The 144,179-nt window shown below is 46.1% G+C and overlaps 1 long non-coding RNA gene across 1 annotated transcript; it reads left to right on the top strand.

The window, feature by feature from the left end:
- The first annotated feature begins 86,174 nt into the window (after positions 1-86,174).
- On the top strand, positions 86,175-124,635 carry LOC119966833. Its single transcript, XR_005460849.1, has 3 exons — positions 86,175-86,235; positions 101,957-102,117; positions 124,496-124,635. It is a non-coding gene; the product is annotated as an uncharacterized LOC119966833 (long non-coding RNA).
- Positions 124,636-144,179: the final 19,544 nt, after the last annotated feature.

Genomic DNA, 144,179 nt, shown 5'->3' with positions numbered 1-144,179 from the left:
CCCAGAATACTGAGGGAGGCAAGGGACAGAATTGCTGCGACCTTGACAGAAATCTTTGTATCCTCATTGGCTACAGGTGGGGTCCCAGAAGACTGAAAAAGAGCTAGTGTTGTTCTTTTGTTGAAGAAGAGTAGCAAGGATAATCCAGGAAATTATAGGCCAGTAAACCTTATGTCAGTGGCAGGGAAATTATTGGAAACAATTCTTAGCGACAGGATCTACTCATATTTGAAGACAAATTGACTTATTAGCGATAGGCAACGTGGTTTTGCGAAGGGGAGGTTGTGTCTCACTAACTTGATCGGGTTTTCTGAGGAAGTGATGAAGGTGATTGATGAAGGAAGGACAGTGAATGTTGTCAACATGGACTTTAGTAAAGCCTTTGACAAGGTCCCTCTTAGCAGACTGCTACAGAAAGTCAAGTCACTCGGGATTAGAGGTGAGCTGGCAAGATGGATACAGAACTGGCTCAGTCATAGCAGACAAGAGGGTAGCAGTGGAAGGGTGCTGTTCTGACTAGAGGGCTGTGACTAGTGGTGTTCCACAGGGATGAGTGCTGGGACCTTTGTTGTTCAAAGTGTATATAAATGATTTGGAGGAAAATGTAACTGGTCTGATTAGTAAGTTTGTGGATGACACAAAGATTGGTGGAGTTGCAGATGGTGAACAGGATTGTCAGAGGATACAGCAGGATATAGATCAGTTGGAGACTTGGACAGAGAAATGGAATATGGAGTTTAATCCAGACAAATGTGAGGTATGCATTTTGGAAGGTCTAATACAGGTGGTAATAATACAGTAAATGACAGAACCCTTCTGAGTATTGACAGGCAGAGAAATCTGGGCTTGCAGGTCCACAGATCACAGAAAGTGACAACGCAGGTGGAGAAGGTAGTGAAGAAGAAATACAGCATGCTTGCCTTCATCGGTTATGGCATTAACTATAAAAATTGGCAAGTCATGCTGCAGCTGTACAGAACCATAGTCACGCCACATTTGGAATATTGTGTATAATTCTGGCCGCCACACCACCAGAAGGATGCTTTGGAGAGGGTACAGAAGAGGTTTACCATGATGTTGCCTGGTCTACAGGGTATTAGCTATAAGGGGAGATTGGTTAAACTCTGATTGTTTTCACTGGAACGATGGATGTTGAGGGGCGACCAGATAGAGGTTTACAAAATTATGAGTGGCATGGACAGAGTGGGTAATCAGATGCTTTTTCCCAGGGTGGAAAAATCAATTACCAGGGGACATAGGTTTAAGGTGCGATTAGGAAAGTTTAGAAGAGATGTGTGAGGCAACTTTTTTACACAGAATGTCGTGAGTGCCTGGAACATGCTGTCGGAGGAGGAGGCGGTGGAAGCAAATACAAAAGCGGCAGTTAAGAGGCACCTTGACAAATAGGATGGGAATAGAGGGTTACGGACCCCGGAAGAGCAGAAGGTTTTAGTTTAGACAGGCATCAAGATTGGCGAAGGGCCGAAGGGCCTGTTCCTGTGCTGTACTTTGCTTTTGTTCTTTGTTGTCTCAGAAAAATGAAAAATCCAAGCAATGTCTTACCTTTTGTCTCCTTGTTGTTTGAGTGTGTCCAAGCTGTAAATGTTGTATCATCTTCTTTGCATCCTCTCATGACGAAAGAAACCAATACAGGATCAACATGCATATCCACAGAACTGGCAGTTGCTGGCGTCATTCTTGGTGCTGGAGGGAACTTCTACAGCTGTACCATCTTAGCCTTCCTCTGGGCAAGGATGTTGCAAATCTGGAGTGGATACACCTCGTGACAAGCTGAAACATATTTTAGACTCTTTTTTTACAAAGACTGTATATCCTTTGCACTGAACGCCTTGAAGTAGTTTGCCCTGAGACTGGTCCTCTTCAAAGAGTTGTTTGGGAATTCTGTAGTCATCCATGAGAGGTATGTTCTGTTCATCTGAGTCCTGTCCATCCAGGGGGCATCACCTACGAGGCTGTGAAGAATACAGGCCGGAAGCTTCCAGTCCGTCCAAAATTAATGGACAGAAAATTAGCTCACCACATCCACGGCTGGGAGAATCTGCCACAGTGGGACCAAAATAATCTCACCACGGTTTTATACCACCATTCTGCTTCTAGTTTCTGCTGAATATTTTTTTTTCTTTATTTGTTCATGGGATATAGGCGTCGCTGGCTGGGCTAGCATTTATTGCCCATCCCTGCAGGCATTGCTGTGGGTCTGGAGTCACAAGTACTCCAGGCGATAGGGTGGAAATGTGAGCTTACGTGGGGTGCTCGGTTCAGACTCAATAGGCCGAATGACCTCCTTCTGTACTGTAAATTCTATGATTCTATGACATGAGTGAATCAGATGGGTTTTTACAACAATCGATTGATGGTCACCTTTAGACTTTTAATTCTAGATTTTTATTGAATTCAAATTCTACCATCTGTCATGGCGGGATTCAAACCTGGGTCCCCAGAGTATGACTCTGGTTCTCTGGATTGCTAGTCCATTGACAATACCACTACTCCACTGCTTCCCCCTATGTCGGCTGTACTGTGTCCTGGAATTTGTCTTCAGTGGCGAAGGAACTTTACTTGCCATTTGTCTCGCTGACAGAGACCCACAAAGATTTTGCAGGCTTGTCAGCAAAACTTTCCCCAAATCTGAAACCCATTTCAGCACGGTGCCCTCTGCAGGGTATCTGTGATGTCTGTGAGCAGGTTGAGCAACAGTGAGACTACTCTGCCACCCAGTCTGATGAAATCTCACTAAAATATGCCGAGTTTAAACCAGGAGGTAGAAAGAGGAAATATAAAGTGGATTTAAATGATGTACAACATGAAAGAAACATGAGATTCAGGGAGACGGATAAAAGAGACTGGACAGGAAGAGTAAGAAAATATTTTTTATGTTTTGTAAAATTTACATCACCAGTTTTCTGAATGAGACTCCAAACTTATAAAATTATCTTTTCAGGGCATGAGGAATTGTTCATTAGTTATTATGCCCTGAAAAGCACACATTCCTGAATGCACCAGATCTAATTCATTCAGCCATTCCTTATATACTGGTGGGCAAGGTCACATTGTCTTAAACGTTTCAATGTCAAGTCCATTGGCAAGGACAGTATCCACGCACTTGGAAAAGTAAGGTGTATCTGACAGCAGCATTAGGACTTCCACATTTTGTTGCATGTGTACATTCTTGAGAAGTTGCTGTCTCAATTTCTCTATTGTAACAGTGCATGCAGATAGCTCACAGTTATTCTCATCACAAATTGATGGCCAATGGAATTAAATACTTGCACAGAATCTTCTTGCTGTCCAGTTTCTTGCATTAGTTGTAATCCAGTGTTCGACTCATGCATGCACAATTAGGTTATGTAAAGGGATAAAGTAATATTGTGGTTCTGTTATCAGACAAGGGATCCTAACCATTTGATATCATGGGCGCGATCTACCGGCCTCATCGCGCCAGGCGCGAAAATGAGCCAATCGGTTAGCTAGTGGGAGAGGCTGAAGTCGGGAACCACGCCGGGCAGCGAGCGGTTCACGATCTCTCCAACCCACTCCCATTGGCGAGATACCAATAATCACCAATGCGGACCAATCTCCACACCAACAGCAGGATGTGCCCCCTATCGAACGGCCTTCCATGATCAAACCACCTCCCCACCGAGCAATCAAGCAGGTGCCATTTAGTACACCAATTTAAAACTTGAAGCCAGAGGAATAGCTGCTGTGAGGACCTGAGGCGGTCAGTAGCCATGTTCAAAATAAGTCAGTCAGCCAGGGGCACCACGACCAGAGGGTTTGTGTGTGGATTAGAGAGGGGACCAGCACCTTGTACAAGTAAGGATGTGTCTGGGGTCCAAGGTCTGGGGCCCAGTGCTCATAGACCCGTGCTGCAGCCGGGGGTGCGTGTGCAGGGCATGTTGAATGGCACCCTGAGGGATGGCAGGAGATGTGAGGGTGGGGTCACTTGGGGGATCCAAGTGTACCGGGATAAAAGCCATAGCTGATTGCCTGACTCACAACCTCTCCAATTCCTTACAGATATTATTCAATTGATGATATTCTGAACCCTGTGGAAGCTACCCTCATGGTGGCATTGGCAGGCTAGGCAGCCAGATACCTGAGAAGGTGGCATCAGCAGCATCGATAGAGATTTGGAATGGTGGCCCATCAGTGCTCTGGCCCGCACCCTGAGGAGCCGGCCGCCCATCAGTGGACCCAGAGGGTGAGGCTGGCAACAACCCAAGATGTACAACCCAAAGCTGGTCCTTTGAACTGATGGCGGACAGCATGTGCCATAGGAGGCTCCGCCTCAACAAGGGGACAGTGTGGCACTTGTACCATGTCCTGGCAGACTTGGCACCACATGGAGGAGGAGGATACCCGCTCCCGGTGGCCGTCAATATCACCGCAGCCCTGAATGTCTACGCCTCAGGATCATTCCAGGGCTCGAGCGGGGACTTTCTTAACCAAGAGCCCACAAGTGCATCCGTGAAGTCAGATACCCTGTTTGCCCGGGCAGCTACCTATTTAACCTTTGACCTGGACCAAGACGAGCAAGATGCCTAAGCATCAGGATTCTCTGCCATCACCTGGATGCCCCAAGTCCAGGTGGTAATAGATGGCACGCATGCCGCCTTGTGCAGACCGGGCGGTCCGGGAGCGCCCTTCATTAACAGGAAGAGGTTCCACTCCCTGAACGTTCAACTTGTATGCAACCACCACCTCAAGATCATGCACATGTGTGCACGAGCTACATCCTGGGGCTGTTGGAGTTCCCCGTATATTATCAAGTGACTCTCCAAGGTGAGCAGATGGCTCTTGGAGGAGAAGGGTTATATGCTGAGGTCTGGCTAATGATGGCAATACAGAGGCTGATGACCAATGTGGAGACCCACATTACGAAGCCCATGTGGCCAACTGGGCCACCATTGAGCCGTACGATGGTTCCACTCTGGTGGTGCATAGCAGTACAGCCTTCAGAGGGTCGCCCACTTTGTGGTGGTCTTCTATGCCCTCCATCACCTGGCACAGTAGCAGGGCGACATGCTGCAGGTGGAGGAGCAGGAACATACAGCCAACGTAGAGGAGTAGGATCAGGAGGAGCCGGACTAGGAAGGGCTGGAAGATGAGCCAGGGGAGGACCCGCGGGACCAGTCAGAGGATGGAGGACAGGTGGCGGCAGCAAAGGTCCGAACGCCCGAAGGACAAGGGAGGCCCTCATCCTTGCCCATTTCACATAGGACGTGCCAGGATCTGTGTTACATCACTCCAGGGTGAAAGGCCTGTGTTGGCACTGTCAACGGATCAATATGCAAGACAGGATAACCCGCTAAGCTCTGGTCCTCCTCAATCTTTGCCATAATCTGACTCCTGTCTGTCTGCTCAGTGTGTGCTCGCACCTGCATGTGGAATGCCTTGGGATGTGGGGGTGTGAGGGGGTGAGGGGGGGGATTGGGGGGCAGGTCTAGTAGGAGGTAGCCCAGTGGCTGGGGCTGGAGGAGGGCGGAGGGCAACCAGGGGAGGAGTTTGCAGAGCAGAATAACAGGACAGAGGCTCCACATGTCTCGGGTGTACAGTATGTTTAATGATGTACATTCATCACCCCAACCGTCTATAGCCACTGATGGTGCCGGCCCCTCCGTCCCTGTACCCTCTATCTACTTAGTCCTCATGCTCTCACGCTACATCTTGGTATTTCCTCAGGATGCCATGAGGGTGAGGACAGCCTGTTGCCTATCACATCCTGTGGCCTTTGCTACCCATTCCTGGCGCCTCCTGGAGGGCCTGGGGCTGGAAGGCTCCTTTCGTTTTGGCAGTGGCACATGCCACGTTGTGCCACCCTATTCCACACGATGACCTTGAGACATGCCAATGTCAGGTGCTGGACTCAGTGGAGTTGCTGACTGCTATTGCAACCCTGTAGGGAGGCTTCGGGTCAGACTCCAGCATTCCCTCCTTCTAATTGGTGCCCATAGAGCCCTGGAGGTCACCTCAGGACAGAAGGGCAGCTTGATTAAAATCCAGATTATGGTGACTCACCAATGTCTGCACCACTGTGTTGATGCCCTCAGTGATGTCCCTCTGTGACCTGGCCATGCTCTGCGGTGCCTCGCCAATGTCCACCTGCATCTGGGACATGGTCCTCAGCAACCGGGTCATGCCCAGGATAACCTCAGCAATGGCCACCTGAGACTGGGACATGCTCTGCAGGGACATATTCCCCAAAGACTCGGACATGCTGTTGAGGCGCTCAACCATGGCCATTACTGACTGAGCAATGCCTTGGACACCGCTGCTCATGGTGCTGACATCATGCTCCGTGCTCTCCACCCAGGTCATGTTCCAGCAATTTTGTGACACGCATTGCAAGCGCAATCCCCTGCACAATAGCCATTGGGACTCCTCCAAATAGCTATGGACCCACTGGAGTGTCGCTGACATCCACTCCTGAAACACACGGCCGCACCTGGGGCAGCATGGTAGCACAGTGGGTTGCTTCACAGCTGCAAGGTCCCAGTTCGATTCCTGGCTTGGGTCACTGTCTGTGCTAAGTCTGCACGTTCTCCCCATATCTGCGCAGGTTTCCTCCGGGTGCTCCGGTTTCCTTCTCCAAGTCCTGAAAGACATGCTGTAAGGTGAATTGGATATTTTTAATTCTCCCTCTGTGTACCCGAACAGGCGCTGGAATGTGGCGACTAGGGCCTTTTCACAGTACCTTCATAGCAGTGTTAATGTAAGCCTACTTGTGACAATAAAAATTATTATTAATAGTTCAAGTGCATCAGCTCCGGGCTAGTCTGGTCCAGAGCTCCAGCATCTGAGGGAACTCAGCTAGCGCCTGAACTCCAAAAGCCCTCCGACTGCTGTCCCCTCGATGTTCCTGCCTCCACCTGAAGAGCATCTACCTTCGCCCACCGAGGTGTGTGTCTCTGCGCTGCTGAAGGGTGAGGATGACAGCCGTGACGTGATGATGGTGGCATCCTCGGAGCCATCCTCCGAGGTGGTCTCTTGGGAGGCGGGGGCACTCCAGATTGACTTGCGCTGCAGGGTTGCGTTCCTGCAGGAAAATAGACATGTGGTCAGTCGGAGCGAAGGATCATCATCCTGGCATGAACAACTCACGTGTGACAGGTCATCTGGGTGTGGGCTGGTGGATACTCACCTCTTTAGCAGACACCGATCTTGATGTCAGTGACCGGTCGGTCCTCAGCCAGCCCGTGACCTCCAGGACTCTTTTCTCGTAGGGGACGAGGACCCCGAAGTCTGGTACCTTGCTGCCCTTCTGGGTCCTAAGTAAGCCATTTAGTTGTATTAAACTACTACAATCAGGGCAACTAGGGCAACTGGGTCATGTGAGGAGCAGTTGAGGACTCTGGGTCTGTACTCATTGGAGTGGAGAGGATGTTTCTACTCGTGAGAAAAACTAGAATCTGAGGGCACAGCGTCAGACTGAAGGGACCATCCTTGAATACAGAGATGAGGAGGAATTTCTTCAACCAGAGGGTGGTGTATCTGTGGAACTCCTTGCCGCAGAAGGCTGTGGAGGCTAAATTGCTGAGTGTCTTTAAAACAGAGATAAATAGGTTCTGGATTACTAAGGGGATCAGGGGTTATGGGGAGAAGGCAGGCAGGAGAATTTTTTCCATCCCTGAGAGGAATTAAGAGCCAACCACATTGCTGTGGATCTGGTCACATGTAGGCCAGACCAGGTAAAGATGACAGATTTCCTTCTTTAATGGGCATTAATGAACCAGATGGGTTTTTACTTACAATCTTAGAATTTACAGTGCAGAAGGAGGCCAATTGAGTCTGCACCGGCCCTTGGAAAGAGCACCCTACCTAAGCCCACACCTCTACCCGATCCCCATAACCCCACCTCACCTTTTTGGGCACTAAGGGCAATTTTGCATAGCCAATCCGCCTAACCTGCACATCGTTGGACTGTGAGAGGAAACCAGGGCACCCAGAGGGAACCCATGCAGACACGGGGAGAATGTGTAGACTCCGCACAGACAGTGACCCTAGCCAGGAATCGAACCTGGGACCCTGGAGTGATGAAGCAACTGTGATAACCACTGTGCTGCCCATTGTGTTGCCCTGCCGCCCATATAACAATTAATTCATGGTCACGGAAAACCATAAGGCATAGGAGTAGAATTAGGCCACTCGGCCCATCGAGTCTGCTCTGCCATTCAATCATGCTGATATTTTCTTATCCCCATTCTCCTGCCTTCTCCCCATAACCCATGTTTCGACTTTTAATTCCAGATTTTTATTGAAATCAATTTTCACCATCTGCCAGGGTGGGATTCGAACACGGGTCCCCATACTATTACTCTGAATTACTCGTCCAGTGACAATACCACTATGCCAATGTCTCACCCTAATGGGAGTGAGAATCATATCAGCCATGATTGAATGGCGGAGCAGACTCGATGGGCCGAATGGCCTAATTCTGTTCCTGTGTCTTATGGTCTTAACTGGGGCTGGCCAATAAATGTAAGCTTTGCTAATAAAAAGGTGCCTTATGAATGAGTTTTTAATAAATCAGCAAAGGCAGGATATTTTGGGGTATCTGCTTCCAGAGCATAGCGGCAAAATGTAACATTAAAGGTGAAATAGCATTGTTAATCAGAACAAGGAAATGGAGGGCCATAAGCAAAGAATTTTCTCAGAACTGATCCTGTTTCATTGCCTTAACTTTGCCAGCAATGCAGTGGAAACTCAGTTTATGTGCATAAACAGACCTTGCCCTGCATGTCCAGCATAGTTACATCAGCAGAGCAAGAGCAGTTCCAAGGAAATTCTCCACTACAGTTACTGCTTCAATAATTAGCCCTAAAAGTGAATTTTATAATTTCTCCTTGGTTTAACATGTTCCCTCTGACCTCTATTCTAAATCTCTTCCATTTAATCCTTTATCTTTCGCCCATCGTTCCAGATGCTTAAGAATTGGAGACAATCTGCTTCGATCTACCCTGTTCCATTGCAACTGCAGTTCACCAGGTATGTCTTTAGGGGTGGGCTTAGTGCTCTCTTTTGCCACTGATTACCTCTGGGCCTCTTTTTCCTTTTGTTCTATGGTAATATCATCTCAGATGACAATCTGCAACAGGCTACTATAGCCTTTAGACTTGGCAGATTGCCTCCCAACAATAATGTGCTCAACCAGCTAAAATTCCAATGTTTTAACACTGGGGTAGTAAGTTCCACCTTGTCTCTGGTGGCTCTCTGGGCTTCATTGTACAATGTTCCTGCTCTTGTTTATAGATATCTCAATGGTTGCTGACAGTGAGTAAAGTATATTGGACATATGAATGTATAAAAAAAGCAATATTGAGTTGAAACAGTGAGACAACTCTGCCACTTTATAAATCATTGGTGACACTGCACTAAGAGTACAGTGGGCTCTTCTGGTTGCTGCAGTACAAAAATATTGCAGCTATTGAAAATTGCCAAAGGGAGCAAGCAGGTCTGAAGGAATGGAAAGATTACATTGGAACATGCATAGCAATGGGGGAAAACATTCAGCCCATCGAGCTTGTTTCACCATCAGGATTGATCGATATTTTATTTCCATTTGCCTGTCTGGGTTCTGTAACCCGACAAATTCTAATCTGACAAAAATATTTTGCTATTTTATCAAGATTTGTTGTACATGTTGAACATGCTCTTACTGTAACAACAGAAGTTCGAGTTTTTCAGTTCTAAAATGACCAAACAATATAGACCGCAGCAACTTGTTTCACCTGTCCAGAAAAAAAACCAGAGGACGTGGCCTACACTTGAAGGGGCTAAATTCAAAATAAATCTGGGTGCGATTTAACGACCTCAATATGCCCGACTCGGTGTCAGGATGAGGCTGTTCAATCTCGTGAGAGGCCCCTCATGATATTTGGGATGCTCGAAAAACCTCGCAAGATTCAGCGGAGTCTCGCGAAACGGTGCAATCTGGATCTCGCGCTCACTGGGCGGTTGCTGCTTCTCCCTGTATTGGGTCTGCTCATGTTTAATGTGCCCCTCCTGTGAGGTTATGTAACTCCTCCTTGCCCACGCTGCCATATAGTGATACACGATCCCAAAAGCAAACCGACCGCTCTTCTCTTGCTGCAGAACTTCAATGCTTCTGTGAGTCCAATCAATTTGGCAACCTGGGCGGAGTATTCCCCGTCTAAAGCGCTGTGTTTTTAACTGCATCCACATTCCTTTTCACTACTGCCCACCCATCTGAGGCTCACTATTACTGTAACAGCAGGGGCAGCACGGTTGCATAGTCGTTATCACCGTGGCTTCACAGCGACAGGGTCCCAGGTTCCATTCCCTGCTGGGTCACTGTCTTTGGCGAGTCTGCACGTTCTCCCCTTGTCTGCGTGGGTTTCCTCCGGGTGCTCCGATTTTCTCCCACAGTCCAAAGACACGCATGTTAGGTGGATTGGCCATGCTACATTGCCGTTAGTGTCCTCAACGGTTAGGAGGGGTTAATGGCTTTGGGGGATAAGGTGGAAGTGAGGCCTTAAATGGGTCAGTGTAGACTCGATGGGCTGAATGGCGTCCTTCTGCACTGTATGTTCTATGTTATGTCTGTGTTATGTTATCTCCTCGACCCATCGACAACAAACTCCTCCACTTCTCCCCCCCAGGGGTAAATCTTTAACACCACACCCTCTTCTTCCTCAATCAGTATCTCACAATTGTACGCCGATGCTTCCGACAGCATTCCTTCAGCGAGGTTTATTTCAACATCCCATATTCTCTGTACACTTATCTTTGGGAATCAGAACTGCCTCCCAAGCGGCTCTTAGGCTATCTGGAACTGAGCGTAATCTACAACATTTAGTAGTTCTACGAGTGTGTGGCCGGTATGTAGGAACACCTATTCCATCATGACTACAGCTTCACTAACAGGTGCTGCCTAGAATGTGGATTCTAGTGCCACTGCACAATGGGGAAGACCCTTGCCAACAGCAGTAAAGTAATTTGCCAGCAGGCATTTTCAGTCACCATACCACTGTACCAGAACTGCATTCTAAAAGCTTCCCTTGTTACTGCAGGATAGATGGAACAGCCTATCCATGCCTGGTAGTCTGAAAGCTGGTGGGCTAACTATCACCTGTCTAATCTTGGTGTCTGCTCTTTCCTAATCCTCCTCACATTCTATCAGCTCCAAGGGAGAAAAAAAGCCCTTTACCAGGTACTGCAGAGGTTCCACTAATGCAGTGAAGATAGGGACAAAATTCCAACAACAGTCTTTGCGAACCCTTTCACGTTTACTGGCCTTTTTTGTTTCATTTTTAAAAATAAATTTAGAGTATCCAATTATTTTTTTTTCCAATTAAGGGCAATTTAGCATGGCCAATTCATCTACCCTGCACATCTTTAGGGTTGTTTCTGTGTGGCCCATGCCTCAGGCATGTGAGTGCGAATCATTCCATAAAAAACATCCTTTGACCAATCCTGAATTAAAGGTTTTTCACCCACGGTCAGGACTGAGTTGTGTTTACAAGCACACAACTGTGCTAAGTACGCACTCCCCCCTCCCCCAATTTCACTTAAGATGTCAAACCTTAAATTGTCACTTCATTCTTTGGGCATGTCTAGAAGTATACCGGGAACATCATGCTCCCTATTTCTAACAACTGGCTTGCACTTCATTTAGCTCGAATCAATTTTCTTCCATCCCCTGTTGTGTTCAAGAACTCCCTTGTGGTGGGTGAGGGTAAGTTAGTGATTGAGACGGAGGCACCCGTATCTAAGAACATCTCACACCACCAACCCCCTAATGATGCTGTTGTAATTATTCGTGGGTCCCCAACTCCATCACTTCTGGGGGCCAGTGCCACCTATTTATTCTTCCTGATGATGGCCTTAAGAACTTCCATAATTTGCTTGCTGGCCAATTCAACAGTGTCTCTCCCATTCTCCTGTTCAGGGCCATCCCTGGTCCTTCCTCTTCGCTTTACCCCAGCTATCCTTTTGCACATAGCCCAGTTTCTTGTTGTCCTTACCCTTTTTCCTCTGCTTGCACTCTCTTGCATGGTGTCTCTTTTCTTCACAATTGAAACATAAATCTGACCCAACCACTTCCCTGGATATCACAGCCTCTGTCCCTATTGACGTCACAGACCCGTTGCAGAATAGCTCCACAATCATTACCCAGACCCAGAATTTTCTGATGTTTACGACTGAATCCCTCCTTTTGCACTTTTGAAAATACAGGGTGGTTTAAAGTGAGATTCTGTACTCCCGAAGATTCTTCGCAGGCTATAGATTTCCATTCCACATAATCTTAGGCTGTCTCACCAGGGTTCTGTATCAGTTATAGCTCTCCGATTACTTTGTCCATTCCCCAGTGCTCCCTAATTAGTGTTTTTGGACCTTTGTATCTAGCTTGATCTGTTCCCACTGCCATATCCCAAATGCCCTCTCTGATATTGTCAGGGCATTGTTTCCATATCTGTCAGGGGCATTTAGCTCGCACAAGTATGTATACATCCTTTAAGTACATTTTATTGACCCCATACAGTTCCTTCAACCTTCTCCAAAATCTGGTGTTGCCACAATTAGATCAGAGATCATGTCAGTCCTTTAATATCATCTCTTTATCCCCCAGGGTGAACAGGCTGTGTCTGGTTGTGATTAGTGATCTGAGTAAGTGTGGGACCGGGCAAAATTGGGCTTGATACTTCCCTTTGTCTTACCTCTATGGGTGCAGCTCTGACACTAGACTGACTCTCCCCTTCATCAGGGAGGTTTGGTAAAATGGCCATTCTGGGGCTGACAGCTGAGTGGCTTCGTACAATGGTGGTGCGTCGAAGCAGAGCCCTAAATCGTAATGGTCTAGGTATCCATCTGGATTTGCTTCATCCTCTATACTTCCCAAAGCCCCTGTTCTTAGTCCTTTGTCATCCTGAGGAAACAATTGCCATACAGAGGCTCCAGGCATCCATTGATGGAGGTGAGCGAGTCTGGTTCGAAGAACCTCTTGTTCTTTTCACAATTCTTCCTTTTCCTGACTCAGCATTCCTACATCTGATTTTTTTGACTGTTACATATCGAGGTGTCATTTATACTGAAGCACGATTCCTTTCTCTTCTTTCCCTTTCGTCTGTATATTCCACTATTCCTTATGATTCTCTGGGGTCCAGAATGGGTTCCAGCCTCCTTTCATCTTTCTACTCTTATTTTCATTTGCCAAATATCTGGTGAGTGACCCTTCAGGTTCCCAATTTCTTTCCATCATGACTAATGTTTGTTGTGTTTGGTCCTTTGTACTTTCCGAACAAATCCACCAAACACATTGACTTGTCCAAACCAGAATCTTTTGTTGAGTCTCATGTGGTAAGTTAACAATCTGATACAGAGCACGTTATCATGGAGTCTGCTAACTACTCCTCTGGAACTTGCACCTAGTGCTGACCATTCACATGTATGTCTTATTAGCCCCTCAATCTCTTCTGGAAATGGTTGGATGTGTCTCCCCTTATATCGGATTCACAGGTCACATAATCTTGGTCGAGAGACCGCATGGTGTGTCTGTACTGCCACCTGCTGGTTGGAGGTCGCACACCATCCATCTATTTTCTTTTAATAAATTTAGAGTACCCAATTCATTTTTTTCTAATTAAGTGGCAATTTAGCATGGCCAATCCACCTACCCTGCACATTCTTGGGTTGTGGGGGTGAAACTCACGCAAACACTGGGAGAATGCACATGAACAGTGATCCAGGGCCGGGATCGAACCTGGGACCTCGGCTCCGTGAGGCAGCAGTGTTAACCACTGTGCCACCGTGCTGCCCATTCATCTATGATATAGCCCATAGGCATATCACAAAACATTAAGATAATTTTTTGCAGGCAACATTGAACATTAATCTTTATACATTCATTATATCTAGCTCGTAAAGTGGAATGAGATTTACTAAAGTGTCCATAAGCATGCTGTGCCTGACAAGTGTCCATTTCCTTTGTACAGATCTCATCCTTTCAAGTTGCTGCCCACCTCATCAGAGACTGGTTTACTTGCTGGCGTCTTGCTTCTCTTGCGCTTTGCCCTGTGTCTTTGAAAGGCTTGTGTTCAAGCCATACTTATATTATCAGCCACTTTCTCTTCCGCTTTCTTGCTACTTGTTACTGTTTTTATTGCTGGTTGGTTGGCGGGATGAGATAGTTCTCCCAGTCTTCTCTTTTTTCTCCTAATTTTTAGGATATACTAACTTACACTGGTAACAAGTATTATACCCTTCTCCCTATTTCTTTAGCTAATTAATTAACATTTGGTTTGTGATGCCACGCTATCTTTAGTAACTATTCTCAGACTCGTATATTGATTTGGATCTTCAAACTGACCCATTTCAATTGCTGACCATCCTATCTAATGGGTGGTCCTTTGTTCTCAGCATTCGATCCAGTTGCAGTGCCCAATAGTATGAGGACCCTGCTCGCAGTGACAAATTGTAGTGGTTAAAGTTGTGACCACTTGAGCATGACAGTTCCAGTTGTGCTGTTCTCTGCTTTGCTTTACCTGGATGGCTTGGATGCGTAGTGTATCAAACAAAACTATAAATTTATTTACATTACTTAATATGATTCATTCACATTCCTAAAGTAGAAGGTTACTGTATTAAAATATGCTATTTCTAACTGCAGAACTCTCACAACTGCTCTCTCTCTCATCCCTCATCTCTCCTTCTGTATTGTCTTCTGTCCCACAAGGCTCCCTTATATATTCAAAGGACTAGCTCCCTCTCATGGCTGTCTGTAAACACTTCATTAACCCCTGCATTACCTTCATCTATGATAAGACCACACCAGTGACTAAAGGTCTTTGTTAAATATATATTGGGAGATATGTCCTCTGCTGCCCCACTGAGGACTCCTCGCCCCATTCAAGAGTTTGTAGCACAATTTATCTATCAATTAAAGCTTAAAAAATAATGGGCTGGATTCTCCAGACCCCAGCCACGTGTTTCCTGGTGACATTCCATTCCCTGGCAGAAGGATTCTCTACTCCCGTCGCTTGTCAATGGGACTTCCAGTTAAAGCCACCCCCATGCCACTCGGAAACATGCAGGAGGAGGTGCGCCTTTGGCGGAAAACAAGAATCCCAATGGCTGTAGAATCCCCCCGGGGAGCGGTCACAACCACTCTGCACTACCATCAGATCCAACACACCAACGCGCTGGTGTCTCCACTGGTGCTTGGTAAGGAGAGAGGCTGTGATATGGTAAGGAGAGGATGTGAAAGCGAATGGAGTTTTGTCCTTCATTGCTAGAGGGATGGAATTTAAGACGAGGGAGGTTATGCTGCAACTGTATAAGGTGTTAGGCCACACCTGGAGTATTGTGTTCGCTTTTGGTCTCCTTATCTGAGAAAGGACGTACTGGCGCTGGAGGGTATGCAGAGGAGATTCACTAGGTTAATCCCAGATCTGAAGGGGTTGGATTACGAGGAGAGGTTGAGTAGACTAGGACTGTACTCGTTGGAATTTAGAAGGATGAGGGGGGATCTTATAGAAACATATAAAATAATGAAGGGAATAGATAGGATAGATGCGAGGGCAGCACGGTGGCCTAGTGGTTAGCACAACCGCCTCACGGCGCTGAGGACCCGGGTTTGAATCCGGCTCTGGTCACTGTCCGTGTGGAGTTTGCATATTGTCCCCGTGTCTGCGTGGGTTTCGCCCCCACAACCCAAAAAATGTGCAGAGTAGGTGGATTGGCCACACTAAATTGCCCCTTAATTGGAAAAAATAATTGGGTAATCTAAATTTTTTTTAAAAAAGGATAGATGCGGGCAGGTTGTTTCCACTGGCGGGTGAAAGCAGAACTAGGGGGCATAGCCTCAAAATAAGGGGGTAGATTTAGGACTGAGTTTAGGAGGAACTTCCTCACCCAAAGGGTTGTGAATCTATGGAATTCCTTGCCCAGTGAAGCAGTAGAGGCTCCTTCATTAAATGTTTTCAAGATAAAGATAGATAGTTTTTTGAAGATTAAAGGGATTAAGGGTTATGGTGTTCAGGCCGGAAAGTGGAGCTGAGTCCACAAAAGATCAGCCATGATCTCATTGGAGCAGGCTCGAGGGGCCATATGGCCTACTTCTGCTCCTAGTTCTGATGTTCTTATGATGTGGGAGCATCTGACCATGGCTCCACCTTGCGATCAAGGGAGGGTCCTCGGAGTCCCACCCTTGCCGGCAGCACTGAGCCAGTCTCAGCATCTGCTTCATGCTGGCCAGCCGCTTATTGGCGAGCAAGCATGAAGTTGGGGTCAGGATCTGAATGCAGGCAACAGCAGATCTCACCCTTGCAGAGGTCAGCTTTGGCAAATAGTCATCCAGATTCAAAACGTTAGTTCCCTTCATTAGCGACTGTGAAAAGGGGCTTCATTTGAAACCTCCTTGTGACAATAATTGATTTTCATTTCATTTCATTTAATTTCTCTCTCCACAGATGCTGAGTTAGTCAAGTACTTTCTGTTTTTGTTGTCACGGATCTCACACCTGCTTCTAGCCCTGCCAATCAGGCATGCGTGCCAAGGGTAAAATTCAGGCCTCTGTTTTTCTTGCATCATGTGGCTACCACGATGGTAGAAGATGAGCAAAATGGCCATGGTCTTTTTTTAACTAAACAATTCAAGAGAAACATGAGATGCAGCTGAAGAGGGTGGGCAGGATTCTCCATTCCAGAAACAAAGGGTGGGATTCTCCGATTGTCGATGTCGAAATTGCGTTCGGCGATCAGCCAGAGAATCCATTTTTACCCGGAATCGGGGATGGTGCTGTTTTTCCGATGCTCCACCCCCTCAAAAATGTACTCGAGGATTACGGCGCACGCGTTTGGTACGGCCTCAGGCCGTCGCCTGTCCAGCACTGCCACAGTCGGGAGGAGGAGCTGTTCTGCTGGCAGAGGGGCTTCAGCGGGGGCTGGGGGGACTGGTGGGGAGTGGCATGGCTGCTAGCCCCCCCCACCAGATGGAGAATCGGAGCGGGGGCGGCGCTGACGTTTTGGTTGTAAGATTAGACGCATCCTCTGGACATACCTGCAGAATCGAAGAATTCAGCCCTAAGTGTTGACGCTGGGACTGAATGAATGGACTTCCATGATAACTAAATTGACACGGCCCCGGAGCAATAAATGATCTGTTAATGGGCTATCACTGGCACCACGTGGAACATGATCGATTCCAATGTAAGCCAGGCATGGGTCCAGTGCCGTGGGCCCCATCGTTAGGACTGGACAGCAGTGCAGGAAGAAGCTGCACCGCTTTCTCAGGACAGCCAGGGTGAGTAGGCAGCACTGTTCCTCTGGCACCGACTCTCGTCTCAAACACCCTTAAACCCCCCCCCCCCCCCCCCCACAAGGCCCCCCCCCCCCCCCCCCCCCCCACCACCCAGAGGGTGACCAAACTTCACCTGCTGGTAGATTGCGCACTCCCTACCTTGCACCACTTGCCAGCACCCATAGCATAGTTTCCTCTGGGTGCTCCGGTTTCCTCCCACGGTCCAAAGCTGTGCAAATTAGGTGGATTGGCCATGCTAAATTGCCCCTTAGTGTCCAAAGGTTTGGTGGGGTTAAGGGGATGGGGTGGGGTTGTGGCCTAGGTAAGGGATGCTCTTTCAGAGGGTCGGTGCACACTCGAAGTGTTGAAAGGCCTTATTCTGCACTGTAGGGATTCTATGATTCTAAGGCGCTGAATAACCGCAGGGAGAGTGAGAGAAGACCGGAGGGGGGCCCCCAGACCTGCTGTCCCTCACTGCAGCGTGATGGCGGGCACTGAATCTGGTCAATGGGCCTGGAGAGAGCTCAGTAGCCAAGGTGTTGATCAGCGTCGGGCAAACAAGTGAGGCCAAGATGTATGGCGGTTTCCCATGGCATGCGTGGCATGAACGCCATCCATCGCACTTCATACCCCGCACACCACCCCCTCATCACTCCATCGCTACCACCCCATCACCATCCCCACAGCCACCCTACACCACCTCCTTTAATCATCCCTTCACCACCACCCAACCCGCAATCCAATCATGTGTTCTGTCTTGTGTCTTGCAGGATAACCAGGCGATAAGGCGAGCCCTTCTGGTGTCCCGCGAAATCAATCCCAAGCGGATTCCAGCAACGAGGAGGCAATGGGTAGCAAAGAGAGCCCTCAAATGCCATCCTGAGACAGCCTGGAAAATCAGTCCGAGGACAACACTGAGTTCCTGTCACACCATCCCAGAGACACTCACCTCGGTTGGACATGTTAATTAAGAGACTCCTGGGACACTGAATGATGCGCACCACACACATGCTGCGATACATCAGGTGGAGATAGGAACACCCGACGGGCTGGACGGCTAGAGGACGGCACAACCGCAGGGACCAGCTGCCGCCCAGATGCGTCTCGGACTTCTGGAAAGGGTGGTCCCATTGATAATGGAGATGCCGGCGCAGAGCCAGGGGGTGTCAGCAGCCATCCAGCACCTGCAGGTGCAGTTGGAGAAGTCCAACTGCCTGCAGGAGCTGGAAGCGGTGCTGACAATGCATGCACCCAGGCCTTGGGGGCGAAGATCTCAGCCATGGTCAGGCTGTTCAAGGCCTGGGGCACTCTGTGTAGGTGGTGGCCGAGACAGAGGGTAGGGCTCCCTGTCACAGGCTGCTATATACCAGGGCCAATGGACATTGCTGTGGAGCTCCAGAGCTTGACCCAGTCACAGCGGGTTATAGCAGAGGGCGTTGTCGACAATGCCGGATGCTGGCTGACCCGCGCCAGTACCGGAGGGTACAGTCACTAATTTGTGGCACAGTCGCTGAGCTCCATGGCTGGGTGTATGAAGACCAGGTCGAGATGAGAATGAACCTCCAGGACTGATGGTGCCAGATGGCAGGGGAGTCCCAGCTGTTCGCTCCGGTTGCACCCCTTTCCCTTGGAGTAGCCCAGAGGCCATCGGACACGCCGAGGGAGGAGGAGCTGATGGGGCCAATGCCAGTGACTCCCGCAGGTGAGGTACTGGAACACCACAGCACCTTGGACTCCCAACAGTCCCCATCCTAGGCGCATCCGATGGGCAGTGGGCAGAACCTGGTGGCACACCCAACTGCCTGCCGGGCCCATCGAGGCATGGTCATTCCAGAGGACGGGCACCAAAAGGGACCCAGTTCACAGGACGGGATTTACAGCAGGTCACCTCCACTACCTCGGGATTCACCTAGATATAGCATTACGGCCAGTAGGCCAGAAAGGTAGACAGCAGTTAAGATGGCATGGGTGTAGCACATAGAATAGCATGAGGGACGAAGGCACAAGCCATTACAGAGATATTCACATGTTATTTTTAAAATAAACACCTGTGCACAAATGTTCCAACCCAACACCGTGCTCTTTCGGAAGGGTTTGAAGGATGGGCTGAGCTGGGATGGGATAGGCTGGCTGCAGAGGTGGCGCTGAGACAACAGACCGCTACAATGACGCCCATAGAACGACCAGGAGCATGACCGAGTGGTGCTTTGGCTCTTCAGTATGATATTGAGAGGATCGCCCTCATCGTGGTGGCCTGCTGCGTCCTCGACAACATCGAGCAGCAGAGGGCCGATATGCTAGAGGAGGAGGAGGAACGCCAGGCCTAGTCCAACAAGGAGGATGTGGAGGAGGGCGAGGATGGGCAGGGTATGGGGTCCAGGCAGGCAGGGGAGGCCGCAGACCGTGTGCCAGGCCAATGCATACGGAACGCTCTGAACACCTCCAGGTTCTCCGAATGGGGTAGGTGGGGTTCATGGACACCACATCCCAGCCCAAAACCCTGTTCCCCCCCCAACCCCGGCCACCCCCTGCCTGCAACCCCCCTCCATGATACATACCTACCACACTATGGGGTGGGGGTCCTGGGTTGGCAGTAACAGAGGGTCTACTCCATGCGATGGAGGATGATGACAATCCACTCTGCGATGAGCTTTGGTTCTCCATATCGTTTGGCAATGTCTGACTCCTGGCCACGGTCCACCTGAGTGATCCCTGCAAGCGAGCTGGCCATTCCATCGTATGGTCCATCGGATGCCTGGAGTGGCGGTCGTGGGGATGGTTGGTGGGGGGGGTTGTAGCCCAGGCCACCCACAGGGTCTGCCCATTCCACCCAACGTCCACCCAGTTCCCCCCTCAGTCCAAACCATCCCTCGCGTCCATTTGACAGAGCATAAGATGCTCTGATCACCTCCAGTTTCACCAACTGGGAGGTTGTAACAGTGGAAACAGGGGCGGCATTCTCCCCTACCCGGCGTGACGGAGGGTCCCGGAGTAGGGGAGTGGCGCCAACCACTCAGGGGTCGCGCCTCCCCAAAGGTGGGGAATTCTCCTTTGGGGGCCAGCCCCGCGCCGGAGCGGTTGCCACCTGAAGACCGGTGCAAAAAAACCGGCGCCCCCGGCAGCGGGGCTGGCCGAAAGGCGTTCACCGGTCTGCGCATGCGCCGGCAGTGACGTCAGCGGCAGCTGGCCGCTGACGTCACTGCCGGAGCATGCGCGATGTGGGGTTCTCTTCCGCGTCCGCCATGGTGGAGGCCATGGCGGACGCGGAAGAAACTAGTGCAGCCAGGGCACTGGCCCGGGCTCTGAGGGGGGGGCCCCGAACGCGGGCCAGGACTCCGTGGGGGCACCCCCCGGGGGTTCGATCGTCCCCCGCCCCCCCAGGACCCCGGGGGCCTGCTCGCGCCGCTGAGCCCGCCGTTCCAGAGGTGGTTTAAACCTCGGCGGCGGGAGAGGCCTCCCAGCGGCGGGACTTCGTCCCATCCGGGCCGGAGAATCGCCGCACGGGCCTCTTCGATCGGAGTGGCAAGATTCCTGCCCCCGCCACTTCCCGGGTGGCGGAGAATCTCTGCCATGGCGGGGGCGGGATTTTAGGCGCCCCCAGGCGATTCTCCGACCCTGCTGGGGGTCAGAGAATTTCGCCCCTGGTGTTTAATGTGAATGCATATATACAGGTACGTGTCCTAGCCCCTATAACTAAACTGTGCCCTGCACCCATGCCAACTTAACTAGTGTCTAACTTTCTGGCCTTACGGGCCTTAATGCTAGGCCTAGGTGGATCACCAGACGGTCCAGCAGCAGTGGAGGTGACCTGCTGTGATTCCCGCCCTGCGACCTGAGCTCTCGTTGGCACGTGTCTTCTGGGGTGACCGGGCCTGGCTGATGCTTGGGTATCTCAGGTGGCGTAGTGCCACCCTGTTCTGCCCACTGCCACCAGATGCACCAGAGACAGGAAGGGGGGGGGGGGGAGAGTTTGAGGTGCTGCGTCATTCTGGAACCTCCCCCTGCAGGAGTCACCAACATGGGCCCCATCACCCCCTCCTCCCTCGAGGCCCCTTGGCTACTCCATGGGAACTGGGTGCGAATGGAACCTATCCACTAAGGCTCCCCTGCCAATTGGCGCTGCCAGTCCTGGAGGTCCGCTTTGGTTTCCACCTAGGTCTGCACGCTCACGGCCATGAAGCACAGGGAATGGACCATCTCCGTCTGGGATTGTGCCACATCACGCTACGCCTGTGCCACCACCTTCTGAGTCTGTGCCACATCAGCCAGTGACTGGGCCATCTACCTCTGGGACTGGGCCACCTTCCTCTGTGCCTGTGCCACGTTAGCCAGTGCCTGGGCAATGCCACCGATGATTCCAGTCGTGGCCTGCTGTGACTGGTCCATCATGAGGAGCGCGGCTGCAATGTCCAGGTGGCTCTGGAACATAGCTACCTGTGAGAGAGCAGCCTGTCTTATACCTCGGCTAAGGCCACTGCCTGCACAGAATGCCCCAAGCTTTGGACCCACTGATCCATTGCCGAAAACCTCGCCCCCAAGGCCTGCACCAAGGATGCCACCCACGTTGTGTTGGCCTGGGTGGCATGCATGGCCGTACCATCCAGGCCAGGTGGAGGATTCCGCTGCCTATGTAAATACTGTTTATACATTAACTGTTATAATTAGTTGTACAAAGTGACTGGTGGTCTCTAATCTGATATTAGTCCATCAAGAAAGAAAATATCTGAGATACAAATTTACACACCCTGTTGCACGTTTCTTTTCTCTTGTACTCCGGTGGTTAACATTGTTGTGAGTGGCTAAGAACTTAGATAAATGAGCATTAAGCAGCATGATCCATCTGCAACTGTTTGCCAATGGCTATGTTTTTGTAAGCTCAATTTTTTCCTAAGTACCAGTGATTTTGGAGCAATAGACAAGTATCCTACAGCTGGCATTGTTTAAAGAGTTTAATATGCTCCCTAGTTTTTAGATCTTGGAAGAAATCTTTGCATTTGCAAATCAAACTCATATGGTGATTTCTCTATTTAGCTTCAATTTCAATAACCCTTTCCCTCTCACAACACAGAATAAAACTGGGGAATGGGATTACTCACAAGACTTTGCATAAAATCACCCCATGGTGAGGCATTATGTAGTTTTACAACTGTCATGCGTCTGGAAACGCTTTTGGCATAACAATTGTAATCCAGTACAACAATACTGGTTCTGATCACAAGGCTGCAACTGTGTGCACAGCCCACAATCCACAAAATAAAGGTAATGGCAATTTGCTGGAAAATTTGCAGCAAGGGAAACTGTTTTATATTTCATTTACTTCACCATCGACATTTATCCTTCAGTTTCTGACAGTGCTGGTGCCAACAGAGGAATATATACCACCGAAGGACTTGGTATCAAGCCATGACATTAGCAATAGGCATCTTCTGACAACAGTGTAAGCAGTTGTCACCATAGGTAGCCATAGATACTTGTAGTTGTAATATCCCGCACTGGACCTATGGGGTGGGAATGCTCATCTTCCCAATGCTCCTTGTGGAGTACGAGATCCCCTGCTAGGGGCAGGGTATCTCAATTACCCAGTGTATATAAGGTTGGCCAGCAAGGATCCGACAAGCGAGGAAGCTGATAGGCATCTACTGGTCAGTAGATCGTTTGTGTAAATGAAACTTTGTTCATATTTTACTCGTCATGGACTCCCCGTGACCTTATGAAACTGGCGACGAGGAGTAAACTGATTTACTGATTTACTTAGCTGAGCCACCGCCCTGATTTTCTGGACCCAGGTTTGGATTTCTTTGATTCTCCATTCCTCCGTTTGGGTGGTTAGATGCATTAGACACTGGTGTTAAAGACTGGAACCGATATCCTGAACAAATGCATCATTTCTTCCTGGCCAACAATATCATAGAGAATGAGCGCCAGACGGTCATAATGTTGATGTCCTGTGGACCGCATACATTTGGGATGATCCCGAGTCTCACGTGCCCAGCGATGCTGGATACATGAACATTCGACCAGCTTGTGGTGCAACACTTTAAGCTAACCCCATCGATAATCGTTCAAAGATATCAATTTATTGAGGTGGAGAGGTCCACTGGTGGGTTTTTCACTGAGTTTGTATCTCGGCTACGAAAGATAGCCGAGTTTTGTGAGTATGGAACTGTTTTTTTTATATGCTCCACAAACTGGGGCTGGTTGAGCACAGGGCTAAATCGCTGTCTTTTAAAGCAGGCCAAGGCAGGCCAGCAGCACAGTTCAATTCCCGTACCAGCCTCCCCAAACAGGCACCGGAATGTGGCGACTACGGGCTTTTCAAAGTAACTTCATTTGAAGCCGACTTGTGACAATAAGCGATTTTCATTTCATTTCATTTCTTTTCCAATCGCTTGGTTTGCGGTATTAATAATATGGAAACTCAGAAAAGGTTTTTGGGTGAAGTCTCTCTAACTTTTCAGCAGGCTTTGCAGATTTCCTTGCCCACGAAAACGCACTCAAGAGATAACATGGCACTCAAGAGAGATAAAAGGGATGGAGGTGAACATCTTGGGGTGTCGCCTCTTGCGTTGTACCCCCGCGGTCCGGACTGAACGCCGCTGCTACTCTGGCCTCTGGGTGGAGCGCTGGCCGCTGGTACGTGCAATGTCACCGGACTCGGCTAAAGGTGATTCTGGCTCATGTGCAGTGTGTGGATGCCACTTCAGGCATAACCACAGGCAGCAGGATGGCCAGCGCTCCAGGCGCCCCGAGTGAGGTAGGCGTCGGCCTGGGGATGAACCTTGCATCTGAATGATCCAGAAGTGGCAGAGGATGAGGCTGAGATGCAGCTGAACTGTTTGGCAGCGCCCTGTGTGGTCCCAGTTCAGGTTCCGATACAAGTGAACGGCCATTTGCTCCAAGTGGGGCTGGATATGGGAGCAGTCATTTCTGTGGTGGCGCAGATCACTTTTGATCCTCTCAAACAAGAGGGGCACACTTTCCTGACACACCTCGTTTGGCCACTTATGCATGAAAACTAGAAAGTATCATGGGGTCCACCGTCATTCTGGTGGTTTATGGGCGCCAATCAGTGCTCCTTCCCCTTATTGATGCGCAAGGAAATGGTCCTAGCCTGTTGGGCCACGATTGGTTACACCAACTCAGATGGATTGGCAGCATATCCTCCAAGCGGTGTCTGGTGGTCTGTGTACGGTACTGAGCAAATGTCCGGAGGTTTTCCAGCTTGGTTTGGGTACCATTAAAGGGACCATGGCCAAAATTCAGATGGACCCAGAAGCCCAGACCCGATACTTTTGTGTTTGCCCAGTTTCCCATGCTTTATGGAGAAGGAGAAGGATGAGGGGCGACTTGATAGAGGTTTATAAGATGATCAGGGGAATAGATAGAGTAGACAGTCAGAGACTTTTTCCCCGGGTGGAACACACCATTACAAGAGGACATAAATTTAAGATAAAGGGTGGAAGATATAGAGGGGATGTCAGAGGTAGGTTCTTTACCCAGAGAGTAGTGGGGGCATGGAATGCACTGCCTGTGGAAGTAGTTGAGTCGGAAATGTTAGGGACCTTCAAGCGGCTACTGGATAGGTACATGGATTAGGGTAGAATAATGGAGTGTAGGTTAACTTCTTAAGGGCAGCACGGTAGCATTGTGGATAGCACAATTGCTTCACAGCTCCAGGGTCCCAAGTTCGATTTCGACTTGGGTCACTGTCTGTGTGGAGTCTGCACATCCTCCCCGTGACTGCGTGGGTTTCCTCCGGATACTCCGGTTTCCTCCCACAGTCCAAAGATGTGCAGGTTGGGTGGATTGGCCATGGAAAATTGTCCAAAATTCTTTGATTAACCTAGGACAAAAGTTCGGCACAACATCGTGGGCCGAAGGGCCTGTTCTGTGCTGTATTTCTCTATCTCTAGTGGAGAAGATTGAGGCTGAACTTGGGCGTTTAGAGAGTTTGGGCATCATTCGGTCTGCACACTTTGCATAATAGGCGGTGCCGGTGGTCCCAGTAATGAAGCTGGTAAGACAGTCCGCCACTGCGGCGTCTATAAATTGACAGGGAACACGGCTTTGCAGTTGGACTATTACCCTTTACCGTGCATCAAGGATTTGTATGCAACACTGGCCGGTGGCTATACATTCACAAAATTGGACATGAGCAACACTTATATAAAGCTGGAGCTCGATAAATCCTCCCGCAAGCAATTCATTATTAATACACACGAGGACTCTAAGTGTAAACTGAGCTCCACTTTGGCATCCGGCTTGTGCAGTATTCCAAAGCGTCACAGAGAACATCCTGCGTGGCTTGCTTGGGTTGTGATTTACTTAGACGAGGTATTAGTCACAAGGGCCACAGACCAAGAACATTGGCAGAACCTTAGGATGGTGTCAAAGCGGTTTACCAATTATGGGGTCCACCTGCGACGTGCGAACTGCATGCTTCACATAAAGGGATGGTATATTTGGGATATCGGGTGTACCAAGATGGCCTACACCCGGTCATCGAGAAGATATGGGCGATTAAAATGGCCCTGCTCCACGAGACGTCACAGAACTCGGTTCTTTTCTTGAACTAGTTAGTTATTCTTGGCAATTTATTCCAAATTTGGCGAGCACCATAGCCCCCGCCCACTTGCTCTTGAAGAAGCACCAGCCTTCTGGGTTTTGGCTCAAGGCCCAGGATGCAGTATTTTAAAAGGTGAAGCAGTGGTTGCCCTCTTCTGGGGTGTTGATACATTTTGACTCTTCAAAAGCATTGTACATCACGTGTGATACTTCACTGTACTGCATTAGAGCAGTTCTGTCCCATTGGATGAGCGACGGCCTTGGCCGTCCAATCGCTTTTGCCTCCCAGATACTGGCTGCGGATAAGAGAAAATTTGCCCAGATGGAAAAAGAAGGTCTGGCGGTCGTATTGCGTATAAAGTATCTATACATCTATGATCGCTACTTTTTTATCGTCACCCAAAACAAGCCATTGCCTCTTCCGTGAGGACAAGGCAATCCAGCCAATAGTGTCTGCGAGGGTCCAGTGCTGGGCTTTGTTATTGGCTGCTTATGAATACTGTTTCGAGCACAGCCCAGGGATCTAGGTTGTGCATGCTGATGTATTGAGCCATCTCCTCCTGCAGATTGAATCCGCGAATCCCCCAAAAGTGGGCAAAGTAAGTGCATTGCTCAATTTCATGGACTCCTTGCCCGTCACTGCCTCGCGTATTTGTGATTGGAAACAAGCCAACTCTGTACTTGCCAAGGTGCGACATCTGGTGCTATACCGTGGACAGCATCGATAGCTACCAGGGGAGTAGTTGAAGGCCTTCTTTCAAAATTGTCAAAGCTGACCGTAGAAGACGATATCCTCCTATGGGGCGGAAGGGCAATTGTCCCAACGAAGGGCCAATCAATCGTGTTGAAGGACCTTCAAAACAGACGTCCCAGAGTGTCCAAAATGAAGATACTGGTGAGAGGCTATGTCTGGTGGCCGGGTTTGGACACGGATATCGAGACTTTGGCCCAACAGTGCTCCATCTGTCCATAAGAGCACCAGAAGCTCCCCGCGGCAGCACGCCTACACCTTTGGGAGTGGCCAGGGTGCCCTTGCGCTCGTGTACACACAGATTCGCTGGTCCCTTCTTGGATGCGAGGTTTCTCATCCTGATGGATGCCCACCCGAAGTAGTTGGAAGTCCACAAAATTGATCACTTCCAGGGTGACCATCGAGCGATTTATTTTTCTACCCACGGAATCCCATAGGTGCTCATGACCAATATCGAGTGAAGAATCTGCCGCTTTTGTGAAAAACAGTGGGAATCACCATTTCCACACCACATCTGGCATTGAATGGTTCAGCAGAAAGTGCCATGCAGATGGTTAAACGGGAGCTCAAGAAACAAGCATCCAGTTCAATGGGCACAAGACTGGCAAGATTTTTATTCTAGTACCAGAGCATGCCGCACGCAGTAACTGGGGTAGGCCCTGCTGAGATGGGTCGTCGGCTTCGTACCTGACTGAGTTTGATTCTACCGGACATCACCGCAAAGGTGGGCCATAACCACGATTTTCAAGGATGTTGCCCAATTTGACAATGACCTCTCTGGCACTTTGCACCTGACAACGCGATGGTCATTCATAACTTCAACAATGAAGCTCGCACACTGGTTCTCTGGGATTGTCATAGAATTTACAGTGCAGAAGGAGGCCATTCGACCCATCAAGTCTGCTCCATCCCTTGGAAAGAGTCCCACACCTCCACCCTATCCCCTTTATCCCTGTAACCCAGTAACCCTACCTAACCTTTTTGAACACTAAGGGCCATTTAGAGTGGCCAATCCACCTAATCTGCTCATCTTTGGACTGTGGAAGGAAACCGGAGTACCCAGAGGAAACCAATGCACACACGGGTAGAATGTGCAGTCTCCACACAGATAGTGACCCAAGCGGGAACCGAACCTGTGACCCTGGAGAGGTGAAGTAAATGTGCTAACCACTGTGCTACCGTGCTGCCAATCCGTCAAAAGGGACCTACCTCTCACCAAGTTTGGGTCCAGCAGCAACTAATGAAATAGCACCTGGATCACATTCGCTCATGGAGGTTGCTCTCTCGTGAAGTGCGTCGAAAGAATCCTGTCTTGGATCCTGCGGTTCTATTGCCAAACCAGCCTGCTGTGATGCCTCAATTCTCTATCAACGTCAACATGGCCTATGTTCTGTCTCCCAAGCCAAAATGGAGACGCCGCAGTTCAGCTGCCTTCTGACGATCATTCGCCACATTTTTCCTGCCACCGATGGCGTTTACCAGCGAGGTACACGCCGACTCATCCAGCACATCAGCATCATGAGGACTTACCGAAAGAGACTCCGACGTCCCCCGCCTGCTCCTCCTTCTCTGCCTCATTGCTTGTTGAGGGAGTCTTCCGACTTTGTAGGGCAGGAATGTAATATCCTGCATGAGACCTACAGAGTGGGAATACTTGTCTTCCCCGTACTCCTTGTGGAGTACGAGCTCCCCTGATAGGGGTGGGGGTATCTCACTTACCCAGCGTATATAAGGTCGGCCAGTAAGGCACCAAACAGAGAGGAACCCGGTAGGGATCGACTGGGTAGTGTACATGTCATTCATGCAAGTAAATCTTTATCTTGGCAACACAGTGGCTCAGTGGTTAGCATTGTTACCTCACGGCGCCAAGGTTCCAGGTTCACTCCCAGCTCTGGGTCACTGTCCATGTGGAATTTGCACATTCTCCCTGTGTTTGCGTGGGTTTCACCCCACAACACAAAGATGTGCAGGTTAGATGGATTGAACACGCTAAATTGCCCCTTAATTGGAAAAACTGAATTGGGTACTCTAAATGTATATTTAAATTTTTTTTAAAAATAAAACGTTGTCCAAATTTGACTCGTGTGGACTCCCCATGTCTTTATTCAAGTAGTCATGAAGTATAAAAGCAAATATTCAAAAAATTCTGCAGGTGCTGGAAATCTGAAATAACACCAGAAAATGCTGGGAATACTCAGCAGGCCAGGTAGCATCTGTAGAGAAAGAAACAGAGTTAATGGGCTGGATTTAATGAAGGTGGCAAACTCTCACCCACCAGTTGGAGAGCTGGTGTGAGGCCCCCATTGTCTGTTTCTGGAATGCCCATTACATCATGTATCATTCAGGCACTTAAGAGAGCCAGTGATGGGCTTTCTCCAGGGCCAAGGATCCCAAGGGTGGATATCCCACCTGTCATGAGCTGCTGGCCAATCAGCGGCTGGCAGACCTGCTGATTAGTGGCTACAACCTGTACCAGAGTCCCACAATTGCCACAGGATCAGGTGACTGATGATGGGATGGGGTTTGCGTGATGGACGTCATCGGTGGGGAGGGAGTCAGCTGCAAGGCCAGAGTGCATGGCTGTCAGAGCCCACCCCCCCGCCCTCTTCCTGATGCTTGATCAAACACTTCAAATGAGGGCCCCCCACCTGCCTTTGATCCCAAGAGCCCAGTTGCTTATTGTTCTCCTTGCATGGAGACTGTCTTTCCTGTTGCTGAGTGAAACCCAATATGCTGCAGAGTGGGAAGGCCGCCAATGGCCTCTGTCACTACAGGGTTTCCACTCGTCACCCTTTCACTCAATTAAATGCCCCCAACCTCAAAACCCCCAAGGGGGAGGGGGGGGGGGGCTGGTCACAAGATTCTGTTCAATGTTTCAGGTCAATGAACTTTCATCAGAGCCTGATCTTATATAAACAGAAAGAGGGTATGTAAACAGTTGCAGCAGAACAGCAAACAGAAAGGGAAAAGCTAACTAACAAACGGAGGCTTCCATAGTTGAGGAAACAAGGCATTTAGTCTCCAGGGGAGGGACTACCCTCATGGTTGCAGTGTACCAATAGGGATTACCATCCCAAGCACCATCCTGAAAATTCTCCACTCTGGTGGCTCTGATGTAGCCATCCACTGTTACCAGCTTTTGATTTCCAAGATTATAGGAGGAGTACTTGAAGTCTAAAGTTATTAAGCTCAGTGTTAAGGGTGTAAGACTGTTAAATGCCTCAAGGTAAGATGAGAAACTGTTCCTCAAGCTTACAGGGAGCCACAGTGGAAGTGTGCAGGAGGACGAAGTCAGACTGCAGTGAGGGGTAAAATTAAATTGGCAAGCGACCAGAAACTCCGGGTCATGCACATGGGCTGATTTGGGGCTTTCAGCAAAGCAATCGCCCAAGGCAGGGGAGGTGCCATGAACAGCCAATACAGTATACATTGGTTGGACAATGGATAGGAGATCACTGTTTCACTTGGAAGAATTTTTTGAGGTCAAGATGGTGGGAACTAAGGGTGAAAGGACAGGTGGTGGATGTCCTGTGTTCACATGGAAAACAGACACGACGTACTGTTCACAAATCTGTGCACTGGGCCATGGGAATTGAAAATGGAGGACAGAGGCATGAAGGCCTAAATATTCTTTGTGAAGACTGGAGGAGCACAACGGCTTGAAACGTAACCTCAGCTTTACAAAATGCAACTCATGTTGGCCAGGAGTAAAATTGATTCAGAATTCAGATAACCATCAGATCCGGATTTTGAATTGTTATGAAGCCGTGGTGTGTCTGGCAAGGCATTCACTTGCCACCTGAATTCTGCAGAAGAACACTGTGAACACATAGGTAAGGCTGTTACCTCAGATATATCCCTTCAGCAGCCACATCCCTGCAACACCAGAGCAACCCTCTCCTCATGCTGCAACAATGTCCCCTCTGACTCTGTGGGTGAAATACCAGAAGAAGTCTCCAAGTCTTATTCGACTAATGAGTAAATCAAAGTTGGAAAACTTCATGAATTAGATTTTAGTAGTTTACTGTTTACCATTTTATTTTGCAGAGAACAATTCTAACCACTGCACCACGTGGAGTAGTAAAATAACATCAGTGACAACAGTTATAATCAGAGACGCTCTCTGGAATTTTCCTGCCATTGGGAGTCTCTGTACCCGCCAGCAGCGCACCCCGGCATATGGGTTTGCCGGTGTCTTCAATGGGAAATCCTATTGCCAAACGGTGGGAGTAGAGAATCCCGCCTCCAGCGAATGGTGCACCACCGAGAAACACGGGGCTGGGGGACCGGAGAACCCCTTCCCCTAAGTTTTACTAACTAGAGAAATGAAAACAAAACCTGGGCGGCATGGTGGTGCAATGGATGCCACTGCTGCCTCACGGCGCTGAGGATCCGGGTTTGATCCCGGCCCTGGGTCACTGTCCGTGTGGAGTTTGCAAATTCTCCCCGTGTCTCCGTGGGTCTCACCACCACAACCCAAAGGTGTGCAGGGTAGGTGGATTGGACACGCCCCTCAATTGGAAAAAAATAATTGGGTATTCTAAATTTATTTAAAAAATTCAAACAAAAGCCTAAACCATATACGATTCAGATCAAGATTTTATGCTTCTCAGTCAGGTGCTATGATTTTGCGAGGATAAATACCTCCATGCCTTTCAGTAGCTATACAGTATACAAAACTGTTAATATTAGCAAGGGTATAATTACGTAATAAGAACTTGAAATGAATGGTCATTTGACAAAGACAAGTATCCCAGCTTGTTTTTGGCATTCTTGTTAGTATTTGTTTTAAGTTCTGACTTGGTGTTCTTTCAAAACTTTATAAAATCCTGAATAATGAGTCAGAACAGAGAATTGTTTGAAACTTTACATATTTGTGGTCAATAAATGCATTTTTCTCTCCTTGTATTTTTTTACAATAAGAATTGTTATAGAGCTAAGACCTTTTTGTAACAAATCAGGAGTGTGGTGGGTCTATGTAGTCATGGAGGGAAAGTAATTTCCTCTTTTCAATGCATTAGAGTTATATAAGAAGCACAGGAAATGATTCAGTAAGGAAATTCAGTGGAAACACGCGGACCTTTTGAAACACTTGCCCAACTTTCCTCACCCTTCAAGCCTTCTCATTAATTATGAGCTGTGCATCCACCAAGAACCATTGACCCTATTTTCATGTGTCACAGCAAGAGCTGGTGACACATTAGCTTCAATTTGCCTGACTTCACATTGTGACTGCAGCCTGGGTAGGTTATGAGATGCACAGCTGTCGCAGCCCCACCCCATCCCCACCCACAACAGTATAAATCTGACCCTATTTCCAGTTATTTCTGCTATATTACCTTTGGTGGTAATATGTCGTTGTTCTTTGCCTTTTGATCCATAATGGTCCATTGAGTTGATGACAAAGAAACCACCGATCTATAGATTGAATCAAAACTAATTTATTGGAGAACGATTAATTAAATGAAGTTCTCAAACGCTACTGAGCTATAACTAGTAATAAAGTAATGTTGAATCTGTCTGGCATAATTTATAATCTAGTAGTCACAAATGATATCCTCGTGTTAACTCTCTCTAATCTATTACTCTCCTAGTGCTGTGATCAGTCTCTCTCCTTTGCTAACTACCCAGCATTCCCTGAGGTATGATATTTATACTGAGAATTGGTGTTGCCCTCTAGTGTTTGAATTACACTGAGATGTATTAATGAACCCTTCACTCGCATACCTGTATATATATATATATACACCATTGCATCCCCTTTTATTTAACATTTCTTTTCTATGTACAAAGGAAAAATGTATAATATTATTACAATACATGATATGCATATCAATAATGATACTAGAGTTTAACAGGAACAATTCACAAATTGAGTCTGTCCGGCTTCCTTCTTTTCCTGGTTGACCTTCTTAAACCACGAAGAGGAGACGCAGAAGTTATGACAGTCCCATGAGCTTGAGAATTTGTCATTGTATCATTGAAAATATTTTCATGGAGTTGTAGATCTGGAAAGATGTTATTGTGTTGTTTGAGTTTTTGTAGTGCTCGGCAATTGCATCGAACAATTGTTGCCTCAGCTGACTGAACGCTATAGGAACGTGGTGCTGCTTGTCTAACAACCTTTGCAGAAGCAGAACAACCTCCATCAGGAATTTCGATCCTGACAGTGTCACCTGGAAGCAGTGAGTCCAGTGTATTTTCATGTTGTTCTAGTTTTTCCTTGCATTGTGCAGGTTGAAATTTCTGACATGTTTTGCATCCAAGTATCATATCAGTGATGTCTCGATTGATACCTGGCCAATACACAGCTTGTCTTGCTCTTCTCTTGCATTTTTCAATGCCAAGGTGACCTTCATGTATCTGGTTAAGAGTCATGGGTCGGAGAGACACTGGTATAACTATATGATCAAGTCGAAGTAACAGTCCATCCACAACTGTTAAATCAGCTTGAATATTCCTGAACTTGGAACAACGCCCTTTTGGCCAATCATTGTTGAGATGGTCTATGACTCTTTGAAGCATTGAATCACTCTTGGTTTCTCCACGGATGAGGTTCAGTTTTACTTGAGCTTCTGTGTGATGTATGAATTCATGAGGTTCTTCTTCTGAATCGATTGAACATGATAAAACATTTGCTATTATCAAGTCCTTGCCTGGAGTATAGATGAGGTTGAAGTCGTATCTCCTAAGCTTCATCAAGATCCTCTATAATCACGGATTCATATAATTTAGATTATTTTGTATGATATGTACAAGTGGTCTGCGGTCAGTTTCAACAGTGAAGGTAGGAAGACCATAAACATAATCATGAAACTTTAAAACACCTGTCAGTAAACCAAGGCATTTTTTCTCTATTTATGCATACCATTGTTCAGTCGATGTCATTGCTCTGGAAGCATAGGCAACAGGTAACCATGGTCCTTGTGGTCCTTTTGCAACATAACTGCTCCTATTCCGTTCTGACTCGCATCAGTTGAAAATTTTGTTTCTCTATTCAGGTCAAGGAACGAAAGAAGAGGTGCAGTCGTCGGTTGAGACTTTAAATCGAGCCATTCCTTTTGATGATTGTTGGTCCAATCAAACATGGTATACTTCTTGATGAGATTTTTGAGAGCATTAGTTCTGGATCACAGGGTAGGAATGAATTTTCCTGGAAAATTTACAACACCTAAAAATTGTAAAATGGCCTTTTTGTCCTCTGGGACTTACATTCATTGAATAACAGCAATCTTATCGTTGTCAGGTCGCACACGATGTTCTGAAATCTGGCGCGGGATTCTCCGAGCCTCCGCGCCAAAATCGCGATAGGAATAGGGACGGAGAATGGGCGTCAACGCCGAAATCCAGCGCGATGCCGCTCCCACGATTCTGCGGTCCCACCCGTCGGGAACTCGGCATGGCGGCTGCGGACCCAGATGCCCTGGTGGGGGGGCAGGGAATCCTTCACTGGGGTGGGGGCCTCACAGATGACCAGGCTATCGATTGGGGGCCACCGATCCGCGGGCGCGCATGATCTCGGGGTGTCCTATCTTCTTGGTGCTGGTCCGCAGTATGGGTGCGTCATGTCGCGTGGGCCAACCAACGCAAGCCACCATCATGCGCATGTGCGGGCTCCTGACCGGCAGTGCAGGGCCCCCTATCAGCAGCCGGAGCTGTGAAGACTACTCCGGGGCCTGATAGCCCCTCCAGGTAGGAGAGTGAGAACCGTGCCCCATTATTGGGGAATCCTGCCCCCGTCTCCTAGGAACTTCAGAGTCGAAATACCAAAACTACATTTAGTTCTATTCAGTTTCAAACCAAACTTACGTACTCTTTGAAATACCTGTAATAATAATAATCTTGAATTGTGTTCTTGTAAATGACCAAATGATTCTATCATCCGCATATACACGAACACCTTCTATACCTTCAGTCATCTGTTCCATCACATAATGAAAAATATCAGATGCTGAGATAATCCCAAATGGCATCCTGTTAAAACAGTATCTACCAAAAGGCATGTTGAAATTACATAACTTTCTACTGGATTCATCAAGTTGCATTTGACAAAATCCTCTGGAGGCATCCAATTTGGAAAAGATTCTAGCATTAGCCATGCTATAGTGATTTCCTCTCTCTTGGGAACGGGATAGTACTCTCTGTTAATGTTCTTATTAAGATCTTTAGGGTCTATGCATATCCTCAGATCACCGGAAGGTTTCTTCACACAAACCATGGAGCTGACCCAGTCAGCCAGTATTGTGATTCTTGATATAATGCCTTGATTTTGTAATCTTGCCAGTTCAAGTTTCAATCTCTCTCTCGAAGTAGTGCAAGAACTCTTCTCGGTGGGTGTACCACAGGTTTGGCATCCGGTCGTAATTGCATTTTGTAACGGGAGGGAAGACTACCCATTCCTTCGAAGCCATCTGGAAAACGGTCCAGAATCCCTTGAACATCATCTTGAATCATTGGTTGAGATGAACTCACACTATAAATCCTCTGAATTAGATGTAAATCCTTGCAGGCTTCCGCACCTAAGAGTGAAGACTTGTTTGAATCAACAATCTCAAATCTTAGAGAAAGCGCTATGTCATTATTGGTAACTAACAAGTAGCAAGATCCCATTGAAATGATGACATTTTCATTATAGTCATGTGGTTGACAAGTTGATTGATCGATTTTTGTAGTTTGCTTCAGCTTTGAGAAGTCAAGTCTATTGAGCAAATTGGTAGAAGTGCCACTTTCAAGCTTAAATTTGATTGGAGACTTATTGACTTGCAATACTGTCTTCCAAAGATTAAGCATCTAGATCATTGGAAAAATTTTCTTCAAAACCTTCTTCCTCTGTATCCACACTTCTAAAATTAATCTGTCTTCACAGATTTAAATATATAAGTGGATCTGCACTGAGCAGCAAAGTGGTTGTGTTTGCCACATTTTGAGCAAATCTTTCCTCGAGCAAGGTTTTTTTTTGAGGGTGGGCTGTTCCACACCTTCCACACATCATTACGTATACGTCATCATGCATTGAACGTCTTCGTGCATGCGCAGATAGGTCTTCGTCGGTCTCGCATCCTTTAACGAAGTGCACATGTGTAGGTTTAGAATGCGCGTGCAAGATGGCTGCTGACCAAAACGTGCATTTTCTTCATCTGCGACACTGCCTTAACACATTCTACCTCGAGGTTCATTTTCATTCCCTTTTCACGGAGAAAAAATTCATTGTACTGACTTTATGATAATTTATGTAAACGGCAATTTTCAATTGCATTTTCAAGCATGAGATCTTTCTGGCTCAGCAAGCGTTCTCTGAGCTTTTCATCAATTATACCGAAGACTATTTGATCCCTGATCATTAATCATTCAAAACAGAGAAGTTACAAAATTGAGCTGGCAGTCTGAGATCAGTTACAAATCAATCAATTGATTCACCTTTGTTTTGCATTCTTCTATTGAAAATAAAACGTTCAAAAGTTTCATCTGTCCTAATTTTGCAATGATGATCAAACTTTGCAATGATTAGTTCAAATTCGGTTTTATCTTGATCTGTCACAAATTGAAAAGTGTTATGGGTTTCAATGGCTTGAGGACCAGCCATAGTTAGAAAAAGAGCTATTTTACATGCATTACTCGCATTAGTTAAATCTGAAGCATCTAAATACCATTGAAACTGTTGCTTGAACACTCTCCAGTTAACATCAAGTTTACCGGTGATCCTGAGTTGTCATGGAAATTGAGCTTTGTCCATCAGTCCTGGTTTCATCAATGTTCTGCAGTAACAGGTTGGTGCTTCGAAATTCGAATTACATCTTGGTTTCTCTTACTAGATCCTCACTAAATCATCCAGCTACAGAAGACATCCTGGTACCATGTTATATTTCCTTTGGTGGTAATATGTCGTTGCTCTTTGCCCTTTGATCCAGAATGGTCTGTTGAGTTGATGACAAAGAAACCACCAATCTTTAGATAATAATAATATAACAATAATCGCTTATTGTCACAAGTAGGCTTCAATTAAGTTACTGTGAAAAGCCCCTAGTCACCACATTCCAGCACTGGTTTGGGGAGGCCGGAACAATAATTTAACCCGCGCTGATGCCTTGTTCTGCATTACAAGCCAGCTGTTTAGCCCACTGTGCTTGAATGAGAACTAATTTATTGGATAACAATTAATTAAATGAAGTTTGCACACGCTACTGAGCTATAACTAATAATAAAGTAATGTTGAATCTGTCCAGCAAAAATCTATAATCTAGTAACCAGTAATTATAAACTCGTGTTAACTCTCTCTGATCTAAACTACTCCTCGTGCTGTGATCAGTCTCTCTCCTTTGCTACCTACCCAGCATTCCCTGAGGTATGATATCGATACTGAGAACTGGTGTTGCCCTCTAGTGTTTGAATTACACTGAGATGTAATAATTAACCTTTCACTGGCATACATATATATATATATATATATATACATACAATCTCCAGCTTTGACAAAGAGTCATCCAGACTCAAAACGTTAGCTCCCTTCTCACTCCACAGATGCTGTCAGACTTGCTGAGATTATCCAGTATTTTCTGTTTTTGTTTCAGTTGGTGGATGTGGTTCCAATCAAGTGGGCTGCTTTTTCCTGGATGGTGTTGACCTTCTTGGTGTTACTGGAGCTGCACTTACACAATTAAGTGGACACTCCTGAATTGTGCATGGTAGATGGTGGACAGGCTTTGACGAGTCAGACTATGAGTTACTCACCCCAGAAAACCACAGCCTCTGACCTGTTCTTGTAGCCGCAAGATTTATATGGCTGGTCCAACTTGATTTCTGGTCAGTGGTAACTCCCAGGATGTTGATATTGGAGGGAATTCAGTGATGCTGGGTGCGATCTAACATAAGAACATAAGAACTAGGAGCAGGAGTAGGCCATCTGGCCCCTCGAGCCTGCTCCGCCATTCAATTAGATCATGGCTGATCTTTTGTGGACTCAGCTCCACTTTCCGGCCCGAACACCATAACCCTTAATCCCTTTATTCTTCAAAAAACTATCTATCTTTACCTTAAAAACATGTAATGAAGGAGCCTCAACTGCTTCACTGGGCAAGGAATTCCATAGATTCACAACCCTTTGGGTGAAGAAGTTCCTCCTAAACTCAGTCCTAAATCTACTTCCCCTTATTTTGAGGCTATGTCCCCTAGTTCTGCTGTCACCCGCCAGTGGAAACAACCTGCCCGCATCTATCCTATCTATTCCCTTCATAATTTTAAATGTTTCTATAAGATCCCCCCTCATCCTTCTAAATTCCAACGAGTACAGTCCCAGTCTACTCAACCTCTCCTCATAATCCAATCCCTTCAGCTCTGGGATTAACCTAGTGAATCTCCTCTGCACACCCTCCAGCGCCAGTACGTCCTTTCTCAAGTAAGGAGACCAAAACTGAACACAATACTCCAGGTGTGGCCGCACTAACACCTTATACAATTGCAACATAACCTCCCTAGTCTTAAACTCCATCCCTCTAGCAATGAAGGACAAAATTCCATTTGCCTTCTTAATCACCTGTTGCACTTGTAAACCAACCTTCTGTGACTCATGCACTAGCACACACAAGTCTCTCTGAACAGCGGCATGCTTTAATATTTTATTGTTTAAATAATAATCCCGTTTGCTGTTATTCCTACCAAAATGGATAACCTCACATTTGTCAACATTGTATTCCATCTGCCAGACCCGAGCCCATTCACTTAACCTATCCAAATCCCTCTGCAGACTTCCAGTATCCTCTGCACTTTTCGCTTTACCACAGAAGAATTTCTAAGCAACATTTGTGGTGGGTTTTGCTGGAAGTTTCTTCCTGGCTGTTGGCGTACTCCCCACCACTATCTAACCAGACTTAATCACTTTTTTGGGATCATGGGGAGATTCTCACTGGGTGAGCCCACATTTAGAATTATTTTCATCACTGGGGAGCTGACCTCGCTGGTCAGATCAATGCCTTAGAAATTGGGCCACCATTCTGAAAGGCTGCCCTGATCTCTAAGTGAGCTTGAGGGTCACCCACACCCCCTACTCACAGGCAACGATGTCCCCCACACACATGTGCACTACCCCACACTCTCCCAAGTGATGACATCTTGCTATGGGGTTGCTGAGGGCCCCACCTTCTCAGGCCTTCTCACGCCCCCTTTAGAGCCTTGCAGGACGCCCCCTTCCCCCCCCCCCCAATACCTCTGGAGGCCCCTTCATACCCATCCTGCACCCTCCTTTCATGGGCATAGCCCCTCAGGCCCTGACTTTTGGCAGTGCCACCCTGTCACCTGGGCACATTGGCACTGCCACCCTGGCAAAATGTCACCCCCACACATAGATATGCTCAGCCCCGCACTCTCCCAAGTGATGACATCCCACTATGGGGTCAGTGAGGGCCCCACCTTTTCAGGCCTTCCCACACCACCTTTAGGGCCCCCTTTCCAGGACCCACGCTTCACTTGGCCAAAACCTTCCAGAGGCCCCTTCATATCCACCCTGCCAGTGTGGCAGTGCCAAGGTACCACTCTGGCAGTGCCAAGGTGCCCATTTTAAGAAAAAGGGTCAGGGGGCCTCCCTGCATGGCCCTGACTACCCAGGGGCTTTCTATGGCCCAGTAAAGCTCTGGGTGCCATTCCGTCAGGTACTCATTTGTGTCAACCAGTACTGAATGGTGCCCAGCTGGGGACTCCCTGGGGAGGCTGGTAGATACTGTGAGCATGGTAGATCCCAGATGAACAACTTAGGCGTGATCACGCCCATTGTTTGTGGGATCCTGATTGCGATGCCATGCGAGAACTGGGTAGATCTCATGAGGCAAACTGCCTGTCGGGAAGCCAACAAGATGCCTCTCCTAGCTTCTATCAAGCATCTCGCGCTCCTGTTTGGCCGGTAGATCACGCCCTGTAATGTCACTGAAAGTCAATGAAACATGGTTAGATTCTGTCTTTCTGGAAATGGCATTGCCAGGCAGTTATGTGGTGTGAATGTTACTTGCCACTTGTCAGCCCAAGACTGTCTGCATTTGGCACAGATTATTTCAGTACCTGAGGAGTTGTGAATAATAGTAAAGCAGCAGAGAGAGGGCTTTCTGGAAGTGCATGTCCTCCTGTTACTCTTATTCATCTTCCTCTTGTCTTTCTAGTTAGAATGGATTCACTGAAAGGATCCTCACTTTGAGAAAAAGAGCCAATGTACTTTTATGTTTTCGACATTACAGGTAAATAAGTAGATATTCTTGCTTTATTTAGGAGTACAAGAGTTTACTCACTTGGTAAACATATGTCATGTGAGAGGACCTTTAAGAACTGGGTGTTTATCAAATAGCTGTCGTGGATGTACCTTTAAGAAATGAGTGTGTATGATATAGCTGCAGTGATGTCAGAGTGTGGGTGGAGCTGGGCTGTCTGTCTTTCACTTTCGTTTTTGAGCAGGCAGCTACGGTGTGTTTTAGTTTCATTTTCAGCGCTGGATAGCTGCAGGCATAGGAAGCAACTGCATAATGATCTCTTTCTACAAGCTACAGACTGCCTTTAGCTCATTTGAGGATTTCAAAGTAATACCTATTTTGGTAGAGAATTTAAACCTGCGGTCTTTCTTTGAAAAGGGTTTAACATATGGATGTTGTTAGGAAAGTTATGAAGGGTTACTTATAGAATATTGTATCTGTGGGGATGATTGGTGTTGATAGTTGTTAAGATGTTTACTGAGGGTTTATAAAGTGTTAACTGGATTCATAAATAAACATTGTTTTGTTTTAAAAGTGCTTTAGTTCTCTGGTGCATCACACCTGTTAGGTAAGCCCGTGTGCTCCCCATAACCACAATCTATTAAAAGCTGTGGGTCAGGTGAACTCCGTGATACACTTTGGGGTTCTCTAAACCCTGGCCCGTAACACATAAGACAACCCAATAGATAGGTTTTCAACTATAATTAACAACATCAGAGCTTAAGCTTAGTTTATTAATTTAAGCTTATTGAGTTTAAGTAAGAACAGGCAGAATCCAGGTTCATAAATTAAAATTAGTTAGATTGTGCCCAGTAAGCAGTAAACAAATTCAAACAAATTTCAATAATAAGTGACGAATACCGGGTGGGATTCTCCGTTGGTCAATGCCAAAGTCAGGAACGGATGGAGAATCGGTCTTGATACCGAAATCGTAAGGCTGGAAGATTCTATTAAAATGTCGCGTGTGAGTAAAGTACTTAAAAATACATGTTCCCAAAAGTTGGATCGGGAACGTGACATGAAAATGCTCAACTGCGTGGAAGCTGTGGCCCAGCTTGAAATTCAGCACGCTCAAAAAGATGGCTAATTTGCCCAAGCACACCTCAAGAAAAAACACAATTCCTATATTGAACGTTCTGCGCATGTGCAGGCCGAGTTCACACATGCGCACTTTGAAAACCGACGCGATCCGGAAGATGACCGTTCTGCGCATGCGCAGAAGATTGCACATGAGCACTTGAAAAATGAGCATACTCTGGATGAAAATCGATTTGCACATGCGCAATGAAGGTTTGCGCATGATGTCACAAACATGATGACCTGCATACATTGTGGCCACTCCCACTTCAAGAAACAAATGCCCGGCAATTGAAAGAAAAAGTTTAAAAGGCATCAAACAGAAGCATGTTACCTCGAATGGCAGCACATTGCCTGAATTTGAACAAACAGCTGAAAAAGACTTTTGCAGAACCATTGAACAAGACGTTTGCAGCATACAACAAGAAGAAACATTGAGCAAATCTAAACATGAAGAGGATAAACTCAACATCGCAGAAGATTAATTAGATTTGGAAGATATATTCTATATGAATATAATTGAAAGTGTAGACAAAGTTACACAGGAAATTTCAGAAGCAGAAAAAAACAATCCAATCACAATTGTTCCAAATCTAGACGAATGCCAATTCCAGTGATGCTGAATGCCACATTAATCAAATGCAAACTTGTCACCGGAACAAGTGACAATTTCCTTAGTCTCTCCGACTTAAATAGCCTGAGAGTTCCACCAATAGTTTTTGATCAACAGAAACGGCTGATCGGCTATAGTGGGAATGCGGTTGAAATGTTAGGGGTATGTAACATAGAAACATGGGTGTGCAATCAAAGTCACACCGTGCAATTTGCCATTGTGGACACAGAGCGAGAGTCCATATTGGGAGCGAACACATGTGAAACCTGAACGTGGTTAAACGACTGTAGGTTCCAGACAGAGTGAAGACAGAGGATCACTGTAACTGCCCACGTGATGTGATACTGCAATCATCCGATGAGGACAGTAAAGACCCAGAAGAAACAAACGATGAGCAAGAAAAAGAAGACTATGAAAAGTCGATCCACTGTATTTGCCAGTCAGGACAACACTGAAGAAATAGATAATGAGCAACAAAAAGACGACTACGAACGTCTAGCCACTTTATTTTCCAATGGAGACAAAGTGATCACAAGTAGCATACAAGCTGTGCAGGACAAAAGCGAGACTGACAGATCTCAGCTGGACTGTGCAAATGCCGACAGAGTGCAACAATGAACAGATCAAGTGAGAGCACATTAATCATGAACAGCCTACAAGAAAATGGCATTGTGGACAAGTTGACTCCAGATGAGAAGCACCAAGAGTTCATTCAGATCATCCAACAGGAACAGATATCACAAAGCCTGACGAGAGATCAGATAATCCTAATGACACAGATGGTAAACAAGTTAAAATTGAATCAACAAGCGAAAAGGAATTTATCCTGAGCGCACTAAAAATAGTTATGGTACTACAGTATATACTCAGAGGAATGACTGTGATAGCATAAGGACAATTCAATGACACAAGTCACTTGAATGATGAAAAAGTGTTGAAATTTGCAGTCATGCTTCACACACCATACAAGATGGGAAGCAATCCAGATGACAACCAGACAAGGGACTACAGCACAGTTTGTGCAACACACTACCATTCAAGGTAAAACAAACCAATGCGTGTGTTGGCAATGCTAAGTTCAGCATAATGGCACCAATGTAAGGAAGAACAGGATATTATTTGGAAAGAAACAATGTTCCAATGGTCTGGAAGTGATGGTTTGTGCTGAAAAACCAGATACCAAACAGGTTTTGAAGGCAAAGGAAACATGAAAGCAACATCACAAGCACAGAAAGAAACCATGTCAAACAACAAACATGGTTCAACCATTCAAACATTTGATGGCTTGGACTGATGACATTTGGCACTGTAATACACTACCACAGTGAAGACGGAGTACAGACTCAATTTTTGGACTGTAAATTTTTTTTTAAAATTGTTAAATAGTACTCAATTGATGAACAGACAATGATGTTGATATATCTTTGTGGAAATCTCCAAACATCTTGGGAAAAAGGGGGATGTAATGATATGTATATTGACTGGGATGTAAGAAGTTAATGATAATGCTTCTTACCACTAGAGGGAACCACAGAACCATCAAATCTATATATCATGTGACTTGGGGATTCTGGAAGTTAGAAGTGAGAAGGACTTGGAAGAGTGTCAGGCATAGGAGCAGTTGTGTACTTGAGAAGTTCTGCAGATAGAGATAGCATAGTTAAATATAGAAACCTTCTACTTTAGGAATGTGAACGTGAAGAAATCTTAGTTAGTAGTGTAAATAAATTTATAGTTTTGTTTGTTAACAAAGCTTTGTGTTCTTTATTCAACACTACGCATCCAAGCTATTCAGGTGAAGCAAATAGAGAACATAACACCCCCCCCCTCCCCCCACAGGACAGGGAAGGTGGCCAGACATGGGCCGCCATTGCTGCGGCCTGCAAGGCAGCCATCTTGCTGCGCTCCCCACTGACCACGCACCCTGGCCTGTGGTCCTGCAGAATGACACTGGTTGTATGCGTTCCCCCACCAGTGCAACCGTGCCGTCACGGAGGCCGTTTATACCCAGGTGGCACAATACATCCATTTTAATGTGAACCAAGCCAACAAGAATGCACGGGCAGAGGGGTTTGCCGTCATCGGCGAGATGCCCCGGGTCCCTATGGTGATCAATGAGATCACCCTAATAGCACCTGCAGATGCCAGGCCACTTTTCACAAACCAAAAGGGGTGCCTCGATGAATGTGCAGCTGGTGTGGAAACGAGGCGTGGGAGGAAATGCGATGTAGGAGGAAATGCGTTGCGTAAGGAAACACGTTGTGGTAGGAAATATCATGGTAGGAAACACATCATGGTAGGAAATGTGATGCTGTGGGAAATATGTCTTGGTAGGAAGTGTGTCGTGGTAGGAAATGAGTCGTGGTAGGAAATGTGTCGTGGTAGGAAATGAGTCGTGGGAAGAAACGTGACATGGAAGGAAACACGTTGTGGAAGGAAACATGAAGGAAATGTGTTGTGATAGGAAACGCGTCGTGGTGGGAAACGTGCTGTGGTAGGAAACGTGTCATAGTAGAAAGTGTATTGTGGGAAGAAGCACGTCATGGAAGGAAGTATGTCGTGGGAGGAAACACATTGAGGTCGGAAACGTGTCGAGGTAGGAAATGTGTCATGGTAGGAAGCGTGCCATTGTTGGAAATGTGCCATGGCAAATAACGTGTTGTGGTAGGAAATGAGTTGTGGTTCAAAACGCGTCATCTTATGAAATCCATCATGCAGGGAGCCTGTGGTGATAGGAAATGTGTCGTGGTTTGAATCATGTCGTGGTAGGAAAGTAGTCATGTTAGGAAATGTGTCGTGGTAGGAAACACATAGTGGGAGGAAATGTGTGGTCGGAAATGTGTCATGTTAGGAAATGTGTCATGGTAGAAAATGTGTTGTGGTAGGAAATGTGACGTGGTAGGAAATCTGTTGTGGTAGGAAATGTGTCACGTTAGGAAATGTGTCATGGTAGAAAACGTGTTGTGGTAGGAAATGTGTCATGTTAGGAAATGTGTCGTTGTAGGCAATGTGTCGTGTGCCATGGTTGGAAACGCGTCCTGGTAGAAAATTGGTCGTGGCAGAAAATGTGTTGTGGTAGGAAATGTGACGTGGTAGGAAATCTGTTGTGGTAGGAAATGTGTCACGTTAGGAAATGTGTCATGGTAGAAAACGTGTTGTGGTAGGAAATGTGTCATGTTAGGAAATGTGTCGTTGTAGGCAATGTGTCGTGTGCCATGGTTGGAAACGCGTCCTGGTAGAAAATTGGTCGTGGCAGAAAATGTGTTGTGGTAGGAAATGTGTCATTGTAGGAAACGTGTCATGGTAGGAAACATGTTGCGGTAGGAAATGAGTCATGGTAGAAATTATGTTGTGGTGGGAATGGTGTTGTGGTAGGAAATGTGTCATCGTAGAAAGTGTGTTGTGGTAGAAAATGTGCCATGGTAGGAAACGCGTCATGGTCGGAAATGTGTCATGGTAGGAAATTGTCATGTTAGGAAATGTGTCGTGGTAGACAATGTAACATGATAGGAAACGTGTCGTGGTAGGCAATGTGTCATGGGAGGAAACACGTTGTGGTGGCAAATGTGTCGAGGTAGACAATGTTTCATTTTAGTAAATGTGTTGTGGTTGGAAGCGTGTCGTGGTAGGAAATGTGTTCATGGAATAGAATAGAATTTACAGTGCAGAAGGAGGCCATTCAGCCCATCGAGTCTGCACTGGCTCTTGGAAAGAGCACCCTACCCAAGCCCACACCCCCACCCTATCCCCATAACCCAGTAACCCCACCCAACACTAAGGGCAATTTTGGACACTAAGGGCAATTTAGCATGGCCAATCCACCTAACCTGCATATCTTTGTACTGTGGGACTGTGTTGTGGTAGGAAATGTTTCGTGGTAGGAAACGTGTCCTGGTAGGAAATGTGTTGTGGTTGGAAACTTGTCGTAGTTGGATACGTGTCGTGTAGGAAACATGTCGTTGTAGGAAATGAGTGCAGATTCTTCGGGCTGGAGGACAAGTGTGCTAGATGCACCGGAGGGCCGGCTAACCATGTACACATGTTCTGGTCGTGCCCTAAACTCAGGGGGATATTGGTAGGGATTCATAATAAGCCCTGCGGTGGCAATCTTTGGGGTTTTGGAGGACCGGGAGTCCAGGAAGGGAGAGAGGCCAACGTTCTGGCCTTTGGCAAGCTTTCTTGGCCTGGAGAAAGTCAGGTTCGCTTTGAAAGGTTCGCTATTATGGTTCGCCCAAAGGTGGCAGCCATTTATTGACTTCTTCGCAGAGGAGTAAGCAACAGTAGGGTAAGCTAGGGTAAAGTAGAGTAGAGTAGGGGGATATTGAGGCAGTTCCGTGCAAGAACAGAGCCGTGGTTTGCACTATGTTTAATTTGTGTCTTGACTTCTTTTTTTTTGTACTGTACAATGTCACTTTTTCTATATGCCGAAAAAACCTCAATAAAATTGTTTGTTTAAAAAAAAGAAAGAAAATATGACATGGTAGGAAACGTGTCATGGTAGGAAATGTGTTGGGGTAGGAAATGTGTCAGGTTAGGAATGTGTTATGGTTGGAAATGCGTCGTGGTCGGAAATGTGTCATGGTAGGAAATTGTCATGTTAGGAAATGTGTCGTGGTAAACAATGTGTCATGTTAGGAAATGTGTCGTGGTAGACAATGTGTCATGTTAGGAAATGTGTCGTGGTAGACAATGTGTCATGTTAGGAAATGTGTCGTGGTAGACAATGTGTCATGTTAGGAAATGTGTCGTGGTAGACAATGTGTCATGTTAGGAAATGTGTCATGGCAGGAAACAGGTGGTGGTAGGGAATGAGTCGTGGTCGAAAAAGTGCCATGGTTGGAAACGCGTCCTGGTAGAAAACTGGTCGTGGGAGAAAATGTTTCATGGTAGGAAATGCGTCATGGTGGGAAACATGTCAGGGATGGAAATGAGTCATGGTAGAAAACGTGGCGTGGTTGGAAAAGCGTCGTGGAAGGAAATGAGTCATGGTAGAAAATGTCACATGGTTGGAAAAGTGTTGTGGCAGGAAATATGTCAGGGTAGACAATGTGTTGTGCTGGAAAATGTGCCGTGGTAGGAAATGTGCCATGAAAGGAAATGTGCCATGGTAAGAAATTTGTGTCTTGACTTCTTTTTTTTTGTACTGTACAATGTCACTTTTTCTATATGCCGAAAACACCTCAATAAAATTGTTTGTTTAAAAAAAAGAAAGAAAATATGACATGGTAGGAAACATGTCATGGTAGGAAATGTGTTGGGGTAGGAAATGTGTCAGGTTAGGAATGTGTCATGGTTGGAAACGTGTTGTGGTAGGCAATGTGTCGGCCGTGGTAGGAAATGTGTCAAGGTAGGAAACATGTCGTGGTAGGTAATGTGTCATGTTAGAAAATGTATTGTGGTAGGAACGTGTCGTGGTAGGCAATGGGTCGTGGTAGGAAATGTGTCATGGTAGGAAATGCGTCATGGTAGAAAATGTGTCATGGTAGGAAAAGCGTTGTGGTAGCAAATGTGTCGCGGTAGACAATGTGTCATGTCAGGAAAAGTTTCATGGTAGGAAACGCGTTGTGGTAGGAAACATGTCAGGGATGGAAATGAGTCATGGTAGAAAATGTGTTGTGGTGGAAATGTGTCGTTTTAGGAAACGCGTTGTGGTAGGAAATCTGCAGGAAAGGCAGCACGGTAGCATTGTGGATAGCACAATCGCTTCGCAGCTCCAGGGTCCCATGTTCGATTCCGGCTTGGGTCACTGTCTGTGTGGAGTCTGCACATCCTCCCAGTGTGTGCGTGGGTTTCCTCCGGGTGCTCCGGTTTCCTCCCACAGTCCAAAGACGTGCAGGTTAGGGGGATTGGCCATGATAAATTGCCCTTAGTGTCTAAAATTGCTCTTAGTGTTGGGTGGTGTAACTGGGTTATGGGGATAGGGTGGAGGTGTTAACCTTGGGTAGGGTGCTCTTTCCAGGAACCTGTGCAGACTCGATGGGCCGAATGGCCTCCTTCTGCACTGTAAATTCTATGCAAATTCTATTTCTATGAAATGCCGTGGTAGGAAATGTGTCTTGGTAGGAAATGTATCGTGGTTGGAAGCGTCTCGTGGTGGGAAATGTGTCATGGAAGGAAATGCGTTGTGATAGCAAATAGGGCAGCACGGTAGCACAAGTGATTAGCACTGTGGCTTCCAGCGCCAGGGTCCCAGGTTTGATTCCCTGCTGGGTTACTGTGCAGATTCTGCACGTTCTCCCCGTGTCTGCATGGGTTTCCTTCCACAGTCCAAAGACGTGCAGGTTAGGTGGATTGCCCATGCTAAATTGCCCCAAGTATCCAAAAAAGGTGAGAAGTGGTTATTGTGTTACGGAGATAGTGTGGAAGTGAGGGCTTAAGTGGGTCGATGCAGACTTGATGTGCCGAATGGCCTCTTTCTGCACTGTATGTTCTATGTTCCAGTGTCGAGGTAGACAATGTGTCATGTTAGTAAATGTGTCGTGGTAGGAAACATGTCGTGGTAGGAAACGTGTCATGGTAGGATGATATATGTCGCATTAGGAAATATGTCGTTTTAGGAAATTTGTTATGGTTTGAAACGCGTTGTGGTAGGAAATGTATCATGTTAGGAAATGTGTCATGGTAGGCAATGTGTCATGTTAGGAAATATATTGTGGTCGGATATGTGCAGTGGTAGGAAATGATTCATGGTAGAAAATGTCCTATGGTAGGAAATGCGTCGTGGTCGGAAATGTGTTGTGGTCGGAAATTCGCATGTTAGGAAATGTGCCGTGGTAGGAAACGCGACGTGGTCGGAAATGTGTCGTGGTTGGTAATGTGTTGTGGTAGGAAATATGTTGTGGTAGTAAATATGTTACATTGTGTAATACGTCATGGTAGGAAACATGTTGTGGTCGAAAATGTGTCATGGAAGGAAACAAGTTGTGATAGTTAATGTTTAATGTTCGGAAATGTGTGATGGCAGGAAATGTATCGTGGTAGGAACTGAGTTGTTACAGGAAGTGTGTTGTGGTAGCAAACGTGTTGTGTTTGGATACGTGTCGTCATAGGAAACGGGTCATGTTATGAAATGCATTGTGGTAGGAAACATGTCGTGGTAGGAAATGTGTCATGGTTGGAAACATGTAGTTGTCAGAAATGTATCACAGTAGGAAAAACATGGTGGTAGAAATTGTGCCATGTTCGGAAATGTGTCCTGGTAGGAAACTTGTCGTGGTAGGAAATGTGTTGTGATTGGAAATGTGTCATGCTCGGTCACGTGTCGTGGTAGGAAATATGAAGTGGTAGGAAATGTGTCATGGTCGGAAATGTGTTATGGTAGCAAACGTGTCGTGTTTGGATATATGTCGTCGTAGGAAACTGGTCACGCTAGGAAATGCATCGTGGTCGGAAACGTGTCTGGTAGGAAATGTGTCATGGTCGGAAGCATGTATCACAGTAGGAAACAAATTGTGGTAGGAATTGTGTCATGTTAGGAAATGTGATGTGGAGATGCCGGCGTTGGACTGGGGTGAGCACAGTAAGAAGTCTTACAACATCAGGTTAAAGTCCAACATGTTTGTTTCAAACACTAGCTTTCGGAGCACTGCTGCTCCTTCTTCAGGTGAATGAAGAGGTATGTTCCAGAAACATAGACAAATTCAAAGATGCCAGACAATGCTTAGAATGCAAGCATTTGGAGGTAATTAAATCTTTACGGATTCAGAGATAGGGGTAACCCCAGGTTAAAGAGATGTGAATTGTCTCAAACCAGGACAGTTGGTAGGATTTTGCAAGCCCAGGCCAGATGGTGGGGATGAATGTAAGGCGACATGAATTCCAGGTCCCGGTTGAGGCCGCATTCATGTGTGCGGAACTTGGCTATAAGTTTCTGCTTCGCGATTCTGCGTTGTCGCGCATCCTGAAGGCCGCCTTGGAGAACGCTTACCCGGAGATCAGAGGCTGAATGCCCTTGACTGCTCAAGTGTTCCCCGACTGGAAGGGAACATTCCTGCCTGGTGATTGTCGTACAATGTCCGTTCATTCATTGTCACAGCGTCTGCATGGTCTCGCCAATGTACCACGCTTCAGGACATCCTTTCCTGAAGCGTATGAGGTAGACAACGTTGGCCGAGTCACACGAGTATGTACTGCGTACCTGGTGGGTGGTGTTCTCATGTGTAATGGTGGTATCCATGTTGATGATCGGACACGTCTTGCAGAGATTGCCATGGTTGTAGAACATAGAACATAGAACAGTACAGCACAGAACAGGCCCTTCGGCCCTCAATGTTGTGCCGAGCCATGATCACCCTACTCAAACCCACATATCCACCCTATACCCGTAACCCAACAACCCCCCCCTTAACCTTACTTTTATTAGGACACTACGGGCAATTTAGCATGGCCAATCCACCTAACCCGCACATCTTTGGACTGTGGGAGGAAACCGGAGCACCCGGAGGAAACTCACGCACACAGCGGGAGGACGTGCAGACTCCACACAGACAGTGACCCAGCCGGGAATCGAACCTGGGACCCTGGAGCTGTGAAGCATTTATGCTAACCACCATGCTACCCTGCTACCCTACTGTTCTATGGTTGTGTGGTGTCATGGTCGCTGTTCTGAATGCTGGGTAGTTTGCTGCAAACAATGGTTTGTTTGAGGTTGCGCGGTTGTTTGAAGCGCGGGAGTGTAGGGATGACCTTGGCAAGATGTTCATCTTCATCGATGACGTGTTGGGCTTCTGAAATTCTACCAACCGTCCTGGCTTGAGACAATTCCCATGTGGTGGGAAATGTGATGTGGTAGGAAACGTGTCATGATTGGAAACGTGTTGTGGTAGGAAATGTGTTGTGGAGGTAAATGTGCCGTGTTTGAAAATTTGTCGTGGGAGGAAAGCTTTGGTGGTAGGAAACTTGTTGCGGTAGGAAATGTGTCATGTTAGGAAATCCGTCATGATAGGAAACATGTTGTGGTTGGAAATGTGTCGTGGTTGGAAATGTGTCATGGTAGGAACCATGTTGTGGTCGGAAATGTGTCATGTTAGTTAATATGTTGCGGTAGGAAATGAGTTGTGGTTGCAAATGTGTCATGCTAGGAAACGTGTCGTGGTCGGAAATGTGTTGTGGTAGCAAATGTGTCGTGGTAGGAAAAGTGTTATGGTTGGAAATGTGTCATGGCAGGAAACGTGTTCGTGGTTAGAAACGTGATGTGGTGGGAAACGTGTCACGTTAGGAAATCCGATATGGTAGGAAACATGTTGTGGTAGGAAGTGTGTCGTGGTTGGAAATGTGTCGTAGTAGGAACCATATTGTGGTCCGAATCCGTCATGGTAGGACACATGGCGTGGTAGGAAATGTGTAATGTTAGGAAATGCGCCATGGTAGGAAATGTGTTGTGGCAGGAAATGTGCGGCGGAATTCTCCCATCGGGAGACAAACAGCCGACGCTGGAGTGAAACCTGGAGTGTTTCACTCCGGCGTCACAGGCCGCTCTCGCCCCCTATCCTGCCCCCCCCCCTCCCCCGGGGGGGGGGGGGGGGGGGGGGGGGACTAAGAGCGGCGGAGCGTGAATCTCGGGTGCCGGGCCTTGACGCTTGCGACAATGCAGCGCGCCGGGAATGACACGGCCGGCGACGCCTAAGTGACATCAGCCGCGCATGCGCGGTTGCCGTCTTCCCATCCGCTGCCCTGCAAGACATGGCGGCTTGATCTTGTGGGACGGTGGAGGGAAAAGAGTGCGTCTTTTAGAGACGCCGGCCCGACGATCGGTAGGCACCGATCGCGGGCCAGACATCTCCTGAGCATGCCCGTGGTGCTCGATCCTCCCACCGCCCCCACACAGACCCCACACACAGAGGTCCCACGCTGTTCACGCCGGCAGCGACCAGGTGTGCTTGGCGCCGGCGTGAACAGGTCGGGTTCGGCAGGCCGCTCGGCCCATCCGGGCCGGAGAATCACCGTTCGCCATGAGAAATGGTGAGCGGCGATTCTCCGAGTGGCCTGTCGAAAAATGTGACACGGCATTTTGGGGGGGTGGGAGAATCGCGGGGGGTGCCAGGGCAGCGTGTCGTGATTTGCCCGGCCCTCCCGCGATTCTCCCACCCGGTGTGGGGTGCGAAGAATTGCGCCCGTGTTATTGTAGGAAAAGCGTCCTGGTAGGAAATCTGTCGTGGTCAGAATTGTCGTGGTAGGAAATGTGTTGTGGTGGGAAATATGCCGTGATAGGAAACGTGTTGTGGTAGGAAACGTTTCTTGTTGGAAATTTGTCATCTTAGGAAATCGCTCATGGTAGGAAATGTGTCATGCAGGAAACGTGTAATGTTACGAATTGCGTTATGGTAAGAAATGTGTCTTGGTAGGAAATCTGTCATGGTCGGAAACATGTCATGGCAGGAAATCGGTTGTGGAGGAAATGTGCCGTGGTAGTAAACGTTTTGTGGTGGGAAATTTGTCTTGGCAGGAAATGTGTCACGGTAGGAAATGCGGCAAGGTAAGCAATGTATCATCTCAGGAAATCCATCATGGTAGCAAACATGTCCTGGTCGGAAATCGGTTGTGGTTGGAAATGTTTTGTGGCAGGAAATCTGTCATGGTAGGAAATGTGTCGTGGTTGGAAATGTGTTGTGGTAGGAAATGTGTCGTGGTTGGAAATGTGTCGTGGTTGGAAATGCGTCGTGGTTGGAAATGTGTCGTAGTAGGAAATGTGTCGTGGTACGAAATGTGTCGTGGTTGGAAATGTGTCGTGGTAGGAAATGTGTCGTGGTTGGAAATGTGTCGTGGTAGGAAATGTATTGTGGTAGGAAATGTGTCCTGGTTGGAAATGTGTCGTGGTAGGAAATGTGTCGTGGTAGGAAATGTGTCGTGGTTGGAAATGTGTTGTGGTAGGAAATGTGTCGTGGTTGGAAATGTGTCGTGGTTGGAAATGCGTCGTGGTTGGAAATGTGTCGTAGTAGGAAATGTGTCGTGGTACGAAATGTGTCGTGGTTGGAAATGTGTCGTGGTAGGAAATGTGTTGTGGTAGGAAATGTGTCGTGGTAGGAAATGTGTCGTGGTTGGAAATGTGTCGTGGTAGGAAATGTGTTGTGGTAGGAAATGTGTCGCGGTAGGAAATGTGTCGTGGTAGGAAATGTGTCATGGTAGGAAATGTGTGGTGGGAGGAAATGTGTCGCGGTTGGAAATGTATCGTGGTAGGAAATGTGTCGTGGTTGGAAATGTGTCGTGGTTGGAAATGTGTGGTGGGAGGAAATGTGTCGCGGTTGGAAATGTATCGTGGTAGGAAATGTGTCGTGGTAGGAAATGGGTCGTGGTTGGAAATGTGTCGTGGTAGGAAATGGGTCGTGGTTGGAAATGTGTCGTCGTAAGAAATGTGTCGTGGTAGGAAATGTGTCGTGGTAGGAAATGTGTCGTGGTTGGAAATGTTTCGTGGTAGGAAATTTGTCCTGGTTGGAAATGTGTCGTGGTAGGAAATGTGTCGTGGGAGGAAATGTGTCGTGGTTGGAAATGTGTCGTGGTAGGAAATGTGTCGTGGTTGGAAATGTGTCGTGGTACGAAATGTGTCGTGGTAAGTAATGTGTCGTGGTAGGAAATGAGTCGTGGTAGGAAATGTGTTGTGGTAGGAAATGTGTCGTGGTAGGAAATGTGTCGTGGTTGGAAATGTGTCGTGGTTGGAAATGTGTCGTGGTAAGAAATGTGTCTTGGTAGGAAATGTGTCGTGGGAGGAAATGTGTCGTGGTTGGAAATGTGTCGTGGTAGGAAATGTGTCGTGGTTGGAAATGTGTCGTGGTACGAAATGTGTCGTGGTAAGAAATGTGTCTTGGTAGGAAATGTGTCGTGGTAGGAAATGTGTTGTGGTAGGAAATGTGTCGTGGTAGGAAATGTGTCCTGGTAGGAAATGTGTCATGGTTGGAAATGTGTCATGGTTGGAAATGTGTCGTAGCAGGAAATGTGTCATGGTAGGAAATGTGTCGTGGTAGGAAATGTGTCGTGGTAGGAAATGTGTCGTGGTAGGAAATGTGTCGTGGTAGGAAATGTGTCGTGGTAGGAAATCTGTTGTGGTAGGAAATGTGTTGTGGTAGGAAATGTGTCCTGGTAGGAAATGTGTCCTGGTAGGAAATGTGTCCTGGTAGGAAATGTGTCCTGGTAGGAAATGTGTCCTGGTAGGAAATGTGTCCTGGTAGGAAATGTGTCCTGGTAGGAAATGTGTCGTGGTTGGAAATGTGTCGTGGTAGGAAATGTGTCGTGGTAGGAAATGTGTCGTGGTAGGAAATGTGTCGTGGTTGGAAATGTGTCGTGGTAGGAAATGTGTCGTGGTAGGAAATGTGTCGTGGTAGGAAATGTGTCGTGGTAGGAAATGTGTCGTGGTTGGAAATGTGTCGTGGTTGGAAATGTGTCGTGGTTGGAAATGTGTCGTGGTAGGAAATGTGTCGTGGTTGGAAATGTGTTGTGGTAGGAAATGTGTCGTGGTAGGAAATGTGTCATGGTAGGAAATGTGTGGTGGTAGGAAATGTTTCGTGGTAGGAAATGTGTCCTGGTAGGAAATGTGTCGTGGTTGGAAATGTGTTGTGGTAGGAAATGTGTCGTGGTAGGAAATGTGTCGTGGTTGGAAATGTGTCGTGATAAGAAATGTGTCGTGGTTGGAAATGTGTCGTGGTTGGAAATGTGTCGTGGTAGGAAATGTGTCGTGGTAGGAAATGTGTCGTGGTTGGAAATGTGTCGTGGTTGGAAATGTGTCGTGATAAGAAATGTGTTGTGGTAGGAAATGTTTCGTGGTAGGAAATGTGTCGTGGTTGGGAATGTGTCGTGGTAGGAAATGTGTCGTGCTAGGAAATGTGTCGTGGTAGGAAATGTGTCGTGGTTGGAAATGTGTCGTAGCAGGAAATGTGTCATGGTAGGAAATGTGTTGTGGTAGGAAATGTGTCGTGGTTGGAAATGTGTTGTGGTAGGAAATGTGTCCTGGCAGGAAATGTGTTGTGGTAGGTAATGTGTCGTGGTAGGTAATGTGTCGTGGTTGGAAATGTGTTGTGGTAGGAACTGTGTCATGGTAGGAAATGTGTTGTGGTAGGAAATGTGTCGTGGTAGGAAATGTGTCGTGGTTGGAAATGTGTCGTGGTAGGAAATGTGTCGTGGTAGGAAATGTGTCGTGATTGGAAATGTGTCATGGTTGGAAATGTGTCGTGGTTGGAAATGTGTCGTGGTAGGAAATGTGTCGTGGTTGGAAATGTGTCCTGTTTGGAAATGTGTCGTGGTTGGAAATGTGTCGTGGTAGGAAATGTGTCGTGGTAGGAAATGTGTCGTGGTTGGAAATGTGTCGTGGTTGGAAATGTGTCGTGGTAGGAAATGTGTCGTGGTAGGAAATGTGTCGTGGTAGGAAATGTGTCGTGGTAGGAAATGTGTCGTGGTTGGAAATGTGTCGTGGTAGGAAATGCGTCGTGGTTGGAAATTTTTCCTGGTTGGAAATGTGTCGTGGTAGGAAATGTGTCATGGTTGGAAATGTGTCGTGGTAGGAAATGTGTCATGGTAGGAAATGTGTCGTGGTAGGAAATGTGTCGTGGTAGGAAATGTGTCGTGGTAGGAAATGTGTCGTGGTAGGAAATGTGTCGTGGTAGGAAATCTGTTGTGGTAGGAAATGTGTTGTGGTAGGAAATGTGTCCTGGTAGGAAATGTGTCCTGGTAGGAAATGTGTCCTGGTAGGAAATGTGTCGTGGTAGGAAATGTGTCGTGGTAGGAAATGTGTCCTGGTAGGAAATGTGTCCTGGTAGGAAATGTGTCCTGGTAGTAAATGTGTCCTGGTAGGAAATGTGTCCTGGTAGGAAATGTGTCGTGGTAGGAAATGTGTCCTGGTAGGAAATGTGTCGTGGTTGGAAATGTGTCGTGGTAGGAAATGTGTCGTGGTAGGAAATGTGTCGTGGTAGGAAATGTGTCGTGGTTGGAAATGTGTCGTGGTAGGAAATGTGTCGTGGTAGGAAATGTGTCGTGGTAGGAAATGTGTCGTGGTAGGAAATGTGTCGTGGTTGGAAATGTGTCGTGGTTGGAAATGTGTCGTGGTTGGAAATGTGTCGTGGTAGGAAATGTGTCGTGGTTGGAAATGTGTTGTGGTAGGAAATGTGTCGTGGTAGGAAATGTGTCATGGTAGGAAATGTGTGGTGGTAGGAAATGTTTCGTGGTAGGAAATGTGTCCTGGTAGGAAATGTGTCGTGGTTGGAAATGTGTTGTGGTAGGAAATGTGTCGTGGTAGGAAATGTGTCGTGGTTGGAAATGTGTCGTGATAAGAAATGTGTCGTGGTTGGAAATGTGTCGTGGTTGGAAATGTGTCGTGATAAGAAATGTGTCGTGGTAGGAACTGTGTCGTGGTTGGAAATGTGTCGTGGTTGGAAATGTGTCGTGATAAGAAATGTGTTGTGGTAGGAAATGTTTCGTGGTAGGAAATGTGTCGTGGTTGGGAATGTGTCGTGGTAGGAAATGTGTCGTGGTAGGAAATGTGTCGTGGTAGGAAATGTGTCGTGGTTGGAAATGTGTCGTAGCAGGAAATGTGTCATGGTAGGAAATGTGTTGTGGTAGGAAATGTGTCGTGGTTGGAAATGTGTTGTGGTAGGAAATGTGTCCTGGCAGGAAATGTGTTGTGGTAGGTAATGTGTCGTGGTAGGTAATGTGTCATGGTAGGAAATGTGTTGTGGTAGGAAATGTGTCGTGGTAGGAAATGTGTCGTGGTTGGAAATGTGTCGTGGTAGGAAATGTGTCGTGGTAGGAAATGTGTCGTGATTGGAAATGTGTCATGGTTGGAAATGTGTCGTGGTTGGAAATGTGTCGTGGTAGGAAATGTGTCGTGGTTGGAAATGTGTCCTGTTTGGAAATGTGTCGTGGTTGGAAATGTGTCGTGGTAGGAAATGTGTCGTGGTAGGAAATGTGTCGTGGTTGGAAATGTGTCGTGGTTGGAAATGTGTCGTGGTAGGAAATGTGTCGTGGTAGGAAATGTGTCGTGGTAGGAAATGTGTCGTGGTAGGAAATGTGTCGTGGTTGGAAATGTGTCGTGGTAGGAAATGCGTCGTGGTAGGAAATGTGTCATGGTTGGAAATGTGTCGTGGTAGGAAATGTGTCGTGGTAGGAAATGTGTCGTGGTAGGAAATGTGTCGTGGTAGGAAATGTGTCGTGGTAGGAAATGTGTCATGGTAGGAAATGTGTCGTGGTTGGAAATGTGTTGTGGTAGGAAATGTGTCCTGGTAGGAAATGTGTCGTGGTTGGAAATGTGTTGTGGTAGGAAATGTGTCGTGGTAGGAAATGTGTCGTGGTTGGAAATGTGTGGTGGTAGGAAATGTGTCCTGGTAGGAAATGTGTCGTGGTTGGAAATGTGTTGTGGTAGGAAATGTGTCGTGGTAGGAAATGTGTCGTGGTTGGAAATGTGTCGTGATAAGAAATGTGTCGTGGTTGGAAATGTGTCGTGGTTGGAAATGTGTCGTGGTAGGAAATGTGTTGTGGTAGGAAATGTGTCGTGGTTGGAAATGTGTCGTGGTTGGAAATGTGTCGTGATAAGAAATGTGTCGTGGTAGGAAATGTTTCGTGGTAGGAAATGTGTCGTGGTTGGGAATGTGTCGTGGTAGGAAATGTGTCGTGGTAGGAAATGTGTCGTGGTAGGAAATGTGTCGTGGTTGGAAATGTGTCGTGGTTGGAAATGTGTTGTGGTAGGAAATGTGTCCTGGCAGGAAATGTGTTGTGGTAGGAAATGTGTCGTGGTTGGAAATGTGCTGTGGTAGGAACTGTGTCATGGTAGGAAATGTGTTGTGGTAGGAAATGTGTCGTGGTAGGAAATGTGTCGTGGTAGGAAATGTGTCGTGGTAGGAAATGTGTCGTGATTGGAAATGTGTCTTGGTAGGAAATGTGTCGTGGTAGGAAATGTGTCGTGGTAGGAAATGTGTCGTGGTTGGAAATGTGTCGTGGTAGGAAATGTGTCGTGGTAGGAAATGTGTCGTGGTAGGAAATGTGTCGTGGTTGGAAATGTGTCGTGGTAGGAAATGCGTCGTGGTTGGAAATTTTTCCTGGTTGGAAATGTGTCGTGGTAGGAAATGTGTCATGGTTGGAAATGTGTCGTGGTAGGAAATGTGTCGTGGTAGGAAATGTGTCATGGTTGGAAATGTGTCGTGGTAGGAAATGTGTCGTGGTAGGAAATGTGTCGTGGTAGGAAATGTGTCGTGGTAGGAAATGTGTCGTGGTAGGAAATGTGTCGTGGTAGGAAATGTGTCGTGGTAGGAAATGTGTCGTGGTTGGAAATGTGTCGTGGTAGGAAATGTGTCGTGGTTGGAAATGTGTCCTGGTTGGAAATGTGTCGTGGTAGGAAATGTGTCGTGGTAGGAAATGTGTCGTGGTAGGAAATGTGTCGTGGTTGGAAATGTGTCGTGGTTGGAAATGTGTCGTGGTTGGAAATGTGTCGTGGTAGGAAATGTGTCGTGGTAGGAAATGTGTCATGGTTGGAAATGTGTCGTGGTTGGAAATTTGTCCTGGTAGGAAATGTGTTGTGGTAAGAATTGTGTCGTGGTTGGAAATGTGTAGTGGTTGGAAATGTGTTGTGGTAGGAAGTGTGTCGTGGTAGGAAATGTGTCGTGGTAGGAAATGTGTCGTGGTAGGAAATGTGTCGTGGTAGGAAATGTGTCGTGGTAGGAAATGCGTCGTGGTTGGAAATTTGTCCTGGTAGGAAATATGTTGTGGTAAGAAATGTGTCGTGGTAGGAAATGTGTCCTGGTTGGAAATGTGTCGTGGTAGGAAATGTGTCATGGTTGGAAATGTGTCGTGGTAGGAAATGTGTCGTGGTAGGAAATGTGTCGTGGTAGGAAATGTGCCGTGGTAGGAAATGTGTCGTGGTAGGAAATGTGTCGTGGTAGGAAATGTGCCGTGGTAGGAAATGTGTCGTGGTAGGAAATGTGTCATGGTTGGAAATGTGTCGTGGTTGGAAATGTGTCGTGGTAGGAAATGTGTCGTGGTAGGAAATGTGTCGTGGTAGGAAATGTGTCGTGGTAGGAAATGTGTCGTGGTAGGAAATGTGTCGTGGTAGGAAATGTGTTGGAGGAAACGCATCCTGGTAGGAAATATGCCGTTGTAAGGAATATTTGTGGTATTAAACGTGTCTTGGTCGGAAATGTGTCGTGGTAGGAAACGTGTTGAAATAGGAAATGAGTCGTTGTTGAAAATATGTCGTGGTAGGAAACGCATCGTGATGGGAAATGTGTTGTGGTGGGGAATGTGTCGTGATAGGAAATGAGTCATGGTGTGAAACGTTTCGGGATTCGGGGCAGTACCGGTTCCGCCCCAGGTTCGGTTCCCGGCTTGGGTCACTGTCTGTGCGAAGTCTGCACGATCTCCCTGTGTCTGTGTGCGTTTCCTCTGTGTGCTCCTGTTTCCTCCCACAAATCCCGAAAGACATGCTGTTAGATTATTTGGACATTCTCAGTGTACCCGAACAGACGCAGTAGAGTGGCAATGAGAGGGTTTTCATTGTAACTTCATTGCAGTGTTGATGTTAGCCTACTTGTGACAATAAAGATTATTTTAAAAAACCTTCCGTGATGTTATTCGCATGAAAGAAGTAACTCATTCGCTCTGCATGTTCAGTCCAATCTTCGACTCCAGCGTCAACCACGTCCAGCCACCCGAACAGAAACATGCCAAAAAAGCAAGGCTCCAGTGGTATTATCATAACTATCAGCATTACAAGCATTAATGTAGTATCATGAATAGCCACTCGAGGGAGATGCAGATACAATGATATAAAGCATTGATGCTAGACCTTAGAGGAGGTGTGTATGCAGGAGATAGCTATTGAAGGTCATAAGAGCACTTGGTGTGAGAAGGTTAGATTATAGTTTATACCATTAGTAAAATTAGCAGTAGATGAGTGTAATTAGATGTTATTGATTTATTCTGAATTCTAAAGGACTAAGTGTTTAGTACTGTAAATAAAATCATAGTTTTGTTTTAGTAAGAGCTATACCGTGGTCTTTGTGGAACACTACGCCACGACACATTTCTAAATAAGCAACACAAAGAACACCAACTGGGAGACATGAATGCAGAGCCCCAGTTTTGACAATATATCAGTTCTACTCCTCTTCGCCAGTTCTATGAAGACACGGGGAGTCCACACCGAGTTGCTACAAGAGAAACAAAGGTTTATTTACAACGTTTAAGATAAACTGCTCCTGGTAGCCAGCCAGTTCCTAGCTGGCCGACCTTATATACAATGTTAATTAAGCTTCCCCCATCCCTTTGCAGGAAAGCCCGTATTCTGCAAGGGATACAGGGAATACAATCATTCTGACCCGTAAGTCCTGTGCGGGTGCTGGTTTCGACAGCCATGTGCAGGAACAAAGAAGAAACAAAGAACAAAGAAAATTACAGCACAGGAACAGGCCCTTCGGCCCTCCCAGCCTGTGCCAATCCAGATCCTTTATCTAAACCTGTCCCCTATTTTTGAAGGTCTACTTCCCTCTGTTCCCCGCCCATTCATATATCTGTCTAGATGCATCTTAAATTATGCTATTGTGCCCGCCTCTACCACCTGCGCTGGCAAAGCGTTCCAGGCACCCACCACCCTCTGCGTAAAAACTTTCCACGCACATCTCACTTAAACTTTCCCCCTCTCACCTTGAAATCGTGACCCCTTGTAATTGGCACCCCAAATCTTGGAAAAAGCTTGTTGCTATCCACCCTGTCCATACCTCTCATAATTTTGTAGACCTCAATCAGGTCCTCCCTCAACCTCCGTCTTTCCAACGAAAACAATCCTAATCTACTCAACCTTTTTTCATAGCTAGCACCCTCCATACCAGGCAACATCCTGGTGAACCTCCTCTGCACCCTCTCTAAAGCATCCACATCCTTCGGGTAATGTGGCGACCAGAACTGCACGCAGTATTCCAGATTTGGCCTAACCAAAGTCCTATACAATTGTGACATGACCTGCCAACTCTTGTACTCAATACCCCGTCCGATGAAGGCAAGATGCTGTATGCCTTCTTGACCACTTTATCAACCTGTGTTGCCACCTTCAGGGTACAATGGACCTGAATTCCCAGATCTCTTTGTACATCAATTTTCCCCATGACTCTTCCATTGACCATATAGTCCGCTCTTGAATTAGATCTTCCAAAATGCATCACCTTGCATTTGCCTGGATTGAACTCCATCTGCCATTTCTCTGCCCAACTCTCCAAAATATCTATATTTTGCTGTCTTCTCTGACAGTCCTCCTCGCTATCTGCAACTCCACCAATCTTAGTATCATCTGCAAACTTGCTAATCAGACCACCTATACCTTCCTCCAGATTATTTATGTATATCACAAACAACAGTGGTCCGAGCACGGATCCCTGTAGAACACCACTAGTCACCTGTCTCCATTCTGAGACACTCCGTTCCACCACTACTCTCAGTCTCCTGTTGCCCAGCCAGTTCTTTATCCACCTAGCTAGTACACCCTGAACCCCATATGACTTCACTTTTTCCATCAACCTGCCATGGGAAACTTTATCAAACGCCTTACTGAAGTCCATGTATATGACATCTACAGCCCTTCCCGCATCAATTGATTTTGTCACTTCCTCAAAGAATTCTATTAGGTTTGTAAGACATGACCTTCCCTGCACAAAACCATGCTGCCTATCACTGATAAGTCTATTTTCTTCCAGATGTGAATAGATCCTATCCCTCAGTATCTTCTCCAACAGTTTGCCTACCACTGATGTCAAGCACACACGTCTATAATTCTCTGGATTATCCCTGCTACCCTTCTTAAACAAAGGGACAACATTAACAATTCTCCAGTCCTCCGGGACCTCACCCGTGCTCAAGAATGCTGCAAAGATATCTGTTAAGGCCCCAGCTATTTCGACCCTCACTTCCCTCAGTAACCTGGGATAGATCCCATCCGGTCCTGGGGACTTGTACGCCTTAATGTCTTCCCCCTTCCGTATGACGATTTGACCTAGAGTATTTAACCATCCATCCCTAGCCTCAACATCCCTCATGTCCCTCTCCTTGGTGAATACCGATACAAAGTACTCATTAAGAATCTCACCCATTTCCTCTGACTCCACGCATAAATTCCCTCTTTTGTCTTTGAGTGGGCCAATCCTTTCTCTAGTTACCCTCTTGCTCCTTATATATGAATAAAAGGCTTTGGGATTTTCCTTAACCCTGTTTGCATGGAAGGACTAGCATGTTGAAAATCTGAGGCAACCTTATCAATACATCTTCCTTCATAATCAAGTCCTCGAGCGGGACGCAAACCCAGAGCTTCTAGCTCTGAGGCAGGAACACTACCCACTGCACCACAAAACCTCCCATCTGGTGTTGGGAAATCCATGTTTTTGAACAAGCAACAATTAATAATTAGTGATATGCTTCAAAATAAGTGTCTTGGAGGAGAACTTGTAGGTGGTGTTGTTCCCATGCATCTGCTGTCTTGTTCTTCTAGTTGGTGGAGGTCACAGTTTAAGAAGCACTGTCGAAGAGTCCCTGGCAAGACACTGGTACATCTGCATATCCTGACCCCGACAGAGGAGATGGGGTTGATTGTGAATGAGCTGGTGGCACCTGGCAAGATTCTTGCCTCATGCCACATTTCAGCTACCGGCTCAACCTCAACCTGTTATCTGGTATGATGAGCAAGTTATAGATAATGTGACCATTGACCTCTTGCTTCCTAGTCCACCAGCCTTTCCTCACATTCCCCATTTTGATATTCTGCTTTCAGGCACTCAAGAACTGCCGCTCGCCCAGTCAACTCAGTACATCCCAGAAGAAGGGAGAGGGAGCAACATCACAGCACTGATGCAAAGTTATCATCATATTATCAGGCACACACTAGTTCATATCTTGGAACTGCCTATAATTTAGAGGCTAGTATGGGATTAGAATCACCACATGATGAGCAGTCAGGTACAAGAGGGCTGCAGCCTGGTCATGGAAAGGACAATTCATTTGCCAGCATGCTGGAGACTGTAGCTCTGTTCAGCTACTGGAAGCTGAGCTGAGGACATTGATCGGGCATACAGAAGAACGCTAATCAAGATGCAAATGAAGATGGTAGATCCATTGGATGCCCTGCCTGACAGCATCTTGTTACTGTCACCTTGGCAGAGTGTCCCCTCTCTGCAGCCTCCCTGTTGACAGGGCATCATATCCGCCAAATCTCGCAACTCGGAAAAACATATTCTAAACTTCCATAGTACTTCCAGAGGCTTTGCAATAGCAGAAGTGAGTGTGAATCAAAATTGAACTTCAATGCAAGTTGGGTGCCTGGCCCTTTAATTAGCGCCGTGTTGGATCCCCTTTGCAGCTTTATAAATGTTTTTAACGAGTGATAAACAAATACGTTGAATGGGCTTGTATGGCCCAGGTTTGTAAATAGTGCATCAGATCAGACAGAATAGCCATTTGACGTCATCATCTGGCCAGTTGTGAAGGTTCATACATACACATGGCACATTCACATGAACACCTTTCTCAGTATTTTAAAAAATGTATTCATGGGATGTGCGAGTCACTGACTGGATCTAGCATTTATTGCCCACCCTTAATTACCCTTGAAGTAAGTGACTTGCTAGGCCATTGCAGAGGGCAGTTAAAAGTCAACCACATTTCTGTGGGTCTGGAGTCACAGGTAGGCCGAACCAGTTAAGGATGTCAAAAGGGCATTCATGAACCAGGTGGGTTTTTACGACAATCGACAATGGTTTCATGGGCACCATTAGACTTTTAATTGTAACCAAAGCCTATTTATATGGAGCATTGTAAGCTGGTATCAAATACTGGGCGCCGGAATCGTAGCCGGTGGATCCCTGGAGAGGCTTCCCCGGCATTCTCAACAGCAGTTATGCCTCACGGGATCTAACCAGATATTGTGAGATGTCACGATCGAGGTCCCATCCACAATGGGCGGGGCCAGTCATGCGTGTCTAATTGAGTTTGGAAACCCACTTTGTCGTGCTGGTGCCGGATCTAATGGCCAACCACCAAATGTTGGCCTCACCAACGAGACCCCATCCGGGAGCCATTCAGCACAGACGCGGACCAGGCAGAACAGCAATTTGCGGTCTCCCAGGTGATCCAAGGCCCTGGCTGGTCGGCCCATGAGCACGGTGGCACCCTGGTACTTCTGGTGCCACCTGGGCACCTTGGTACTGCCAGCCTGGCACCCTGTCAGTGCCACCCTGGAAATGCCATCCTATACAATGGGAGATTGTAAACATCGTTTTTCTAATTTAAAGAGGTTTTTTTCATTTTTTTTACATTTAGAGAACCCAATTCATTTTTCCAATAAAGGGGCAATTTAGCATGGCCAATCTGTCTAACCTTGCACATCTTTGGGTTCTGGGGGTGAAACCCATGCAAACACGGAGAGAATGTGCAAACTCCACACAAATAGTGACCCAGAGCCGGGATCGAACCTGGGACCTCGGTTCCGTGAGGCAGCAATGCTAACCACTGTACGACCGTGCTGCCATGTCCAATTTAAAGAGCGGTGGCAGTAAACCATTTGCATACTTTTTGCACTGGAGTGTTCAGATAATTGTGCAAACCAGTTTAGAACTGGTAGGTTATTTTAATTTAAAAAAAGAACATGATTGGAACTGCACTTAGTAAGGTGGTGTAGTTGTAGCATTTGTGGAAGGACCTTCTTTGATGCCTTAACAGGCATTAGAACAAAAGTTTAACACACTTCCAGAAATTATTTCAGAACCACTAATCCCAGATCAGAATTATGCATAAATTTTATGTCAACAAATATAAGGAATTAGTTACGAAAGATTGATTGATGCGGGCCTGGTGTTCTAAATAATGTAGAACATTCGAATGAGTGACTGTCCATATTGTAAATGTACTGAATAATTAACTGAAGTTGTATTAACTGTATTGCTGTTGACCTGTAAAAACTTACTAATAATGTGAAGTAATTTTGTTATCAAGGGCTGGTGTACAAATCAGTGAAACATCAATGGTAAAAGTAACTGATAAGATCAGTTGTGACAATTCATCATATTGTAAAAAAAGAAATGCCCCAACTCACCCCATCCGCAGTGCATTATGGCTACGGGACAGGCTGGTGTAGAGACGGTTGGCTCCATGTCAACTTTCCTTCCAGTGGGACAAGGGGGCGATCTGCCTGCCCCCAACACTGTAGTATTCAACCCATTTTCCCGCTGCTGAAATTCTTCTTGTTCTTTGCATTCCAATTGTTTCTCTTGGTTCTTTTTCCTGTTGTTAAAATTTGTAGAAACAAATATTACTATACAGAATCAGAATTCGGCAATGTCCTGATCACCAGTTAACTTATTTTGACCCCCAATGAGGGAACGGTGTATCCCTCAATATGGTGATTAATAAGGATTACACTGTTACAGTGGTTAGCACTGCTGCTTCACAATGCCAGGGTCCCAGGTTCGATTCCTGTTTGGGTCACTGTCTGTGTGGAGTCTGCATGTTCTTCCTGTATCTGCTTGGGTTTCCTCCGGGTGCTCCGGTTTTCTCCCACAAATCCCGAAAGATGTGCTGTTAGGTAATTTAGACATTCTGAATTCTCCCTCTGTGACCTGAACAGGCGCCGTAGTGTAGCAAGTAGGGGATTTTCACAGTAACTTCATTGCAGTGTTAATATAAGCCTACTTGTGACAATAAAGATGATTTTTATTATTATCACGAAGAACATAATGATGTTATATGCGAGGGTATCCCAACTTGGAATACCAGTTCGTGGGGGGTGTATTAGTTTTGTTTTATTTTTGTGTGAGGAGAAACCCCAGTGAGAATAAACAGCCCAGTTATTATGTAACAATTATTAAAGACTATTTATTAAAGAAAAGACAAATGCATACGAACAGGGCTATTCCATTCTCAGATAATTACGGTCTATGAATTGTTAAACACACACATAGTTTATGTAGAATATACCCCTTATTCCAAAATATACCTCTGATAACTGAACTCCATAAAACTCCTCCTGTTCCCCAAACAACATCCACATTAAATAGCTAGTTTATAGTTCCCACACAGTACAGGGATGATACTCAAGTCTGGGAAATGTCTTTTCCTGGTCCAGTGAAGCATTTAAAACTGCTGTTTCTATTATTTTCTGCACTGCCTTGGCTCTGAAGCTTAGAGGTGTGTTTGCTGGCTGAAAAACTAACTTGTCTGCTTCTGAGGCTGATAGGAGTCAACTGCCTCCCTTGCTTCTGACTGCCCATCAAACTATACCTTTGTTCCTCCTTTATTATGCCTTCTGTGTATTTGGCCATCTGCCCTATCTGTTTTACTGTATATTAACATATGTATCCCTCATTGATATTCTCAACTGTCTATAAGTTGTTTTTCCTCATAAACTATTCACATTTGATTCTTATGTAAACTGCCTCTAAACCCATTACTGGGGAGAGATTCATATCATTGGGGCCTTTTGAATGCTAGCTACTGTAGTCTCTAGGCAGGTTTCTACCTGTTGCTGGACATCTCACATCCTATTATATGTTGTTAAATTGTTTTACAGCTACCGCTAGATAGTTTCATGACAATATGCCTAATATATATTTCTTATATAAACTAGTTAGCAATCTTGATGTGTTAACTTAATCAGGTAAAAATGCTGCAAATTTTAAAAATGTTTTACAATAAAAGAATTAACAAAATATATCATCCAATGGGTCTTAATCCTCACCCTGTTAAATAAATAAAAGTTACACAAGGTATGGCTGGGTACTGTAACAATAAGAAATCTACATGTTAATGTGTAAAGGATTAGCCGTCTTACATGTGCTGCTGACCTGGTGAAAATTTGGGGAAAATTATTATTCTTGGATGAAATTTTATACAGTTGCGTGTTATACCAACTCAGGAATTTTATATGATCAAAATGACCTGGAAGTGATTTAGTATAATGGATTTATATGCTCAGATCAGACTAACGCTTGGATCAGGAATGCATTTCACTGAGGCCAACTGTTCTGGAAGCAAAGTTTTAAAAAATGTGGAAGTACAACTGCAGCAGTTACAGTTGTTTGCCCAAAGCATGATATTTGGTGCTGATAAGTGTAGCTATCTCTCATTATATTTCAAATTAATTCCAGCCTACCTCCGAAATGCATCAATGTATTGTAAACGTTGCCAAAAAAAAGGGGCAGTTATCATTCAAACCTTTTAAATATTGTTGAAGATGGCTCCAATAAATAATGCCGAGCACACTTTGGCTTGTTGATCCAAGCTAAATATCAAAACAATTTCTGTTGAAACGCAGGGATGACAGCATGTCATACAATTTAGAATAGATGTGCCACGTAATAACCTTTTGCTGGATAATTCAACTTTCATTTCAGAACCAAGGGTAGAAGCGGTGTCAAGAGATTTCTGTTGGGAGTGTAAGAAATACAAATGGGCCTCTTCACAGCATGACATCAGGTCACTGTCTGAGTGCCCAGTGACAGGGCAAGCTGATGAGTTGTGATCAATTCTCGATTTTCAAGATTTATTCCAGTCCTGTAATTGCAGGACTCCAGTTGAGTAAGTCAAAGGTAATTAACCTGTTTCCACCCTGTTACCCCAACATGGACACAAAGTGTGTTTGAAAGGAGTCTGGGTAGGAATCACATTAAAGTTTATTTCTTTGGGGTGGAGCTCGCTGGCTTTTGCCCTGGCTGACAAGCTTGTGTTATAAATTCTCCTGCAGCCTTAAAGGAACAGGAGAGGCAGGAAGGAGTTCAAAGTTTGAAATGTGATTAATGGAGAAGCTGCTGTTATTCCTTAAAATACAAGAGGATAAAGTTTCACCAAAGCTCAAGACCGGCACCTTCCACCAGGCTGATAAACAGCAGGAGCAAATGCAAAGCAACAAATCATTCAATCAGACCTCTTGCCATCTCATACAATATCACTGAACCACTTAAAAAATTGGGCATTTAATACAAAATTATTGAGACACTCAAAATACTTTATGAAATCAATTTATTTGATTAGTTTTGTTCAATTCTGTTCCCTGCAAAGTGAGGAAACTAATGCTGCAAAAAAAGGCAATTATTTACATTATGTTTTCTCTTTATATTTTCCACACCCACCATCCTCTCTGATTCTGGTTATCAATTAATTCAAATTAGTACAGAATTTTGGATAGCTTGTGCTGTGGTCTTACTTCTACTAAAAGCTGTGTTAAAACCTATTTCACATAGGACTTTTGATAACAGTCAAATACAAGAAATTGCTATCTTATGTGGATTTAAATCAGATTCCAGAGGTGGGAAAGTTCTGTACTAACCCACCGTCTCTTCCAATCTCTGATATTTGAACAGCAAAATTATCTTGAGTAGGAATAAGGAAATCTAATTACTGCCAAAGATCAACTGAACCTTTGAAACAAAAAAAAAGAGGTAAGGTATGTTTATTCAAACCTGTACCTCCTCGGATGCTCTCAACAAAACAATATTAAATTGGGTTAAACAGTGTTACAGCCCATCTTACTTCTATTCACATGGTGATCCTGATTTCAGGTACCTAATTTTAATGAGCTGCTGAGGGAAACCTAAAATAATCTAAATACAGAGACCTTGTCATTACATGTCTTTCACACCAACCATAAAGTAAACATGTCAAGAATGATATCACATGGAAAAACAACAATTTAAATAATCAACACAAATGTTTGCATCAAAAATTTAATTTGCAATGTTACAAGAAAGATGCAGTTTGATAATCCCTAAATTCACTGCCAAGAACAAGGCATCGCTAATGGGCAACTCCATTTACCTCAGTGAACATGAAGGTCTTTGTGAGACCTCTGATTTAAATCCACATAAGATAGCAATTTCTTATCTTTGACTGTTATCAAACGTCCTATACCAGCCATGCGTAAATCATGTGTGCAAGTTTTATAAGATAATTACATTTGAGAGTAATCTGTTCACAGATTTGCTGATCATACAGATGGTGGATAAATTTGCATAATTACAATGATCTATTACCAGCAACCAAATATCCAAAAGTGGACAGTGAGAATGCTAAAGGAAAAAAAGATGAAGTTGGAGACAATCAAGAAGACATGTTTCATGAATTTCTTCTCACAGGGTATAGTCTGATGTTAGTTCCAATCAGACAGATGTGGAATACATTATCACAAATGTACACTTGCTGCAAGATGAACTCCTACAAATAAACTGGCCAACACAGAACTATTCAGCAGAGACAGATCTGGAACATATCAAAGCAGCAGTAAAAACTGGTGAAACTTATTGGTACACTTGGTGAATTTCCCAAGATATATGAGGCCCCTGCCATGAGGTTTATGTTTGTTCCTTTTGATCAGTGAGGGAATTGACTCTACTACACCCCAGTGGCAGAACTGGAATGGTCAGAACTTGCAATTCAGGTTCATTCACTGCTTTCCTGCATAAAGCACTGGCTGAATTTCAAAACTTCTAATCGGGTGTCGTTCATAGATGCAACAGTTGTGCTGTCTACATGGATTATATTGTAAGGTGATTTGAAAAGCAATTTTCCTGAATTTAATAGGATACATTTGTGAGACCCTTATCATCCGATTGATGCAGTAATCAAAGCGGGTCTTTCAATCCCAGCCTGCAAAGCTCTTTATATTTTGTTATACAGACTGGTGCCCTCTTTAAGTGTGCTTGCAAGCTAAAACGCAACTAATTTACACAGATGTAGACACATTTGAATACAATGAATAATGATTCCAACTGTTACAATTGTCACAGTGCTTCCATTCGCAGAACTATCGCAATGTATAAGGTTACAGTTGATAAATTGCAGTAATTGTATTTTTTGATGTGGCGATTCTACTGAAGCAAAATAAAGCGAGCTGGATTCTCTGCTTCCCCAGCCGTGTGTTTCTCGGCGGTGCACCATTCGCTGGTAGCGGGATTCTTTACTGCTTCCGCTTGTCAATGCGATTTCCCATTGAAGCCACCCCACGACGCCGGGAAACCTGCGGGCGGGAAAATAAATCCTTCTTACATTTCTTCTCTGTGAATTTGTTCATTTTAAATTAGAGTCTGTTGGCTGAATGACCTGATAATTTTAGTTACTAGGTACTATAAGTACTAGGTAATGTTTAATTAACCACTCACACTCACATCATCTCTGTCTCTTAATATCTCAAAGTTTTGAATCTTGCCTCTACTCAACCTTCTTTTCAGTGGTGTGGTGATGTCAGCGTTGGACTGGGGTGAGCATAGTAAGACGTCTTACAACACCAGGTTAAAATCCAACACGTTTGTTTCGAAGAATCACGAGCTTTCGGAGCACTGCTCCTTCCTCAGGTGAATGGAGAGGTAGGTTCCAGAAACATTTATATGGACAAAGTCAAAAATGCAATACGATACTTTAAATGCGAGCATTTGCAGATAATTAAGTCTTTACGGATCCAGAGATAGGGGTAAACCCAGGTTAAAGAGGTGTGAATTGTCTCAAGCCAGGACAGTTGGTCGGATGTCACAAGCCCAGGCCAGATGGTGGGGGGTGAATGTAATGCAACATGAATCTCAGGTCCCGGTTGAGGCCGCACTCATGTGTGCGGAACTTGGCTGTAAGTTTCTGCTTCGCGATTCTGCGTTGTCGCGCGTCCTGAAGACATCTTCAGTATTACATCTTTGACTTTGTCTATATAAATGTTTCTGTATGCTACCTTTCCATTCACCTGAGGAAGGAGCAGTGCTCTGAAAGCTAGTGTTTGAAACAAACCTGTTGGACTTTAACCTGGTATTGTAAGACTTCTTACTGTTCTTTTCAGTAATCTAAGGAAACTCAGCTCAGTGAGTATCTCCTCATAACTCAGAGCACTGTGTTCCAAAAGTATTTTTGTCACATTGTTCTGATTTCTTTCCATTAAGCACTTTCTTCAAATCAAGTTGCACAAAACTATGTTCACTGTTTCAAATGCCATTTTACAATGAGCTACACAAAATTAAAATAACCTGTTTTGAGTTAAATTTAAATCCCTTCAAGGTGTATCTCTAGGATTTGACTTGATTTGTTGGTAACAGATTTCCAGTTATTCTCAATAACTGGAAACCTTCCATAAATGGTTAAGAATGAGAATCAAATCTTTTCCTTACGCCCACACAGTTGTCTACCATGGGAACCCTTGGATTGTATACATAAATAATTATATCAGAAAATATCAACTGACCCGCAACCATGGCTAAATTAAAAGCTAATTTTTCTAATTACAATCATCTGACTCCCTCAATTTAAGGTAATCTAAATTACAGCTGAAATTAGAATTTTTCGAGCAATGAGGAAAAAATATGGAAAATAAATCTCACCAAATGTCTATACCGACAAAGTCAAATATCCCTCTACTCTGCTCCCAAACAGCACCAGAAAATTGAGTGCAATGGACTTATCATTCTGCTTTTAAATAAAATTGCATCTAAACTTCCTTTATGGCTTTTCTGTTGGCGGCACTTGTCTGTAGCTCAAGAAAATGTCACAATTTGCATTCATATCATGTTATTAACATAAATGATTCCATATCACTTCACGGGAATCTGGTTGAACAAAATTTGACACCATCACATAAAGGTATATTAGTTCAGTTGCCCAAAAGCTTGGTCAAAGGGGCAGAGCCTAAGAAGTATTGAAAAGAAGAAACAGGGCTAGCAGACAGGGCAGAGAGACTTGGAGAGTGAATTCCAGAGATCATTGCCACCAATAATAGAATGGTTAAAATTGGAGTCTCTGGACGCAACTCAATGGAAATGAAACAGAGTACTGTGTCGACCGTGATTGGCTGGGTATTTCCCGGTACCAGCAGCAACAAACGACCCCGCTATCAAACAGGATTGCTTCATTTCAGAGCCTCAGCGAGGAACACCCCCGCCAAGGCTGTACTCAGTCCCACTTCCTCATTGGGGCACCATTTTCAAATGGCAGCACCCTGGGGGCATCCGGGTGGCACTGCCAACCAGGCTGGCAGTTCCAGGTGGCATCGGTGGTGCCAGCGTACCACCCTGCCCAGAGCGCAATCACCCAGCTGCTCCCAATCTCTGGGAGGCCTTCCTAAGTGCCAGTCCCATTTGTGGAGACCAGTGCTAACCGGTGCTCGCTCAGGGTCTCTGAGGCAGGGGTTAGATCCCGCACCTTGGGTAACTCCTGCCAGTGCTTATTCAAGTTTGTCTTATCGCACACTTTAATATGCAAATTTAGGTCACGCTCATTGTGGGAGGGATCCAGATCATGACTTCTCACAAGATCCTATTAGATATCACGAGGTACAGCGAGCTGGGTAAATCTCGCAAGAAGCCTCTTGCGAGATTTCCCAGATGCTTTGCGTTCCAAGTCGGGTGCGGTGCAGCAATCCATAAGACCATAGATCCGAAGACTTAGGAGCAGAATTAGGCCACTCGGCCCATCTAGTTTGCTCCAGCATTCAATCATGGCTGATATTTTTCTCATCCCCATTCTCCTGCCTTCTCCCTATAACCCCTGATCCCCTTATTGACCAAATACCTATCTATCTCTATCTTAAAGACACTCGGAGATTTAGCCTCCACAGTCTTCTGCGGCAAAGAGTTCCACAGATTCTCCACCCTCTGGCTGAAGAAATTCCTCCTCATCGCTGTTTTGAAGGATTGTCCCTTTAGTCTGAGATTGTGTCCTCTGCTTCTAGTTTTTCCTACAAGTGGAAACACCCTCTCCATGTCCACTCTATCCAGGCCTCGCAGTATCCTGTAAGTTTCAATAAGATCCCCCCTTCATCCTCCTTAACTCCAACGAGTACAGACCCAGAGTTCTCGACCGTTCCTCATACAACAAGCTCTTCATTCTAGGGATCATTCTTGTGAACTTCCTCTGGATCCTTTCCAAGTCCAACACATCCTTCCTTACACGGGGCCCAAAACTGCTCACAATACTCCAAATCTGGTCTAACCAGAGCCTTATACAGCCTCAGAAGTATATCCCTGCTCTTGTATTCTAGCCCTCTTGACATGAATGTTAACATTGCATTTGCCTTCCTAACTGCCGACTGAACCTGCACGTTAACCTTAAGAGAATCATGAACAAGGACTCCCAGGTCCTTTTGTGCTTCTGATTTCTTAAGCATCTTCCCATTTAGAAGATAGTCTATATGTCCATTTGTCCTTCCAAAATGCATAAACTCACACTTTTCCACATTGTATTCATCTGCCACTTCTTTGCTCACTCTCCTAGCCTGTCCAAGTCCTCCACAATCTCCTGAGCTATCTCTTTTCAGACCTAGGAGTGTAGTCCATCCGATCCAGGTGATTTATCCACCTTCAGAACTTTCAGTTTCCCCAGAACCTTCTCCTTAGTAATGGTCACTGCACTCACCTCTGCCCCCTGGTCCCCCTGGAGCTCTGGCATCCCACTGGTGTCTTCCACTGTGAAGACTGATGCAAAGTAACTATTCAGTTCATCTGCCATTTCTTTATTTCCTATTATTACTTCTCCAGCCACATTTTCCAATATCTATTCATGCCTCTCTCGTACCTTTTATATATAGAAAAAAGTCAGATCGCAAGAGCTGTGTTTCTTGGTGCTGTAACACGAAGGGGAGCATATGAACATTTGTAGTCTCTGTCACTGCAAAAGAGTCAGCTATTTGCATTACGATAAACAAGTTGGCTTGACAGCAACTATCAATAAAGTTCAAGTTACCCATTCTGAGATCTGTGCTATTCTTAACCAACTGCAACTTCTTATATCCAGCGTAACTATCACTTATCATTTACCCTTTTCACTGTAAAACATATTTTGGATGATTCAGTAAATGATGACGACATATAATTAGATTTCTAACATTTTTCTAACATTTAGAGGAGAATATTTCATTTCAGTACACTTTTCGATTTAAAAAAATCAAGAAAAGTAATTTGAAAACATTTTTGAATAAAACAAATCGCTCAATGTGGGACTCCAACCTATGATATTAGAATCAGAGTTCCATTCTGTATCAACTAAGTTTACCAGCTACACAGAACGGTCTTACAGAAATGCAGAATATAAATGGAAATCATTCACTTTTTAGGCAATGTTTCTGTAGGACAAGCCTAAGGGCACCCGACTGATGTAACTTGTGGGAAATGGGTAGAGTGAAAAGCAAACCAGCTGTAACGCCCATATTCTAATCTCCTGCCATTGATTGGAAGGCATTAGCACGAGTTCCACAGGTGACAACAGCCACAGAGTGGGCTGAGTTTGCAAGCACAACTCTTCCTGATGCATTTCTGGTCAGCAGCGGGAGTTACAGTGAATTGGAAATGCTCAGAGGCCATAATTAATGGAATGCAGAGGGCTTGGTGAGTTGTAGGGCTGGAAGAGGTTGCGGAGATATTGAGAGACAAGGCCATGGAGGGATTTGAAAACAAGGGTGACAATTTTAAAAACAAGGCATTGCTTAACTGTAACTGGAAGCAGATGTACGTCAGTGAGCACAGAAGTGATCGGTGAGTGGGACTTGATGAAAATTAACAATTAGGCAGCTAGGTTTTGGATGACTCCAAGTTTGCCGAGGGTAGAGCATTGGAAACAAGCATGTGTGTTGGAATAGTCAAGTCTAGAGATAAAAAGACATGGATGAAGGTTTCAACAGCTGATGAGATGAAGCAGAAATCCTTCTGTGTCTGGAAGTCAGGGATCTGTGCACAAAGATTTATTTTAAAAGTTCAAGATGCAAATCAGGAGTATACTGTCTCCCTAAAACCTGATGCTACTGCTCCCTGGGCTATGATCCATGGGATAGACTGACATTGTCATGCAAAAACGGTCTATATTTTCACACTTTAAATAAACAATGATTCTGCTATTTTTATTCCACTGTTGCACTTTGGTGTCAATTCCCGGCTTGGGTCACTGCCTGTGTGGAGTCTGCACGTTCTCCCTGTGTCTGCGTGGGTTTCCTCCGGGTGCTTTGGTTTCCTTCCACAAGTCCCTCAGTGTACCCAAACAGGTGCCAGAATGTGGTGACTAGGGGCTTTTCACAGTAACTTCATTGTGGTGTTAATGTAAGCCTACTTGTGACAACAATAAATGTTATTATTATTGCCTTCAGAATGATGCCACTATTTTCTGATATGGCTTATTTGGAAAAGAATATGGAGATATATAAGCACAGCCACATGACAGCAGCTGAAGTTATTCACCAGACCTCTCCTGAACCTCTTACAAATCACTTCTTACTACACAGCAGCAGACACTTCATTCCTTTGACTAGATATCTGCTCCATTCCACTGTAAATAAAAAAGGAAGGTTCAGAGTCAACACAACACCATCCTTCACCACCCTCCTGCGCCATTATTCATCATACACACACTGATATTTCATGTATTACCATATTATACTTTCCTTCCCAGCTCCCTCCAAATCAGACTTCCGGTACATGAAGGAGTGGGACGCCAGTACACCCGGGCCTATTTGAAGGCCAAGGCAGATGTCTTTGCTGAAACTGCCAGCAATTGTTGTGCTTCACAGGCAGCTTGCACATTTTACACAGAAGGACATTGAATTGCTTTTATCGTTGGTTCCACAGGAAGGTTTCTTAAAAACCGGCTTTAAAAAATTGACTTTTATTTTCAGACCTCTGAAGAATCTCTGAGGGACATTTGGTCGGCTCACTGCTCTTCCAAACAGGAGGTGGAGCCTTCATTTACATATGTAAGGGCTCAAACACACATTTTAAACCAAACTTTGGATAAGACCTTGGTGGTGCATTGCATTAGCACCCAAAAATAGGGCCCTGTTTTGCTGGGTTAATGTTCAGTGCAGGCACTGTGAGGCCTCATTTCTGCCCTCAGGCTTGTGCTTTCAGTACTGCTGCCATCTTGGCAGTAAAGCATGGAGTGATATGCATCACTGTCTATACACAAGGGGTTAATGTAAACACAGTACAACTAAGAAGCCACGAGAGGGAGCACCAGAGATGTCATGACATGCAGACACGCAACCAATGCGTCATTAGAACAGGACAAAACCAATGGGTAATCAGGACACCCAGAGGTGGCATTACCACAAGGGGCACTACACGACCCATATAAAAAGGACAAGGCACACAGGCTCTGACATTTCCACCAGCTGAAACTTGGAGATCAAGACAGGGTTGATGAACAGCAACATCACATCCTAGCACGTGGTCAAGAGCAAGTATATATAGTCAGCGGAATTGACTGAGTTACTAGAGAGGCAGATTAGCAGAGTGCCAAACTCATTTAAGAGAATTGTTAATTGTTCAATAAATACGTTAAACCTATCTCTGAGTCTGGAGCATCTTTCAGCAGAACCTACATCAAATGGCAGCTTATGTTACTAGCAATAACATAACACAACACAGCACATTCACGGCAAACATATATTTTAAGGTGAAGATCAGCAGGTGAGCTTTTGGTGCGTTTGGAGCAGATTAAAAAACTTACCGTTCTTCCTTAAGAGCTGTACAGATAGAAATTCTGCTTAAGTAAATGGTTTCCCAATTGGTTTTGGGATTTCCATTGTTCCTGTCCATTTAAAGTTGTTGCTGGCTTCAATGCAAAGACACTGCCTTAACTCTGTGTTGTCTTGTGCTTTACAGTAATTAGTTCTGACAGGAGGATTGGGCACAAGGATGTCAGCATGGTGGAACACACTTCCATATTCTCAACACTAATAGTTCCCAGATTAGGAGAAGCAGATTAGGAAATAGAACACAAACAGAAACTTCCACCAGGTGTTTTTGGACATCCAGGATTTGTGGACTGCATGTGGCTCACATGCTATCTTTCCACGCAACTTAGTGGCAGCACTTATTTCTGAGACAGAAGGCTGTGCGTTTAATTATCACAGAGTTACTAATGTAGGGTGATTGTTCAGTGGCGTATGGTGGGAGGGTTAGACTGCCAAGGAGGCAATCTTTTATTTGAAGTGTAAAACCTCCATCTGATTGTTCATGTGTTGAAAGTTACCATGGCACTATTCAAAGACGAAGCTGGGGGCGGGGGGGGCGTTTAACATTTATCCCTCAACATCTACATACACTTAACCCATCATCTTATAGAATGCCTACAGTACAGAAGGAAGCCATTCAGCCCATCAAGTCTGTACCAGTCTTCTGAAAGAGCACCCTACCTAGGCCCAATCCCCAACCCTATCCCCGTAGCCCCACGTAGGGGCAATTTAGCATAGTTGATCCACCCAATCTGCACATTTTTGGACTGTGAGAGGAAACCGGAACATCTGGAGGAAACCCCATGCAGACACGGAAAGAATGTGCAAACTCCACACAATCACCCGAAATCGGAATTAAACCTACGGGCGGGATTCTCCGACACCCCCGCCGGGTCGGAGAATCACCCGGGGCCGGCGTCAATCCCACCCCCGCCGTGTCCCGAATTCTCCGCCACCAGAGATTCGGCGGGGGCGGGAATCATCCCGCGCCGGTCGGCGGGCCCCCTGCGGCGATTCTCCGGCCCGTGATGTGCCGAAGCCCCGCTGCTATCAAGCCTCTCCCACAGGCGGGAATCAAAACACCTACCTGACTGGCGGGATTCGCGGCGCGGGCGGGCACCAGAGTCCTGGGGGGGGGCGCGGGCCGATCTGACCCCGGGGGGTGCCCCACGGTGGCCTGGCCCACAATCGGGGCCCACCGATCGGTGGGTGGGCCTGTGCCGTGGGGGCACTCTTTTTCTTCCACCTTCGCCATGGTCTTCGGTGCATGTGCAGACTTATGCCGGCCGGCGAAGTCCTTTTGGCCCCGGCTGGCGTGGCACCAAAGGCCGTTAACGCCAGCCGGCGGAGTGGGAATCACTCCGGCGCGGGCCTAGCGCCTCAATGTGAGGGCTTGGCCCCTAAAGGTGCGGAGACATCTGCACCTTTGGGGCGGCCCAACGCCAGAGTGGTTCACGCCACTCCAACACGCCGGGACCCCCTGCCCCGCCGGGTAGGGGAGAATCCTGGCCCAGGTCTCTGGTGCATTAATGCAGCAGTGCTAGCCACTGTGCCGTCCACAGCATTTGTTGTTTGTAGGATTCTGCTGCATGCAAATTAGTTGCTACAATTGTTCATATGAAAAAGCAATAATGTCTTTTCAGACATAATTTATTGTCCATTAATTTGAATAACCCTTCTGAGGATATAGTAGGCATCAAAGGTGTCAGGCAATGGTTTAGCATTCAGCAGTGATCCCTGCACTCCTGTAAATTATAGAGAGTTGGACAACCTACAACATGCCTCCCAAAGCATGGGAGAAGTGTCACCAGCGGTACCCTAGCAAGACCCTCAAAATCTGGTGGCAAATAATGCAGTCAAACAGCAACGGCCTCTCCCAAGCCAACATTTCCAGCATTGATGTGCTAGCCCTGGACGGGGCATGTAATTCGTATGCCTGACTCCTAAAACAATTACTGTACTCGGATTTCGGTTGGAGCAGGAGGCAAGCAGGAGGACAGTAGAAATGTTTTAGGGTTGTCCTCATAGCACCGCTGAAGAGTTTAAATATACCACCATGGGCGATCTTCGTGTGTGACTGACCAAAATGGAGGAGGCTCATTAAGAAAGGCATGGAACACATCAAGAGACTTTATTGGAACAAGCAGAGGGGAAGTTGAGGTGTCAGAGCGAGTGCACGGACATCTAAACAATCAGCCATCTTAGAACTCATTGAACCGGAGTAGTAGCAAGTCATCCTCAATCCCAAGGGACTATCTAAGAAGACAAGGGGCGGGATTCTCCATCCCGCCGCACCAGATTTCTGGTGCTGCGCGATCCCAGGATTCTCCGTCTCGCCAGCCAGCCAGTGGGGTTCCCCATTGTGGACAGCCCCACACTGTCGGGAAATCCCCGGGCTGCCGGCACAATGGGGAATCCTGACAGCAGAGAATCCAGCGCAAGAGGTGTCAGTTTTAGCTTAGTGGCAGCATTTTGTTTCTGAGTCAATAGGTTATGAATCCAAGATCCATTCCAGAGAATTCAGCATGTGTTCCAGACTGACACTTCAGTGAAGGCAATGAAAGCAAGTCTTCCCTCTCAGGTAATCGTAACAATTGCCATGGCGCTATATAAAGAGCAGAGGATTTGGCCTGCTCAGTTTTCAACCTTGAAGTAATACCATGAAAACAGGTGCTATAACCCCACAAGACCCATGGGATGACCCAATTAATCTCCCGGTGAGCCTCATGGATTACAAGTCTCCACCCCCCCCCCCCCCCCCCCCCCCCCGGCCCCACCACTGAGGGGCAGAGGCTCATCTGTGGGCAAGTTAACTCAGTACCATAAAGAATGGCCCAGGTAAGAGCTGAGACGCAGAGTAGACCCGACTGAATTGTAAATACTTTCCTTTTGTAAATAAACCATCTTTGTGGCTCTCCTTTGCAGACTTCTCTATGGCTAATAAAACAGGAAAATTGAAAATTAAGATGAAAAATGGAAATCTGGGCTTACCTTCATTGCTGTTTGTGAGATCTTGCTGTGTAAAAGTTGGCTTCTGCGTTTTTGTGTGGCTCAACAGAGACAATTCATCAAGAATACTTTGGTGTTTCCTGATATTATCAAAAAAAATGGATGGAATTCTCTGCCTCACAACACAGCGAATACGAATCGTGATCTGGCGGAGAATCGGGCATCCGGCCAAAATCGAGGTCCACGCCCGGCACCGATTCAGACGCTTTGGGTGGGATTCTCCTTCGCTGATGCCGAAATCACGTTCAGCAATTGGCCAGAGAATCCACGTTGGTGGCGAAATCGGGGTCGGTGCCACTTGTGAGATGCTTCACCCCCCTCTTAAACAGTCTCAAAGAGTACGCCGCACACCGTTGGTACGGCCTCAGGGTGTCACCTGAGGCCCTCCCCCGATGATCTGTGCCTGATAGGCCGAGTTCCCCACGGTGTGGAACACTTGTGGAATTTATTTTTCATGAACCCGGCGTGGCGGCTGCGGACTGAGTCCAGCGCTACCACAGTCGGGGTGGGGGGAGCCATTCCGTGGGCAGGGGGGGACTTTGGCGGGGCTGGGAGCACTGCCAAGGAGGGGTTACTGGAAGACAGTATGTGGCAGGTCGGATCCACGCGTGGCTGGAGCCATGTTGCACAGCGCAACCACTGCAGGCCACTGGCGTGCCTACGCGCGGCCTCGAACCTGGCAATTCTCCGGCTGTATCTACAGGTAAAGACGGGGGCTTTATGCTGCGTGCCTGCTAGCCCCCCCCCCCCCCCCCCTCCCCCCACCAGACAGAGGATTGGTGCAGCTTTTGCGCCATTTTTCTGGCGTAAAACGCCACTGTTCCCACGCCGGCGCAGCACTTAGCTTCAAATCGGAGAATCCAGGCCCATGTTCCGGTCCCTCAATGGTGGGGATAATGAAGTTTGCACCCCATGCCGACAGCGGCATGCAAAACAGACATTTACATTCATTTAAACTGATGCTTCCGCTATGCTCTGCCGCTCTCACAGAGTCACACAGGCGCCATTTAGTACAGGTTTTGACACATGAGAACTGGGTGTCATGGATACTGAGGGGAGAGGGAATGTAAGCAAAGTTTGAAAAACTGTCAAAAATTGTACCGCTTTTGGGGCAGTTGCTGCCAGGTGAGGAGAGCCGAGTGACTCAGTGACAGCTCTGTTGATTCAGGGTGTTCCTCCTGGGATCAGGGTGGCCTTGCTCAGGCTGCCTTTGCTGCAGTATTTATTTTACATGCAGCCATTTGGTACAAGTTACAGGCCCCTAGCTGCTCACTCTGCTGAGTACTCACTGTGTCCTGCATATGTTCACAGAGCCTTTGGTCATTTGGGAGTCCAGCCAGGCCACCCCTCTGGAAACCCTCAGACACCAGCTGACCCATCAATTCTTTGGGCGCGGCCAAGCTCAATCAGTGGCAAATTAGGTGCTGGCACTCCAAAGTGAAGTCATCAGAAGCATAGCCCCACTGCAGGGAAAGCAGGGGAATAGAAGAGCTTACCGCAAACAAATGACACATGCACCCTCCCTGGAACAGTGCATCTGTCAGGGCAGAGGCCTCACCAATGATACTATCAGCTAGCCCACTCTGCAGGACCACCAGCTGTCTCCAAGACCTGTCTGTCCACTGTGCCCCTGCCCCCATCCATCCTGCCCCCGAACAGGTTGTCACAGGGCCTGCGTGGGAGGACACTGCACAAGAAGTGCCTGCCCCAGAAGAGGAGGGGCCAGCCAGTGAGGCTCCAGTGCTGGACGTCCAAAAGGCCAAAGGATGAGGTGGGAAGGAGGCACTGCTTCTGGACATGTGTATACTGTCAGCACCTAACCTTTGAGGGGATGCCGGAGCGCATGTGCCACCGAACATTTTGGCTAACCAAGGAGACCACGCGCCACCTGTACCACATGATGACGCACCTGGCACCACGGGTGTGTAGAAGCAGATACCCGCTCCCGGTTGCCATAACAGTGATGGTCGTTCTGACCTTTTATGCCTCTGTATCTTTACAGGGGCTGAGTGGAAAACTGTCTGGGATCTTTCAGACATCCGTACACAGATGCATGTGTAATGTGATGGATGCCCTTTCGCCCAAGCATGGACGATATAAATATCAATCTGGACCAAGCCCACCAGGATAGCTGGGCAGCAGCATTTGCCTCCATCGCTGGCATGTCCCAGGTCCAGGGGGTGATCTATGGAATGCATTCCCCCTATGAGCACCAGCTCATCTGGGGGACTGTCTTCATCATTCAGAATGAAGGTGCAGTTGGTGTATGACCGTTATCTACACATCATGCATGTCTGTGCCCGATATCCATGCAGCATGCACGACACATATGTCCTGGTACACTCGTCGGTTCCCAGCATCGAGGTGCTCCCTCGGGTGAAGGGTTTCCAGTTGAGGTCTTGGCGAATGCTGCCTGTCCGGAGGCCATAGACTGACGCGGTGAACACTATAATGACGCCCATGCAGCAACCAGGAGCATCATCAAGCAGTGCATTGGCGAACTTTCGATACGCTTCCAATGGCTGAACCGCTCTGTTGGAGCTCTACAATATTGCCCCTGGAGGGTCACGAACATCGTGCTGGTCTTCTGCGTCTTGCACAACATCGCGCAGCAGAGGGCGGACATGCTGGAGGAGGAAGAAGAACGCTAGGCCTCATCTGAATGGGAGCATGGCGAGAAAGAATTGGGCATGGAGCCCAGGCTGGCACGGCAGGTTACCCAACGTGTGCATCAGGGTCATCGCACATGGGACAACCTCATCACACGAGGCATGGTGAGATCTTGGGAAGGAATGGTTTGGGAGAGAGGGTGACTCACTTGCTTTGATAACATTATTTTGCATTTGGGGCTCACATGGGTGTTGCGTGCCGACCTCCACCTCGGAACTAGCCCTCTCCTGCACCTTCCTGGGTAATGCCATCGTCCTCTGCTCGGCGGGGATGAGAGCCCAGAGGTCCGGGATTCCCTCACCGGTTTTCTCCCACTCCCTTCTGTTGTCGGCCGTCTTTTCCTCGGGTCACATAAAGAGAATGGTGAGATGCATGGAGGCGAATTACACGGAGGGCCTGTAGCTGGTGGTATGTGTGTGCAAGGTAGCTGGCCAAAGGGGACAATACTGGGTTGGGGTTTGATGCAGGGTGGGATATAAGGGAGGTGCAGGAGGTGGATTTTTGTTGGCCTCTATGGGAGTCGTGGTGTGATGCGAGGAGTGAAGGACAGGAGTGATGCCAGGGAAACAGAGATGGCACTCACCCGAGCAGTCCTAAGGACATTTATCCTCTTCAGTTCCCCTGGTGAGGCTCACCACACTGAGCACCTCAGCCACTCCATCCAGGCCCGGTTGATGACCTCCGGGGGTTGTTTCCTGCTCACCCTGGGGAAGAGGGTGTCCAGCCTTTATTACAGCACGTCCAACATTCCAACAGGGGGTGGAGTGTTTATAAGCAGCTCTAGCTTGTCAAACTCTCCAGCACCAATTCTGGCTCCAGCGAATCCAGTTGGTAGGAATGGGAGTTGCTCTAGATTCACGTGGGCACAGTGCTGGCTCAAGAGCATGTCCTTAATTGCTCAGGAAATACTGCCCCGAAGAGGAATGCGAACCTCGCGCACTTGAGTCCGGGTGTCAACACTTTGTCTCCCAAGCAAAGAATTTCGCCCAATATATAAATGCACAAGAAAAGTAATGAAAATGCCAGAAAACTGAAATATAAACAGGAAATTCTGGAAGTTCAGGTAGCACCAACCGAATGATTTTATCCTCAATTTAATTAGGATTTAATTTTTCTCTGTGGGAAGAATGCCTTAGCCTGGTGACCTTCCATAAATGTAAGGTTTTTGTTTTTTCCTATTTCCACTCTTTCATCTCATATGTATGTTTGCTTGCTGGTTGGACAGCTGGTTCATGATAAAGAACACAACCAGCAGTGTGGGTTTATTTCCTGTGTTGGCTAAACTTAATAATAATAATCTTTATTATTGTCACATATAGGCTCACATTAACACTGCAATTAAGTTACTGTGGAAAGCCCCTAGTTGCAACATCCTGGTGCCTGCTCGGGTCACAGAGGGAGAATTCAGAATGTCCAAATCATCTAACAAGCACATCTTTCGGGACTTGTGGGAGGAAACTGGAGCACCCGAGAGGCAGCACAATTTTGTGAAGTGGAGCTCATGTCTCACTAACTTGATAGAGGTTTTCGAGGAGGTCACAAAAATGATTGATGCAGGTAAGGCAGTGGATGTTGTCTATATGGACTTCAGTAAGGCCTTTGACAAGGTCCCCCGTGGCAGATTGGTACAAAACATGAAGTCACACGGATCAGAGGTGAGTTGGCAAGGTGGATACAGAACTGGCTTGGTCATAGAAGGCAGAGAGAAGCAATGGAAGGGTGCTTTTCTGATTGGAGGGCTGTGACTAGTGGTGTTCCGCAGGGATCAGTGCTGGGACCTTTGCTGTTCATAGTATATATAAATTATTTGGAGGAAAATATAACTGGTCTGATTAGTAAGTTTGCGGATGACACAAAGGTTGGTGGAATTGCGGATAGCGATGAGGACTGTCAGAGGATACAGCAGGATTTAAATCGTTTGGAGACTTGGGCGGAGAGATGGCAGATGGAGTTTAATCCAGACAAATGTGAGGTAATGCATTTTGGAAGGTCTAATGCAGTTAGGGAATATACAGTGAATGGTAGAACCCTCAAGAGTATTGACAGTCAGAGAGATCTAGATGTACAGGTCTATAAGTCACTGAAAGGGACAACACAGGTGAGAAGGTAGTTAAGAAGGCATACGGCTTGCTTGCCTTCATTGAGTATAAAAATTGGCAAGTCATGTTGCAGCTGTATAGAACCTTAGTTCGGCCACACTTGGAGTATAGTGTTTAATTCTGGTCGCCACACAACCAGAAGGATGTGGAGGCTTTAGAGAGGGTGCAGAAGAGATTTACCAGGATGTTGCCCGGTATGGAGGGCATTAGCTATGAGGAGAGGTTGAATAAACTCGGTTTGTTCTCAATGGAACAACGGAGGTTGAGGGGCGACCTGATAGAGGTCTACAAAATTATGAGGGGCATAGACAGGGTGGATAATCAGAGAGCTATATCCCAGGGTAGAGGGGTCAATTACTAGAGGTCATAGGTTTAAGGTGCGAGGGGAAAGAGAGATGTACGAGGCAAGGTTTTACACAAAGGATAGTGAGTGCCTGGAACTCGCTGCTGGAGGAGGTGGTGGAAGCAGGGATGTTAGTGACATTTAAGGGTATCTTGACAAATACATGAATAGGATGGGAACAGAGGGATATGGACCCCGGAAGTGTAGAAGATTTTAGTTTAGACAGGCAGCATGGTGGGCGCAAGCTTGGAGGGCCGAAGGGCTTGTTCCTGTGCTGTACGTTTCTTTGTTCTTTGTTCACCCAGAGGAAACCCACGCAGCCACATGCAGACTCTGCACAGACAGTGACCCAAACCAGGAGTCAGATCTGGGACCTTGGAGCTGTGAAACAACAGTGTGAACCACTGTTCTACCGTGCTGCCCAAATATTCATAAAGTCTTGCTTCTCACCTGAGGTGTGATGATCCTCAGGTTAAATCACCACCAGTCAGCTCTCTCTCTCCTAAAGGGGAAAACAACCTGTGGTCATCTGGGACAATGGTGATTTTACCTTTTATGCATGCTTGCTCTTACTCTTCCTATATAAACTGCGCTGGGATGAACAAAATCTATCAATTATTCTTTTGTCTAATATTACAAACCTTTCAGTGGCTTTCTGACACAGCAGCTTATCCTCTGTCGAATCATTGTGTCAATGGAAATATGCACAGGGAAAATGTAAATTTGGCTGTCCAGTAGCTGTCATCTGTTTTACACTATCACACAAAATCAAAATCACCCCCATCGGATTTTAAGGCCTGGAGTTTCCTTTTAAATATGCTGAACTTCTGCTGTAAAGTCCTTACTGCACCATTAAAATGTGACTGTCAGCATTTTATGAAATGGAAACTATCAGAATATATACTTTAAAAATTATATAACTCCGACATTGTAACTTGGCCGGGAATATCACCAATCTCTGTGATAATGTTCAGCCTCCCAGCAGCTTAGGTCATTCCAATGAGATACATTTCCAGCTTAAATCAAATCAAATAAATGTACTCTCTATTTCCCCAATTCTAGCTCATTTTCTCTTTCAATCCTCAATTAGAATTTTAGTATCCTAACTTCCCATTGCACATTTTCCGAACCTACCCACTCTTTATTTATTTAAATCATTTCAAACATTTTGCTTCTCCTTTGTACTTTGAATCAATTCCACCATTTAGATAAAGGATTTGATATGACCTGATAAATGTTATTTTCGCCTGCACCCTCTCAACCCCAGCATATTTACATATTTGCAAGGGTTTCTCATCATTTTTATTAAATATTTATCCAGCTGATGTTTCAAAAGTCAAATTTCAAAATTCAAATCATTTGCCGCAAGAGATTAAGGGCAGAGTTCTCCGGCCTCCCGGCCATGTGTTTCTCAGCAGCAGGAGGGGGCGCGCTGTTCGCTGGCAACAAGACTCTCTGTGCCCGCTGCTGTCAATGGAATTTACCATTGAAGCCATCCCACGCAGCAGGCGGGGGTGAGCTGCCACGGGACCAGAGAATTTCCGACTAACATTTGTTATAGCATTCAATTTGTTTCTGGTACTCTGGGTTAGCTATATGGTGGCACAGTTGTTGGCAGTCTTGTCTCACAGTGCCCGGGCTTGATTTCGACCTTGGGTGTCTGTGTGGAGATTGCATGTTCTCCCCATTTCTGCATGGGTTTCTTCCGGGTGCTCGGGTTTTCTCCCTCAGCCCAAAGATGTGCAGGTTAGGTGGATTGGGCGTGCCCAAGGCCCAGAGTTACAGGGATAGAGTGTGGGAGTGGACCTAGGTAGGGTGCTCTTTTGGAGGGTTGGCGCAGACTCAATGGGCTGAATGGCCTCCTTCTGCACTGTAGGGATTCTGTAACCCAGATGACTCAAGAAACAAGACCATTCCTGTCAGTTTATAGACAATGAAATACTTGAAATGTAGTTCCTGTTGTATTGTAGTACATAGCAATCTTCCATAAACAATAGTGACCAGATATAATAGAATGTTTATAAGGTTGCTATGCTTTGAACAGTCCATTCAGCTTAAGGTATGATGGAGGAACAAAGGGGTGTCACGTGACCTACTTTGAATTCTGCCTGACAACAGGTCTTGTTGCCATGGGGACAGTGGGCCCAGGTTGACTTACTGGGGAGAAGGTGCAAGATGTTCATATCGATAGACAATGGTAAAAACAGTAGTGCTGAACATGGCTAGACTTTTAATCTTTAAGTCCCACGGAGTGGTGTGAGGAATGTCAGGTTCTATGAATGGTTATACTTTGAGCCGTATGTTTAATTTCAAGGTAGAATTAAATTGGGTGTTTAGAGGATAGCCAATTTGTATTTCTATCTGGACACAGGAACCTCAACCCTTGCTGCAGATGTCCTGGCAGCACCTCAAAGAAACAATAGACCACGAAACGTCAAAAACTTCTGAACACAAGGGGTTGCACAGGTGAACACTGTTTGTGAATTAACTGTGATGATATTCACACTTGCACTAAACAATGTCTCGTGCTGTCTTTCTGTCTCATATCACCTTTCCAAGGCCTCCCCACCCCAACCACTCCACCCCTCCCCACACTTACAGTTTGGCTGCATGCAGCCGCAACACAAGTGATTCTGGAAAGAGAAGTGCTTGTGGCAGGGCTTTTCACAGCCTTGTGCAAGGATTCCGTCACACATGCTGATACTCCATCCATCACACTCATCTGACTGTCCCAACCTCTTCTAATGCTGCCAGCCAGTGTCCAGTGTTTCCACTCTCTCACCCACGTCCATGCAGCACCTGTGTCCGTCCAACCTGTGGCTGAGATTACTATCGGTTTCGGTGACATAGACAGCAGCAGATCCTGAAACAATGCCACAGGACATTACTCCTGCAGCCTCTACTCCTGCATCCTTCCTCACTCCATCCTCCCCCTACACTCCTGCATCCTCCATCACTCTGTCCTTCAGTGTTCCTTACTCCTTCCCTTACTCAGCTGGTGCAGGTATCGGCGAATTCGGCCCATGGAATTTCCATTCCATTTCATTATGTTTCTTTCAGTGCAATTCATGAAATTTTGGAAAACCCAACAAACACGATTATAGAATTTTAAGCGTGAATTATGTTCCTTGGAAGTTGAGTTTGCATGCAATACCGTGCAAATTTTTAAAATAATGTGGTAGAAGTAGGCACGACACACAAAACCAGTAACAATCTCATGGTGGATTAACCAACACTTCGTGAGTTTGCAGATCTTTGCGGATGTTCTGAAAATGAAGCATTTTTGGTGGGCATGGGTGTATTAACCGCTAGGGGAGCAAGGACAACCAGAGGCAACTTACCAACAAACCGATTACTGTAGTCTAATTTAACGAGCAAATGGTTTTCTACTTTTGTAAAATTCATTTTCAATTAATTAAAAACAGGTTACTCACAGATGGTGAATTGACACTGATTAAAATGATTTTTTTTTGGTGATTACTTTTTTAACCGACATGAACCAGAATTCACCAGATTATCACACTCGCAAACAATCCAGAAACATTTTTTAAAACCAAATTTCTAAAAAGAAATTGGCCTGGATTTTGTTGTTAGTAACGAAGTAACAGTTCAGTGGTTGCCGTCTCTGCACCGCCGCGGAGCAACATGTTGGCGACCGAACAGTGGGCCCGCGTGGAAGGAGGTAGGCCCCTCCAGATTGCGGCCGCCCGCCAACCTGAAGCCCCCGGTCGCGGGCCTGGACCCCATGGAGCCCCCCCCCCCCGGAGTGAGATCCCCCGCCACCCCACCAGAACGTCCACATCAGCCGTAGGTCTGGGCTCCTAGGTTTGAACCACGCCGGCGGGACTCAACAGGAGTTTGGTCCATCGCCCGCAGAGAATTGCCATGGGGGCCTATTTCAGCGGCCCCCGACCGCTGCCGCGGCGACTGCGCGGGTGCAATTGGTGCCGATTCTCTGGTGGCCGAAGAATCCCGGCCCTAATGTTCTGTGTCACAGACTTTCCCTATGCTGCATCGATTTTAATCAATCACAAAGTCACGGGATCTCTAGGCATCCAGCAGCAGGGATTTTGCAAGCTGCCAATCACATTGAAGTATTTTCATAGAAAGCAAATCATGAAGTAAAATGCACTCATTATCTTTCATTTTAAATTAAATGTGTCTGAGAGAAAATGGTTAGGACATACACTTGAGGTTAAATGAGTCACTAAAATATCCTAAATTAGCTTTAAAAAATATTATTTTTAAAAGGTGTGAATTTTGTCCTCATGTTGGAAAAACATGACATTCCCACATATAAAAGTAGTTTTCCATTGGAAGCGAGGCTTTCCAACAATAATTCTGAACTTAGAACATACACACAATAATGTGTTTTAAAATAGGGTCTATTCAAGGAAAAATTGAACGTTTTATCAGTTTGGTGATTTCAACTTATTCTATTGTATTTGGCAGGGACCTCTGGAGAAGCGTAGACGCACTGATAGTAATTTAGGATTTCCACGTTTTTCTGTACGTGGGCAGAAGTTGCATGCCGTTTGAGAAGAGTAGTGACAGCAAATGCTGACAAGTTTGTGTCAATATCACTGGAAAATCTATGCCACTATGTACCATCATGGTATTGGTTCATGGCTGATTTTGTGCTCGGTGATTTGCACGTGAGTCAGCCAAATCCTGAGCAAAGAGAATCTATCAAAACTAGTGCAACTTTTAGGGCCTCATTTGCACCCAGTTGTCAGTTGTGCCCAGAATGCAAGGTTCATCCTACGTTTTACTGTGCTAACTAGTCATTGCTCAGTTTTTTATCCTGCTTCATCCTGTGTTTAAACAAGTGCTTGCATAGTCGAAACCTCTGACATTCTCATACTGTGTTGTTCATTATTGCCTGGTGGTTCTAACTAAACTATGTTTCTGCTTAAAATATTGAAGCTCCCTGATGTAAATCTCAGGAAATAGATGAATTAGCAGATATTTCTCAAAGGTGACATTTTTCATTTCTGAACAGTTATTGGCATAAAACTTCAAAGCCTCTGTGAGAAGTGAATATAAACATTCAGCATCACAAGACCAAAGACAAATTTGGAATGTATCCACTTTCAGTTACGCTTTACTGATCACCCCTTCCCCCTCCACCCCCACCACTTTTATAGGCCTGTTTGTAATTTTAAATGCAAAATAACATTGATAAACGTGATGTGAAATGTCTTTTTAAGAGCAGGGAAAGTACTGAGCATTTGTTTTATTTTTAAAAAAGGAGTAGGATTGCTTTACCTTTCAAGTTGGGGATTTAATTGTAGTGTGAATCAACATTCCATTACGTTAAAGTATTTGACCTCCTCTCAGCAGGCATAGGGAATAGGTGGTATGCCATAAATCCAATCTAAGAATTTGTTTGCACAAAATCCTGCTTTGGACGAGAGTGGATTCTGCATATTTTCTTGTTCTGCTGGCCTGCGTCCACCTCGCTGAGAATCAGAGGCGGCTTCCTGATAGTTTTCCCAGAGCGCTGCTTGAAAAAGCAGTGACACCAAGTTAGAGGAGATAGAAATACATTCCTGGGCTGTTTCCAAAAGCTGCGTGCTGACTTCATTGCTCCCTCTGATTTCTTGAAGCATGTTTGGGACTTTGGCAACATAGGAACAGGAGGAGGTCATCCAGCTCCTTGATCCTGTTCTGCCATCAATTCAATCATGTTTGAACTGTTCCTCACCTCCGATTGTGTAGTGAACCATCATATCATTCAATGAAACCTTTTCCAAAATCTTATTGGTTGGCATGGTTCTCAGCTTCTCAGTAGCCTTCACTGCAGGTTAATATGTTTTAAAGATACTCATTTTACTCTGGCTAATGAAGTGTGTGGACCTGGGATCTTCTAGTTTTTTTCCCCCTGGATCTAATTGACGTAGCTTTTGAGGACCACCATGCTTTGAAAAATAGAAGAATCTTCTCAGGTTCTGAAACAAATGTGTTTTTTATGTTGTAAATTTAAGTACATTGAAAACTGGAAGTTTCCAGTATGCACATGGTATTATTGTGTGTCAAGAAGTCTAGGGGTGGTATTGTGACCACAGAAGTGTCCACACAAGATACGTAGAGAAGCTGGTAATTTATTTATATTCACAATTATTTACACGATGTACACAGGTATTCTCTGCTCGGTTCCCACTCAGACCGAGCTTTTATACATACTGTCTAATGCTCCACTGATGGGGTCCCCTTTCTCAGTGGGTAAGCTCGTGCTGGACGAGTATCACAGCGAGACTAATTGGTCCGACCTCGTAGGTCTCGTGCGGGTTATACCAGGTGGATTCTCTAATGCCAGTATCGGGATTTCCAATTGGACGGAAAATGGAGTGTTGAGGGAAAACAATATTTGATACTGGGGGTCAAACCTGTAGTGAGGCTCCGATCCCCCACCGGCGGCTCAAGCTACTACCCCCCCCCCCCCCCCCCCCCCCCACCCCCACCTTCCACCTTCCACCTTCCACACTCTGCACTGACCCTCAAAGTGGGAAATCCATCGGATGGGCTTTGGGGGAAATTTGTCCAAGCAGTGCCCTGATGCGATGGACTCCACGGTGAATCAAGGTGGTCAGTGCATAACTGAAGTGCCCACCAAATTCCATCAGAAGGCTCCCCTCCCCCACAATGTAAATCCTGCCACCCCCTTCTGACAAGTAGGGGTATCCTCCCCAAAGCAGAGGAATAATAGGTCACTCCTCTGCAGTTCCCACACATGAGGGGGACCCAACCTCCAGCCCACCCCTCCCACAGACTGCCCATTAGAGACCCCGATCAGAGATCCACATCAGAGGCCCCAAACAGAGACCCCTCCCCATCAGAACCTCCATCAAACACCCCCTCAAATACTCCCATCAGACAGTCCTGCCTGAAAACTGAAGAACAATATAGGCAGTAGAGTAAAAAATCATTGTGTTTTCACTTACCCTTTCCTAATATCTGCTGCCTCAGACAAAGGTGTTTAAAACAACGGTTGTTACAAGTGTCAGAGGCTTCTTCGAAAGCCAAGTGGACTTCAAAGATCCCTTGACAGCCTTTGAAATGCAAATTATCTATTCAATTTCACACAGCAAACCATTTCAATAGCCAGTGATTGACAGTTATGAGCTTTCACTTCCCCTTTTTCGCAGGAGAAAGAACTTAGCTGTTTTTGGTGTGGTGAGGAAATGTCAAACATCACAAGAGTGTTTATAACCATTGTGGCTAGCATCAAAGCAGTGTACTTGAGATGCAATGAAGCATGAAGGGAAAGATAGATCAACAATCCACCAAGCACCTGTCTCTGGAGTAATAAAACTGGCATTTACTGGCTAAATGAATTGAATGGAAGATTTTGAGTGGGCTGCCGACGTAATCTGGTGAGGGCTTCTCCATGCATAAATTAGCATTATAAAGAAGAGAGACTCACACCTGAGCACCAGTCCTACTGCCAGTGGAGACCAGAAGCAATTCTGTTGGTAGGAGCACTTAATCCCATCAATGGAGAATCCAGGCCCTAATATCCTCTTGCCTTGAAACTTATGCAGTGGAATTCTCCATTCCTGAGGCTAAGAGTTATTGCCGGGGCAGGATTCATGGACTTCCACGACAGCAAAACTGGAGCCACACGTGAACCGATTCAGCAACCATTAACGGATCAGCACCAGCGCCACATCGAACACAATCGATCCCAATGAGAAACGGTGCGAGATTCGCCGGATTCGTGACTGACACTCAGGAGGCTGACAAGCTGCAGCCGCATTTACAAACTTCACGTCCCACACACACTAACTCAGCCAACAAGATGGCAGCAAGGAGAGCAGCCCCAAGATTCACCGACGCCGAGCTTGAGATCCTCCTGGCCGATGTGCGTTTTCTGTTCCCCCCCCCCCCCCCCCCACCCCCAGGAAGGCCACTAATAACCACAGGGAGTGCAAGAAGACTGCAGCGGCCGCCAGACCGGTGGCCCCTCACGGCGGCAGTGCCATGGTCCCTGGACATGATCGGTGAGCCCGAGGAAAGGGCAGTCGCCAGGGTGTCAACCCCCCATTGACACCATCCTCACCCCGACACAACCCTCATACCACCCCCACACCCCCATATCCCCACTATCCTCCGGCAGGGGTCTAATCACGCATCCTGTCTTGTGTCTTGTAGGCATGCTAGTGATGGGGCGGGCTGTTCTGTTGCCCCTCCGCCCCCAGCAACATCCATGATGCACTATCAATTACGACGAGACAAGAATAGAATGTAATCGAGGCTTTATTACACAGAGATGTGTAGCCTCCTACAGCAGCTGACGAAATGGCTGCTGTTTGGAGAACACACACATTTATACTCCGCCTACTGGGCGGAGCCAGCAGGCAGGGGTCTACCCCCGTGCCTGTAGTAGAGGGCCTTACCATAATACCCATATATACAATATAATACAACAGTGGTGACTACCACATTCAACCCCCTGTTAAAAATGAGTCCAGCGGGGCTGGTGGGAAACTATATACATACAGATTGGTTTGAAAATTACAGAGACGGTTACAAATTTAGGCGATCGAGTTCCTTGATCTGTCATTGAGAGCGCCGCAGTGCTGGTGGCGACTCAAGCGTCGGCTTCGTCTTTGGTGACTCCGGGAGCGTGTCGAAATCCTCTTCATCCCCGGGTGGGAGGAAGGGGAGAACGGACTGTCCTGGAGTGGCGGCTGCGGTGGGGTGCACCGGGGGAAGGGAGGGCGGCGCCGGGGCAGAGAAGGGGGGTGTGGGGACCAGCTGGTGCCAGATCCCTGAGGGAGACTGTGTCTAGGCGGCCATCAGGGTACGCTACGGAGGCATACTGCGGGTGTGCGTGGAGTAGCTGTACCCTCTCAACCAACGGGTCCGCCTTGTGGAGCCGCATGTGCTTGTGGAGGAGAACGGGTCCTGGAGCTGCCAGCCACATTGGGAGCGAAACCCCGGAGGTGGACTTCCTTGGGGAAGGCAAAGTAACATTCATGGGGGGTTTCGTTAGTCACGGTGCACAGGAGTGACCGAATGGAGTGAAGGGCGTCGGGGAGGACCTCCTGCCAGCGGGAGACCAGGAGATTTCTGGACCGTAGGGCCAGCTGGCGGCCTTCCAGACCGTCCCATTTTCCCGCTCCACCTGCCCCTTTCCACTGGGGTTGTAGCTGGTCGTCCTGCTCGAGGCAATTACCCAGTTGAGCAGGAACTGGCGCAGCACATGGCTCATAAGTGAGGATCTCCTGTCGCTGTGGACATAGGCGGGGAAACCGAACAGAGCGAAGATGGTGTTGAGGGCTTTGAGGACGGTGACAGACGTCATATCGGGCATGGGACGGCGAAGGGGAACTGGGAATACTCGTCGACCACATTAAGAACGTACATGTTGCGGTCGGTGGAGGGAACGTACATGTTGCGGTCGGTGAAGTCCACGCTGAGGCGTTCAAAAGGGCAGGAGGCCTTCACCAGTCGCACATGGTCTGGCCGGTAGAAGTGCAGTTACACTCCGCGCAGACCTGGCAGTCTCTGCTGATAGCCCTGACCTCCTCGATGGAGTAGGGCAGATTGCGGGCCTTAATGAAGTGGTAAAAGCGGGTTACTCCTCGGTGACAGAGATCGTTGTGCAGGGTCCGGAGTCGGTCTACTTGTGCGCTGGCACATGTACTTTGGGACAGGGCATCGGGGGGCTCGTTGAGTTTACCGAGGCGATACAAAATCTCATAATTGTAGGTGGAGAGCTCGATCCTCCACCTCATGATTTTATCATTTTTGATCTTACCCCGCTGTGTGTCGTTAAACATGAAAGCAACCGACCATTGGTCAGTGAGGAGAATGAATCTCCTGCCGGCCAGGTAATGCCTCCAATGCCACACAGCTTCAACAGTCACTTGGGCCTCCTTTTCGACGGAGGAGTGCCGAATTTCGGAGGCATGGAGGCTGCAGGAAAAGAATGCCACGGGCCTGCCTGCCTGGTTGAGGGTGGCGGCCAGAGCGACGTCTGATGCATCGCTCGCGACTTGGAAGGGGAGCATCTCGTCGACCACGTGCATCGCGGCCTTGGCGATGTCGGCCTCGATACAGTTTAAGGCCTGGTGAGCCTGGGCTGTCACTGGGAAAGCGGTGGATTGAATCAGTGGGCGGGCCTTGTCCGCATAGTTTGGGACCCACTGGGCGTGAAACGAAAAGAACCCCAGGCATTGTTTGAGGGCCTTGGGGCAGTGGGGGAGGGGGAGTTCCATGAGGGGGCGCATGTGGTCGGGGTCGGGCCCTAGAACTCCATTCTGAACCACATAGCCGAGGATGACTAATCGGTTCATGCTGAACACACACTTCTCCTTGTTGTAAGTTAGGTTGAGGAGTGCGGCAGTGTGGAGAAATTTGGAAAGGTTAGCGTCGTGGTCCTGCTGGTCGTGGCCGCAGATGGTGACGTTGTCCAGGTACGGGAAAGTGGCCCGCAGCCCATACCGGTCAACCATTTGGTCCATCTCCCGTTGGAAGACCGAGACGCCGTTGGTGACGCAGAAGGGAACCCTAAGGAAATGATAAAGGCGGCCATCTGCTTCAAACGCAGTGTATGGGCGGTCCGCATTATGGATGGGGAGCTGGTGGTAGGCAGATTTCAGGTCCACTGTTGAGAAGACCCGGTATTGTGCAATCTGATTGACCATATCAGATATGCGTGGGAGGGGGTACGCGACGAGCTGCGTGTACCGATTGATGGTCTGACTGTAGTCAACGACCATCCTGTTTTTCTCCCTGGTTTTCACTACTACCACTTGGGCTCTCCAGGGGCTGTTGCTGGCTTCGATGATACCTTCCCGCAGCAGCCGCTGGACCTCAGACCTGATGAAGGTCCTGTCCTGGGCACTGTACCGTCTGCTCCTGGTGGCGACAGGCTTGCAATCCGGGGTAAGGTTTGCAAAAAGGGAAGGCGGGTCGACCTTAAGGGTCACGAGGCCGCAAACAGTAATGGGTGCTTGAGGATGCAGGCAATCCGGCTTGATGCAGATGTCCATCTCTGAAAAGTCTCTGTGTAATAAATTGATGCACTATCAATTACGATGAGACGAGAGTAGAATGTAATCGAAGCTTTATTACACAGAGATGTGTGGCCTCCTACAGCAGCTGATGAAATGGCTGCTGTTCGGAGAACACACACATTTATACTCCGCCTACTGGGCGGAGCCAGCAGGCAGGGATCTACCCCCGTATCTGTAGTACAGGAGCCTTACCATAATACCAATATATACAATATAATACAACAGTGGTGACTACCACAACCCACAGCCAGGGCTAGAGGCTGGGGTGCTGAGACACAGAGGGGACCCATATACCCGAGACTTACGATACCCCGAAGCTTGAGTCCGATGATGACACCGATTCCCGTCACAGCTGCCTCCAACACCCAGAGAAACTCACCTCTGTTGGATAATTTAGTGAAGAGACTCCTGGGACACTATCTGGTGCTCACAACGCAAATGCTCCATTACACCAGTTGATGGTAGGAACCCCCGAGGGCCCAGACGGTTGGCGGGCCGGCCCCAGGGACTAGCTGCCAACAGATGGGCTTCTGGAATTGGCAGTCCAATCGATCATGGGGATGCAGTCGCAGAGCCAGGGACTACAAGATTCACCAGAGAGTGGTACTGAAAAACATTCTGGGGGATATTAGTGCAGTCACCACAACTTGGAAGGGGATTAAGGAGAAGGACCATTGCACTCAACAGGAGGAATAACATGCACCAGAGAGTACTGCACAGCACTTTGGTAGAAATCAGTGCAGTCACAACAACTTGGAAGGGGATTGAGCCAGGCAGCAGGGCTTACATGAACTTGGGGAGGAGAAGCTTTAGAATAGTAAGTTTAAATAACTTACCTCAAGGATTGGGAGCAGCTCCTCACAGACCATGTGGGTCAGTTAGAGCAGCAGTTGATGCACTTAAGAACATGCAGATGGCGGAAAGTGTCATAGCAGGAGTTAAAGTGACGTGGTCACATCCAAGGTGCAGGCAGACAAATGGTGACCGCTAGTGGGCAGGCGGTCAGTGCAGGAATCCCGTCTAACAAGTATACCATTTTGGATACTGTTGGGGAGATGGCTATTGGTAAAAAAACAATATAATTGGCCAGAGCGGTGGCACTGCGGCTGGCTCTGAGGTTCAGCAGGGAGGGCTAAAGCGCAGAAGAGCAATAGTTATCGGGGACTCTGTAGTCAGGGACACAGATAGGCACTTCTGTGGTCATAAAAAAGACTCCAGGATGGTGTGTTACCTCCCTGGTGCCAGGGTCTGGGCTGTTACTGAACGGCTGCAGGGCATCCTGAAGTGGGAGGGTGATACGGCAGAGGTCATGGTACATGTTGGTACCAATGACATAGGTAGAAGGAGGGATGAGGTCTTGGATCAAGAATTCAGGGAGTTAGGCAATAGAATAACGAGCAGCACCTCTCGTGTTGTAATCTCTTGATTACTAATAAGAATAATAATAATTGTTATTAGTGTCACAAGTAGACACACAGAGTTGAGTGAGGGGCAGGATTGGCAGCTCAACATCCCGAGATATAGAATCTTCAGGGAAGACAGTGGAGGGGATAAAAGAGGAGGAGGCATTGCATTATTAGTTAAGGAGACAGTTACTTCAGTCAGCAGAGATGATATCTTGGAGTGAGCATCAAATGAAGCTTTGTGCATAGAGCTTAGGAATAAAAAAAGGACAGCTATGTGATAGATGTTTATTATAGACACCCAGATAGTCAGCAGGAAATTGAGGAGCAAATATGTGCGCAATTCATGGAGGGGTGTAAAAATAATAAGAGGGTAATTATATTAGGTGATTTCAACTTTCCCAAAATTAATTGGGATAGCCATCATTTTAGGGGCTTAGATGGAATAGAGTTCTTAAAATGTATACAGGAGAACATTTTAGCTCAATGTATGGAGGATCCAACTATGGATGATGGCGTGCTGGACCTAATCCTGGGGTATGAAGCCGAACAGGTGGTTGAGGTGATGGTGGGGGAGTATTTTAGTGATAGCGGCCACAACATGGTTCAATTTAAATTTGTTATGGACAAAGAAATAGACAAGTTGCAAAAAAAAAAGGTTTTGGATTGGGAGAGAGTAGATTTTAACAAAATAAGGCAGGATCTGGCCAGATGGAACGATAGGACATTAGTTGGATGCTGAACAAATATTTCACATGTCTTCAGCCAAGAGAATGAGGAGGTAGTGATGGAGATTGTGAGGTTCTTGAACAAATTATCATAGGGAACAACAAAGTACTGGGGGTATTGGTAGGCTTATAATTGGACAAATCTCCAGATCTGGATGAATTGTGTACCACGATGCTGTAGGAGGCGAGGGAGGAGATTGCAGAAACTCTGACCAAAATTTTGAATTCCTCTCTGGCCACAGGAGAGGTGCCAGAGGACTGGAGAACAGCTAATATGTCCCATTATTTCAGAAAGGTTGGAGCGACAAGCCAGGGAATTACATGTGGTATTATTATACATGCCAGTAAAGTAAGGGTTAATAAATGAACAGAGAGCCACTAGAGGGAGCTAGTCTCAGAAGTATATAAGGGATGATGCAGAGTCTTGTGGGACAGAAGGAGTAGGTGGGCGGAGCAGGAGCTGGCTAGAAGGACTGAAGATAGTGAGAGAGCAAGAGAGGAGGTTATTATGTTAGTGAGTTAGATGTAGATGAGTATAGTGAGTATAGTTTATGTGTGATGAATCAACTGTTTGTTTCTTAGGGATAAGTGTCAAATCCAGTTAGTAGTATTCCATAAAATAGTTTTGTTGGCTGACAAGACTCGTTCTCTGATCAACACTGCACATTGAAGCCACCCGGATAGAGCAAGGCAGAGAACAACACACTACAGACCAGTGAGTCTCGCGTCAGCGGTTGCGAAACTACTGGAGAAGATTCTGAAGGAAAGAATCTATCTGCTTGGAGAGGCAAGATTTGATCAGGAATAGTCAGCATGGCTTTGTCAGAGGGAGGTCATGCCGAACAAATTCAATTGAATTTTTTGAGCATGTAACCAAGTGTGTAAATGAGGGTGTGCAGTTCATGTGGTTTACATGGATTTCAGAAAAGCCTTTGACAAGGTCCCACATGCGAGATTTATTAAGAAGGCAAATGCATATGGGATACAGGGTGATTTGATAAGGTGGATTCATAATTGGCTTTGTGGTAGGAAACAGAGGATGATGATAGATGGCTGCTTTAGTGTCTGGAAGCCAGTGACCAGTGGCATACCACAGGGATCTGTGCTGGGCCATTTAATGTTTGTCATTTTTATAAATAACATGGGTAGAATCATTAAGTTTTCAGATGACATAAAGATTTGTCGGGTGGTTAACAGTGAGGTTGAGTGTCTTGGATTGCACGAAGATATCGACGGGCTGGTCAAATGGACGGATACGTGGCAGATACAATTTAACCCTGAAAAGTGTGAGGCGATACACTTTGGAAGGAGTAATTTGACAAGAAAGTACACTATGAAAGGTCTGACACTGCGAAGTTATGGCATGTTTGTCCAGAGGCATTTGAAGGCAGAAGGGCAGGTTAATAGGGTGGTGAAAATGCATGTGGGACACTATCTTTTATCAATCGGGGCATGGATTACAAAAGCAGGGAGGTCATGTTGGAGCTGTATAGAACCTTGGTGAGACCACAGCTGAAGTACTGTGTGCAATTATAGTCACCACATGATAGGAAAGATGTGATTGCACTGGAGGGGGTGCAGAGAAGATTCACCAGAATGTTGCCTGGGATGGAACATTGAAATTACAATGAGAGGTTGGATAGGCTTGGATTGTTTTGTCTGGAACAGAGAAGACTGAGGGGTGACCTGATTGAGGTGAACAAGATTATGAGGGGCATGGACAGGGTGGATAGGGAGCAGCTGTTCCTCTTAGTTGAAGGGTCAGATGTGAGGGACTGGGCTGGCTGCAGGTCGTGGGGGGTGGAATTGGCAGAATCTGTGGGTGGGCCTGGCTAAGGGACCACAGTTCAGCCAGCGCTCACCACTCCGGTGCAACCCCTATCCTATCCACCACCCATGTCCCCGTACCCCGCCCCACCCCTCCACCGTCCCCACCTCCGCCACCCCAGAGATTCGATGGGACCATGTGATAGAATGGCCAGCTCGCATGCAGGGATCACCCAGGTGCACGGAGGAAAGTGCCACCCTGGGCAGGAGTCAGACACAGTCGAATGATGCAGAGCACCAGGGTTCATCGCAGAGTGGGTTGTCATCATCCTCCATCCCTTGAACCAGAGCCACTGTTACTACCAACACAGGATTTGCACCCCATAGTGGGGTGGCGGGGGGGAAGGGGGAGGGGCGGTAGCATGTGGTGTCCATGCCCCTGACAATCCCCCCAGTCGGTGAATCTGGAGGCAGTCAGAGCATCCCATGTTCGTTGGCCCTGGTGCACATGCTTGCAACCTCCCTTGCTTAACCCCAGGCCCCATTTCCTGCCCATCCTTAGGCAATTCAGCCTTTGAGCCTGCTCCGCAATTCAATCAGGTCATGACTGATCTCTTCCTGGTCTCAAATCGACCTCCTCACCTGTTGCGTATATCCCTTAAACCCATCTTTTAATCAAAACTATATTGATCTCTTTCTAGAAAACATTTAATAACTCGGATTCCACTGTACTATGGGGCAGTGAGTTCCACAAATTCACCACCCACTGTGAGAAGTAGTTTCTCCTCATTTCAGTTCTAAATCGACCGCCTCTCAACCTATGTCCATGCCCACTCATTCTAGATTTCCCCACAAGGGATTTGGTACATTTGGTCTATGTTTACTTTATCAATCCCATTTAGTATTTTAAACACCTCGATCAGATCTCCTCTCATTCTTCTAAATTCCAGCAAATCTAAGTCCAAACTGTTTAATCTTTCCTTATACGTCAACCCCTTCATCCCCGGAATCAATCGGGTGAACCTCCTCTGAACTGCCTCCATTGCCACTGCATCCTTCCTCAAATAAGGAGACCAATACTGGACACAAAGTCCAGATGTGGTCTCACCAACACACCATACAACTGTAATAATACTTCTATACTTTTATACTCCAGTCCTTTTGCAATAAATAGTAAGATTCCATTGTCTTTTTAATTACATGCTGTACCTGCATACAGACTTTCTGTGATTCATGAACAAAGGCACCCAGATCCCTCTGCAAAGAGGGGCTGGTTTAGCACAGGGCTAAATCGCTGGCTTTGAAAGCCGACCAAGGCATGCCAGCAGCACGGTTCAATTCCTGTACCAACCTTCCCGAACAGGTGCCGGAATGTGGCGACTAGGGGCTTTTCACAGTAACTTCATTTGAAGCCTACTTGTGACAATAAGCAATTTTCATTTCATTTCATTTTCAAGAGAATCTTGAATCTACTTTCCATTTAGATAATAATTTGCCCTACTATTATTTCAGTCAAAATGGATAACCGCACACCTATCTACATTAAACTCCATCTGCCAAATTTTGGCCCAATCTCCCAGCTATCTATATCCGTCTGTAAAATCTTGATCTCCTCTTCACAACATGCTTTCCCACCTGTTTTAGTATCATCCACAAATTTTGCTATATTAACCTCTGTCCCTACTTATATAAAGTGTAAACTATTGCGATCTGAGGACTGTTCCCTGTGTCCCCCTGCTAATTACAGTTCATCAGCCAAAGAAGGATCTATTTATCTGAATGCTCTGCTTTTTGTCAGTCAGCCAATCCTCAATCCAATATAGTACTTTAACCCAATCCCCTACGATCTCACTTTCTGGTTCAGTCTTTTATACGGCACCTTATCAAACGCGTTCTGGAAGTCTAGATATACCACATCCACAGATTTCCCATTATCCACCTTGCTGGTTACGTCCTCAAAGAACTCAAGCAAATTTGGCACGCATGATTTACTCCTCATAAAACCATGCTGACAATGGTGGATTGAGCTTTGTCTTTCCAAATGTTCCGTTATTTCCTCCTTAATGATTGATTCCAGCAACTTCCCCACCACAGAGGTCAAGCTAATCGGTCTATAGTTTCCTCCTTTATATGGAGCACTTAAATGTTCTGTGCAAAAACAAGATGACAATTTACGACCCCTTTCCTGACTGCAGGGGAGCATAAAAATCTGGCTCCTTGTATATCAAATATTCATCTGTTTTACGATGAAGAGTCTGAAGAACAAAATACATCAGATCAAGGGCTAAATATGGAAAATATGAGTTATCATAAAACACAGGCAGAGCTATCACATCCACAGACGATTGGGCCAGAGTAGGCACCAGGATGACATCCATTAAAGAGGAGTGTAGCGAATAGAAGAAATCAAAAATTGAAGGGTGTGCTGGGAGAGCAGCTCTGACTAGGTTAATCCAGGTTAATCAGGATGATGGCCAGTGGCCTTGGAGATGGGATGAACAAATGGAATGTAAGAAAGTGCGGTGCAGCAGAAAACCATTACAAACCAGCGAATGACCTTCCAGTGGTGCAAAAGGGAGATCTCAGTGGTGGGCCTGACAGACAGAAGTTGAAATTGAGGCCAAGTTTGATAAATTAGACAATTAAATAAAGGCCACAGAACAGTCATGTAACAGAACTAGAAGTAGAAGTTCTCATGATCGTGAAGTTTTGATGGCTGCCAATAAACTTGAGAATAAAATACTAGGAAAGGCAAATAAAACGGAGCTATATGGTTGGAGGGAGCTTGGAGTTTTTCTGAAATAGCATAGAAGGGACAACAGCTTTGTTGCATCAATGAACTTGTACAGAATATGTCCTTGCAGAGGGACTAATAGGCTAAAGTGTGGTTAGTAACAAAGAGATTTGAAGAGCCACTGGCTGATATAGATGTTAAAGTGGATTTTTCCACACATGGAAAAATAATCTTAATTTGTTTTTGCTCTTTTGGCCAGATATTCATGAGTGTAGATCAATCAACAGTTCTGCAGTGTGATACTTTTCACAGGGAGAAATGTTCTTATACTGCCTAAAGAGACAACAGTTGCAGAAGGTAGAAAATGGAAACTAAAAAAAACATGCCTATGGCCTGGAAGATGCCTCCAGATATTTCCTGGTGAGATCTGATTTGCTGAAAGCAATTTTTGTTCATCGAAAAGCAGACCCCGTATTGTTTCATTGCTATTTAAAGTTTAACTGTCAGGCATCTTCTTGATGCATAAGGACATAAGAAATAAGTGCAGGTGTAGATCATATGGCCCCTTGAAAGTGCTCTGCCATTCCACACAATCATGGGCGATTAACTTCAAGCCCACTTTCAAGGTCACTCTCCATATTGTCAGGTGGATGTACCTTTAAGAAATGGGTATTTATCAAATAGCTGCAGTGTGTGGGTGGAGCTGGGCTGTCTGTCTTTCATTTTCATTTTGAGCTGGGAGCTGCAGTGTGTTTTTGGTTTTATTTTCAGAGTTGGAGAGCTGCATTCAAAGCAAACAGCTGTGTGATGATCTCCCTCTATACAAGCTAAAGAATGTCTTCTTATTTATGATGTCAAAGTAATACCTGTTTCTGCAGAGAATTTAAACCTGCTGTCTTTGTTTAAAAATATTTTAACTTGTGGATGTTGTTTGGGAAGTTATTAAGGGTTATCTAGAGAGCACTGTATCTTTTGGGGGGTGGTCAGGGTTGGTAGTTGATAAACTGTTTATGGTGTGTTTATAAAATATTAACTGGATTTGTAGAATAAACATTATTTTGTTTAAACATACTTTAGATCTCTGTTGCATCAGACCTGTAAAGTGGGCCCTTGTGCTCCCCATAACCAAAATCTATTAAAGTTGTGGGTCAGGTGTACTCCATGATATACTTTAGTGTTCTCTAAACCCTGGCCCGTAATAATATCATATTGATTTGCAAAGAGACCAAAAATCTGTCTTTTGAATATGCACATCAACAGAGCATCCACACTCCTCTAAGGTAGAAAATTCAATATATTCACAACCCTCTCAGTGAAGATCTCAGTCCTTATCTCAGTCATACGTGATAGTCCCAATATCATGAGACTGTGCCCCCATGTTCTAGATTCACTTTCTCGGGGAAACAACTTCTTAGTGTCTACTCTGTTAAGTTAGAATCATAGAATATACAGTGCAGAAGGAGGCCATTCGGCCCATCAAGTCTGCACCGGTCCTTGGAAAGAGCACCCTACCCAAGCCTACACCTCCAACCTATCTCCGTTACCCAGTAACCCCACCTAATCTTTTGAACACTAAGGGCAATTTATCATGGCCAATCCACCTAACCTGCACATCTTTGGACTGTGGGAGGAAACCGGAGCACCCGGAGGAAACCCACGCAGACACGGGGAGAATGTGCAGACTCCGTACAACAGTGACCCAAGCTGGGAATCAAACCTGGGGCCCAGGATACTGTGCTACCATGCTGCCCATGTTCGTTCAACATCTTGCAGATTTCAATGAAATTATCTCATTCTTCAAAATTCCAGAGTATAGGGCCAAACATCTCAACACAGAATATCATCTCATTCCAGGAACCAATCTAGTGAGCATTTACTACACCGCCACCAAGGCACATATATCCTTTCTAAGGCATTAAGATCAAAACCACACACAATACTCCAGATGCGACCTCACCAAAGCAACAAAATTGCAACCAGATCTCCTAATTATTGTTCTCTGGTCCACTTGTAATAAAGGTGAACATGCCATTTATCTTCTTAACTGCTTGCTGTACCTTCATGCTAACTTTGTGTTTTTTTGTACAAGTATACGCTAGTGTCTCTGAACATCAATGTTAAAATAATCAATTCTACTTGTCTATTTTTACTCCCAGAGTGGATAACCTCACATTTCCCAAAATTATATTGCCACCCAATTGCTCTACCTGTCCATATCTGTTTAGCCCCTTTGAATCCTCCTCATCAGAAAACCTGGATACTTTGATCTGGCATGCTGAAGTTTTTACTGTACAGATAAATACTAATTTTTATTTCAGGAGTGACAAGAGAATATGCCTCTTAATTATGTTGTAGCTGGTGAGCATGCACTGGGTACTTATTTCTGCTCTTATAAATAGGATCAGGCTAAAGCTGGGGTTGTTAGGTTAGCAAGTGCATGTTTGTAATGGATAATAAAGTACGTAAAGACTGGCTCCAGTTCTATTCTTCAGCAGCTGTCTTTCTGGCAGAGAACACAAACAATTTGCACACACTTTGACCTCCAGTCTGCACCTGGGGTAACTCTGGAATACAACGTGCATTGTCTTAGATGCCTTTGATGACCAATTGTCACCATGAGGAGTTTCTGTTTTGACTGGCTTGATTTAATTTTGTAATTGAAGTTACTATTATTATTATTTCCAAAAGTAACAATTACTTTGGAGGGTCATGGCTCCCTAAAATTATAGTGGTGTTATTTGAAACATGTCCAAAGGTAAGGATAAAATGTTTGGGAAGAGCAGAACTAACGAGCCCTTTAATAAGAATGGGAAGTTCTTGAGAAGCTCATACATCTGTCAAAATAAGCAAATAATACTTCAAAATCCATTTTAAAATCATCCTCTTAACCACTCTTAGATTTGTCAAAATAAATAAACAGTACTTCAAAATCCAATTAACACCATAATCCACTTAATTGTTTATTATCTGTCAATCTCACCAAGCTAACAGTTCTCTTGGCAGCTGAACCAATAACCCCTAGTAAGTTGAATTCATTAGTAGGTTTGGAACTCAGCCAAGTACTCATAATAAGATTCAATTGCACAACTGTATAAACAATCCTCGCTGAGCTGAATTCATTATTGGGATTGAAACTCAGCCAAAGATTCATAATGGGATTCCATTGAATAACTGAGCAAACAAAGCCTCCAGAGCTGAATGCATCAGCCTTTGAAGTCAGCCAGAAGCTCAATCATCTGTCAAAGTTTTGAAATTGACATACAGGTGGCTGAACTGAAATTAAAAGGGTTTAGCCATTTGTAAAAGCCCTGAAACAGCCAAACTGATGGCTGAGCCAAGGAACATGTGGATGCAAACATGACAATTGACACAGTCAAATCTGAACTTCAATGTGTTATAATGCAGAATAATACTTTATCCAGTGAATAATGTCCTCTAATGCATCTGAAGACTTTTCAATTTTCACAATGGTGTTCAATTTAATGGTCACTGAAAGTTTCAAAAAAAGCTCTTTTAACAAGCACTGTATTAAACCATGCACATTTATTGTACACCATTGTATCGTGACAAGTTAAGTTGGCAACACCTTTTGAAATTACCTATCATATGTTTCCTAACTGCAAGTCAGTGTTCCCCCATGAATCACAACACCTTTGAGCTGGCGTGAACTGCATCGCCTTCTTCAAATTACAGCCTTACTCAATGAAAATTGTGGGGTATCTAAATACCTACTTCGCAATGGAACCAGAAATGTCAATACAGCTGGTAAGGGGGTTGTGACCTATTTCTTATCCCACACTGATCAAAATTGTCAGTGATGGGAATGGGAGTGAGAATCGTGGAATTGGGTTCTGCCCACTATTTTTAAAGCCTGCCCAATGTGATTCACCTGGGCTCATAAATCTTGCCCATGGTTCCTAAAGCTTTCCATCACTGGGCTTTCCCTCAACACGTGTTTTTTGTCGACTAATTGATTTCAATTGGTTGTCGCAATTGGTCAACAAGGATACCTCCGAAACTCCCCTTTACCAATTCTACTTCAAGGAGTCATGAACCCGTGCAAATCCTACCTCTAAACTAACCTCTAAAGTACAAGCAGTGTCAATATCAGAATTAGTGGCTATGAGTGTACAATTGAGTTATGGCATCTCTTCATCTTCACTGTCTTCTTCCTCTTCCTCCATGGACTGAGAAGGTTCCAGTTCTTGAGTATCTGAAATGAAAAATGAACAAGGATTGGGTGACAGTGAGGAGCAAAGAATGTTTACTTAGACGATCTGCAGCTCCTAAGGAAGTAAAAATCATGGGATGAGGGAGTTTTTGGGAACGGGAAAGAGGATGCAGTACAGACAGAGAATCGCTTATCATCAATTGCTTCATCCCCATCAATGGCAATGAATGTATAAATGCTCTTTCCAAGATAGCCAGCACTGTCTCCATGGGTGTTAAAATATGCAATTAACACCCTCAATTTATTTTCTGGTAAGTGAGTTAGTGAGTGCTGTGAAATATGTTTGGGTTAGTGTACAAGCAGTGATTTATTAGAACAAGGCTTGCAACAGTGATAAGTGTTTGAGGGTGAGATAAAGCATAAGAATTAAAGGACCGAGTATGAATTAGTAGATTGTTGGTAAATAGGTGATGAGTGCAGCAAATTGAGCAGTGAATGAGGGTCCTGGTAAAATATGTCATTTGGAGATGATCTTGACAATTCGTGTGAAGTCAGCAAACTTCTCCTTGCACAGCTTCCATATTGTTGAAGCAAAACTGCTAGCATTGACCTCCATTGCTATTTCTTCCTATGTGCCTCTGGCGCATTTGTCTGGAGGATCTTCTGTCCCCGTCCAAATAAAGAAGGCTGGATTTTCCTGGATCTGTGGAAACAGGAATAGTGAGTGAGTGGAAAGTCACAGGGAGCTGCAAATGGGTGGCTCCCCTATGCCTTGCCACCACTGAGGACGTTTCCCAGGGATGTACTGGGAATTAGATCAGCTGCCAACATCACAGAGGTAGCAGTCAACTGAGATGGTAAAGGCCCCAATTATGGGGAATTTTATGGCCTCACTGACATTTTTGACGCTGGTGGGGTGACCGCCTGGCTCCTGCGCAAGCCGTCATTTCAAGGGAACCACCTCCTTTAGCAGGCTTGGAGTGACTATGGAACTGGAACTCCATGGCTTAATGACAGGACTGCAGGTTGGAATGATTGCACCTACAGCCCAAACTCATCCTCCAGAGAGGTTGAGTCTCCATTGAGAAGGTCTGACCAACTTCGATCCTCATAAGTTTCTAATTTTATGAATGTCTCCAAGGATGCCTCCAGATTGAGAGGCCCTCTTGTTCCTGCACTTTCCTCAAACACATCCACCTCTCAGTGGGGTTGCCCAGGATCCAGAGCTGCTAGCCTCTGATTGATCTTTAATTCCACCGAGTACAGGATTTTAGACTTTTGAATTTACAGAAGGAGGCCATTCGACTCATCGAAACTACACCAGCACTGGAAAGAGCACCCTTACTAAAGCCCACGCCTCCACTCTATGCCCGTAACCCCACCTAATCTTTTGGACACTAAGGGTAATTTAGCATGGCCAATCCACCTAACCTGTACATCTTTGGACTGTAGGTGGGAACCGGAGCACTCAGAGGAGACCCATGGTAAACATGAGGAGAAACTGCAAATTTCACAGTCACCCAAGTCTGGAATTGAACCCGGGTCCCTGGCGCTGTGAGACAGCAGTGTTAACCGCTGTGCCACCATGCCGCCGAGAAGATCCTCCAGACAAATGCTCCAGAGGGAAATAGGAAGAAGTAGTATTGGGAGTCAGTGCGAGCAGTGTTGCTTCAAGAATATGGATCCTGTACTAGTATGATCTAGCCATCCCACCTTCTATTCACCTGTTCTACCTACGCTTCTAATGCATTCACTCAAAACTTTGGTGCTCATGCTCAACTCATGCTCATGCTCATGTTCAACTGTTGCTCAAAGTATCACAGCACAGATTCGGTTTTCAAATGACTCCCACCCATCTTGCAGCCATAATGCAACCTCCCTTTGAGAGGTGTAAGTTACCTTTTGGTCTTGCAAGTCATTCACGATATTGGGCCTCCTGCTGCTATATGCATTCAATGAACAGTGTGGGTAGCACTGGCAACACACAGCCTTCATGTAAAGGCAGAAGGAATTTACCATGCTAATGGCAATGCTATAAATGGCATGTATTAATCACATATTGCAATCCCTGCACCCGTTTTCAGGTGTCAGTCAATGTCTCTCCCCGGGTCAAAAGGCCATTACATAAATTGACTGTGGAAGTTTATACTGCATCAGCCATCATTAATTGGTTGGAACAGGGAAAATCCTGCCAACAAATAGTGACAGTGAGATCATAATTTTCATCAAAACAAAACTAGAACCAGATGCAAGTGTCTTGTTAATGATGTACCACGTATCCAGGACAATCAGCGCTGCCATCATCACAGTTGAATACAATTTTATGAGGTGTAAAGTGATTCTAACAATGTAACTGTTGCAACTCCATTGGATCAGAAAATCAACACTGCAGAGACTGTGGTAACAGAGAAGTCCATCAGATAAATATGTTGACTAGCTCTTTCCCAAGTAATGTTTGAAGATAAATCAGTTGTATGTATATGATGATGTTTCACTGAAAACTTTGACAGTTTGATGTTCGATGATGGTGCAGAATCCGATATTTCCTATGCAAGATAACTGTCTGATTGAATGATGGTACAAACTGTAAGCAGACATAAAATGTACTTCCAGTTGTATCCATTAACTGGCTTTGTTAATAATTAGCAAAAGAAAAAAATGTATTGAATTTTTTTCTCAGACATTGATGTATTTTAGAAAGAACTTTCCTTTGGCTCTATGCACATTTGACTGAATCATTGTAAACTATAGGCGTGATCCCGCCAAAAGAAAACAGTTCATCCTGGGTGGGATTAGGGGGGTCATTCCCAGCACTTGTAGGGCCCATCCCTAATTGCCCTTGCGAAGGTGGGGGGAGCTGCCTTCTTGAACTGCTGCAGTCCACGTTGAATAGGCACACTCACTGTACTGTTAGGAAGGGAGTTCCAAGATTTTAATCGAGCGACAGTGAAGGAATGGCAATAGCATTCCAAGTCACAGTGATTATGGTGTTCCCATGCACCCGTCACAGGTTTGGAAGGTTCTGGTGAAGAACGCTTGGCAAGTTGTTGAATTTCATCCTGTGGAAGGTATACACTGCTGTCACTATGCACCAGTGGTGAAGAGAGTGAATGTTTAAAGTAGCGAGTGGATGGGTTGCTGATCAAGTGGGTTGCTTTGTCCTGGATGGTTTTGAGCTTCTTTAGTGTTGTTGGAGCTGCATTCAAGCAGGCAGATGGAGGGTATCCTATCACACTCCTGACTTGTGCCTTATGGATGGTGGACAGGTTTTGAGGAGTCAGCAGGTGAGTTACTTGCCACAGAATCTCCAGCCCCTAATCTGCTCATGCAGCCACCGTTTTTAAAGCGCTGGTCCAATTAAGTTTCTGATCAATGGTAATTCCCAGGATGTGGATGGTGAAGGTTTCAGAGATGGTAATGCCACTGAATGCCAAGAAGAGAGGATTAGATTCTCTCTTATTGGAGATGGCTGTAGTGATATGTATATATAGAGACATGTAAAGCATTGATGATTACATCTTAGTGTAACACAACCACGAGATGGCAACACTAGATTCCACTATAAATATGAGAACTCAAAGGATCTTGGGTCTTTTCCAACCAGGACTGACGAGACAGCAGAGTGTTAGAGAGATAGATCACAGCATGGTTAGCACATGTAGTTTAAATTAGTTAATACTATATTCTAGATTACTTGATTACTAGTTATATTCTGTAGAGTTTGCAAACTCAACATTCATCAATTCATTATTCATTAAATATGTTTTGCTTTAAGTTGTAGATTGGTGGTTTCTTTAGAATCATACCATCAGACTATTCTGGATATTTTTTTTTTAAATTTAGATTACCCAATTATTTTTTCCAATTAAGGGGCAATTTAGCGTGGCCAATCCACCTACTCTGCACATTTTTGGGTTGTGGGGGCGAAACCCACGCAGACACGGGGAGAATGTGCAAACTCCACACGGACAGTGACCCAGAGCCGGGATCGAACCTGGGACCTCAGCGCCGTGAGGCGGTTGTACTAACCACTAGGCCACCGTGCTGCCCTATTCTGGATATATAAAGCAAAGAGTAACCAGATATTATCAAAGAGTAATATAACAATGGTCTTTGCTTGGCATTTGTTTGTTGTGAATGTTACATGAAACTTATTATCTCAAGCCTAAATGTTGTCCAGGTTTTTACTGCATGCAGATAGAGACTGTGTCACTATCTGAGGAGTCACAAATGGTGCTGAACACTGTGCAGTTAGCAGTGAACTTCCCCATTTCTGAACTTATTTTCAGACAGCACATCATTGATGAAGAAACAAAGGATGCTTGTGCCTAGGGTACTACCCTGAGGAACTCCTGCAGTGATGTGCTGGAGCTGAGATGATTGACCTCCAAAAACTACAACCATCTTCCATTATGTTAGGTATGATTCCCACTGACTCCAATTTTGCTAGGGCTCCTTGATGCCACACTCAGTCAAATGCTGCCTGACATCAGGTGTAGCCACTCTCATCTCACATCTGGGTTCAGCTCTTTCATTCATGTTTGGACCAGGGCTGTATTGAAATCTGAAGCTGAGTGGCCATAGCGGAACCCAAACTGAACATCAGTGAATCAGTTAGCCCTGAATAAGTGCTGTCTAATAACATGTTCATGCGGGTGTTTATGCTCCAATCTTTCCTCATTTATGCTCTTCCCATCTTTCCCCATTGAAATCTACCTTCATATCCCACAATTTGCTTTTCCCTCAAATACTTGTCATTCTTCCTCTTAAATACATCTATACTATTCAGCTCAACCACTCCCTGTGGTACCGAGTCAATAAGTTTCTTCTGAATTCTGTATTGGATCTTTTTGATGATTATCTTTTACTGATAGGTTATAATTATGTGCTTTGCCACAAGAAGGAACATTCTCTCTGTGCCTACACTATTAATATTTTCAAGACCCCCATTAAGTCATCTGAGCATTTCCTTTTTCAAGAGAAGAGTCACCTGACCTGTCCATCCTTTTCTGACATATATATGCCCATACGTCTTGGCATTATCTGTGCAAACCTTCTCTGCATTCTCTGGTGGCTCTATATCCTTTTTTATAATACGATGACCCAGCACCCTGAGTGTGTTCAAAGAAAGGTTTGATACAAGTTTTGCATAACTTCCATACTTTTCAATTCTATCCCTCAAATTCCCAAGCCCAGGGCTTGGTTTGTATTCTTTTCAATAGATCCTCACTCATCTTTGTTACAATATTTAATGATCGACATATTGATTATACTCCTAGTTCCTTAACCCCACCCAAATTCATAATTTCAAAGTGACCACCCTACTTTTACAACCTTAATGTACTACCTCATTTACCTGTGGGAAACTTCATTTGCCAATTACTTATCCATTCTACAGGTTTACTAATGTCCTACTGTAATTTGTTGCAGTCTGCCTCATCATTAACCACTCCCCCTCCTAATTTGGTGTCGTCTGCAAATTTAAAAATTGTATTTTAGATTCCTAAGTCCCAATTGCTAATTTAAATTGTGAATAACTAATAGTCAGCATGGATTTCAAAAGTACTTCGTAAGATGCCCCATAATCGCTGAATGAACAAGAACAAAGAATTCAGAGTCAGGGTACAAGTGACAGAATACGTTGCTAGCTGGCTTCAGATTTAGAAAGCAGAGTGGGAGTTAATTGTGGGAAGGTGGGTAGTGATGTTCCATACAGATTTAGTGCTGGGACAACTGTTGTTCACCTTTTACATTAATGATTTAGATTTTAGAATCAAAAATCTCTCTCTTTTACTCTCGTTGGGTACCATACCTCAAAAACGAGGTTGTGAATCATGGACCGCTATTTGTTCATCCATGATTACTCTGGTAAAGATGCTGTCGTGGCTTGCCATTGCCTTCTGTAGGTTCTGGCTAATCAGGAGATTCTCTAGCTCTTACCACCTGCCATAGGCATATTGGAAAGATTTGCAGGTTGATAATCAACCTGTTTGACCATGTCGTGAACATAACCTCCATGGCCATCAAGTCCCAGTGTGGGCCTCAAAGGAATCAAAAATACACGGCAGGATTCTCCAATCCTGACACTAAGGTCGCGAATCTCTGGCCTCGTTGCACTCTCGCTCAAGCGAAATGAGGCCGGTGAATAGCGGGAGAGACCAAAAACGAGAACCACGCCAGGCGCCAAACAGTTTGCGATACAATCGGCCCGCTCATGTAGGCGAAACGGATCTTGCCGTAGCATGGCGATAAACCAATTATCACCACTTAAGCCCCATTTCCATACAATTAATGAGAACCACCCCATTTCCAACGGCCTCCTGTCATTCAGCGGCCTCGCCAGCAAGTGCTAATGATGGCACCGATTAGTACTCCTTTTGAAAAACATAAACCTGACGGAAGAGATTCTGTGGGGATCCAAGGAGGTGAGAGTCCATCTTTGCTCACAGACAATGAGCTTGGGGGCACTGGGATTGCCACTACAGTGCTCGGTGAGGGGGGGGGGGGGGCCGTCGGCTGGGACTCGGGGACTCTCATCTGGGGGTGCGGGCCGCCATGGGAGAGTATGGGGGGAGGTGCTGTGGGTGGGCAACCGCACGCGGCACTACCACGCCAACCACTGGATCATTTACCCATTCCAGGGTCAACACTTGACCCTGCACACCTGCTCCAACGACTACCCATAACCCCCACTGACTGCTGAGGCATCTGGCCCCGACTGCTGTCTCGCCTTTGGGTTCTAGCCTCCAATTGACGTGCATCATCAGCAGATTGTGCCCCAGAACCTTGTCCACTAACATTTCCCACCGAGGTGTGTGTATCTGCGATGGTGGATGGTGGGGCTGACAGCTGTGACCACACTATCAGTTGCATCCTCAGAACTCTCCTCCGAGGTGATCTCCTGGGAGGCAGGAGAGGGGGTCGCCTAGGATGGGCCGGTGCCGTTGACTGGAAGACCTGCAGGAGAATGGACATGTGGTCAGTGGGAAGGATGGATCAGTCAGTAAGGCAATCACTACTCATGTTTGACAGATCCTCTGGGTGGATCCCGGTGGTCCCTCACCTCTGTGGCTTCTGCCAGCCTCCACATGGTTGACCGACCTGTCTTCGGCCACATCGGTCACCTCCAGAGCCTGCTCCTCGAAGGAAGTGAGGAATCTTAGGTCTGGCACCCCTCTGCCAGTCCAGACCCTCTCCCGACGGTTGTGGGCGAGCTTTTCCTGAGGAGACACAGAGAGGGCATCATTAGCCACACGCGTGGTTCACTGTGGTGGGGGGGGGGGGCATGTCTGAAGGAGAGGTTGGGGAGTTTAGAGGGGGAAGGGGTGGAGGAAAGGCTGGGGGGCACATGGGAAATTGGTAGTGGATGCTCCTTTGGGGGAGGGGTGGGGGGTGCGCGTTGGTGTCTACTCACTCATGCTGCCCAGTGTAGGCCGTAGACCTCCTTACAGCATGAAGGCCAAAGGACAATCCCCCTGGTCACACTCTCAGATATGACAGCTGCTGCCACCTCATCCCAGGCAGCACTGGGGGAACAGGACATCTCTGCTGTAGAACCTACAGAAGGCAATGACATCTCTGCTGGCCTCCACCGCGACTAGGAGCATCCCCAGGTCAGTATCCCCGAATCTTGGGGCCGGTCTTCTCGGCGCTATTGTTGCGAGCTGGCTGGGGTTGGCTGAGCAAGTGCAGCTTAAGTGGTGTTCGACCTTGTTAGCGGATGGCTGGCGAGCGTGGTTCCGGTGAATCAGCTGCGAGCCGGCATTTGCGACAAGAAGCCCGTGAGGCCTTGTTAAGTGGATCAATTTGAGTTGAATCGGGTTGTTGGCCTCGCTGCGCTGAGCGCCAGGAAGCTCGCGGCACTTCCTGCTCATTACCACACTTAGAAATTTTTCCGGAGAATTCAGTCCCAAGTATTGACGCCGGCGCAGGATTTGTGTACTTCCACGACAGCAAAACTGGACCGGTTCAGCAACTGTCAAGGGGCTGGCACGCGCCACGTGGAACACCATTGATTCCAAGGAGAAACAGTGCCGGATTCGCCGGATTCGCGATTGACGCTCAGGAGGCTGACAAGCTGCAACGCCATATATGAATTTCACTCCCCACACACACACATCCCAGCCAACAAGAATCACGCTGATGGGTAGGCTGGGGCCAGTGGGCACCTAGTGGGGTGGCCTGAAGGGACTCCCACATGACCCATGGCCCTAAGGTCACAGTTGGCAGTCGGGGCAGCACGGTGGCCTAGTGGTTAGCACAACCGCCTCACGGCTCTGAGGTCCCAGCAGTCAGCGGTGTGCGCAGCTGCATGGCTGCCTAGCAGGCTGTGGCAATGGTATTCCACGCCCGTCCACCCCGACCCCACAGCCTATCTCCTGACCACCACCCGCTCCTCCCCCCACCCCCGGCCCTGGCAAAAGCCCCCCCCCCCGGCCAGCGGCACAACTGTCAGCGACGTTGGACACTTTCTGTACCCCTTCTCTCTTCTTCATCAGCCACGGCTCCTGTTTCACGATTTTTAAAAGCACAAGTGAACTTCGCCATCGGGAATTCAGCCCATTGGAGGCAGAGAATCACAGAGGCCTCGGAGAATACTAGGTCAGTTCCGCTAATCTTATACCAAGGGTGTTTACAGTACGTGCGTTCTGAAACGCATTGACGCCGCTGTCAAAGCCAGGGAGAACTGCGATTTGCTGTTCCTGCCACGATTTCGCCGTCGGAGCTGATTCTCTACCCAATTGCCTTTCCCGATTCTGCCATTGGCCGATGAAGAATCCCGCACACAATGTTTAAATTTGCCGAAGACATCAATTTGGGCGGGGGTGGGGAGGGGGGGGGGGGGGGGTGCGGGGGGGGGGGGGGGGTGCAGTCAATACAGAGGAGGACCACAACAAATTACAGGAGGACATTAACAAATCTATAGAATGTGCAAATAAATGCTGAATAAACATGGAGATAAATTTGAAGTAATACTTTTATTTGGAGGTCACTTATCACTTGGAAGGTGTAGGTTGGGTAAAAGAATAAAAGGATCGAGGGGCAAATATGTCCCATCACCAAAAATTGGTCATAGGTTAGTAAGGTCACGGAAAACAAAACACTCGGCTATATTTCTAAAGGGATAGAATTCAAAAGTAGGGAAGTTATGCTAAACCTGCATTGCACCTTGGTTAAACCAAACTTAGTGTACCCTGTGCAATTCTGATCAATACAAAAAGGATACAGAACTACTGAAGAGGTTGTCCAGAAGACGTACAAGGACGATGCCAGAAAGGCATGCGTACCTATCAAGAAGGGATTGTCAGCCGAGGTCTATTTCTTCCTGAAAAACAATAAAGTTGAGGGCTGGCCTATAGAGGTCTTTAAAATTCTGACAGTTTTTCATGCAGTAGATACAGAGAGAATAATTTCACTATTCCGGGGAAGAGTGGCCATCAATATAAAATAGTCACCAATAGGTCCAATAGGGTTTTCAGAAGAAACTTCCTTCCCCTTGAGTGGTGAGAATGTGGAACCTGCTACAACAGGGAAAGGTTGAAGTGAATAGTATAGATGGATTTTGGGGAAAGCAACACAAGTTTATGAGTGAGAAGGAAATAGAGAGTTACAATGACATACTGTGATGAGAAAAGATGGGAGGAGACTCCAGTGAAGCAAAAACAACAACTCTTGGAAGAGATTGTGGTTGTCAATTAAATATCAAACCTGGACTGATTTCCAATGTCATCCTGAAGGAGTGCTACCTATTCAAAGTGCCATGCAGCTGCTATTTTTTTAAAAAGTATTTTATTGAGGTTAACATTTTAACATTTACAAAACATTAGAACATCTCCTTCACCCCTCTTTCCTCCCTTACCCGAAACTCACAGCCATCCTTCCCGGCTCAAACCCATGGTTCCCTCAAATCGGCATCAACCTCGACCCCGCCCCTAACCTAAAGTGCTGCGGAAATTGTCTACGTATGGCAACCACCACAGGACTCCCCGAATACATACCTGGGACAAACGAGAACGGCGCCATTGCCAGCACCCGTAACCCCAACCCCTACAGGTACTTGCGTTATCCTCACTCACAAAACCCCCATCTCCCAACTCCAGCCCCACACCATCTCTGCATTCACCACCCAGTAATAGTACAATTTCAGAAGGCCCAACTCCCATGACTGCCACCCCCTCTGAACTACCATCTTCCTAATCCTAACCACCTTACCTGCCCAGACAAACGATGAAACCAACCGATCCACACCCTTAAAAATTGATTGAGGCAAAAAGACCTGCAAGCACTGAAATAAAAATAAAAACCGTGGCAAAATATTCATCTTCACCGCCTAAATCCGACCTGTTAACGACAGGGGAAGATTATCCCACCTCAGTAGATCTGCCTTAACCCTACCTACCAGATTCATAAAGTTGAACTTACAAACCGCACCCATTCCCGGGCCACCTGCACTCCCAAATACCTGCAGTGGGTTGTTGCCTCCTGAAATGGAAACACCCCACCCCCAACCCACACTCCAACTCTGCCCCTGGAGAAGACTGCACAAAACACTCACTTTTACCCAAGTTCAGCTTGCAGCCCGAAAACGATCCAAACCTCCTCAGCAGTCCCATTATATCCCCCACAAAATAGTTTGGCTCCGAAATATATAACAGATCAGCGTACAGGGACACCCTATGCTCCCTCCCTCCCCCCCCCCCCCCCCCCCCCCCATCCCTCACGACAGTAGTCCCCCTTTATAACGCGGGTGTTGGGGTCCAAGACAGCCACCCGCGTTGCAACCGAGCCGCGGATATCCACGATGGGGGTTTTAAATGTATTTAAAAATCTATGCTAGTGCTTCCCATTGAGAGTCTACGGGGGGCGGGGGGAGAGGTCAGACCCCCGTAGACTCACAATGGGAAGCGCTAGCATAGATTTTTAAATAAATATAAAACCCCCATCGTGGATCTAATTAAAACAGTGTCAATTTCAGCGGCCGGCTCACTTTGATCCGGAGAGGGAAGCTGCTCTCTCACTGAAACAATCAGCGGCCGCTGAAATTGACACTGCCGGCTGCTCTCTCCCTCCAATCCAACTTTTAAGTTTTAATGTTTCTGATTGGAGGGAGAGAGCAGCCGGCAGTGTTAATTTCAGCGGCCGGCTGATTGTTTCAGTGAGAGAGCAGCTTCCCTCTCCGGATCAAAGTGAGCCGGCTGCTGAAATTGACACTGCCGGCTGATTGGAGGGAGAGAGCAGAGAACACAGGAGGATGTCATACGGGCCTCTGCAAGACCAGCATGGTCTCACATCGCCCCTCCCCTCTGTAGTTGGGGTTCAGGCTGTGGCTGCTGGGGTACAGGCTGTGGCTCCTGGGGTACAGGCCGTGGCTGCTGGGCTTCAGGCTGTGGCTGCTGGGGTACTGTGGCTGCTGGGGTGCAGGCCGTGGCTGCTGGGGTGCAGGCCGTGCCTGCTGGGGTACTGTGGCTGCTGAGGTACAGGCCGTGGCTGCTGGGGTACAGGCTGTGGCTGCTGGGGTACTGATTGGAGGGAGAGAGCAGCCGGCAGTGTCAGTTTCAGCGGCCGGCTGATTGCTTCAGTGAGAGAGCAGCTTCCCTCTCCGGATCAAAGTGAGCCGGCCGCTGAAATTGACACTGCCCGCTGCTCTCTCCCTCCAATCAGAAACATTAAAACTTAAAAGTTGGATTGGAGGGAGAGAGCAGCCGGCAGTGTCAATTTCAGCGGCCGGCTCACTTTGATCCGGAGAGGGAAGCTGCTCTCTCACTGAAACAATCAGCCGGCCGCTAAAATTGACACTGCCGGCTGCTCTCTCCCTCCAATCCAACTTTTAAGTTTTAATGTTTCTGATTGGAGGGAGAGAGCAGCCGGCAGTGTCAATTTCAGTGGCTGGCTGATTGTTTCAGTGAGAGAGCAGCTTCCCTCTCCGGATCAAAGTGAGCCGGCCGCTGAAATTGACACAACTGACAGTTGGGGTCCATAAGCCCCCCCGCGGTATATCGCGAACCGCGGTATTGCGGAGCGCGGTATAACGGGGGACTACTGTATCACCTTCCATTTATCTGAACTCTTCAACACTATGGTCAGGGCTCTATCGCCAGCGCAAACAGAAGGCAGCGCATTCCTGCCTCGTTCTCCTTTGCAACGGAAAGTACCCTGAATTAATTTCATTTGTTCGCACACACACCATGGGATCCCTGTACAACAATTCTATCCATGTCACAAACTTAGGCCCAATCCCAAACCTCTCCAACACTGCAAACAAATAGCTCCACTCCACCTGAGCAAACGCCTTTTTCCGCATCTAATGCAACCACCACCTCCAGCTCCCTTCCTTCTGATGGCAAAACACCACATTCTATAGCCGCCACACATTTGATGGCAACTGTCTGGCCTTTATGAACTCTGTCTGATATTCTCTAATCACCTTCAAAAGGCACACCTCCAACTTAAGCGCCAGCACCTTCATCAATATCTTGGCATCCACTTTCAAACAGAGATATGGGCCCGTATGACCCACACACCACCGGATCCTTGTTCTTTTTAAGCAGCAATGAAATGGATGCCTGACCCATTGCCTCTGGCAAGTCCCCCCTGACTATCTCATCCTCAAACATTGCCACCAACAGCGGCGCCAGCTTATCTTTAAACATTTTGTAACATTCCACCAGAACATGATCTAGCCTTGGTGCTTTACCCATCTGCATTATCCCTATCACCATCTGTTCTTCCTCCACCTCCACTGGGTCCTCCAATCCTGTCCTCTCCTTCTCTCCTACTTCGGGACACTTCAATCGCCCCAAAAAGTCCCTCCTATCTGATGCATTCTCCAGTGGCTCTGGTTGATACAAACCCCTGTAAAACACTTCAAAAACCTTGTTCACCTGCTCTGGTGCCACCACCAGCTGCCCCGTCCCACCCCTGACCTGAACATTCTCTCTTGCCACTGCCTGCTGGCAGAGCTGGCACATCAACAAACGGCTGGCCTTCTGCCCATACTCATACACAACTCCCCTCACACGCCTCAGCTGCCGAACTGCCTTTCCCACGGACAGAACATCAAACCTTGTCTGTAGCTTCTTTGTTCGCACCAGAAGACCAGGCATCAGGTCCGCTGCATACCTTCTATCTCCAAAATCTCCTCTATCAAACGCTAGGTGAAATCTCCCCACTCCTATTAAATCCCACATAATCTTCAATCACCTACCCCTTTTTGATACAAAAATTTGGGTCCACCAACAGTCTCACATCAAACCACCACGCTGACCTCTAAGCTGATCCTTTCTCCATGACCACATCCACCGAGTGTGGAGCATGGTCCAAAATAGCGATCACAGAATACTCTGGATTCCTCACCCCAGCTAACAGCACCTATCCCATCATGAAAAAAATCAATCCTCGAGTACACATTGTGTCCTGGCGAAAAGAACGAATACTTGGGTGCAAAAACCTCCACGGGTTCACCCCTCCCACCTTTTTCATAAATCTAATTCAGGGCTTATACGCTAAACAGCACCACAAACCTCCCATCCAATGCACCCCCTATTACATACCAGCCCCCCTGATCAGCCACCACCTTCTTGATCGGAAACCTCACCTCTTACTCACCAGAATCGCCACACCACTGCCCCAGATTTTCTAAGCGCAAGTGGAACACCTGACTCATCCAGCCCTTCTTAAATCTCACCTGGTCTTTCATCCTCAGGTGGGTTTCTTGCACCAGCACCACGTCTGTTTTCAAGCTCTTCAAATGCGGGGAAACTCTCGCTCGCTTCACCAGTCCCCCCAACTGTCGCCTGTTCCATGTCACCACCCTGACCGGGGGTCTCTCAACCCCCTCCCCTCCCCCTCCACCCATCCTATCCACCACAACCACTACTCATGGCCATGCCCAGCAGGTGGGACCCTACCCCTAGTCACCATTAGTCCCCTACCCCTCCCCTTCCCAGAAACCCCACAACCACTTCCACGCGAAAACACCTCACCCAGTATCGGCCCCATCCCCCACCATTCACATCTCTCAGGCCCACCGTAACCTGTCCATACAGGTTCCAACGATCGCAGCCCCTCCCCCCCCCCCCCCCAACCCACATCACTCCCGTTGCAGCTGCTATATTGAAACAAAATAATTTTTCCTCCAAAGTAACTCAGTGACCTCAACATTAGCTCCCTCACTCCATAATGAGAGGCAGGAGAGGTTAAAATGGATTGAAGAGTTAGAAGCATAGCCCCAACACTCAATCAAGCCCACTACGTTTATTCTCTGAATTTTCAAAGCTGGATCGCCGATTTTGGAGAGGTGTAAAACATGATTGTCATTTTTAAATTGGGGATCCCATTTTAAGAGGTTGAGAAGGTCATCTGAAAAAAGTAAAGAAAAGCCTACTTTGGTAGTTCTGGGCAGATCTCTTACAAACTGGTTTTGAAATTTGTTCAGTGGACACGTACACATTCCTTTCACTTCAGCACCCCAGTGCATCCTTACATCAGCTAAATCTCTCACCCACTGAGGACAATTTCACAGATCTGGTTGTGTATTTTTTTTTAAATCCAGCTCATCACTCACTACTAATTGACTATGGTTGCTGTGTTTCACTTGATCTTTCTGAAGATTTGATGATTGTTCTGGCTTGAGGCAATAAATACTGCAGCGTCTTCTTGTGTAACCAAAAGTGTTTATTCAGAACAATGGAAAGGTTAACTATACTCAAACACAGAGGTCTCTCAAACAGGTCTACACTCTACGACTCCCGGGTCCACACTGCCTGGGCCCCTGCTCCCTGCTCCCAGCCCCCATGCTTTTTCCCCATTGGTCAGGACTCATGCTCTCATGCTTGATAGGCCCCGAGCCAGTCATTGGACTGTGAGGGATCACCCTTAAAGGGGCTGCGCTACCAAAATGATATGAATTATAAAGAATACAATATGAATTATAAAAAGTGTCAGTTGGATAAAAGACTGTACATCGCAGTGTTCAACTTTACAAAAGCCATCACTTAAAATTTCATTTTCATGCCATATGATGGATAAGAGGGTGTATTATCAAATGTATTATTGGTTTATTAACCTCAAATAGTTAAAATGTAGAGTTAAAGTTCAGGACCTATGAATCCCTTGGAAGTTTGTTTTTCAAGTTAGTGCAAATGACTGTTATATTGCGCACACCCTGATTTTAATTAAACTTTAGAACATGCACGTAGGTGTACTTTCTCACCATTTTAAAACTCTTACAGGATTGTTATTTTAACCTTTTGGAAAAAAGCATCATGCAGGGTTTATAAAGTAGCTCATGTTCAAGGAATACAGTTCCGTCATTGTTACAACCTTTCTACCCTTGAGGGGATTTTGTTTTCTTCTTTAAGAAATTTTATTTGATCACTAATCTCCCATTGCGGCAAGTCACTTGTTATCAGTCCAAATCAAAGAAGCTTCTGTGTAAAAAAAATTTTAAATCCGGATTGATACTAAAATATAAACATTGACTATTGTAACCTATGATTGATGTTAATTTCACTTTTGAAATTTTTGTCTGTTCTTCTTTGCGTTTGTTGGTTTCTTTATTTCTGAGTAACGTGAATTCCAGTGAGGTCATTTCTGTTGGCATTTGAAAACATGCAAATTTCGCATTCCTACTGGGAGTTATCTTTCCAACTTCTATTCATTTTTCCTGGTTATTTATGGTTACATTGTGACATTTCTAAGAATGCATTTAATAACAAGGAGTGTAATCATTGCATTGTACATCTCAAGCCACAGGGCTTGAAAGGAGTTGCCTTTCTTTTTGCTGAAGACCCATATTTGCTCTAGGTCCTCCTGTTACCTTTAAATGTATCTATAATGAAGTTTGACCTTGCTCACATGGTTAAGGTGAAAAGTGTCAAATCAATAAACCTAAAGTTCACAGAATCATCACTTTGGGAACAATCAAAGTCCAACATTTGAACACATCTAGCATAGGGTTACACTGGGCACTGTGACCATAATAAATTTAAAGAGGCAGTTTGTATAATAACATTAGCTTAACAACACTTAAAAACATGTTCTAACTCCATAGTTTAACAACTGAGATTGACCTTATTGGATTTTATAATTTGAGCAACTGAACTATAAATTGACTCTGGGTGAGTTTCTTCAAAAGTCAACATAATATTTCATTTATTTTTCAAATTATTTCTCAGTGTCAGTGGAGAGTCACAGATTGGTAGGTAATTAGATCAATTCATCAGACAGAAACAACAAATAGGATAATAGTTGGCAAAAAGGAAACTACGGAACTATGTTGGAAATCTGAAACAAAAGTAGAAAATGCTGGAGACAGCCAGCAGGCCACTCAATCTCTGTAAATAACACTTTGAGTACAGCCTCTCCTTCACAACATAGAGAAATGCATTAACAGATCAGTGAATTACTGGATGACATATCTCATGCACTTGACAATCATTCACAGAGTGAGGATTGAATTTGAGACCATTTAATCTGCTTTGTATCTGAAGTTTTCCTCCCCCTCCAACTTTGTACAAGTTTTGCAAGTGTAATGTATATTCAGTGGAGGATTTATGGAAAAAATAAATATAACTATCTTGCCCACAAATCAATGGGATATCTTGCTGCAAAGTCACAGGAACTCCTTGTGTGCTAGTTCAGACTATTTTCCACAAAACATGCACTAGGAGAAATGGTAACAATATTAAAAACATAATTTAGAGGAAATACAAATTGAAAGAACTCTACAGATATCAACACAATAAATTGCCATTAGCTAAATATGTGCTCGGAGTTTTGGTGGGATTTTGTACTTTTCCACAATCCGGACTCATGCACAGTATTAATATTCTGTCACAATAACTTTATTCTTACCCGTAGAGGTCCATGTCACATCATCATTGCCAAGTAGTTTAACTCCATAAGTATTTCCTAAGGTTTTTCTGATGGAGCAACATCAATGTAACATAGCTCTCTAATCATTGCCTACAGTGCATGTCTAATCAGGAAATTCAGCAGTCTCACTGGGCAGCTAAACTTGCCAGTTCTTCATTTGGTTGAGGCTTGCTTTGTGGAGAGGCTGATTTTGCAAATGTGCCCCCCATATGGGGAGCCTCGGCCACTGGCAACAAGCATCCAGAAAATGGTTATTCAACTTCCAAGTAGTTTAGCCTGTTCAGTGTTTATAAATGGACAGTAAATATACACATCACTCATACCAGAACATTCTTCTGGGTTTTTTTTGGTCAGACATGAATGGTAACCAATTGCTACACACCAAAATATGACAAGCTTGAAAGTGTCCGATAAATCTAACACAGACAAAAATAGGTCCTTTACTGTTTCTTTATGTTGTATAAGATATACATTGCAGTGTGGTTAATTGATGAACATTAGGATAAAGCAGAGAGATGTATTGAAATGTCTGCACATCTCTGAGTTATGGGGGTGAAACCCACAATTAATTGGTATCATTAGCATTTATGTCCATACTCTAATGGTCCCTTATGGGGCAGTTACGAGTCAACCATATTACTGTGGGTCTGGAGTCACATTTAGACCAGACAGGATGGCAGATTTCTCTACAGAACGTTAGTGAACCAGATGGGTTTTTCCAACAATCGACATGTTTCATGGTTATCATTAGACATTTTTAATTCCAGATTTTTACTAAATTCAAATTTCACCATCTGCAGTGGTGAGATTTGAACTTGGGTCCTCAAAGCATTACTCTAGGTCTCTGGTCCAGTGACAATTCCCCTACGCCACAACCTACCCAATGAATCAATGAAGCGAAAACATTTGTTCAATTTTGTGATCTACTTTGGGTGTGTGCATATAGAAAATATGTTAGATGTTGTTTTTACAGTACTTGGCAGATCCAATTGTCTGTCAAATATAATTAGCAAATTGCAAATGATGGATAACCTTCTGGAATTACGGTTAACATTGCTGCCTCACAGTGATTAGAACCCAGTTTTGACCCTGGTCCTGGGTCACTGTCTGTGTGGAGTTTTCACATACTGCCGTGCTTGCATGGGTTTCAGCCCACGACCCAGAGATGTGTAGGGTAAGTGGATTGACTACGCTAAATTGCCCCTTAATTGAACAAATATAATTGAGTACTCTAAATTTAAAAACAAAACTTTTGGAATTATGAGACATAATTTGTCTGTTGTCTTTTATTTCAGTGCATCTTTAAAGAATTGCAAATGATACATTCAAGGTCTGTACTGAAATTACGGAGCTTGCCTTTGACCTCAATAATGCTCCCTACAAATATCCGTGCATGGATTTAACCATTCCTGATAAAGGATGGGAATTATCGGCTGAGAAATTCTGGTCCCACACTGGCACACAGGTTTCCCAGCGACGAGGGGTGCTGTCAATGGGGAATGCATTGGACAACAGCGGGACCGGTAGATCCCGCTGGTGGGCCACCTCCCCTGCTGAAAAACACATGACGGGGTGGTCGGTAAATCCCCCTCATAAATTTAATTCTGGCATCAGCTCAAAGAGATATCCAGTATTCAGCAGCAGTGATGTTATCAAACAGATTAAGCAAACCAATCACATTGAAGACTCACACAGACAGCAAGCTAGGAAGACAAAGCACTGATTATTATTCATATTTTTCTTACTTTACAGACAATAAAAAGATTGATTCGGGTATGGACACAGGATTATGGTGGAACACTGAATTTAATGAACAAACTTGTTAAAATGTGCATTTTTGCTCTTTTAAAATCTATGGGTATTTTGTCATAATGGAGAAATTTGACATTCTACAAATATAAAATTGATTTTTTTCAGGCCTGGAGAAGTTGTTCAGCAATAGTTATGAACATAGTATACTGTTCAAAACCCAGTTTCATCTCATTCAACAATGCAATATTTTCAAGGGGATTTCCAGTGAGATCAATGACATAAAAGTAGAAGTTCATATCAATTCAAGTGAATTCTAATTCATAACTGTGGAGACTTCAACTGGGGAACTTCTGGATTTCTATGTTTAACTGTGCAGATGCAGAATCCAAAAGTTATTATTAGTTCACAACCGACAGTTTTCACCATTATTACAACTGCAAAATCAGGGGAGATTGTGATCCCACTTCTATCTTGAGGCAGACATTCAGGCTTGAAGTGGGCTGTAAGTGGCCCTGTCATGGTGGTGCGCAAAGTCCAGAGTGGGCAGGGTTAATGCCCATCTTCATAGCCAAAACATCTAGACCCAGTGCACTCTGCAATCAGAAGACATCTATATACAGTTGGACGACAACTAAGAAATTAGGAAAAAAGCCATCAGTAAGGTAAAAGATTCTTCATTCCAATTATGTTCATCACTTGCAAAATTATTAGGCAGTTGGTTGCAACCAAAGCCCATAAACTCCATGAATAAACAAACTCACCTCAGAACTGTTATCTCAACAGATGTCTAGATGAAATCAAAAAACAAGAGAAAAGAAATAATTACACTTGGTTATAATACCCTTTGAATTGTGTGAAATGTATTTTATCCATTAGGTGCACTTTTTTCTTTAACTCATCTGAAGATTTTTCCACACTTACAAGGTTTATCATTTACTTGACAGCTTGCCAAATGACAGAAGTAACAATCTGACAAACAAATCATTTAAGGCGGTAGTTGGTAAGGCCAGTTACAGCAGTGTCTTAACTCACGTTCCTGAATACAGATACAATTTATGCTAAAATATTAAATGATGAACTGTAAAGGAGATCAAACCATTTCAATTGCCTTCTAAACTCTGTCCACCTCCAATCAATGCTTAATGACTCCATGAAGCTGGAGTAAAACCTAACAACTGCTTAAGTCCAGTTACTCCCATGGCAATAAAAAAAAACTTACCTGAGGCAGGTGCTTAATGCGCCCACAATGCTTTTATATCCACCTTTCATAGAATCAAGCTTCATCAACTTCTGGGACCTGCTCCCTGCCCTCATGAAAATGGCTGGGAATGGAGGTGGGAATTCTGACCATTTCTGGTGGCCATTTTGTTCTGGTCCCACCTCAATTTGGTCTTGAACAGGACCATGAAAATGTGGTCTCCTGTCTCAAGTGTCACAATATTTTATCTTTTATGTTGAGATTTATCTTCACTGTTTTGACATTTCAAGAAAAATAGTACAAGTTGCAATTACCATCATTATACTTTTGATGCTCAGTAAAATTCAATAATCTCTTTAATGATAAAGGAATTCAGAATATAATCCAAGATGTTAGAATAAAGCGGTAAAAGTCTGTGCCAGTCCCTGGATCACACGTCATTAACATGGATTTTGGACAGATAAAAACAAATACTTACTTGTAAGGGAAATAAGGTTCATTACATGAGTGACCAGTGATTATAAACTCTAGCAAAATGCCTAACATAAAAATCTCAGAAGGTGACAGTGTTTGAAGCCTTGTGGGATGAAGAAATATCACTCGAACCTAAAGGTTATTTAAACATTTCAAATTTAAAGTAAAGGAACAGAATCAAAGAGCAGGGTTTTCTAAATGACTGTGAGGGTTCAGAAAAGGTTTACATGGAGAATTACTCATTCCAGGGGGATGAATGAGTCACGAGACATGATCTGAGGTCCCAATCTGTCCTCTCAGGTCAATGTAAAATATCCCATGGCATATTTGAAGAAGAGTAAGAGAGTTATCCCAAGTGTCCGAACCAATATATTTGATATACATGCTGAATGAGAGCTCTCCTAAACACAACACTAAAGTAGTTTTGTGCTGCCAGTGAGGAGTAATATCCACCAGTGACACAAATTGAAATTTCAGGTGTGTAACTACAGAATTTCTGCTATTAGTTGCCAATTGAAGAGGTTCCCCCCTGAACATGTGGAGTCAGAAGGTTACCTCTTAAATGAGCACAGACTCAGCAGGTTTTCCTTTTTTCATAGCATGGGTCCATAAGAGAAAGATATTATAGTTGTGAATGGTTATAGTTATGGAGCAAGCACAAAATGGCACAGGATGCATACAATCCAAATAGACTTAATAATCAAGGAAATAAAACGCAAGAACTGCTTCTTTAGTTAAAGTGGAAATGTACTCTACCGAAGAGTCATAAAACTCATTAAACCCAGCCTGAAGGTTAACTCTGGGTAAGGTTCTATTAGGTTTGGAGTCTCATTTTCCCATTCAAATGATTCAAAAAATGACAAAGTAAAGCTGTTGGGAGAAAGATGGGCAGAGACTTTGTCTTCAGATTGCTCTTGTAAAAGCCACGGTTGTTGAATGGCCCTTTCTAATTGTAAACCACAGCCAGTTTTACTCTGAAGCATATTGTTGTCCAAACATGTGATGAGATGAATTGCAGCCACTCATTACCACTAGGGCTGACCCTGCCCCAGGTGTTTCTTTGCCTGTTTGGGGCAGAATGTGACATCCTCCTGAACGATTTAAAATGGTATTTCCCAGTGCAAATTTGTGGCAGTGTAATTTTCCTGCTCCCAGTTAGATAAGTAACAACCTGCAACGGTTTATTTACATATAACTACAATACGCCAGCTTCCAGGGCGAACTGATACAGAAACCCCTATTACTAGGGTGATTCCCCCACCCTGGTCCCTGATTGGTTACCTGGTTCACATGACCCTTTCAGCATATTATCGCCCCATAAAGTGGACAAACAGAACATAGAACCATATAATCCATACAGTGCAAAAGAGGCCATTCAGCCCCATCATGTCTGCACCAGCCCTCTGAATGAGCACCCTACCTAGGCTCATTCCTCCGCCCAACCCTGTAATCCTCCTAACCCACACATCTTTGGATACTCAGGGACAATTTAGCATGGCCAACCACCTAACTCCCTGCCAATTCTTGAACTGTGGGAGGAAACTGGAGTAACAGCAGGAAAATCATTGCAGACGAGGAGAAAGTGCAAACTCCACACAGTCAGTCACCCAAGGCCAGAATTGAACCCGGGTCCCTCGCGCTATGAGGCAGCAGTGCTACACAATTGAGCCACCATGCCACCCTCTCTAGGTTCCCTCCCTCCCTTTCCAGATTCTTTTATAAATCAATAATAGTTAAGTTACTTGGTCCTCAACAATTAGAAAGTCAAACACAAACAGAGCATCATAAATTGAATCTTTCAGGTAGTATCCGGTTTCTAGTGGAGCAGCATAACTCCTTTGTTGGGGGTGCTTCCACTAGGGTGCTTTCTGAAGAAACCACTATACCCAGCATCTCCTCAGATACTGGAGATTCAGCTTCATCCGTTTACCATGGGATGACAGGCTCACCTGCTGCAGACTGGCTTGGTACTTCTCTGCTTGCCTAGACAGCAATGCTTCCTGCTGGTGACATGACTTTAGGTGGCAGCAGAATCATACAATCATAGAATTTAAGTGCAGAAGGAGGCTATTCAGCCCATCAAGTCTTCCCCAGCCCTTGGAAGGGGCATGCCTTAAGCCCACACCTCCACTCTATCCTCAGATCCCAGTAACCCCACCTAACCCTTTGTTCACTAAGGGGCAATTTAGCATGGCCAATCCACCTAACCTTGACATCTTTGGACTGTGGGAGGAAACCAGAGTACACGGAGGAAACCCACTCAGACATGGGAGAACGTGCAGACTCCCCACAGGCATCACCCAAGGCTGGATTCCACTAGCTGCTGGAACAACTCTCATCTCATGAATGGTCTACATGCTTCCGGATGATTCTTCCTTGTGCATCTGCTTCATAAGTCAATGATCTTGTTTTTGTGAAACAACTTCTGGGACCCAACTTGAGCCGCTTCCAAAATTTCTGATATACACGGCTTCCTCCACTGAAAATGACCTTGTTGATTTGCCTGAATCATGATTTCTCTTCTGGCTACATTGACTGGCCTCTACGCTCCTTGGCAAATTTAGCAACACCGGGCTCAGTCTGGTCCTAAGATGGAGACCTATCAACAATTCTTCTGGTGGCACCCCCATTGTACAGAGTTCTACAGCCCAGAAGGAATCATGAGATTCTGGTCTCCAAGGTTGCCCCTGACTGCTTCTTAAGGTCCGCCTTGAAAGTTTGGACAGCTCGTTCAACCAGTCTGTTGGATGCTGGGTATTAAGGCACAGTCAGGATATACTTGATACAAGAGCAGCACAGTGGCACAGTGGATAGCACTGCTGCCTCACGGCGCCAAGGTCCCAGGTTTGATCCTGGCTCTGGGTCACTGGCTGTGTGGAGCTTGCACATTCTCTCCTGTGTTTATGTAGGTTTTGCCCCCACAACCCAAAAAATGTGCAAGCTGGGTGGATTGGCCACGCTAAATTGCCCCTTAATTGGAAAACATGGATTGGGTACTCTAAATTTATTTTTTAAAAGGATATGCTTGATACCATTCAGGAAGTGAAATTTAAAATTCAGCACTTGTGAAGGCTGTTCCATTATCCGACTTCAGGTATCCCATAGATCAAAAAACACTGATGCAATTCCTCAATTGTGGCTTGCAACATTGTGGAATGTGTTTCAAATACTTCGTTCCACTTTGAATGGGCATTGACAAGGAGAAAAACTGTGTCTGAGACTGGCTCCACATAATCAACTTGAACCCGTACTCATGTTCGGCCCAGTCATTCCCAAGGGTGCAATGGGGCTGTGGCAACCAAACCCTTGTTGCATTTGGCACTATTCACAGTGTTTTACCGGACTCTCAATGTCGGCATTCGATGCCAGGCTATTACATGTCACTCCTGGCAAGCATCTTCATCTTAGATATACCCGGATGGCCACTGTGCAGGTTAGCTAGGAGGCAACACCCTGCCTGGTACAAGAGATGAACTACTGTCGCTCCCCAGGTATTGATGCCATCTTTGCAACTCAGTTCACCCTTTCGTATAGAGTATGATTTTATCTCTTCAGAGATTGACTCACTGGCCCAACCTCTTAGTATCCTGTGCCTCACTTTGGACAATAATGGATTCCTGCTGGTCCAATACTTGATTTGCTGTGCCAACGTGTCCAAAGAATAAACACCACAACAATTACCTGCAGTACTGGGGGGAGGAGCAAACAATCTCTGTAAAGGCAGGTGACTAAGGTACAATCTGCAGTTCGCGATATGTGTTCCAGGCTGGTGCTTGAAATATGTTCGTAGGTGAATAGAATTAACGGCCAACGCTGAATTTTTGCCAAAATGATTGGCAGAATAGCCTTGTCTTCTTTAAAAAGACCTAAGAATGGATTGAGGTCTGTAACAGTGGGAAACTGCATCCTATATCCATACTGGTGGAACTTCTTTACCCAACATACTAATGACAAGCCTTCTTTTTGAATCTGAGAGTAGCCTTCTTCGGCCTCAGAGAGGGTTTTTGAGCCATACTCTATAGGTGTTACAAATCCGTTGTCCATCTTATAGGACAATACTGAACCGACACCATATGCAGAGGCATCACAAGTTAATACCAATTCCTTTGCTGAGTCGAAAGGCACCAATAACTCGATGAATGTAACTTTATCTGTTAAAAGCTTCTCTCTGGGGCATCATCCAAACCCAACGCTGGTGCTTATTTAGTAGCAAAGGGACAAATAACAACAACATATTTGGTGGCAAACACCCATTGTAATTGATCATTCCTAAGAATGACATGAGCTCAGATGTGTTTCTGGGGGGCCAGTGCCTCCTTTATTCCTCTGACCTTATCTTTGATGGGTGTACTCCTTCAGCATCTACGCGATGCCCCAGATAGGCTTGAAAAATACATATTTCCTTCTTGAGGCTTTCGCCAGCCTCTTGATATTTCTTTAGCACCAACTCTAAGCTAGGTGCTCAGCTTCTGATGATTTAGTTATCAAAACATCATCCAGGTATACTGAGACTCGTGGCAGACCTTGCAAAAAGATCTCCATTGTTTTCTGGAAAGTAGACACATGCCGACAACACACCAAAGGGTGGGCATGTACACTGAAAAAACTATTCTGTGTGTTTATTGTAACATAACCTCATGGGCGGCATGGTAGCACAGTAGTTAGCACTGTTGCTTTACAACACCAGGGTCCCAGGTTCGTTTCCGTATTGGGTCACTGTCTGTCCAGAGTCTGCACATTCTCCCCGTGTCTGCGTGGGTTTCCTCCCATAAGTCCCGAAAGACGTGCTGTTAGGAGAATTGGACGTTGCGGCCGGGGGTCTCCAACCCAGCTCCGGGTCTGAAAATTGCCGGGGGGGGGGGGGGGGCACGAGAATCGTGCCACGCCACCCTCACACCGGCTCGCCGATTCCCGGCGCCACTTTACGGGCGCCCGCGGGAACGCTGCCGCACTGGTCGGGGGCCATTGAAACTGCCACCCCCCCCCCGGTGATTCTCCGGGCCTCAGTGGGCCGAGTGCGCGCCGAGTTGTAGCCATCTAAGATGGACACTGGGCTACAAAATGGAGAACTGCTAAGGCTGCAGGGAAAAACAGTCTTAGTGAGGACAAGCAGCTTGCAGAAGACTAATTTGCATTTTGCACGTAGAGAAACCAGTTTTTGGCCAGGTGCAGAGTTTCAGCCAAAGGTGCAAATGGAAACAGATCTGCATAGTAATGAGGTGATCCAGATCCAGACCCTGCACAATAGAAACATTTAAGTATCAATGGATACTTTTGCGTAGACGCCCAGACAGAATGGCGCCAGAGTAACCAACACAAAGAACCGTAGGGACCGCCCCACCCATCGAGGAACGACCCTCAGATTGGGGGGTTTGGAAGATATCGATTGGGAGAGGCCCAATCGATACCTGGCAGGTAAAGAACCGCCCCAAGGGGCACGGACTTCTAGGACCTATAAGAGTAGACCCCGCACATTTGTTGCTCCGGCTCTGCTCTGCTTTGCTCCGGCTCAGGACTGCTTGCTTACTCCGACCCGAGTTGTGTTTGTTGTACATCACATCCTGACTCCAGTTTCATCACCAGCCGTTGAGCCATCAGCCATCGAACTGTAAGTGCCAATACAACGATCGCTACGTGATCCAGCACCTTGCTAGATCTTGACAACTTTACGATTCAGAAAGTGCAGACCAAGAACGGGACGAAGGCCTTGTTCCCTGACTTGCCTGTTCCTGTCTAGATAAGTATTTAGTTGTTTAGTATTAGAAGTAAGTTAGTCTCTTAGCGTATGCATGTGTATTATATATTTGTTATAATAAACACCAATCGTTTGGACTTACTAATCGGCGTACGGATTATTACTTTGAACCTGACCTGATATACTTGTGACGGTGTCTCAATATGGCACCTGGCTGACTCCGAGCATAATTACACATACAGAGCCATAGCAGTGTTAAGCACCACGGCCTTTAAACGGAGGCGTGTAATCACACTCCAGTAAACGAGCAACAGAGTTCAGCCAAGTCCGCCGGCGTGGGTTACTATGGTCCCACCCGGCGGGACCTTGGAGTTCTGTCTGCGGAGGGCCGTCCTGGCCGGGGGGGGGGGGGGGGGGGGGGGGGGGGGGTGGGGGGGGGGGGGGGGGGGGGGGGGGGGGGGGGGGGGGGGGGGGGGGGGGGGGGGGGGGGGGGGGGTGGGGGGGGGGGGGGGGGGGGGGGGGGGGGGGGGGGGGGGGGGATGTGACCGACCCTGGGGGTGGGGGAATCTCCCGGTGGCCTGGCCCGTGGAGACCTATGTTCCTCTGCGCCGTGCCCCTTTTAGGCTCCGCCATATTGCCTGGGGGCAGGCGCAGAGATGGGACCCATGCGCATGTGCAAACTCACGCGGCCAGTGACCTCGCATGCGTGGACTCGCTCCGGCCGTGGCGCGCCAGCTTTTGGGCGCCAGAGCTGCTAACATCACTCCAGTACCGTACTAGCCCCACAGGAAGGGGTGGATATGCTGCCAGCTGAGGCTCATTGAGACCGGAGTGGCTCGCCGCCACTTTTCACTCCGGCGTCAGAACTTGGCCGCAGGATTGGAGAATCGCAGCTTCTAAATTCTCCTCCTGTGGACCCGAACAGGCATCGGAGTGTGGCGACTAAGGGCTTTGCATGGTAACATCATTGCAGTGTTAATGTAAGCCCTACTTGTGACAGTAATAAGATTATGATTATTATTATCAGGAAGCCTCATCTAACCCAAGTTTCTGACAGCTCATTTCTAGCTTTTATAAGATTATCTCAAGCCAGTTTTGCGTACAATTTTTCAATTTGGGGATTAGGTATTTATATAATTTGGCAGCCTGATTAACTGTTAATGTGTAGTCTCCACAGATGCGGACGGACTTGTCAGGCTTTATCACATGAATTGAACTGGCTGGATAGTACCCTGATCTTCCAATCCCTTCAATTCCATGTCCAACCTTTCCCTCAAGACATACGGTACTGGTCTCATTCTAAAAAAGATGAAGGGTTGCTTCTGGATCTCATTAGATCGCAAGTGTAGGCCCTTTACTTTATCTAATTTGTGGCGAGAAACGATATATTTTTTCCTTCTCTCTCTTCCCGTACTTGGAAGACCTCCATCCATTTTAACTTGATTATATTGAGCCAATCACAGCCTAAAAGACTTGGCCCTTGGCCTGACACTATTTTTATTGGCTGCTGAATGGATTGCTGCTGATAGTTTACAGGTACTATGTTCACACCCTTATATTGATGCTTTCTCATGTGTAAGTTGTTAGTTTTGCTGAGGTATCTCTCAAACTCAATGGCTGGACTCCTTCTATTGAACATCAAAATGTGTGTTCTCCAATCACCGTGGAGGAGGCAATGTATTACTAACTCTATTACTGGGTAGATTTGACTAACTTGTATTTTAGTGCCTTAAGTGACCTTTCCAGTGATGGAAAATACAGTCAGTGTCTTTATACTGGCAGGCTTCAGGGGAATGACTACCCCTGCATCGGTAACATTCTACTTCAATCCTAGGCGATTGATTGGCTTTTTAAAATCTTCAACCTATACATGACTGCAATTGCTTTCTTTTTAAAAATTACATCTTTATTTTAGCACTACTTCTAACTGCAGCTTCCCACCCTTTATGGTGGACTGCACCATTTGCGTGCTCTGAGGTTCATAGAATCGTAGAATTTACAGTGCAGAAGGAGGCTATTCAGCCCATCGAGTACCCACTGGCCCTTGGAAAGAGCATCCTATTTAAGCCCATGCTTCCACGCCATCCCCGTAACCCGACCTAACCTTTTGGATACTACGGGGCAATTCAACATGGCCAATCCACCTAACCCGCATATCTTTGGACTGTGGGAGGAAACCTGAGCACCTGGAGGAAACCCACGCAGACACAGGGAGAAAATGCAAACACCACAAAGACGGTCACCCGAGGCCGGAATTGAACATGGGACCCTGGAGCTGTGAGGCACTATGCCACCGAGCCGCCCATAGCTTTGGGTGGCAGTGCGGTTTCACCAATTCAACTATCTCCAGGGGCTTTTCACAGTAACTTCACGGAAGCCTACTAGTGACAATAAGTGATTATTATTATATTATTATCTCAGTAAATGACGGAGTCGGCTGTGCTTGCCAATATGAGGCTGCATATTATGTTGTCGGTCTCAGTCCCGCACGTGCTTAAAAGGATTGTAAGTCTCCTCTCCTCCTCCTCTTTTTCATTGGCCTGACAAACGTAGACCAAATGTTCAATGCATTCTGTCCAATCCTCCACAAAGGCTTCAAAAAGATCTATCCGTTTGAATAAAGACATATCTGCAAACACTCTTCTGTTTCTCAAATCAAACTGAACTGCAACGGGACTTAATACTCATTGGGACAGCTTCATTTTCATTTATCCTCATCGCCAATGTAAGATTTCCAATTCACCAATTAGATAAATAAAAATGACACCGTTTATTTACATATAACTACAATGCAGGGGCATTCCGCCTCAGGCTGCAAGTCATCTTTCAGGACCGGACTGATACAGAAACCTGCGCTTGCAATGGCGATCCCCACCCTGGTTACCCAGGTCATGTAACCCTCTGGGAAAGAGGACAAATATCACAAGTGGGTACAGGGGTGGGAGACAGAAATTTGAAAAATCGACATTTGTTAACTCTTCAGAGGACATCCCAACTTCTAAAACACTCACGTTGCCCATGGCATCTGGCAAGGTCTGTCATAATATGGGCAGGTCCATGCAAATACACATTAAAAAAGAAAGACTTGCATTTATGTAACAAATGTCGTGATCTCGGGATGTCCAGAAACACCAACAGCCAAAGAAGTATTGCTAGGTTTCACCTCTGGTATCACTCATCTGACATCTTTCATGGGCAAGGCTAATGCAGATTATGAAACCAGTGTGAATTTCTATTTGCTTTTATTTCTTTTTAATCTCTTTTCTCTCTCTCTCTCTCTCTCTCTTTAGCCAATAACTTTCCGTTCCTTATTTCTCTTTTAATTGTTGGTGTGACTATAATTCACATCATTTCCTTTTCCATCATCCCCCTGTTACTTTCTCAATTCCTAAATGTCATTAATTAAGGAGATGGCCTGTTGCTCCCCTTGATCATCAAGGTGCCAGAAGCCCAGTAACCTCACCACACTGTTATCTGCTCACACCTCTAATAACTTGCAGGGTGGAGAAACTTCAAATGGAATGGTGAAGGAGAAAACAGTCAAATAAAAAAGACATATGTGAAGGGCAGCATGGTGGCGCAGCGGTTAGCACTGTCTCCTCACGGCGCCGAGGTCCCAGGTTCGATCCTGGCACTGGGTCACTGTCCGTGTGGAATTTGCACATTCTCCCTGTGTTTGCGTGGGTTTCGCCCCCACAACCCAAAGATGGGCAGGGTAGGTGGATTGGCCACACTAAATTGCCCCTTAATTGGAAGTAAATGAATTGGGTACTCTAAATCTATTTTTAAAAAGATATATGTGTGATGCAGCAACATCGGTGTCAATGGTTCCTAAAAATTCCCTCCTGAAGCAATGACACCTTTTTAGTTCAAGAACCATATCACAGTAATACTGTAGAAGGTGAACAATGCAAACATCCATCCAGTCAATGTGTTAAATTGCAAAGTTTCTTTGCAGAGAAATTTAAAACTTGATGAGTTCATATCAGAGCAGTGATGTACTCTTCTTGAGTGTTCTCAGTGTCAAATTTAGCACACAGCTCCAGTTGCCAGAAAGCCAGTAATGGTGTATTCATTTTGGGTTTTTGAATAGACCCCAGGGACAAATACAATCTTTTTTTAAAGTCATAATAGTGATTGAGCAATAATCTATTCCCATTCTCAAAATGGTTTAAGCCTCCTGTTATGGAAAATGTTCAAAGTGCCAAAAAATGTAATTGCTCAGCAAAGTTCCTTTGGGGGCAATTCTACAATAAATGCAGAAACATATCACAAAAGTGATGTGCCAAATAATATGCTTATAACTTTGTTACATTTGTTTTATGGCTCAATTGTACTTGTGCATCTCTTCAAAGTAGTAAAGGCAGCAGTAAAATCTTCCAACTTCAATTACTGAAAGAGAGTGGGATAGAGGGAGGGAAATGAAACTGAAGAGACCATAACCCACCTGGTGTGGAAAGGGGAAAGGTTACAAAAAAAAATTCATACTTCATGCTCCATGCCCAAAAATATTTAACTTGAAAATGTCAAGTAAATTAATGTATTATGTCATTTATTTGACAATTATCATACGTGCTACATATTGAGTACACTACCGCTTGTGAAATAAACATACTCTGTATGATGTACAGCTTCCTTTTCCTGCTGGAGTCCAGCTGCAGTTATCCCTGTATCCTGGATGCTGTAAATTAGCCCTTTGTAGTCCAGCAGGATTCAATCAACCCCAGGTGTGAGCCTGCGGAGACCGGACTGGGATTAGGTAGCAACATTTGATATAAGATCCAAAAAAGCATCAGTAATCTCCAGATCACATGCAGTCGGTCTTTGGAGAGAGTAAAGGAAAACTCTGATGAAATGTGGCAAAAACCAAGGAATGCAATTTTAAACTCCGACATCTGCAGGGACGAAGCAACCATTTTACAAATGTGATATCAATGAGAATGCGAGGCAAATGAAAACGTTGGAATATTTTTTTCAAAAGTAACCTTCCATCGTAAACTGGACACAAAACCACCAGAACCGACTAGATAAAAAAAATGTATTTTTTTGCTATTTGTTGCTTATTTCGTCGCTGAGAATTGAAAGTTGTATTTTTTGAAATCCTGGCTCCAATATCTGTAGGAGATGTTGAAAGGCAAGGGTGAGGTCCAAAATTAAGCCAGGGATGCGGAGATCCCACCAAAACGAACGGCAATTGATCACATGAAGGATTTCAGTTCCACTTTTGGCCTGGCAGCCAGCATGCGGCAGGAGGTTGCAATCCCCAAAGGCTCAGCGAGGCCATGAGGCACCTTGGAGTGAGGGACGTCAAGAATATGGGGTAATTATCATCTCATATTCATAGTCGTGTTTTCTGACACCTGGACCAAGACAGCAGCAGTGAATTTTAAATCAGGCTCCCAATTGCAGTGTAGAAGTCTGTTTTAAACGTGTCAATTAAATGTTCCACTTCTGCACGGCAGAATGCTTGGACCCCCCAATATAAACAGTGTTGGACATGTGCCTTGCGGGCTGGGGAAACATCCCTATGTTGCACTTATCAAACCAAACCCATTTCCATCAGGGTTAATATTGAGGTCCACTTTTACTTTTCACTTTTAACAACTCCCTGATGTTACAGTGGGGTTAATGCTCTGCATGGTGTACAAGTAGGCTACAGAGAAGAAGAAGGTCCCAGCTTTGATTTTTGATCTATGCTGATTTAGCTGATGCCATCTGAGATGCTTTGGAGATATTACAATTTGTCTTAGTGTCCCTATGCTAGGGAAAGGAAACTGCAGTCAGATTTCCCACTCATATCACAGAATCATAGAATTTGTTTATAGAATCATAGAATTTACAGTGCAGAAGGAGGCCATTCAGCCCATCGAGTCTGCACTGGCTCTTGGAAGACCACCCTACCCAAGCCCACAACTCCACCCTGTCCCCATAACCCAGTAACCACACCCAACACTAAGGGCAATTTTGGACACTAAGGGCAATTTAACATGGCCAATCCACCTAACCTGCACATCTTTGGACTGTGGGAGGAAACCGGAGCACCCGGAGGAAACACACGCACACACGGGGAGGATGTGCAGACTCCGCACAGACAGTGACCCAAGCCGGGAATCGAACCTGGGACCCTGGAGCTGTAAAGCAATTGTGCTAACCACTATGCAACCATGCTGCACACCTTTACTGGAAACTGCACAAGGTGAGGATAAGATTACTCACTACTGCGATTGTTTCCAGGGCCAAACAGCTTTCAAAACTTCATTTTCTAAATTTGGAGCTGCTTGAAAACATAGAAACAATGAGACCATTCTGCCTTCCCTTCCTGATGGTGCCAGCTATTCAACTGGACACAGAAGGAAAAAAAAACAGTTTGGACCAGTATTCTTATTTCCCAGTTTTTATTGGTGTTCGATTTCAGGTTGGCAAGACCAGCAAGACCAGTTTGGACCAGTGTGCTTATTTCATCGTTTTTGCTGTTTTTTTCTTTCTGGGGAGCCACCTATTCCAATCGTTTAACCCTCTATCACTTACATTCATCCATTACAGATACTAATCCAATCACATTTTTGCCTTTCAACCTAAAGTATTCCACAGTCCCATACATCTACACGTGAAAAATGTTCCCTAACCTTCACACTTCCTGTGATAATCCTGAGTCGACAGCCCCAGTATTTACAGGGATGTGCTGTACCTGGTAAAGTCAAGGACACAGAAACCGGAAATGAATGGCAGAACTTCACTCATGATATTTAGCTCAATTCTCCTCCCAGCAACTATCTAAATGGCAGGAGGCTATGGCCAGGAACACACCAGGAAAGCATGTGTGAAATAGGAGAGAGGTTGAAATCAGGTGGGCTGGGGGGTGGGGAGGCTGACGATTAGGCTTGGCCTGTGTGGTGAGGGGAGGGGGGTGCAGATTCCAAAGGCTTCTATGCGGGACCAAGGGAGCCCTGCTGCTCCTCGTAATTCTCAAGGATGCTGAAGGAGCCATGTTTCTTGTGGAGCCTCACTTTCCACCTGCCTCGCTCTGATAGATTTAGGTTTAAATCGACCTCTAAATTACACCATGGAAGCCATATTTAAATATGTTAATGAAGCCTCCCACTGATACCACAATATCTATCGCAGTAAAAAAAGACAGTGGGTACATGTGTGTTGGGGTCACATTCCCTGTGTTAACCTCCAATCCTCTCCTACTTGTCAGCTTGGGAAGTTTAACATTGAAGCAAATCTACAATTATCCAATATGTGCTTTAGTGAATAACAGTCCATGCCAAGAGCATACATTTGGGAAAATTGGTCCTTATGCATCTTGTTAGCAACCAGTGAAAACAATCTTTCACTACTAGTAAAGGAAAAATAATATAAAAGGGCCACTTGGATAAGGTACTGGAGGATTACTGTGCTGGAGGATCTGTAAATCTTTGTGAGTCACTGCTGTCAGGAAAAATATAAGAGGAAAATTAATAGAAAAATATTTAATTGAACAGACTGTGGTCATGTTGTCAGTCCAGTAGCCAGTATTGGGAGAAAGAAAAACTTGCATTTATATAGTTCCATTCATGATCACAGGCTGCCCCAAAGTGTAATCACTGTTCTGATGTAAGCCAGCACGGTAGCACAGTGGGTAGCACTGTTATTTCACCGCTCCAGGGTTCCAGGTTTGATTCCCGGCTTGGGTCACTGTCTGTGTGGAGACTGCACGTTCTCCCTGTGTCTGTGTGGGTTTTCTCCGGGTGCTCCGGTTTCTTCCCACAAGTCCCGAAAGGCACGCTGTTAGGTCATTTGGACATTCTGAATTCTCCCTCTGTGTATCCGAACAGGCGCCGAAATGTGGTAACTAGGGGCTTTTCAAAAAACAAAGAACAAAGAACAAAGAAAAGTACAGCACAGGAACAGGCCCTTCGGCCCTCCAAGCCTGTGCTGACCATGCTGCCCGTCTAAACTAAAATCGTCTACATTGCCTGGGTCTGTATCCCTCCATTCCCATCCTATTCATGTATTTGTCAAGATGCCCCTTAAATGTCACTATCACAAAGTAACTTCACAGTAACTTAATTGCAGTGTTAAAGTAAGCCTTCTTGTGACAATAAAGATTATTATTATTATTAAATCTGGCAGCCAATTTACTGACAGCTAGCTCCACAACACAGCAATGTGATAATGACCAGATAATGTTGATTAAGAGTTAAATATTGGCCTGGACACAAGGGATAACTCCCCTATTCTTATCTGAAATAGTGCCTTGGGTAATTATGGTTTTATGCGATGGTATAAAATGCATGATAATAAATAATCTGGCCATTGTACATTTCTCCCAGTATTTATTTGTTCGCTTTTAAGCAGTTAGTAATACTGAGAGGTCTATCAGAGTGCCTGGATAACTCTGTAACTCAGAACTCAGTCAGTACAACTTGGAGATTTAAAATGATGTTAACAGATTTGTGGTGATGTCACGACACATAAAAAGGTGAAGTATCTTAGGGAGCATTAGTGTTTATAATACCTCTTGGCTACACACACACGCCCAAGATTGGAAAAGGCAATCTTGATCAGATATCAGGATAGATTAATCAAATGTGAACTCGCTTGTTATAAGCACCATGTGGCCTCTTATCTTAGATATGTAGGGGGTAAATGATCACATTAATGCTACTTCCAGATTTTCATGTTTTATTGTCAAGTTCCAGTGGATGAGTGGGGCTGGATTCTCCGCTTCCCGGCGCCAAAATCGGCGATGGGGCGGAGAATCTGTTTCGATGCTCCCTGAAATCACCCACGGCTCAGGCCAGTGCCTGAGGCCCACCCAGTGATGCTCCATCCCCGACCGGCCGAGTTCCCGATGGTGTGGGTTATATGTGCTCACACCGCCCGGGGACATCACATGGCAGCTACGGAATCAGTCAGGGGCTGCCACAGTCGGGGGAGGGCCGATCCGCGGGCAGGGGGGATTTCATTCGGGGCTGGAGGCACTGTGGGTGGGCAGTCCAGGTTGCACGAGCGGCCGAAGGGGGGCACTACTTTTGCAGTCCGGGTCCGCGGGCTGACTCCGCCGTGGAGCACGGTGCGGCCGCTGAAGGCTGCCACCATGCACATGCGCGGCCACGGAACTGGAACCACAGGGCCGTATTGGCAGCTGGAGCTGTGAGCTCTAAGCTGCCTCCCTGCTAGCCCCCAGCAAAACGGGGAATGAATGGCCGTTTTACCCCATTTTCCACACTGGCGTGAGGCTTAGTCTCCCAAATGGAGAATCCAACCCTTAGCCTCTAAAATTCAAAAACCTGGATTTTCTACCACTTATTGTAACAAATGGGAATAAGTTCTATTCTGCCAAAATTCTGTACTGATTTAACACCTGTCCCGTTTTTAAACATGGGCCAAAATTCTCTGGCTGTTTGGATTCTCTTTTCCCGCTGGCAGCGCACTCCCACCCATGGGTTTCCCAGTGGCGTGGGGAGGCATCAATGGAAAATCCCATTGACAAATAGCAGGAAAAGAGAGAATCCCACCGTCAGCAAATGGCACGCCATCGGGAAACACACGACTGGGGAAACCTGAGGATCCCGCCCTTTGTATCTGCTAGTCAGTGGAAACACGGATCCAGGTTGGAGTTCCTCTATGCAAATGGAATTGTAATGACATAGTGACAACATACATCCCATTTCCCATCAGTTCCATCTTAATTTTGGGAGAGTGTGGTCTTTCTTATATAAACCAGGTACCTCGGGTTGCTAAGGGATATAAGAAGGCACTATAGTGAGTTTAAAGATTTCAAGCTCCATCTTTGAGAATTTCCCGAAATCTCAGGGCCATTCCCAACCTACCCATTGTGAAAAATAAGCAAGTGGACAGTTAAAATTATCCAAGATACTTACCCTTTCTTATACTGTTGGGAGCTGACAGGTTTGGATTTGCAGCTGCGCCTGAGCAGGCAGCAATGATGTCTACTTTTTGGCATATGCATCTTGGATCCTGACAATGTTATTGGGACCTGATTGCACTGCTTCACTGGGAAGCTCGATAGGAAATTATAGTAAGTATTTTGCCAGGCCAAGGGTATCAAAGCCAGAAGATGTTCAAAAAGCAAATTTTTGTACATTTTTTCCCCTCTGATCTGGGGTGAGGAAGAATAGGAGTCAAACTTCAAGCCACATAAGAAACTCTCAGACCTTCCCTGCAGCAAATTCAGCCCCCCATTTCCCATGTGCAGATACTGCAAAGGTTCAGGCAACATTCGAGTTGACTTGTGTTCCAGAACTAACTGAGTCTTTAGCCAAGCTGTTCCAGTATAAATGTAAGATTTACTCAGCAATGTGAATGTGGTGGTATGGATATGAGCACTGCCATTGGTGCAGAGCACTGGCTTCCCATTGGCTCTGGCTGGTCATGGGCCTCTCGTCTGATTGGTTGAGACTAGTCATGTGACTGCTCTCCAATTGGTCGAGAGGAAAGTAGGCCCCGCCTCCGAAGTGGGGTATAAGTACCTAGAGTCCCCGGCGGTCGGCCTTTCTCTGTAGTCGACCACCGGGCTAACAACTAGCTGATTAAAGCCACAGTTCGGATCCTAATTGTGTCTTCAGTCGAATTGATGGTACATCAATTTAATCAGCTAGAATTTTGGAATGGAGCTACGCATCAAGCCTGACTGCCTCTGCACCAGCCCGCATGCTTCAAATGCATCTGCAATCTTTAAACACTGGCAGGCGTGTTTTAATAGTTAACTGACGACTGCAGCCGGCAAGCCCACCAAGGAGCAGAAACTCCACATCCTCCACTCAAGCGTGGGCACAGCGATCTACTCAATGATTGAGGATGAAAGCGATTATGATGCAGCCATGGAGATTCTCAAAGGACACGTTCTCCGGCCGGTCAAAGAAGTTTACGCACGGCATCTCCTGACGACGAGACAACAGTTCCCTGGTGAGTCACTCGACGAGTTTTACCAGGCCCTTGCAGCTCTAGGGAGAACGTGCGCATGTCTCCAAGTTTCGGCGACTGAGCACATGGAACTTTTAATCAGAGACGCTTACGTTGCTGGCATGCAGTCTCCTTCTATCCGCCAACGATTGCTGGAGAAGAACACCCTCAGCCTAGCTGAGGCACGGACTCTTGCAACCTCGCTGGAGGTTGCTGACCTGAACGCCCGCACATACGTCCCCGGCCGTGCGGCAACCCCCTGGACTTCATGGCAAACGCCACCCCCGTCCTCCGTGGACCCCGACCACCTCCAAGCCTGCGCTGCGGGTTGCTCCGACAAACTAGCGGGGTCCTGTTGCTATTTTTGTGGTCTCTCCAAGCACCCCCGCCCGTGCTGCCCGGCCCGCTCCGCTCTGTGCAAGAGCTGCGGGAAGGAGAGCCACTACGTGGTGGTTTGCCAGACCAAGTCGGTCGCTGCTGTTCCACGCAGCGACCATGGATCGCCCCCCCCCCCCGGGCCCCCCCCCAGGGGCCCACACCACGCACCAACCTCTCCAGCCCGCCTCCCAGCCCCCGCAACGGCCCCACGGTCCTCCAGACCCCCGCTCCCGGCTGCCCCGACCGGCCCGCAGACGCCGTGACACTGCCCCCAGCCGCTACGAGGTTCCCACGGGTGCCGCCATCTTGGGCCCCGGGCGCCATGTGCGGACCATGGGCGCCGCCATCTTGGGGCTCCGGCTCCATGTGCGGGTCCTGGGCACCACCATCTTGGGACCCCGACTCCACGTGCGGGTCCTGGGCGCCGCCACCTTGGGCCAACACGGAAGGCCCTGCCAGCGATTACTCTGACACTGAGGATGATCTGCAAATCTCACCACGACTTGCTTCCATCAAACTCGACCAGTCGCAACCACGCTCGTTCGCCAAGACTACGACAACGATCCAGCTCAACGGACACAAAACGAGGTGCCTACTGGACTCCGGGAGCACGGAAAGTTTTGTCCACCCCGACACGGTAAGACGCTGCGCTCTCCCCATCCATCCAGTTAAACATAAAATTGAATTGGCCTCAGGTTCGCACTCCGTCCAAATTACCGGGTACTGCATAGCAGACCTCACGGTCCAGGGAAGGGTTTTCAAAAACTTCAAACTCCTCATTCTCCCCCGCCTATGCGCTCCGGCACTCTTGGGCCTGGATTTCCAGTGTAACCTGCAGAGCTTGACCGTCCAATTCGACGGCCCTATTCCCCCCATTACTGTCTGCAGCCTCGCGTCCCTCAAAGTGGACCCCCCTTCCTTGTTTGCTAATCTCACCCCAGATTGTAAACCTGTCGCCATTCGGAGCAGACGATACAGTGCCCAGGACCGGACCTTCATCGGGTCCGAGGTCCAGAGGCTCCTTA

The sequence above is a fragment of the Scyliorhinus canicula genome, chromosome 6 (genome assembly GCF_902713615.1).
Source record: "Scyliorhinus canicula chromosome 6, sScyCan1.1, whole genome shotgun sequence".
NCBI lineage: Eukaryota > Metazoa > Chordata > Chondrichthyes > Carcharhiniformes > Scyliorhinidae > Scyliorhinus > Scyliorhinus canicula.
The sequence above is the reverse complement of the archived record's forward strand: the minus strand, read 5'-3'. Positions and strand labels throughout refer to the sequence as shown.